The sequence below is a fragment of the Haliotis cracherodii genome, unplaced genomic scaffold (assembly GCF_022045235.1).
Source record: "Haliotis cracherodii isolate W230 unplaced genomic scaffold, xgHalCrac1.p SCAF_4, whole genome shotgun sequence".
NCBI classification, from domain to species: Eukaryota; Metazoa; Mollusca; class Gastropoda; order Lepetellida; family Haliotidae; genus Haliotis; species Haliotis cracherodii.
The window spans coordinates 21,065,757-21,194,385 of record NW_027266297.1 but is presented as its reverse complement, the minus strand read 5'-3'; the positions used below and the strand labels follow the sequence as shown (position 1 = coordinate 21,194,385).

At 40.3% G+C, this 128,629-nt stretch overlaps 7 protein-coding genes across 7 annotated transcripts; 3 read left to right on the top strand and 4 right to left on the bottom strand.

Annotated features, from left to right (window-relative positions):
* The first annotated feature begins 1,451 nt into the window (after positions 1 to 1,451).
* LOC139479316 (transient receptor potential cation channel subfamily A member 1-like) lies at positions 1,452 to 25,113 on the top strand. The gene is made up of 26 exons (XM_071262177.1): positions 1,452 to 1,562; positions 2,618 to 2,774; positions 3,139 to 3,314; positions 3,841 to 3,948; positions 4,204 to 4,312; positions 4,929 to 5,026; positions 5,760 to 5,810; positions 6,938 to 7,126; positions 7,222 to 7,422; positions 8,287 to 8,450; positions 8,690 to 8,854; positions 9,339 to 9,453; positions 10,806 to 10,972; positions 13,116 to 13,200; positions 14,121 to 14,180; positions 15,160 to 15,255; positions 15,877 to 15,947; positions 16,554 to 16,725; positions 17,096 to 17,185; positions 18,458 to 18,627; positions 19,089 to 19,218; positions 20,490 to 20,684; positions 22,293 to 22,361; positions 22,913 to 23,023; positions 24,195 to 24,304; positions 24,834 to 25,113. The coding sequence occupies exons 1-26, from the start codon at positions 1,452 to 1,454 to the stop codon at positions 25,111 to 25,113; spliced, it is 3,450 nt and encodes a 1,149-aa protein (XP_071118278.1).
* An 8,113-nt stretch (positions 25,114 to 33,226) lies between these two features.
* On the bottom strand, positions 33,227 to 42,556 carry LOC139479793 (uncharacterized). The gene is made up of 2 exons (XM_071262670.1): positions 41,714 to 42,556; positions 33,227 to 34,351 (listed from the first exon to the last, which is right to left on the bottom strand). The coding sequence occupies exons 1-2, from the start codon at positions 41,984 to 41,986 to the stop codon at positions 34,076 to 34,078; spliced, it is 549 nt and encodes a 182-aa protein (XP_071118771.1). The 5' UTR covers positions 41,987 to 42,556; the 3' UTR covers positions 33,227 to 34,075.
* Positions 42,557 to 46,580: 4,024 nt separating this feature from the next.
* On the bottom strand, positions 46,581 to 48,230 carry LOC139479315 (uncharacterized). The gene has a single exon (XM_071262176.1). The coding sequence runs from the start codon at positions 48,228 to 48,230 to the stop codon at positions 46,581 to 46,583; it is 1,650 nt and encodes a 549-aa protein (XP_071118277.1).
* A 16,284-nt stretch (positions 48,231 to 64,514) lies between these two features.
* On the top strand, positions 64,515 to 72,549 carry LOC139479215 (major surface trophozoite antigen 11-like). The gene is made up of 7 exons (XM_071262067.1): positions 64,515 to 64,622; positions 68,031 to 68,229; positions 68,632 to 68,720; positions 69,152 to 69,277; positions 69,963 to 70,152; positions 71,469 to 71,557; positions 72,404 to 72,549. The coding sequence occupies exons 1-7, from the start codon at positions 64,532 to 64,534 to the stop codon at positions 72,511 to 72,513; spliced, it is 894 nt and encodes a 297-aa protein (XP_071118168.1). The 5' UTR covers positions 64,515 to 64,531; the 3' UTR covers positions 72,514 to 72,549.
* Positions 72,550 to 76,525: 3,976 nt separating this feature from the next.
* LOC139478648 (translation initiation factor eIF2B subunit gamma-like) lies at positions 76,526 to 89,088 on the top strand. The gene is made up of 12 exons (XM_071261208.1): positions 76,526 to 76,639; positions 77,323 to 77,518; positions 78,500 to 78,657; positions 79,998 to 80,163; positions 81,766 to 81,871; positions 82,365 to 82,454; positions 83,669 to 83,796; positions 85,047 to 85,237; positions 86,194 to 86,277; positions 86,568 to 86,716; positions 87,588 to 87,691; positions 87,905 to 89,088. Exons 2-12 carry the CDS (start codon positions 77,371 to 77,373, stop codon positions 87,955 to 87,957), a joined length of 1,377 nt encoding a protein of 458 aa, XP_071117309.1. The 5' UTR covers positions 76,526 to 76,639; positions 77,323 to 77,370; the 3' UTR covers positions 87,958 to 89,088.
* Positions 89,089 to 89,230: 142 nt separating this feature from the next.
* Positions 89,231 to 92,170, bottom strand: LOC139479826 (sterile alpha motif domain-containing protein 15-like). The gene is made up of 4 exons (XM_071262720.1): positions 92,050 to 92,170; positions 91,522 to 91,620; positions 90,942 to 91,029; positions 89,231 to 90,247 (listed from the first exon to the last, which is right to left on the bottom strand). The coding sequence occupies exons 1-4, from the start codon at positions 92,167 to 92,169 to the stop codon at positions 90,084 to 90,086; spliced, it is 471 nt and encodes a 156-aa protein (XP_071118821.1). The 5' UTR covers position 92,170; the 3' UTR covers positions 89,231 to 90,083.
* Positions 92,171 to 98,874: 6,704 nt separating this feature from the next.
* LOC139479037 (coiled-coil domain-containing protein 25-like) lies at positions 98,875 to 111,613 on the bottom strand. Its single transcript, XM_071261778.1, has 8 exons — positions 111,524 to 111,613; positions 108,682 to 108,729; positions 108,105 to 108,144; positions 105,920 to 105,971; positions 105,339 to 105,414; positions 101,974 to 102,077; positions 101,439 to 101,687; positions 98,875 to 101,215 (listed from the first exon to the last, which is right to left on the bottom strand). The coding sequence occupies exons 1-8, from the start codon at positions 111,546 to 111,548 to the stop codon at positions 101,183 to 101,185; spliced, it is 627 nt and encodes a 208-aa protein (XP_071117879.1). The 5' UTR covers positions 111,549 to 111,613; the 3' UTR covers positions 98,875 to 101,182.
* Positions 111,614 to 128,629: the final 17,016 nt, after the last annotated feature.

Here is a 128,629-nt window from a genome sequence, read left to right as displayed (position 1 = left end):
TCAACAACAACAAGACAATATACCACATACAACATACACTACATTGCACATCACAATACACCACACTGTACACAACATCACACGCAATACACAACACTATAACATAATACACCGCAACAGCATATACCACATACTAAATACACCACACAATATACCACTGCACAAATCACGCACAATACACAACACCACAAAACACAATACACCGCAGCACAACATACCACATACAAAATACATCACAATACATCGCACCACTCACAAGAACATAATGTATCATATAAATAATACAGGGCGGTAGGATAGTCTAGTGGATAAAGCGTTCGCTCGTCACGCCGATTCCCCACATGGGTACAATGTCTGAAGCCCCTTTCTGGTGTCCCCCGCCGTGATATTGCTGGAATATTGCTAAAACAGCGGCGCAAAACCATACTCACTCCTAAAGAAATAATACAACAAACATACAACACCGTATAAGCAATATGACAATACAGAACAATACGCAGCACCAAATGAACAACACCACATGTACAACACCACACACACATCACATAATTATACAACACAACAGTACACACAACACAACTGCCAGAATAGCTGACATTAGAAAACAAAGCAAGAAACGTTCAGTCAAATTGACGTTAAACACATTTATTCATTTTTTGTATTAGACACAGCGATAGAAGTCTCCTAAAAAATACAAAGACATATTGGGTGTAGTTTGACAACATTGCTCTGTCATTTTTTTCCAGTACGCTAAAGTGCTTTCTTGACCACAAAACAATCATATTAAAGACAGAACTGGCAATATTCTTTCTACACAAATGATGGTTTTTCCGAAGAATTGTGAGTTGCTGATGCACTTGATATTTGATATTAACCACAAAAGAGATATAAACACTGACTTCCTGCTGATCCGGTAAAGAGATACGAGGAAGTTGTGTAACCGCGGGAGTCAGCGCGTGCGGCTGACCAGTCACGTGACAATAACAATAACATTCAAATGTGAGATCAAAGTGAGACGAACTTTCATATTTGAGTTATATGTACGCGAGACACATACATCTGAAACACATTGATGAATGATAGTACATCCACGTGGAGATAACGGGATCCTCGTTGGTGTGTCAGTATCAACAAGTGTTGACTCTCGTCACTAAAGCATAGACGCTTCTGTTGATAACGTGGAATACTCAGTTATGCGAAGGTTTAACAGACAAACAAGGATACGTATTGTTCATTTGCATCGTGATATAGTCAGGTCTTGATATCTAGTTGTTGACTCAACGTCATCCGGATACTTCATGTAATTACTGTGAGTATATAGATGCACGACGACTGATTCGTGGCGCCGAAGGAACATAACCGTATATACATACACCATTTGAACAGATATCGTGTATTATTCCTTGCCGCAAACTGCGAACTTGAATGTGTTGATGGGTTATATGACAAGTATGGTAAAGGGAATAAAACGGTGGTTGGAGTCAAGGAGAGGATCTGGACCCCCTTCCGTTCCTGCAGATGACCGCACGGGAAGTGTCAGTGTTCGCCTGTCCCTAACAGAGGTAGGTCATCGTCACTAGATACAGAAACTCGTGTCCTTTTGTAAAGTTACGTCCCTTTGCCGTGCCAGGATCCGCTAATCGTGGGTCGAATCCTTAATTATGATTCTGGGTGAGTTAGCCCAAACCCAATGTTCCTTCATTTCACCTAATGTATGCCTGAAAAAGGGCGTTCAACCAAATCCTTTCACATTTTAATGTATACTTTATAATACCAACATTCCTACGTAGCGTTTCTCATTGTACAGACAACGTACAAAATATTTTCTCTGTAAAGGATGCATTTCGCCGACCGCAGTGTCAATTACTACGTTCGTTAATATCCTCTCTACGTATTTTATTCGTTGTTCTCACTGTATTTCTATGAATGTATTCGAACAAGTCGTCGTCAAACATGGCTTACCACGTATTTTCAATTCTCTTGGACTTGGCATATTATTAATCAAGGTTCTGAAGTTACTCAATAGATTTGACGTGAGTCAACATACTCGATTATCTAGTGCATCTCATTTTAGGCTAATAATTCCCCTGGATCCTTTCACAGACACAGCTTCGTTTCGAAAGAGACGTCCTGTCTGCATTTCTCTTATCACAAACCGAACACACAATGTCTCTTGAGTGTTGAATGATTGGACGGCAATTTTAGCGTTGTGTAATCGAACCGGGCTCAAAACGAAGTAAAGGTAGTGCGATGGTCGAGGATAGAGTGGAGATGGCATACGATGGACAGTCGAGGATAGGGCGTCAATGAATATAGTCCAATGTATGTAGCCATACAATACAATATGATTAATATGAAAGATATTATATTGGAAGATCGTAATAGTAATTATCTTAGTAGGATTCGTCGCTTTATATAGCCATAAACATGAATAATATAAGCGCCGGTGACGGATATAAATTGAGAAGCACGTTTATACTATGAGGTTGCTGTTTTAGCGTACCCGAAATCAATAATAACAATCAACTATATTGCTTGTGTTGATCATCGATTCCGAAGACGAATGGAAAGATTGCGATATATAACATGATTTTCTTTTTCCTGGTCCGTATTGCAGTTGGCGGGTCAAGGGAAGCCCGAGGAATTTGAACTCGTTTACAGTCGAGACCCTTCCAAGCTGAATGTCAAGGACGCCAAGGGGAAAGCACCTATTCACTATGCATCTGCTAGAGGGGGCACAAACATCCTGCAGTCAATAGTGAAACACGGTGGAGGTAACGTATCCATAGTAATGCATGGTTGTGCATGGTTTTTTTTTTATATATGTTGACAATTTTGCTTGATAACAGTGTTTGAACCTACACCGCAACGTAACTCTTAATTGTAATAAAGAAGTTGTTCATCCATTAATTCTTATCCTTACTTAGCACTCCAACTTCTAAATGCCTATCACAGAAATTATTCTGTAAGGTGAGTCAACAAAATCCAGAATCCAGGATTCAAAATCGACGTCTGTTTCACGTGTCACTTAATTATTAATGTGGAACTATTTTCTTTTTAACCGAGGGACTATTTATAGCAGATCTGAAGAACCATTCCTTTGCAGTATAAAACCAAATTCTGACAATCTCTTCCCAGACTTGAATCTGAAGGATCACTATGGCAACACCGCTCTACATTTCGCCGTCGAGGCGTCAAAAGTGGAGAGCATCGAGTTCCTATTGGATGCTGGCGCTGACAGCAGCGTCCTCAACGACAAAAACATGGCCGCCCTGCACGTGGCAGCTGATGGAGGGTACCTCAAGTCTCTCGAGGTGACAGTTGCGGGCCTTTAGTAACAGAACTCCATTACTACACCGACCATAGAGTATTCTCTGACTTGTTCCAGTCACAAGCACCACCTATGCAGTTTCTAGATAACTCTTTTAATTTCACTACGTCCCCTACCCCCTACCACTAAATTGTATATAGATACTACCTCTTTTGGTTCAAGGGGCGGTGTGATAGTCTTGAGGTTAAAGAGTTCGCTCGTCACGTCAAAGGCTGGGTTCGAGTCCCCACGAGTACAATGTGTGTCCCCCGCTGTGATATTTCTGAATTGTTGCTAAAAGCGGCGGAAAACTCTTTTGGTTAAAACGTTGAGCAGAGTCGAGGCCAATTCCCCGCATGGGTCAGTGCTTGAAGCCCATTCTTGGTGCCACTCACCGTGATTCCTGGAACTGTGAGCAGTTTAAACTTCCCGTTTTATGCCATTACTGCTACTGTTCAACATCTTACTTGCTTTAATATCAACATTAACTAAAGTATTGTCAAATGTGATCAGCGTTGCATTCCATGTAGGCGTTGGTGAAGCACAAGGGTGTCAACGTGAATCTGAGGGGGGAGATGGGAGGGACGCCGCTCCACTTCTGTGCCAACATGAACACAGGAGAATGTGCGAGACTGCTGGTGAGAGACACGTTTATCTCAGACCTTTCATATAAAGAAGTGGGGCTTTGACGTGAAGTACATTTTTGAACTGTTGATAAATACGTAGAAACAGCTTGTCTGTACTTTTATTACACATTCCAAAAAGTTGACATTAAATGTCAACAAATGTTACTTGGCCATCCATCTTCTTCTTCTTCTTTTTCTTCTTCATTTTCTTCTTCTTCTTCTTCTTCTGTAATGAGGTTCAAGTGTGTGTATTTTGTAATTCCACAGCTGAAGGCTGGCGCTCTACCGAACATGAAATGCGACAATGGGTTTTATCCCATCCATGCTGCCGCCAAGTCGGCGTCTGCAGACACACTCAGAGTCCTCATCCAGGCCGGTGAGTCCCTTACTTCATCAGCTCCATATAGCACCATGTTTTTCCCTATATATAACAACGTAACCAGCTTTAGGACGACTGCATGCTGGCCAGACTGCATGAATGGTTGTCAGTGCTTTTAATGTCCAATTGAGAACCAGCTTAAGATTACAGCAACGATACCAGGTCACAAACAGCATGTAGTCTTCCTAAACCTGGTTTCTCTGATTCTTCGTAAGTCTTGACATGCCGAGGCAAGAATGCTGGATCCACGTATTTGGGTTCCGTTTATCAGAAAAGGCACAAAGAAACGACAGTGAATTTTGATTTTCATGGAAAGCATTCGGGAATTTGTAGTACTACCATGATCGTTTGTTAAGCAGCGTTTTTTCGCGACTTATTTTATCCATATTTGTGTCACTTTTTGTCCGTCAACATGAAATTTGGATACATACTAATGCCAAGAACGAAATATCTCCCAAAATGCATAGATATTTCAGTTGGAAGCTCTCATGAAGTGATGTTTCTTTTGCGGTTCAATACATAACGTTATCCCCAAATAAAATTCTCCCTACTTCCTGGGAACGATAAAACAGTAAGTAATGGGGCGTTCACCACATGGTATGTATGATTCCAGCAATCAAGCGAGGCTACAACCGCGAGGAGATCCTGTCCTTCTTGGACAAAGAAAACAACACGCCTCTCCACTCTGCCGTTCACAGTGGTAACCTGAAGGTATTCCAGGGACCTCTAGCATAATACTGCCATAGAGTGATATTTCAAAGTCTGAACAAATCGTGTGACTTTTCACAATTTCTGACAGGTATTTTTCTAACGGTATTTAGAACATATATCGGTATTTTACCGAAGTCAAACAAATGATGGTTCCAATTTGCCATTTCCTCCCACATTAAGCTGACACGCCGTGATATAACTGGAATACTGTTAAAAGCGGCGTTAAACCCAACTCACTCACTCACTCCAATTTGCCAAAACATATCATAGAAGAACAAAGCCAACAAAGTCGAAAACGTCTTAGGCCTTAATAACTCGGGGCTTACTCCACATTGTGATATAACTGAAATATATTTCAAAGAGACGTTAAATCACAACTCAATTACTGGTGAAGACCCCGCGTATGGTTCATCCCTAACGTCCTTTGTCTACAAAAGAACCGTGTGCGGTTCAAAACCATTCGTTAATTATCTGTGACGTTTGTCCGTATCACTTTTATCTCTAGCTTCCTGTTTGCAGATCAGTATTATTACAGAACGTTTCGTTAATTATCATGCTGAACGATTTGTCTAAAGCTGCATGGTTTATCTGGGTTTTAGTGGAAGCAGACAAGTCATGCAATCATTTCCTGACGTGCCCCGATCACAGAACATGATAAAGGTCACATCATTATGTATAAATCCAAATATCTACCTGATGTATTGATGCATGCTATTTTTAATTTTTAATGCAGGTTGTTGAAGTGTGCTTGAAAGCCGGCTCGTCGGTCGCTGTTCAGCATCAGGTATCCGTGACAACATTTGATATCTCCGCTATTTACGACTATGTGTATGATTATTGTTTTTTTAGTCTAATACTAATACTAATGACGTCCTATATGTACACAAATAACAGGTCATAAGTACACAAAAGTCAAGCATTATTCTAGGATGAAAGTAACGACTGTCAAACACTTCATTACTGAATCATTTTAACATTCGCTAGTTTGAAATTAAGTCATGGCTCAATTATTTCATTGTGTACGTAAACGACTTTAACAAGTACCATTAACCAGTTTTAGCATGTTTTGTGTGATTATGCAGCACGTTAATACAACCATTATGGTATATTAGGGATTCTGGACGTTTTCCCTGGGTCGATATCGCCTATGTTCCATGAACCAACTTTGAAAACGAGAAAAGCATTTATTATTCACAATTATAATAGTCAGACAGACAGACTGTTTATTCAGTAATTTAGGCATCAAGGCCCATAGTACAATGCAGATTGGATATTTACATTTGTTAATTATAATAAAGGTGTTTGGTGTCATTCTACTTCCATATTGATACCGTATGAAACAAAAACATTCTACTACCATGAAACACGGAATGTTCAAGGTTAGATTTGTTCAGAATGTTCAAGATCACAGTGTGGTTTGTGTCTATTCGATCAACGAATACAAATGACAAAATCCGTTAATGTTTTGCTTTGCTCTACGCGAAGATATCGACTTTTAATAAATGCTAGCTTAATATGAAGGTATCTGCTAAAGAGATGTGAGCAAACACAATCAGTCTTGATAAGGTCGGGATGTGTGCGTGAAGCCTCCGTAGCCGCGCCAAACCTCTTCTTAGATGTTATAAATAGGCAACGTGATATCGATGGACTGAACATTTACAATTCATAGGCAACTAAATATAGTGACAATTGTTTGCTAACAGTCAGTGAAGGGGTCAGTTTTATTCAGGTATAATTAAACTTGGAAACGGCTTTTTAGAATCATGTGTGAAGGAAAATAATCATATTGATAAACATGAAAACTAAACATAGTTAAGAAATATACCTTGGGCTATCATTCCCATGGCAACGAAATACACCCTGCGCCTCATCTAAGTGTTGTTGACTGACCCGCCTTTGTCCTGTCGCAAGGATGACGGGTCTACCCCCGTCCACTTCGCCTGCTCGCAGGGGAACCTCCCCATGGTCTACCTCATGGACGACATGCAGCCTGACAACTTCATGGATGCCCTCAATCTCCGCGACATCGACGACATGACGCCACTTCACAGAGCCGCCATCTTTGATCACGCCAATGTCGTAGAATTTCTTATGGAAAAGGTAAAAACCAAAATACTTCACGGAAGAAGCAGTAACAAACTCAAAATAACACTGTCCATTTTTACCGTTAATGTATGGATCGTCTTCTCTAACAGGGTGCTGACGTGAATGCCAAGGACACTCATTCTAAGACTCCTCTCCTATTGGCTGCTTCAAAAGGGGGCTGGGAGACAGTCACGTGTCTCCTTGGCAACAAGGCGGACATACGGGTGAAGGATCATCACAACAGAAACTTTTTACATCTTGCAATCAGGTTCGGCGGCAAGATAAACGACCTTGGCTGTAGCGTGTTACAGGTAACTGCTCCTAAGGGCAAGACATCACGACTGTATTACTGTTACAGTACAAATTTTGGGGCTGTCGGGTAGCCTAGTGGTTAAAGCGTTCGTTAGTCACGCCGAAGACCCGGGTTTGATTCCCGACATGGGTCCAATGTGTGAAGCCCATTTCTGGTGTCCCCCACCTTGATATTGCTGGAATATTACTAAAAGCGGCGTAAAACCATACTCATTCACTCACTCACTCACTCACTCTACAAATGTTAGTTAACCTGAAATTTACACGAAGACGGGAAGGCGGCGGTTCAATCCCCTGGCCCCATCATACAAAATATATTTAATTAATAGATGGTACTTGTCGTTACCCTGCCTGGTGCTCGTCATTAAGGCGACAAAACAAGGACAGTATACTGTATGGGAATGGGTATCCGTGTTAAACTGCGGCATGCATGGGTTCTCATCAGTGGACTAGCACTATATAACCGACATAACATGACGCCAGAATGTCTATGTTAATGCTGTAATGTGTCGAAAATGATGTAGCCTTAAACATTTGTAGCAAACGAACATTTGTTTAACAATACACAGCCGTAATCCCTGTCTAGCTGACTCAAGTATGTAATGCTACATTGCTTATAGCGGTAGTATATGTTGATTTTTTTTCTCTCACAACTATGTCACAACTTAACGTTTGAATGACATTGGGTTGAATTGTAGGACCTATCGTTACGCAGCAGGAGTAGTGACGTCCGTGTTGATCACCTGTCATTCAGTGCTGGAATGAAATACACGTGACAGTAACCTAATTTCCGCGTAGGGTCAGCTGCATGTCCTATTATGAAACCACAAAGTATGTTGGTGAGAGCTAGGCGTATATTGCAGGGTATACAGCATTACCTAAACGAGAAGGATGACTTTGGGTGCACACCTCTTCACTATGCGTCAAAGGAGGGGCACCTGTTGGCCATAGACGACCTCCTTAAGATGGGAGCCCTCATCAGCCCCAAGAACAACGAAAAGCGGTCACCGTTCCATTTCGCTGCAAGGTTTGTTTGGCAAATACTATCATGGTGGAGATGTGTTCATTTAACAGGTCACCTCTTTATGTTTGTGTAAGAGGCTAACAAAGCGGACGCGGAACGTTACGCGTCGTAAGATAGATTGGTAACATATGTGTGCGGTGATGTTCTTGTTAGTTAAGTAAGACCCTATATTAACCCACGCGCTCTTTAAGAAACATTGTGACATTTACTTGCGTTCAGCATCAGCGGTTGTCTCACTGTAGGAATGGTCGGTTGAGCACGTGCAGACGCCTGCTGGACAGTGACCAGGGTGCAAGCATCATCAACGAGACGGACACACGTGGCCAGACTGGGCTCCACATGGCGGCGGAAAGAGGACATACGAAAGTCGTCAAACTCCTACTGCAGAAGGGAGCGGTAGCCGGCAGGTGACGTATACCCCTATAATACGCATGGCGTGCCAAACTTTGGGGATGGTTCTTAAATAACGATTACAACAGCCCTGAAAGGCAACTTTCATGTATGAAATGACCGAGTGAGTGTGTTGGGTTTCGCACATTGTACCCAGTAGAGGGATTCACACATTATGAGAAGCGGACCTGTGAACGATTTTACCACAATGCTGCCCGGCCGCCCCATCTATAAAGACATGCGTTTAAAAGATCAGAATGAATGTTCCAGATAATACTTATGACGAGTTGAGAATATTCTTTAAAGACAAGTATAAAAGCATGCATGCATTCAGCTCCACCACTGTTCCAAGAAACCACTGTCATTACATTTGGCCATCGCATGCGCATTCAATACCTCTTGTGATTATTTCCTTCCTTCCAGACTAGTATTTGCATACCATGTCCATTCAATCAGACAATTTTCCTATTTCAATGTGAGATTGTCATGATCTTCTCACAGGGACTTTGACGGGAACACAGCGCTCCACCTAGCAGCGTCAAGCGGCTACACGCAGTGCATGAGGCTACTGCTGGGAGTGTATCCCCATCTGCTGGACTTCAGCAACAACGATGACGTGAGTGCAGCAAACGGGGGCAAACTTCGTTAACTCGAAGTCTTGGGAACCATATATCAAGGAATCCGTAGGTCGAGAAGCCAAGCGGAGTCCATATTATCGTTAACGATTCTTTCGGGGCCATAAAATGTCATTGTCCTAAACAATGTAACAATAGGATGGGGTTGACAAGCGTTCGTTGATATGCTGTGACAAGAGGGCTGTATGGAATAATTTCAAGACGAGTGGATCTCCCAGTAAACATTGTCCCATCTATATGTGTAATTGTCATTGACATAAGGCCAGACCCTCCAGGGATCGATAGTGCGGAAATCGATCACTGATAAGGATGACACGTTAATTCAGCATGGTTCAATATGTTAGTCAAGGTCATGAAATAACTACTGAAGACCCAAACTGTAGAGGCCATTTGGTCTCGCTTATTTGGACGCATTATCATAACAGTGAACAATCGACTATGCTATTGGCAGAGATTTCTTTTGAAAATGGAAAGGGTTGTGTCGCTTCTATTTATAGGCAACCATCATTCCATAAACAGATCTAGTGTAGGCTTTGTGTAACTAAAGCAAAGGGCTCCGGTCCAGAATGACGACTTGCATAATTTGTCTGTTTTGCGAGGTACGTTAAATCAAGATGCTGTACTGCTGACGTCTGCCGAAAGGGATTTCCTTGTGGCGTATTAATCCCACGTGTTTACTGAGAAGTGAGTGAGCGAGTTTCAAAGCCGCTTTTAACAAAATTCCAGTTATACCGCGGCGTGTCAGCTAAATGTGGGAGGAAAGCCCGAAGGGATGCAGGTCTCAGACGTTTACCACTTCGGTGAAACCCACGAGCACGGGTATGGTGCTGACAAACATAGAAACATGATCGGGGCGAACCGGGATTCGAACCCACAATCATAGGTTTCTGGCATGCCCAAGGGACGCAACTCTGCACAGCGCCTTTGACGACTGGGCCACCCGTGCCCCCTGTTTACTGAGAAATAATAGCTACAACTCGATGACGATCTTGAAGTCTTCACTTGGGGTATGTAGGTACTTGTGTGACTGTATAGTGACTGCATCGGGGGCACGGGTGACTCAGTCGTCTGAAGCGTCGCAATGCGCTTTCCAGAGTTGCCTCCCTTAGGTGTGTCAGGCACCTTTGATCGCTTGTTCAAATTATCGTTGTGATTATGTTTCTTGGTTTTTCAGCAACATATCCGTGATTGTGGGTTTCACCGAAGCAGTAAACGTCAGAGACCTGTACCGGGTGCTTCCTGTAACAACAAGCTCATGCACCGTGATATAACTAAAATACTGTTCAAAGCTTGGTCTACCAAACTCGTTCACTGACAGCACCCTGTTTTACAGAACACGCCGCTCCATCTGTCCGCCATGCACGGTCACACCAACGCCGCCACCCTCCTCATGTCCATGGGGGCCAGCTTTACACAGAATGTAGACAAGAGGACGTTCTTCGACAACGCCATCCAATATGCAAAAGCTGACGTCGCCATGGGCATTGTCATCCATGAAAGGTTCGTGGCATTCCCATGCATATACATTGAAACCCTGAACTTCCACTTCTGGGTCCAGTTACACAAAGAGATCTTAGCACTACGAATATTGCAAGTTTATGTGTGGGGGTTACGATCATCTCAGCGCTGAGATCGCTTTGTAACCCTGAGCGAGTACGACTGGACACGTCAACTATTATACAAATAAACATTACGCAATAACCATAATAATTTACAATTTGCAGATTATTAGATACATTTTATTCTATGAATCTCTGTAAAACCCTTCTGCTGAGCTAACATGTTTAACTTCCGTGAAGATTACGGGTTAGAATTGGTCTTTTAGAAACCCATGCTTGTCGTAAGAGGCGACTAACGTGATCAGGTGGTCAGGCTCGCTGACTTGTTTGATGCATGTCATCGTATCCCAATTGCGTGGGTCGATGCGCAATATGTCAATCACTGGATTGTCTGGTCCCGACTCGATTCTTAACAGACCGCCTTCATATAGCTGGAATATTGCTGAGGGTGGCGTTAAACACGAAACAAACAAACACGTTCACCTACTTATGCTAAAAACCGCGCCCAGTCGCCTAAGGCGCTGCAAGTCGCTGTACAGAGGCGTGTCCCTTGGGCACGCCAGACACCTGGGATCTTGGGTTCGCCCCGATTATGTTTCTAGGTTTGTCAGGGGGCACGGGTGGCCCAGTCGTCTAAGGCGTCGCGATTCGCTGTGCAGAGTTGCGTCCCTTGGGCACGCCAGAAACATTCGAATCCTGGTTCGTCCTGATTATGGTTCTATGTTTGTCAGCACCATAGACCTGCATCACTTCGGGCTTTCCTCCCACATTACGCTGACACACCGTGATATAACTGGAATATTGTTAAAAGCGGCGTTAAACCCAACTCACTCACTCTAGGTGTGTCAGCACCATACCCGTATTTGTGGTTTTCACCTTTTCTCTCATATTAAGCTGACACGCCGTGATATAATTTGAATATTGTTCAAAGCTGAGTTAAACCCAACTCACTCACGTGTAAAATGCTACACCACAATATGATTACATTTAGCGGATGTCCTTGTTGTCAATAAATCAGTATAAAACGAGTCAATGTGAACCAAGTAGACAACATTATTCATCATATTCATAGAATGTCCGTAGTGCCTTATATTCTGCAGACCCATGAAGATCCGGAGAAGAATAGGTCCTTAGCAACCCATGCCTACCGTAAAAGGCGATTATGCCGTATGGGATCGTGTGGTCAGGCTCGCTGATTTGGTTGATGCATGTCATCGTATCCCAAATGCGTGGATCGATGCGCAATATGTCAATTACTGGATTGTCTGGTCCAGACTCGATTATTTACAGACCGCCGTCATATAGCTGGAATATTGCTGAGAGCGGCGTTAAACAACAAACAAAACAAAAAATGTTCTATTCCGCAACGCAAGCAAGGTCAAAGCTTCTCTGCGTCACCCCTGAACAGGAAGTCACGTGTTTTCGGCTGGTATATTCAGAACGTGTCTATCCACACGTGACCTTGTCTACGAATATCACTCACGCTGTGCAGGACATACTCTCACGACGGTAGTAAACCTGACTATACTTACTTCCGGACTGTTTTGATCAATTACAGATATACATTAAAGGATTTAACAGCATTGTCTTGGAAGTATATTTTTTTTAAATCAGTGCAGTGAGGTAAATCAGTATTTTTGTCAACTTCATGTATGTTTCAAAGGATTTATAAGCGTTGTCAGTGCATTGAGACAAACCAATTGTTTTTTTCAGTTTCACCTTTATTTCAAAGGATTAAATAGCGTGCTTTTGGAAATAGAAATAAACATGAGTGCTATCACGGACACTTAATACGAAATATACGCGAAGCTAACTAACAATTGGTTTGTCTCAATATTTAGGGCCCCTGGTGCTATAAAGCCAACCACGTTTTGATAAATTCCATGTTATGATCATTTCAAAGGATATAAATACCACCATGGAAATAGAAACATAGATCAGGCAATGAGACACAACTATCAGTAAATTTGACTTTAAATTCACGATGGGCGTTCTCTGATTGTTTGGGGGTACAGTTATTTTATCTGACATTTTACTGTTATTCCCATTGTTTCCTTACGCTGGTATCACGTGACTGTTGACAGGTGGGAGGAGGCGATGGATCTGACGTCACCCCTGTATGGGTGTCCTATGGTGGGCCTCATCAGACAACTGCCAGAAGTCTGCATGGTGGGTGATTATCTCGTGTTTTTGTCAGGTGAACAGTTGACTTGCCTTTGCATGTGTTTGTGACGGGTGCCACCGGTTGGGCAGGATACACTCACCTTTTCGCAAACACCTGGTGTCATCACTATTTGTTAGTGAGTCATAAACACGTGCTCATGACATAGTCGTAATCACAAACGACCCTGCTTTTGGCAGAGCTTTCTTTTGAATATGGAAAGAGTATTATCGCTTTTATTTTTATACTGAATTGTACATGCTATCATACACGTTCACATATCATATTGAACAGATTCCCATGTACACCAATATTAGACAGCTGCGCGATAAACCGGAAAGAACAATAAAGAAGGAGGCGTGGTTTTATTTCATGGCAAAACATTGTTCTATCATGACGTCATTTCCGGGGATTTGAACATATGCCCTTATCTTGATGACGTTGTAAATTGAAGGACGTTATAATTGATAGGTTAGTGAGTTGTTTCCCTTAGATGTATCTGGACAACGCAGATAAACGCAACGGCCAAATGATCTCAACCAACTGGCCGTCAATTATCCACTTGGCACATTTTCTCTTTCTACTTTTTTACACTGAAACCTGAAATACCTAACTTAACTTCCTATTCATAAAATGGACTTTTCCGACATTGCCGAAATCGGATTATTTAAATATGGGTCACCATGATTAAAGCTTGTAACGGCTGTAAATAATGTTGATATATTATATCGTCGTTGTTTGTGGTATTCCCTGAAGTGTATCATTGTACGATAAACATCTACCGCTCGTCGTTAATTTCTTATTTATGCAAAGGAAGAGCGATGAATAATCATTGTACCGTGGTTCAAGTCTTTGTACGTCAGTTTCAAGACCTGGGTTCGATGTTCAATAGATACAGTGTTTATATATCTACTTTATGTCTATGCAGGTTGTGTTAGAACGCTGTCAGTCGCTGTCCAGCCTTGATCCCAGGAGTAGGAACTACTTTGTGAGTTGCTGAGCCGTAGGACAACTGAGAATTACTTTTCTCACTACACATATGTTGTCACTGTCGTTGTTGTTATCGACCGCCTCCGTGGTCTAGTGGTAGAGCGTCCGCCCGGAGAGCGGAAGGTCCGGGGTTCGATATCCGGCTGCGTCATACCAAAAGACGTTAAAAGATGGTACTTGTTGTTACCCTGTCTGGGGCTCGGCATTAAGGGGCTAAAACAAGGACTGGTCGGCTCGGAGTCAGTATACTGTGTCTGAGTGGAGTATTCATGTTAAACTGCGGCATGGTATCTCAGTGGGCTAGCTCTATAAATCGTCATCAGTCCGGACTAGTACAAGCAGCCACACACACGTACATGCACGTCGCTATATAAGTGCAATAATCTTGGACGCGACGTTAAACCCCATTTCACCTCACCTCACCCGTTATTGTTATCACTGATACTGTTCACAGACAAACACAAACATCTCCCTGCCATCCATTATTCGTATCAATTTGGGGGTAAGAGTTACACAGGTCAATAATTGCGTACATGAATGTCCTTTAACAATCCTACCAATTTGTTGGCTTGAAATATTATCATTAAGAAGTAGCCGTTCTCGTCAATACCACATTGATAAGTCTATACTACAAAATCTTTGACCAATACTACATAGTACTGATTGAAAATGCTGGCTATAAAATACTACTAATACTTTTTGATCATTCAAATCCACATAAGGTTTGACCAAACACATTTGATTGGTTCGTGTTTGCTTGTAACATTCCATCTTGCTACACATTTGACCTCGTTAATCCAGACGGTGCTGTTACCAGTGACTATCAGTAGCATTAACAAATAACCTGATAAACGAGTCATGGATACAGAGTTATGTCCCTTCGGGCATCTTTTGACATTCCCAAGCGACAACACAATGGGATTTGACTGCACGTAGGATTTGATACACCACTTATTCCAGTGTATATGTGTTTGCAGATTGACTTCAACTTCAAATACCTGCGTTCTGCCATGAAGCCCCTCCTCGACAAAACCCAAGGCGGAGCGCCGCTCAAACCTATGCCAGAACTTAACGTCAGTCAGTTTATCAGTCAGCTTACCTCATGTGCTTGTTGTCAGTCTCGATCGTGGTCACATACTTGTACTCATTGCAGCGTACGAGACATGTATCTTGTTAGGGTGGCCCCGTCAGCCTGAGGCCGATTAACATCCGTAAATTAAGATCCAGTAATGTTAGACTACTTCCTGATTGTATAATAACAACTGTTACTGCTCACCCCGCTTTTTAAATAATGTTTTATTGAAACACATAAACCTGGTAAATATTCGTGATTTCCACCGGAAAGAGAAGCATTTCATGGGAATAGGCTCGTGCGGCCTAGTACCTTAAGAACTCTCGTTAAATGTCTGAATGTCTAGGCTGCTTCTAGCCACTTGACCTTTTTTGTATTAAATACACTTCCGAATAACACAGTGAACACTCTAATGAAGAATCGACAGATTAGATATATTGTTTGATTATTACAACTGTGAAATGAAAATTCGAGAAGCTGAAACACATTTATTAAAAACACATAAGCGATGGCATTGCCTTGGTATGAGAACATTATGACTATACCTGATTCCTAACATGTTATTACACATGTGACAATCCTTGTATCACAACACAGTGAGTCCTGTTCCTGTTTAATACAGATGATGGTGAAGACCGGCCGAGTTGAATGTCTCTCTCATCCCGTGTGCACCAACTTCCTCAGGATGAAATGGTATGTTAAAGATAATCATGCTGATGCTGCAGATATTAAATTGTATTTGTAAATACATGTTCAGTACATATTCGATACATTAACCTTAAAGAAACTATCTCTCGATACCCACTGGCTTCTCCTTTTCCAAAATGCAACATTGTCCTAGCTTCCGGTACAACATCTTGATTGAAGGCATCTCGTTTATAACAATAAGTACTGTTGTTTGTAGGCCTGTTGTTTGTTTGATACAACCCCCCGAACCAAACAGATCAGTATGCCAGATCGTCATTAGGAGCACTGACATCGGTACTAAAACCGGTGTCTACACAAAAATGTAATTTGTTATCAAGGGTGTATTTCCAACAGGTTTGATGGTGAAGTTGTCGCACGATGACGCAATGATTGATATATGGCATATCAGAACAGAATTAACGCACCTTAATTATAAGTCTACAGTTAAACCCTCAGTTGCATTGTTTGCTTTTTAATACCCCCCAATGCTCCCATACAAAACTGAACGTACTTTACTTTTGCCATGCCTCCTATGGTGGATTTCCGGTACCCTTCCATGAATACTGACGGATTCCAAATGGCGTTGGCAGTTGTCTGCATGGTTTGTTTCAGGAACTACTACGGTCGATGGTACTGCTCCGTCTACCTCCTCATCTACCTCACTTTCCTCGCATTTCTCACCTCCTTCGTCGTGAGCCACGATTCTATGGACCACTTCGACGAGGGTAAAGTCGACAACGCCACCATCAAGGTTCTGCACGGGAACCATCTTGGCGGACACTATGTAAGTTTAAACCTGATGATGAATACAATACCAACATTACAGTAAACTACGTTTATGACGAATACGCTTATAACGAAAAGACGTATATTACGAACTGTTTTATTTTGGCCACGGCTTTTGGTATTTTTGGTATATCAGATACTGTAAAAATAAAAGTCACAAGTCTTGGACATTAGATGTCGTTCACAAAGGCACATGAACTATTATAATATACCAAAAGTGTACGGTCGTGAAGGGTAGGATAGAGATAGTTTGTTCGCATAAAGTGTTGGTTCATTTTACATTTCACTACGGAAGAATATGTATGCAATATATCTGAATAAGGATACAGAGCTGATAAAACTATGACAACTTTCTTTTTCTACTCCAGTTCTCTCCTGTATTCACCGTTCTTCTGTGGCTCATTGAGATCTTTGCTGCTATCAACATCCTCAAGGAGGTCTTCCAGATGATGACTGAGGTATTTACCGTTTTAAATAGGTTCCAGGGAGACCACAAAACACAAACTATCCTTTGAAATGGAATTTATCTGCATAGATTTGGTTGTGAGTGACACTAAATGTAGTTGTGCACTGGCTACATACGACCATTCATTAGAGACAATTGCAAGCATTTGATGAGACTTTTTGCGATTAAAGGCCAAGGCTTGACAACTATGCACATCGTGTAAGATTGACTCAATACGTTCAAAACAAATGCTTGACATGCATGGAGGTATACACGCATGAACCAGCGATGTTGACTATGGGACCTGGTGTTTGTGAAGATGCACAATCCAAGTAACGTGAACATAGGCACGACACCACGCCCGTCCTGAACTCCTACATGAATCCTTTTAATCAATTATGTCAAAAGAAAGAAAACAACTACATTTTATCACCCCTTTTTACAGGCCCTTAAGTTTTTATCAATTTTGCCATAAGACAAACAAATTACATTTGATCACCCCGCCCTGGACCAGATCCAGGTCCTGAAAATGCTTAGGACTTCTCATACAATTACATTTGATAAGTGACACCTAGACCAGGCCGACATAGTCGTGTTCACGGAAATGAAAAAAAAATTGTTTTTCTCAATTTAAAAATCGACACAATGTGTTACATAGCTGTAAATACGAAATACCAAAACAACTCGAAAAGTACTAGTCTGGATTTGCTAGTTTGATCTCAGTGAACAATACAAAATGTACTTTACAGGAGGTAATTTGTCGGCACTTTCAACATTCAAAAATAAAACTAAGTCCAAATTGACATAGCAGAAACAGACTATAGGCATTATGCACCTGTTCTCACTGTCGTCAAGGTGTCATAGGTCACCTTGATCTACTTACACCTGGTTATGCCCTGTTTCACAATAGTCTGTTTTATTCACATTTATACACACTTTTACGTGTCATAAAAACATTTGATACGCTGTATTTGTGCCACGGCCCAATTAGTACTAATTTAGTTGTTTGAATATTTATATCTTTTGTATATTAACTGCATTTATTTAAGATCTGAGGTCGAAAAAACAGGTTTTTTTCATTTCCGTGAGTACTTAAGGATTTCATGGGGTAAAATGGATTTGTCGAACTCCAGCGACATGCTATCGATGGTATACTTGCTGCTGTGTCATTTGTAGCCGTATTAACTCAGCACATAACGTGATCCGGTAGATCCCGTGGTAGCCCCCTGCTAGATTACCCGAGGGTCAGGTCAGTTAGTGAAGGTGCTCCACGTTCCTCTTTCAGAGGTGGCGCTACTTCATGGACTGCCAGAACCTGCTGGAGTGGCTGCTCTATGTCCTCACCCTCGTCTTCGTCTCCCCCTTCCTGGCCCACTACTCCACACACTGGCAGTGGGAGGTCGGGGCATTCGTCGTCTTCCTGGCCTGGTTCAACTGTCTGGTCTTCCTACAGAGGTATGTCTAGACAACGTGTCTTAGCACTGGGGCCATGCCTTTCTCCACAGATTTAAAAAATCCTTCTGCAGTGGTACAGCGTTCTTAAATTCTAAATTATCTTGTCCATCCAACGGTCTAGCCTTAGCTAATTTGACCCTTTGCGCAAGTTAACTTTCGGTGTTAAGTGTAGTCTTCGTGATGAGGAGGAACGTCATATTCTCCTTCTAGCATAATTAAACATAACTAATTAACACATTAATTGTGTTTTCCTGTCAAAAAGTCTCACTGAAAATGCTAGCAGACAGACCGAGCGCATCATTTAATCACCCTAAACGCATGACGTTAACAGCCAATATTGTCTTTCCCTTACGCGTTATTCTAACATCATTTATCTGCATTTTCAACTGGAAACTCTTTGCGAAGACGGCTCATGCGAACTTCCCGTGACACTGATTCACATATAACTTACTGTCCACTAGGTTCGACTTCTTCGGCATCTACGTGGTGATGTTTGTGGAGATCCTCAAGACTCTGATCCAGGTCATCGTCGTTTTCTCCATTCTCGTCGTCGCCTTCGGCCTCGCCTTCTACATCCTTATGTCTCACGAGGTTTGTGCACACCGACTCCATCATCTGCATGATTATCTTAAGTGTCAATATGAACGATAACGTGAGTCGGGTATAACGAACCATAGTGGTATGAAATGGTATTTGAGAACGCCGTGATGATAAAAGGATCTGTAAAATTATATATGTCAGTAGTATGTTCATTCCCATACTGCCCAAGCAATTAATAGAAGCGACTTTTTAAAAAGTATATATGTATTAAATGTTAAATGCAGAATAAGATATATTCATATTGCTTCGAATCCATGTTCATTAAATTATTACGGTCAATGGATCAGTATGAACTCCACTCCACTCCCAACTCCACTGGATGCCTGATAGGTGCAAGGTTTACATTTACGTTACTATTTCGTTCTGCCGGGTACCCTTTCGCTGTTGAAAGTAACGAGACCATTGGTCTCAAGAGACACCACGTGTTTTATCACTCATGTTTCATTCATGATGCAGGGCCAAAGCTCTAGAAACTCTTAGGGATCAGGCCGAGCTCGGTCACCCATCCACCTCTTCTCCGCCGCCAATGTCGCTTATCTTCGCCTAATTTGTGATGTGTGTTGTATAATACACAGGACAACTTGGCTTTAAAATTATATTGTCACTCTGTACCGTAAATGCACTGATGAGGAGCTTGTTTTTGGTAAAAATGGAGTATGCTTCAAGACTTACATTTTTATATGACCACTATTGTTTTCATGACAGCCATATCTTGTACCCCCCTCCCCACTATGATATCACAATGTTTGATCACCAAATAGTTTTCTTCCGTGCCGGACGTGACGTGACAATATCATTCGCCGAAGTATTTTAGTGCTAATTATACACTTGAAGTTAAGACTGACTTTGTGAAGGAATGGTCTTGTTACGGGATAGATTCATCTGTTTCTAATGCTGGCTAATATGTTGTTGTTGGTCCCGTCCGTCCATATCAGGATACACTTGTTGTGAACAGAGAAGGCAAAAATATAACAACATCTAAAATCTAAGTGTCGCTTCCGGGAGACGTACACACTAGTGATATTGAAACCAATATATGTTAAGTTTACCTGCACTTGCCTGTAGATTTGCCAAGCATCAGGCCTTATGAAACATCTAACCCCACAGCGTTTTATGTCAGATAGGACGACTAATGCAAAAGCGTAGATGTCGAACAAATAGGACATCCTTAACGTTTGAGACACCTTTACGATAAAATGCTATCAATATGTACATAGATCGTGACATTTCAAAACTGTCAAATTCATATGTTCCAATCACAGAAGTCGCATGCGTATTCGACCCCAGGGCTGGCGATGTTGCGGTCGGTGACGATGATGTTGGAGATGGAATACATGGACACTTACAACGAGCCCTACAACGACAACTCTGTGGTCACTCTCCACTACGCCCACGGCACACTCTTCTTCATGACAATCTTCGTTCTCTTCATGCCGATCATTCTTATGAACCTTCTGGTGAGAATCTTGACTGTGTCTGTAAAAGCACATGCCCTATCGATCTTCACACAACAAACATGAAGCGTTTTTCATTAGTTGATACATGTTTACATACGGTGTAGACATACTTCAGTGTCGTCAATATCAAAAGGTTATATTTATGCGGACGCCCTTGTGCTGTGTAATGTGCACTCATTTACCTTTGTCTGCATCATCTGTTTACGCATAACTCGACCACAACTTACACAGGTGTAGAATAAACTGATGATTGAGGGAGTAAGTTGGGTTTAACGCCGCTTTTAACAGTATTCCAGTTATATGACGTCGTATCAGCTTAATGTGGGGGGAAAGCCCGAAGTGATGCAGGTCTCAGACGTTAACCGCTTCGGTGAAACCCACGAGCACGGGTATGGTGCTGACAAACCTAGAAACATAATCGGGGCGAACCGGGATTCGAACCCACAATCATAGGTTTCTGGCGTGCCCAAGGGACGCAACTCTGCACAGCGAATCGCGGAGCCTTGGACGACTGGGCCACCCGTGCCCCCGAATACACTAATGAAACAACATATGAAAACTATATAACGCCAAAGAAAAACGAGTATCTGCAGAAACAGATTCCATTGAGTTTAAATGGCAAATGGTGAAAGTTATAAGAATGGATCACCGAAAATCTGTGATGACACCAAGTGTTCGCGAAAGGGGTAAGCATGTCCTGATACACCGGTAGCACCAACCACTCACACAATTTGCATAACAAGCCTCCTTTTCGCTTCTCCACCAGTATGGTTACATCAGTTTAAATAACCATATAAACTCAAATGGATTCATGTGCAAAGATAACCGCTCACAGTTGCACGTTTCTTTCATTTGTTGTTCCCTTACAGAGACTTCTTTTATGAAATATGTTTCTTTTTATTCAATAATTTTATTGATCAATAATTAATTATAAGCCAGGTTTTAAACAATGTTTAAGTGTTTATGTGCCATATGTGATTATATCCAGTGATGTTACTTACATGATCAGGGCAGTCGGGTAGCCTAGTGGTTAAAGCGTTCGCTCGTCAGACCGAAGACCCAGGTTCGATTCCCGACATGGGTACAATGTGTGAAGCCCATTTCTGGTGTCCCCCGCCGTGATATTGCTGGAATATTGCTAAAAGCGGCGTAAAACCATACTCACTCACTCACTACATGATCAACTCAAGGTTGATCATACATAGTACAGCATCTGAGCTACTTATCCACGTGTTATAACAACTCATTCCGGTTTCATAAACAAATACAGTAAACTACGTTTAAAACGAACACACTCATAACGAACTGACGGATATAACGAACCTATTATTTTTTGTGAAGTCCATTTGCTGTATATATGCTGCATGTTTGCTTATAAGAAACTATAGTTATAACGAACTAAAATAGTGGACCCTTTGAGATCGTTATAACCGTAGATTAATGTATCATAACTCTCAAATATCAGTAAAACTTAGCAGTCACGTCTAGGGGGCGCTGTCATCGTAATGGTTTAATATATATGTGCTCACAGTGTTCCATGCATCTGGGTTTGATGTAATTATTGTCTGTGTTGCCAGTAGGACTCTACATGGTTGTATGTGTTGTCAGATCGGCCTGGCTGTGGGGGACATCCAGAGTGTGCTGACCAACGCACGGCTTCAGAGGCTGACACTGCAGGTAACACCACGAAGATACACTCCCACACGTAACTGTTACACCGCAGTCGCTAACATGACACCAAATGTTACCATTGCCTTTCTAGGCTGTTGTCAAACTCAACCTACACTGCTTAGAATTACAGATATATTGGGCTGCCAGTTTGCTTAGTTGATGATGGAAAATTAAAGTTCATTGATGACAGTGTTCTCCAAGCGTTAATTTTAGAGGGAAATGTTGTGTTGCGTGGTTCTTTGGTACGTTTAATAACAGTCGAAACAAATGTGGTCTGGTTCACAAAGTTAATTCACATGGCTCAAAAATCTGGTTCACTAGGATCAGGATCAACACATGTGTTCTACCTGGTGGCTGACACCTTGGATCTATCAAAAGAGGAATTTCAAAACAATTGGATTTAGACTGGGTTAATACTAAAACTATGAATAGCATTAATTAATTGAAGCCCAGGTAAAATATATCCAAACACATAAACAACTATCACTGTATAACATGTTGTATTCAATTAGATTACCATTCCTGTAACATTTGTGCCGATATCTGCCGTGTCCCAGGTGAACCTCCACTCGGACATAGAGAGGAAGATGCCGCGAGAGCTGCTGGTGAAGCTGGACCAGGGCACCTTCAGAGTGTACCCCAACAGGCGGAGGACCTTCCTCCAGAATGTAAGTCCCCTAATGATGCCCTTGCAAGGGATCTAATAGTGAGTGAGTGAGTTTGATTTTACGCCGCTTTTAGCATTATTCCAGCAATATCACGGCTGGGGACACCAGACATGGGCTTCACAAATTGTACCCATGTCGGGAATCGAACCCGGGTCTTCGGCGTGACGAGCGAACGCTTTAACCACTAGGCTACCCGACCGCCCCGCAAGCGATCTAATAACTAATGGATAATTCACAATCTACCTACGGACTGTACTTCGCTAAATTGCACACCATCGCAATGAACTTCGCGTGTCAATTCGCGGATCAGTAATATTTTCGGCTGAGACTGTAATGGTGCATTAACGAAGAACATCAGTGTTTGTGACAGATCATATATATATACGACTCCAAGGAAGTTCTTTCATATTAAGGGGCGGTCGGGTAGCCTTGTGGTTAAAGCGTTCGCTCGTCACGCCGAAGACCCAGGTTCGATTCTCGACATGGGTACAATGTGTGAAGCCCATTTCTGGTGTCCCCCGCCGTGATATTGATGGAATATTGCTAAAAGCGGCGTAAAACCATACTCGCTCACTCACTCTTTCATATTACTATAGATAATATGTCATGACATTACAGAATCTGATGTGCTTTAACTTCTTTTGAGCAGTAAATCCACCGTCTGTCCTATCACTTGTGAGTTTATAGTTACGATTTTTTTGTTAATGGATTTGGAAGAAAAATATTCTAGTTTCTTGTTTAAAGTTTATTGCACATAACACACATTGTCATATTTGAATCCTGATCAATACACTGATGATCATCTTCGCCATTCCTCAGCATATGTGTTTGTTATTTAACAACGCATTCATCTATATGTTAGCTGTAATGATTGTGGTATGTAAATAACAGAGTCTGGAACACACGTTCCAGTAACTGACATCATGAGCATCGATCCACGCAATTGGGGATACATGCATCTACCAAGTAAGTCAGCGAGCCTGACCATCCGATCACGTTAGTCGCCTCTTAGGACAAACATGGGTTGCTGAAGACCATATATCTCGGATCTTCAGGGGGCTCAGCATGAGGTAGCTCAGGTTAGGTTGGTTAGGCCATGGGTGGTTTAGTTATGGTTATGGTTAGGCTGTTGTTAGGGTTACATCTCATCACCTTGCCTGTGTCACCGCAGATGTGGTCCAAGGTGATGTCCTACGATGACGAGTTTAACGGCATGGACGAGGGTCGGACCGTAGCCCACAACCAATATGTCTACACCGAACTCAACAAGCAGAAGAGCAGGTATACACAGTGCATCTACCATACATTGGCGTGTTTGAGTCGTGATTCTGTCCAACAATGGACCAACAAACCACGCCCGTTCCAATTAGTAGTCACAAACCGTTAACCTACCAGAACTAACTAAAGCGCACTTTATATAATAGAAGTGCGTGATTCAAGTGCTTTCCAGGCACAAATGGCTTTGGCTGTGTACGTATGGCAATACATAGCTAGTTTAGAGATGCGGCACTAAGCCGAACATTAATTTTATTGTGCGCTATTTCCTTTGTACACGTATCTCGATGATGTTCTGTCATGGGATTTGCATCGTGCACCAGCGGTAGACCATTTATTACTGGAAGACTAAACAGTTGGAATAGCAGTTGACACAGTTCGAAATTGTTTATTTTTGCAAGTAATAAATGTACACGAATGTTTTAAAGATGTTGAAAATCTTCAAAATAATTCGTTATGATTAAAAATTAAACGGAACCAATTCCAATATAAAGTCAAATCATCACTGTGTTCTGTTCTGTTCTGTTCTTCCCAGACTGAAGGAGTTGTCGAGCACGATGGAGCGGAATCATGATCTCCTGCGTCAGATCGCCCGGGGGATGGACATTCACTCGGAGGAGGACGCCTGGGATGGAGGCCTCTCCCCCTCGGACAGCCTCCAGTCACTGCTTCTCCCCGAGGGCCAGTCCCTGGGGTGGTCGTCCACGTCCCTTGGGAGGGTCATGCTGCAGCAGTCCATGGTGGTGGCCCGGTGGAAACGGATGGCCGGGCGGGGGCGAGGGGGGACAAAGCGGGGACGAGGGGGCAGGAGATGAGGTTAAGGCCATATAGTAAATGGTGTTGCATCTTGTATACTCCCCAGGGAGCTGAGAATGATAAAACGAGTGCACACTGATCATCTGACTGGAGTAATAATAGAGCGCTTTCATGCGTGTGTTTGGAGTTTAACGCAATATAAGTACACACATTATTTATCTTGGAACCATGCATATCATCCGTTCTAACATAGTCGTTTTTCGAACGACACCTATTTTCGAACAGCCGTATATGATATTGATGTGTCTCATTATAACGAGAGGTGTGACGTCATCATAGCTGTCGAATTGAGATTGGACGCGTTCCGCCTGTCAACATTGGGTTCATGTGAAGTATTGTACACCTGTTAGAACATTCCGACGTCATTCAGAATTTAGGTACCCGTGTCTTGATGACGAGGAAGAGTAACACATTGTGAACACTCTAATTTGACAAATATTCATATTTTGTGAATAGGTTTCAAACTTTCAATTACTTTTTGAATTTTAATGCCGACCTGTAAGAATTAAGTTTAGAACTGGGCGCCAAAGCATGTCTGTTCTTTCATGGAAACCCCGCTAAAGTACGAAACCAATCAAGAGTTCGAAAATAGGTGACGTCACTCGAGTGTACCGGAAGTACAGACGACGCAATGGAGGTAAAGCCTTTTATCGAGGACTGTTTTTTTCTTTCGGAAAGAAGCTGAATTCTATTGCTGAAGACATCACGTACCGATATGAAGCAGAATTTGAGGTGTGATTCAAACATCCCTTGAAATATCAGCAATGCCATCTTAACTGTTCGAAAATAGGGTACGTCGAGATATATATGTATTGTGGTGTTACTGACAAACCAATTTTCCAAAGACAGTATTTACATTGAATGAGCTTACAATTTATTTCACTGTAAGCCGCGATTTTTACATTTGTCGGCTCGAAAACAATCTACCTACCCATTATGATTAATAACCATTGTCGTGTAAACTGGATTCTGGTCTTGTCTCGTCTGCGTCGATGTGACAAGAAGCTGTTGTTGAATTGCTCAAACCAATCACACCATAGCGATATAAGGACATGCGTTATCGTGTCCTACGAGTTTAGTAAAATAGACAAACACGAGTGTAAAATGAGTGTTTTCTATATTGAAACCCATCTAAAGAAAATAAATGGATATGTTTTAGGTATGACATCATTACCATATTGTGACGTCATTATACATTACGTCATCAGTGATGTCTGTATTATGCGCGTTTGTCAATCATTACATAAGCATTGTTGTAGGGAGAGGGAATTTTACAGGCGTGGTTCGTTTTATTAACTTGCATATGCATAATAACAGCTCTTATCACCCTGAAAGATTTGGGTGTTAAAGAGGGGTCAAGGTATACTTTTTACAATTGTCTTCGTTTCTCATTGCAATATGTTAGAAACAGATAATTAAATATGAGGTGCTAAGAGTTCACAATCTCATTAAAATCAGCTTCTTCAGGAAGGGTTACCATGAAAACATATTCGATGGAGGGTCATGTGAATGAAAGATGACGTGTCCATAACGAAAATTTCTTCACAAGATCCACAAGACAAAAGAATATATACTACTCAAAACAAGTTAAAGAACACCCACAACTGGAAGGCTGTGTGTCGCCTTGACAGATTAACTAGAGCCATATGAAAGTATCGGGTGGTCTTTACTTCTTTTGAGTAGGATATCTGATAATGCTTGTCTTTTATCACTTATATAAGGTCATCGTTGTTTTGTTTAACTATTAAGGGTTAACAACACCGGGTGTGTTGATCTGGTACTTGTTTTGTATGTTATGATATAAATATACACTTCCACGCGTGTGAATAAATACGTTACCTTTACAATGATCTTCGTTTCTCATTGCAATATGTTAGAAACAGATAAATACAAATTAAGTGCTAAGAGTTCAGAATCTCATTAAAATCAGCTTCTTCAGGAAGGTTTACCATGAAAACATATTCGATGGAGGGTCATGTGAAAATTTCTTCACAAGATCCACTTTAGAATAAAGAAAATATACTACTCAAAACAAGTTAAAGAACACCCACAACTGGAAGGCTATGTGTCGCCTTGTCAGATTAACTAGAGCCATATGAAAGTATCGGGTGGTCTTTACTTCTTTTGAGTAGGATATCTGATAATGCTTGTCTTTAATCACTTATATAAGGTCATCGTTGTTTTGTTTAACTATTAAGGGTTAACAACACCGGGTGTGTTGATCTGGTACTTGTTTTTTATGTTATGATATAAATATACACTTCCACGCGTGTGAATAAATACGTTACCTTTACCATGATCTTCGTTTCTCATTGCAATATGTTACAAACAAATAATCAAATAGGATGTGCTATGAGTTCACAATCTCATTAAAATCAGATCTAAGTTCTAGCTACTGCTTAACAAAGATGTGACGACATCCAATTACGGGCCACGTGAGAACTACCTTTCATCCAACGAATCAGAAATTACTCGAACCTGTTGATTCGAGCAGTAGAATCAATGAGCCACGGAGAAATCACTCGAATCTGTAGGTTCCGAACGCGGGGTCAACGAGCCGTGAGGAATCTACTTCCGGAATCAATAGATCCGAGACATTTTATCACGTGTCAATGCGAGTGTTTCAGAGAGCCATTCGTCACCACTCGCCCCTTTCCGTAACCTGCAAGAAGGCTTCATTTGTGACCAACTCGTGTTATTCCGGGACAAGCCAAATAGCGACTCGTGCCCATCTCATGGCCATTTTTGCGACCGGATTCCGTCTTTGCGCAAACGGGCATACCTGAAATAATTGTCAACTCGTCGCGTTATGGTTCACATATATTTCCCCATACATTATATATATTTCAGATGCAACTTAAAGCACACCGGGACATGCAGAATTATACAGTATGATTGAACACATTTAACTGTGCCTTGGGTATATTTTTAGATGCCAGACATATGTAAAATAAAATTGTTTCTGAGGGATTCTTTGACGAAGAACTTGAAATCATACGCGCATTCTGATTGGTTTGTCGTATTTTCGCACATAACATTCATCGATAGGGGGACGAGTCTTCTTGCAGGTTACGGAAAGAGGCGAGTGGTGACGAATGAGCAGGCTTGTCCCGGAATAACACGAGTTGGTCACGAATGTCTGAGAGCGGGACCTTGAGCGATGATGCGCTCGTAAAATATTGACACCGTACCTGCCTCTTGTCTGGCATACAACCTGTTTTCATTCATTATGACAGTTGGTGCAAATGACAGAAGCTGATTCCAGCAATACTTTGACACATTTATTCAGAAATATAACGTCTTACTAATTGCCTTCCCATGGCGATATGAATTGATTTTAGTGGTACTTCGCCGATCGAGGAGGGTTTTGTTTGTTGTCTGAGGCACTCAACGAGCCTGACAACATGGTCCGGTCAGCCGCCTTTTACGACAAGCATGGGCTGCTGAAGACCAATCATAACCCTGGTTTTAACGGTCTCGAAGAAGGGAGATAACTCGGTGGACCATAGTGGGTTGAGGTGCAACTAATTCACCCTGCACTACTTTTCGTTTTTTATTTCTTCTTTGTTTTTTTTTGTTGAGGTCTGTAAATAATCGGGACTGGCCCAGACAATCCAGTGATTTACGTCATGGGCATCGATCCACGCAATTGGGATACGATGACATGCATCAACCAAGTCAGCGAGCCTGACCACCCGATCCCGTTAGTTGCCTCTTACGACAAGCATAGTCGCTTTTTACGACAAACATGGCTTGCTGAAGACCTATTCTACCCCGGATCTTACGCAGATGTATTTACTGATGGCCTGTACCATTGTGAAAAATACGTGGTAGTTACATCACTAATATTATTCTCATAAATGTTACATTCAGTCTTATCGCTAACACTCACGAATTATTCACTGCGTTGATAGATGTTGTGTTGTTGACTACGGCCAATTGCAACAATCAGAGCTCCAGATAAGCTGCGTATCTGCGTAAAATACGCATCAGAAATTGAGAAATAGGCAGTAAAATAAAATCCAAGCGTATCAAATACGCAACGAACATTACAGATGGGCTACAAAAATATAACGTGTGCGTATCATGTATATTGTATATTGTGAAGTAACCCTGCGTATTCGATTAGCAAATCAGCAACTTATTTTGAAATTATAAACGGGCATTCCGTCAACCTTGTCAAACTCCACGGTGACAGTTACATCATGACCATTTGCCATTACACTTTCTTGTGGAAGTATGGTGGTATTTTTGAGTCCAATAAAGCTCTCGAACCCACACGACACCAGTTTGCAGGGACTAGATGAATAGTGTTTTTAAATATTTAACTTAAATACCCACATGTGTAAAAACTAGTGGGTAACAGAAATTTGAATACCCAGATAGAATTACTGATACCCAATGATTTTAAAATGCATGGGTAAAATACCCACAACACCAAAAGCTTATCTGGAGCTCTGAACATTCACTCACTCATCAATTCAAAACATTACAAAAACGGTGAGGTATTTGAGTGATCTAATAGTTGACATTGCTGTATAATTAGTGTTCCGTTCACTCTGCTGAAGAGTTGAGGTGGTTAAACGCAGTTAACTTACAATGTATGTGTGTGTGAATGTGTGTTTTTTGGTTTTGTTTTGTTTGGTTTGGTTTTGCGTGCGTGCGTGCGTGCGTGCGTGCGTGCGTGCGTGCGTATGTGGTGTGTGTAGGTAGTGGCTGCTTGTACTAGACCGAACTTGTGTCGGTTTTATAGTGCGAGCAGGGTAGCTGCAAAAACCATCTAGCGTCTTTTGGAATGATTGAATCACCGATCTTCCGCTCTCTGGACAGGCGCTTTATCCACTACACCTCGGAAGCCTGAGGAGTGAAGAAAACAAGCGCTTACGCGTTAACAAGAAATACGTTTGTTTTATTTGTGTCTTCCTTGTGGCTAAAGATCGTATCAGTATTTTATCCACGTTTTATGTCTGGAGCTATGTTTATGAACCCAAATGAAAACATATTTGAAAGTCAGATGTGTCAGGCTGGAACCTATACTGTTTTATTTCCACATTGTACATTGAATGACTATCTACATTTCAATTGCAAATCAGAATCAATCAACTTCAGTATATCACTCGTTGTGGTTTGTGTGTGTAAGATCTGTACACTCACGGACCGCCACCGTGGTCTAGTGGTAGAGCGTCCGCCCGGAGAGCGGAAGGTTCAGGGTTTGATCCTCAAATGAGTCATACGAAAAGACGTTAAAAGATGGAACTTGTTGTTACCCTGTCTGGCGCTCGGTATTAAGGGGCTAACAAGGACCAGTCGGCTGGGAGTCGGTATACTGTGCCTGAGTGGGTTATGCAAGTTAAACTGCGACATGGTGTCTCAATGGGCTAGCACTATAAAATGGGCATCAGTCCGGACTAGTACAAGCAGGCACACACACGTACATGCACGTCGCTATGTAGACTTTAAAACCCATTTCACCTCACCTGTACACTCGTGGGATATATTGCTGCTGTTACGAACAGATTTCAAGATATGTACAATTGTAACTATTGTTGTAGATGCCTTTAGGGAAGGGAGATAACTCTCTTCTGCCTGTGTTTGGTCTAATCACAGATACTTTACGTGGACATTTTGAGTGAAGCCAAATGTAACATCATGTCGGCACTTAAGTCGACGGGGACAACTAAATAAATATAAATATTATGCTCATGGTTAATACTGCCTTGTGGCAACTGTACAATGCATTATGTAAATACATCTCCTGTGCTTTCTTCTTTGGGATATGGGGGGCTGTCGGGTAGCCTAGTGGTTAAAGCGTTCGCTCGTCACGCCGAAGACCCGGGTTCGATTCCCGACATGGGTACAATGTGTGAAGCCCATTTCTGGTGTCCCCCGCCGTGATATTGCTGGAATATTGCTAAAAGCGGCGTAAAACAATACTCACTCACTCACTCTTTGGGATATGGCATTATCTATCTGTGTCAGTGTCTTCTTTAATGGGACAAGGCATAACATTATCCAAACTTCACTGCCTTCATGTAAAGGACATCGCAAAACAAAGTGTCAGTGTTTTAGTGTACGGGACATGGCGTGAGGTGAGGTGAGGTGAAATGGGGTTTTACGTCGCGTCAATGATTATTGCACTTATATAGCGACGTGCATGCACGTGTATGTATGTGTGTGGCTGATTGTACTAGTCCGGACTGATGCCGATTCATAGTGCTAGCTCACTGAGATACCATGTCGCAGTTTAACATGAATACCTCACTCAGACACAGTATACTGACTCCGAGCCAACCAGTCCTTGTTTTAGCCCCTTAATGCCGAGCGTCAGACAGGGTAACAACAAGTACCATCTTTTAACGTCTTTTGGTATGACGCGATCGGGGATCGAACCCCGGACCTCTCCGGGAAGACTCCCTACAATTAGACCACGGAGGCGGTCATACGGGACATGGCATGACATCATGAAAATAACAGAGACCTGCATGTATGGGATTTGGCATGACATTAGGGTAATGTCATTCTTCATGTATTGGACAAGGCATGACATCATCAAAATGTATGTGTCTTCATATAGGGTACATGACATAACATCTAACAAAATGTCAATGTTTTCGTGTACAGGATATGGCATGACATTATCAAAATGTATGTGTCTTCATATAGGGTACATGACATAACATTCAACAAAATGTCAATGTGTTCGTGTACAGGATGTGGCATGACATTATCAAAATGTATGTGTCTTCATGTAGGGACATGACATAACATTCAACAAAATGTCAATGTGTTCGTGTACGGGGTAAGGCATGACATTATCAAAATGTGTAGACGAGGAAATAAACAGTGACATGCCGAACATGCTAGTTATATGTATTATGATCATGGTAAACGCTGTCATGTGACCAACTATACAAAGCATTGTCTGAATAAATCGCCTGTGCTTTCTTGTTTGGTACAATGCATTACGTTATCAAAATGTCAGTGTCTTCATAAAGGGGACAAGGCATGACATTATCAAAATGTCCTTGTCTTCATGTACGGGACAAGGCATGACATTATGGTAATGTCTGTCTTCATATAGGGAACATGGCATAACATTCAACAAAATGTCAATGTGTTCGTGTACAGGATATGGCATGACATTATCAAAATGTGTGTGTCTTCATATAGGGAACATGACATAACATTCAACAAAATGTCAATGTGTTCGTGTACAGGATATGGCATGATATTATCAAAATGTATGTGTCTTCATATAGGGGACATGACATAACATTCAACAAAATGTCAATGTGTTCGTGTACAGGATATGGCATGACATTATCAAAATGTATGTGTCTTCATATAGGGGACATGACATAACATTCAACAAAATGTCAATGTGTTCGTGTACAGGATATGGCATGACATTATCAAAATGTCCGAACATGCTAGTTATATGTATTATGATCATGGTAAACGCTGTCATGTGACCAACTGTACAAAGCATTGTCTGAATAAATCGCCTGTGCTTTCTTGTTTGGGACAAGGCATAACGTTATCAAAATGTCGGTGTCTTGATAAAGGGGACAAGGCATGACATTATCAAAATGTCCTTGTCTTCATGCACGGGACAAGGCATGACATTATCAAAATGTACTTGTCTTCATATATGGGACAAGGCATGACATTATCAAAATGTACTTGTCTTCATGTATGGGACAAGGCATGACATTATCAAAATGTACTTGTCTTCATATATGGGACAAGGCATGACATTATTGTAATGTCTGTCTTTATGTATGGGACAAGGCATGACATTATCAAAATGTACTTGTCATCATGTATGGGACAAGCCATGACATCATGGTAATGTCTGTCTTCATGTATGGGACAAGGCATGACATTATCAAAATGCCCTTGTCTTCATGTATGGGACAAGGCCATAAGTTAAATTAACATTGAAAGTGAGTGCCTACATTGTATTGATCCCTGAGAACAGCATTTGTTATACATTCTGCTAACATTCAGCCAATGTGAGACCTTGAAATAATGTCCCGTCCTCACGTCGCCCTAGACAAGTCTACAAACCCATCGTCTCGTGAGGAAATAAACCAATGAGACAATATGAAGTCATGGCAATAATTTATTGAATAAACTTTGTATTTGCAAACATGAAACTGACATAGCACCATCTTCAACATAACAAACACTGTCAATACTAGGTTCTCTCTCACACACACGTATGGAATTCATAACGTCATCTGCACAACAAAGTCCTGGGGCGAGATCTAGATGCTTGGTGCACCATGATGATAGGCCAGCCAACCAGCCCCGTCAGGAATGTAGAACTCCTACATCATCAATAATCTTAGCATGTCTTCAGACAGCAATGCAGACAATTCTGACTCGTGCAGTATGGCGGGAAGCTTCTGGATTCGTTGGTTTCTCTTGTGTGTCCGTTACCCCAGCACGTTGGGTACCCTTGCACGTTGGTTAGATAAGTGCAAGGTCTTTGAATATCTAATACATGGAATGTTTTTTTTACCGGCATGCCTCCTTAGATCTGTGGCAGTTGTTGCCCCGAGGACTGTGACAGTTTACAATCAGGAACTGATGTATCCATCACAATACCGCAAAAGTAAACAGTAAAACGGATAGAAAAGAATAGAAAAACCAAATGAGATCTCAAATACATGGTTGTCTTTGATCTAACATGCACGGCCTCATAGAGTTGGAATGTTCAGCAACGTTCTAGAACTTCCGCAACACCAAGAAGTCAGCAACACGCGACTTCCGGGACCTTTCACATTGCATCCAGGTGTCCGGTAATGGGAGGTTGATGGTTGGTCCAACACACGCTGCTGTGCCACGGCTGCATCCTTAAACACTGATGTCCACGCCGGGATGCATCTACAACCATCAACCATCACAGCTCAAGCAAGGTGAAATATGAGGTACCAGATTTGCACCCATTCGTGTTCAGATGTACTCGTCACTTCTCCACTTGATCCGGGTACACCTGGGGGAGCCTTGTAGAGACAGGAGGGACTTGGTGCGAGAGGTGAAGTCACTGTCGCAACGGGGCAACTTGTGCCGTCGCTTGTGGGCGTCGTTGAGGGATGCGGTGCTGCCCTCCAAGCTGCTGACATCGGAGTTGGAGGAGTGGTACTCGTACATGCATCTCAACTGGAGGATGTTTGCCCGGAGTTCGATGAACTGTTTCAGGAGAGATTTGTCTTGCTCCTTCATCTGCAGCTGTAGAGAAAGAATATAATCATTATAGGAGGGTTGCATTGAATGTATAGTATTGAATGTGCCACAATATACCAGCCTTATCATAACGTCCTCGGGATAGCCTAGCCGAGTCTCGACCAGGTACACCACTGCTGCCAAAGTACCAATCCGTGCTGTCGAGGGGCGGGGAATAAAATCAGCATGGTCACACATTATAACCATTCGTTTCCCATTTCGGCCGTACTCCCCGCAAGAAGATACGGCATTAAATGGGCGTTAAAAGGCTTCGACGGGGCAGCCATTACACTTAAGAATAAAATGTGTCGTTATATTGTGGTTATACTTTGATACCCGCTACTAACCAAGCTTTTTATCGCTGTATACACGCAGTAGGTAAAACTGTGTACATGGATACACATCCATGGGGGGTTATAGAACTTTGAAAATATATTCTCTCTTCCATACAACTAAAATATTGCACTATTACACTGAATTGTGTACGAGACAAAAGAGTGAGTTGGCTTTAACGCCGTTTTTAACAGTATTCCAGTTATATCAGGTCGTGTCAGCTTACTGTTGCTTGAAAGCCCGGAGTGAGGCAGATCTAAGACGTTTACCACTTTGATGAAGCCACCAGCACGGGTATTTTTACGATACAAAAGAAGATGAATAACAGAGGAAAGCGTGTGTAAATGACAGTTAAGCGAGTAAACAATACAGCTTAAAGCAACACAAAGTTGTCTTATTCAGAAGACAATCGCAGTATGATTAAATAGAGCTGAGGTGGGTTGATCATATTTGTTTAAACTTAGACTGGGTATAAGTGTCATCAGCGGTATGCTAGTGGGCGTTTGGAAAAGAAACTCGGCGGCGTCTTTACCTCAATACATTTGGGCAAAACAGCAAAACGACTAAAACACTCTGACAGTGTCACATATACGAGTCAATGTCAAACAGAGGCGGAGATAACACCATTGTCAACCAATGGAGGGACATTGATGAAGGTTAGGGGGATTTCATGTTAATATTATCAAACATAACTGCCGTGTGCTAAAGCGGCGCTGATCCAGGAGACTTACACGCCGTGATCCCAAGACTTGGCTGGGCTGCCGAATGTTACATCAGGTGACACAGGAAGTTTGTCCATCTGACGTGATACGAACATCAACACTTGCCACAGCTAAATATTGACTTGTCAACGTGTACCCGGTGTGACTGCACTTGTTGCAGGTCGTGTACAGTCAAACAGAATTACTGCTTCCTTGACAACTTAAAGCAGTTCTTTAAAAAACTGAACAGGAAGCGGCGAGCAGTGTGAATATGTACCCACATCCAACAAGCAGGGAATGCAGTCAGTGTTTGTTATCCCAGAGAAGAACTGCCATGTTTAATGCAGACTTAACGTCGCATTTACAAACCACGTTTTCAAATTGTGAAGCAGAATCCAGAGAATGCCTACATCTTTCGACAAATACTTTATATATATATTATACTTGCGATACTTTCTATCACGCGGGTTTTATACAGTTCCAGTCCAGATTTTACATAAACAATCGTTTTGACTTGGATGTTATATCTTTAGAAGTCTGTGTATGTAGACAAGCCTCATTAGACAATGCGTTTTAGAAAGTGGTCAAACTTAACATGTGATATATTTAGTATTACACTTTTTTGTACTGGCGATTAGGTGCCTCACAGTGTGGGTTTCTATCCCGGATGGGACTCCACCCAGAAAAGGAACTAGAATTTGTACTTTGATTTGTGTTAACCCAAATATAACACGTTACAAACCTTATATGATCTATACATCGTAACAATACTAACGTCGCAGTGGCGTGTGTAACTAGCGCGGTATGCGGGGGGGGGGGGGGGGTTAAGAATAAGGAGATGAAGATAGGACCACCTGATCTATATCTGGTCGCCTCTCACGACAAGCAAGGGTCTCTCGGGGCGTATACTTCTATGTTAGGATGGAGACACATCCCATGATCCTTCCAACCAGGTCCATGTGGTCTACACACACAAATATATGTCCTACTAAGTCTTGTTAGATCTTGCAATGTATTGCAGTGTCTATTTCCTGCTACGTGTTGCTATTCCGTCGTAAATCTTGCTACATTATGCTAAATATTGCAATATCTTGCTATGTCTTGCACCGTTTTGCTGTGTCTTACAACTTTGCTAAGTCTTGCTATTTCTTGAAGTAGGGATTAGTGGTTTCAGCAATTACCCGCCTATTCTGTATACAGACACTTGGATGTAGATCTAACGACACAGATACTCCTCAAATACATCTAAGACAGCCGTGTGTATTTATCCCCAAGTGTTTGTATGCTCCTATATCTGTCCCAGTCTCCCATTCTCGCCTCCCGCTCACTTCCCTCAGTCAATTAAGCCTCCGTGTTTTCTTGTTGGCCAAACACACACATGGATAATCCGCTAATCCGTACGTGCTGCACCACGTGACGTCCAACTGGCCGTGATCTTCAAGCCACTGGGAGGGGATTAAGACAATCCGCCATTCCCGCCTAAGTCAGCAAATATGTTTGAGGAACTGTTCTTTCGCCATCCCTCTGCATGAAATCCCTTGTGGAAAACACACGACTGTTGAGGTTGGCTGCAGCCGACGACTACATCCTATGCACACAGCGAAGGGTGGGGTCGGGGGAGGGGTCGGGGTCAAGGCTAGGGTGTGGGCACACTCGTTCTACAATTAGCATCCCCTGATTTGTTGGCGGAGACAATAAGTCGTAATGTTATACATCCTGTGAGTTTTTGGGACGAAATTATATGAATTACGTTACATCATTTTCTCGAGAAGACGTGCCGCAATGCCTCGTCAAACGTTCTTTCCCCCCTGTCGCTGTCCCTCCCTCGTCAAATACAACCAGAACAAAGTCTTCCTGTTGATATTGGAATTTCGTGTTGCTGTTAATTTCTGGAGTCTTTGTCTAAGCAGTTTGTAACACTTGGAACGACCTCTAACATAATTTTTCAGGAGAACTAAAGATTTGCGTTCGTCGAGTTGTCTTCCTAAATATAGCCACTGTTATTAACAAGCTCATGAGATGTGTCCATTTTCCAATATTACTCTGTGCCAAAACATGATTAAGTTAACCCCCGATCTACTTATAACTTGGTCAAAACATTGTTTCTAGAATTAGAGGGACAAATTTAGATATCAATATTCTTCTCTTTATGGCCATAGTCACGTTTTCCACACTAAACAATTAATCTGATCTGCGCTTCCTGAAAGGTCTCATTTTGGCAAGCTAACGCCAAATTTGTTTTACAGATGCAGCTCATGCCATTACCAAATGATATTTATACATGCAATGCACATGCTATAGTGAACCATTCTCCGACAGCACGCTGCAATCTGTCTGTAGTGCAGTACAGCACGCAGTAGGACATGCTCGCGCCTGCTCCCACACACAGGTGCTTTAATAATTTAACGTACACGTGGCTCTCGTCATGTGGTATCGGAGTCCTACATACCACCGGGTAGATTGATGTACCCGTGTTACCTCCATCACTACCCAGCCCACATGGGAACATGACACCCATAGAGCCGTCATCTTACACCTGCATCTCACACAAAAATGTTTTAACAATTTGGCTTTTCCGTGTCAAAGGCCACAACGTTCACATGTATACACATTAATCCTTTACGTGGATTAGGAGAAAAAAGTATATTTTACGTGTACATTATGGAACAAAAATCAACGGTGTATTCATTAAAATAATAACTAATCAAAGATATAGTATAGTTTTGCAAAGAGGACAGTTCACTCACTGACACAAAAACGATCCCACTTTCTATTAACCCTTTCATTGGATTTAGTTGGTACTTCCCCGCAGCTAGCAACCGACCGACACACTCAACATAATATAATGATGGACACATTTATCTAATTTTATTTCAACATGCAAAATGTTATTTTGTTAGAAAGAAAACCTTTGTAAACCAGACAATTGCCAAAAGACTTTGAATAATTGAAGGAAATTAAAGACCTGGCATTATAAATGGGCCAAAGTTCAACTGAGAAAGCTATTAACTATTGCCATAAGTCCTTTATCGATCGCTTCAATAGCAGCGTCGCTTTAGTATATGACGACGGAGTCCGCTTCCTATATTGTGTAACGCGAAACCTCGTAAGTCCGTAAACCCCTACTTGTGAGCGGATACTGTTAGGAATGTCTTTATATGGGGTGAAAGTATTCCAGTTATATCGCGGCGTTCAATCAAATAGCGATGTACATGCACGTGCGTGTGGCTGCTGGTACTAGTCCGGACTAATACTGGATTTATATATAGTGGTATCCCAACGAGATACCATGTCACAGTTTTAACATGAATACACCACTCAGACGCAACATAAAGACTGCGAGCAGACCTGTCCTTGCCGAGCGCCAGGCAGGGTATCAACAAGCACCATTTTTTAACGTCTTTTGGTATGTTAACGCCGCACTCAGCAATAGTCAAGTTATATGACGGCGGTCTGTAAAATAATCGAATCTGGACCATACGATCAAGTGATTGACATCATGAGCATCGATCCAAGCAATTGAGGTCATCTTTTGGTATGACAAGACCGGAAATCGAACCACCGACCTTCGTCTATATATGGTTCATACCACTGAGTCTTTAATCAGGGTCACCATTATTGTACCCCGAGAGCATGGTGCGTTGCTCCTCATATTAACCACCGGTTTGCCTGCGACGGGATTTCGACTGGTACACACATGATATTGGCAGTGTCATAAAATAATTCACTTTTAATAATACCATAATTTATGTGCATCGTATGGCTAAACACACAAGACATTCAAAATCACGAAATATTCCCAATTCAAGATATTTGAACTACTTAACACCGAGCATATTCAAATGTACCTTTATCCATTACGCTGTTAATATATAACGCCATATAACACATTCCGACCGCCTGTACACATCTTATCAACGCAATTGGAACCGCGTGCACTTACACATATGCCTCGCGGCTTAAGTTTAATGAACCAACACAAAAGCATAATGTTGAAGATGTACTTGGTGACCCGTACGGCCGGGATCTCTTGTCAGTCAGTGTCAATGGCCTGCGCATCACGTTACCAATACAAGGGTAACATTACATCGGCAACAACAACAGTTACCTGTGGTCACTTCAAGCGAACCGCAGGCTATTAGAGACCTCATTATGTCTGCCCGCGCAGCTGTTAGAATAAACTACCTCTAGCCAAACATCGACAAGTAAAGTAGGGTATTTAACCCTTATAGAATTAAGATCTCCAAGCGTTACATGGTAGTTAGGCCACGATGGTACAACGTTGGACGACCACCTGACGTAATATCTCATGACATGCATTCTTGAGACGTCGGTATTGGTTGTCCAGCACGTCCGTGTAGTGGTATTTAATTGAATGTATTATTCGATCGCGTGTCGTAAGCGTTGTATTGCTCTTGTGAAATATTGGATTTGCTTAGCATAATGGCATGCATAACTGAAATCTTCACTGAAAACAGGGAGTCAATATAATCATTTGTACCGATGTTTGGATAAGGTATTTCCGGAAGCCATTACCTTGGTAGATATGTATTGAACAGTTCACTGTTGATCAGTAAAAAATGAATGCCTTATGAAATACGTAAAGATGGAATGTTGACGGGCAGGTTTGGGAATGCATATGAAATGAATAGGCATTGAGATTTGATGTTTACAATTGGCTCAGTGGATATTTGTGTTGTAGCACAACGTGAAAACTATTTCAAAACCAAAAAAAAAGTCGAAAAGTGAAAAGTTAAGTTTTTGAGTAAAACCTTTCTCCGATCAGTTTTCTGGTTTTCACTCGAAGAAGCAAGTACACGAATACCTTGTCCACTGAAACACGCGCCTTCAAGGGACCCACGATCTAATACCTAAGGCTTGGTGGTAGGAGGGTGTGTGGTGGGTGTGGGTGCTGTTTTTGTTGTTTTGGGTGTGTTTTTTCTGTTGTTGTTTTGTTTTTATTTTATTTATTTTTTATTTTATTTTAGTATTTTTTTATTTATTTATTTTTATTTTATTTTATTTTATTTTATTTATTTTTTATGGGGGGTGGGGGGTGGGGGGTGGGGGGGGTGGGGAGGATTTATGTTTGGAGACGGGAAGGATACTTTTTCGATCTCGATCATATTTGTTTCAAAACGGCCAATATGTTTCTATGCCTATAATTAAAGGCTATAATTCATTATTCGCCACAACACAAAACACCTTGCACGTCATGCGAAAATTTTTTTTGTTTGGTAAAACCTGGATTTTTCTATAAGTGTTGAGTAGGTAGGGAATGTGATCACAACGTTATGTCACGGAGCGAGACATACCTCGGGAGTATACACACGTTACCAGGCGATCTATCTCAACGCGCTCGAGGACGTCTAATTTGAGTTTCATAGGATGTTTCAACGTATGACCGTTATGACCCGCTCCCAATTATAAACCAGTACAGAAACATGTTTCTGTTTCAACAACAAAAGATCGAAGGTTGTTAAAGCTTCGCGCTTATGACCTTAAGGATATGTTCATACATGGTTGTGTGTGGTCATAACGGTGGGGTGGGGTGGGGGGGGGGGGGGGGTGGGGGGGGGGGGGGGTGGGGGGGTGGGGTTCCCAGGTTCCCGACATGGGTACAATGTGTGAAGCCCATTTCTGGTGTCCCCCGCCGTGATATTGCTGGAATATTGCTAAAAGCTGCGTAAAACTATACTCACTCACTCACTCACTCATAACGGTGGGGCGATTACCGCTCATGACCGCTGCTACTTTAATGTTTAACCCTAATATTAGGAATGTTATTTTCATTATTACTATTAAATATGGTGTGTACATATATAAAATATTGTTTTTATGAGACGTTTAGTGTCTAGCAGGCCATATTGTCCTGCCGCTGAGTTTTAACATTCTTGGCCTTGTCATTTTATATGTACAGCAGATGACACTAAATAAAATATTATTATTATTATTCCAAACCTTAACTATAAATATGTGTAACTTCGGCTTCTTCCACATCATATTAAAATATCACATAAATGATTTTTTGACTACTTCTAACCAAAGGTTGTGATTTTTTTTAAATTTCTAGGCTGGGGTTTGAGGGCGATAGCATATTCATGTGTAGAAATGCCCCTGGTGGGTTTTAGGTGTCTTGTTGTGGTTGATAGTTAACAGTGAGTGGGTTTAGTTTTACGCCGCTTTTAGCAATATTTCAGCCACATGACGACGATGTTACACCAGAAATGGGCTTCAGACATCTGTACCCTTTGAGGGTATTCGAACCCGGTCCTCGACAAGTCAAGGCTACCACAAGGCTACCCTACCGCCCCTATTGATTAGTGTCACTTACTATTTCCTGTCTGATCCACTTGAGAGCCACACCAAGGTCTTTCTCTCGCGACTCCAGATCTTTCTCCTCATCGTCGGCCGCTTCTTTCCCTCTTTGCTGCAGCCTCTTCTTATACCTTGAGGGCAGATGAACGCTCTCGGCTGCCTGCACGTCTTTCACGATCTGCACGTGCTCGTCGCAGACGACACTTGCCATGGGCTTGCTACTGACGTTGTTGTTATCGAAAATGGTGGCACTGACGCCCTCTTCTACACTACCGACGACACTCCTCATAGCTAAAGTCGAGTGTACTGAGTAAAATCTTCAGGAGATGGTCTTTGACTGGCAGCGCGTCGTGTTTCACCAATCTGGTAATCTAATCCCGGCTACGTATCAAGATACCTGTCTCTCGTTATACAAGCTTCCTTGTACTTATCAACGTGACAGCAACGTGTTGTCCAATCACAGATAATTATTTATCAGTATCCGCATCTCATGGTAGGTATCTCACCGGAAGATTTCTTCTCTGCCGGGATCTCCCAGTATGCAAGTAGTCAACTCCGGTTGGGCCCGATCCGATCACTTGATCACTGTTGCTACAGCTCCTGACAAGATTAGCCGCGCGGTCACAATCCTACAGTCTTTACCTGTCAAATCTGCACGACGTGCTCGGAGAATCAATCAGTCAGGTGTCTTTCACTCAAGTGAGAACTTTCTCATGAACTCGGTATAGAATAGAAGGAACAAACTGGGTATTGTGTTTTTCCCGCAGGCCGGGCTATTGGTACAGCGGGGAGTATCGTGTATAGACACACTCTGGACCAGTTACTGCGCTCACAAAGATTGTCCAGGGTGTTTTCTCAATGAGAGTTGACAGACGCCGTGTTTATAGAGGTGGGCCTTGTTGACGTAATGTGCGTCCTGGATCGCTGATTGGCTGTTCCAGTTGTCAGTCAGTCGTGATGCGTGACGCGCGTGGGACAATGCCGGTTGCGTCACTAAATTACTACAGCGATGACACACATCGTTTGTGTGTATTCTACGTCGTGTGTGTGCTCTACGTCGCTTGTGACTGCCCAGCTTAAAAAGTCTTATTGTGGAATACACCACGTAACACTTCGCAGTGAGATCTCAAGACTCATAAATATAAAGTAAACTTTGAATATTTTATAACAAAATTAAACCACTGAGCATTAGATGACTTCTTTGATAGGCATTTAGAAGTTGGAGTACTAAGTAAGGATAAGAATTTATGGATGAACAACTTCTTTATTACAATTAAGAGCGACGTTTCGGTGTAGCATTAGATGGTTTCGATGTCGGCACAAGTTCTGGAGTATGTAACGTAGGAGCAAGGTTAATACACAAACATGTACCCAGCGGAAAGTGTTTATACAAACATACCTCTGGGATAAAGACTCATTAAATATGTTTGCCTCCATTTACAAATCTATTAGTTGAGAGTTAGGGTTATCTATCTCAACGCTTTCATGTAATGCCTCCTAAGGTTATCTAATCGTGTAAGTCAAAGTAAATCCTTATATTTGTTAAGTTTTGTCTCAAATCAGGAACGTCGGGTGACTCAAGTGACCTGATGTCCGAGATTGATCTCGAGGTGTGTATTGGTATTAAAACATTTCCGTTCGGAACGTATTTGTATACAGTCGCTTACATCATTTGGTTGTGTACAAATGCAGAACATGTTGTTGTGAGTGGGGGACGTTAATAAGTCGTCCCTCACGTTCCCACGCTCTCATCGATATATACATTTCTCCAGTGTCAACTGACGGCATGAAATGATATTGTTACCCAACAGAACAAAACACTGTTGTTGCTCTCTACTGCGGTACGTTTATGACATCCGTGTTGGCATATTCTTTGTAAAAATGCAACATGATGCTTTATATTCACTTTGAAAGTTATTATCTATATGTCTATTGATACACACGGCGGGGATGGGGATAGACTTGTGGTTAAATCGCACGATCGTAACACACATGACCCGGGTTCGAATCTCGACATGTGGGGAGCCTGTAATTGGTGCTTCAGTATAGCCCGGTCCCGCTGGCATGTGGCTAAATATAACAAACGGTTTAAATTTCCAGACATGCATGTACACTGTTTCCACCTGTCTATATTCAAAACATACATGAAAGGTCATAACTATTACCATCGGTAGGCGGCAAGTTATGTTGACTTACACTTTTTTTGTATAGTTTCGCGGCAGGGCACGAAAGCCTTTATCAAGCCTCATAGTGAGTTAGTTTGAGTGGGTGCCGGTTTTAACATTAATGCAGCGGTATCTCAGCGGGAAACATTACTGTACAAATTGGCTTTACACCTACAATAGACAGGCTTTGTCGTTCCGAGAAAAAGTGTTTCGGAATCAAGTGGGAAATATTGACTTGTTTGTTTAAATCATACAGGTATATATATACATATATACGTTCTGGTACATATGTACCTGTTGATGCGTACTGGTATATGACGATGAACATACTGGTACATGACGATGAACATACAGGTACATGACGGTGAACATACTGGTACATGACGATGAACATACAGATACATGACGGTGAACATACAGGTACATGACGGTGAACATACTGGTACATGACGATGAACATACAGGTACATGACGATGAACATACAGGTACATGACAGTGAACATACTGGTACATGACGGTGAACATACTGGTACATGACGGTGAACATACTGGTACATGATGATGAACATACTGGTACATGACGATGAACATACTGGTACATGACGGTGAGCATACTGGTACATGACGATGAACATACTGGTATATGACGATGAACATACTGGTACATGACGATGAACATACTGGTACATGACGGTGAACATACTGGTACATGACGGTGAACATACTGGTACATGACGATGAACATACTGGTACATGACGATGAACATACTGGTACATGACGGTGAACATACTGGTACATGACGGTGAACATACTGGTACATGACGGTGAACATACTGGTACATGACGATGAACATACTGGTACATGACGGTGAACATACAGGTACATGACGATGAACATACTGGTACATGACGGTGAACATACTGGTACATGACGGTGAACATACTGGTACATGACGATGAACATACTGGTACATGACGATGAACATACTGGTACATGACGGTGAACATACTGGTACATGACGGTGAACATACTGGTACATGACGGTGAACATACTGGTACATGACGATGAACATACTGGTACATGACGGTGAACATACAGGTACATGACGGTGAACATACAGGTACATGACTATGAACATACTGGTACATGAGGATGAACATACTGGTACATGACGGTGAACATACTGGTACATGACGGTGAACATACAGGTACATGACGATGAACATACAGGTACATGACGGTGAACATACTGGTACATGACGGTGAACATACTGGTACATGACGATGAACATACTGGTACATGACGGTGAACATACGGGCACGTTCATGATGATGTATCTATTGATATGTACCTTTACGTGACGATGAACAAACTGATACGTACTGGTTCATGAATATGTATCTATTGATACGTACTGGTACATGAGGATGAACATACTGGTACATGACGATGAACATACAGGTACATGACGGTGAACATACGGGCACGTTCATGATGATGTATCTATTGATAGGTACCTTTACATGACGATGAACAAACCGATACGTACTGTTGCATGAATATGTATCTATTGATACGTACTGGTACATGACGATGCACGTACTGGTACATGACGATAAACATACTGGTGCGTTCATGAAGACGTATCTATTGATAGGTACCTTTACGTGACGATGAACAAACCGATACGTACTGGTTCATGAATATGTATCTATTGATACGTACTGGTACATGACGATAAACATACTGGTGCGTTCATGAAGATGTATCTATTGATACGTACTGGTAAATGACAATTAACATACTGGTACGTTCATGAAGATGTATATATTGACACGTACTGGTACATGACGATTAACACACCCGCTTAAATTGATGTACCTTCGAATAACATTGATCCAAATGACCATACGATGGCGTAGCCTTTACATACGCTGATCTACAGCGTGATATACACATGACAGGATACAAACCAAATATATGCCAAATACTACACGTGTCAGAAAATCAAAACGACGCCAATCTTTAAATTTCATGTCTGGAAAAAATTGAGATATTTTAACATTGGCCTCTGTATGCATAATATTATTTTATTTTCATTATCAGAACGGTTATCCCATAACTATATGTTTTGTTAATTATTAAAGTCACTTGCAGCTTAATATCAAATGCATCGTCCTTTTATCTACTGCATTCAAAATAACAGAATGAATACGTCACGATTTTAGCATTAGTTCCTGCATACACATATGGACGCATCAAGATGCATCTACACGTACACATGCATGACTACACATTTACAAATATTTGAATATACATGACGTAGACGGTGCTCTATCGCCAAATCGATATACGCAGTTATATTGTCATATGCCTAAAGGTATACACGCATAGCAATTATTAGTTTTTAATAAGAAAACTAATGTAATTGCAATATTAAAATTATTTGAACAGAAAACGACTATTCTGCGAGACAAGATAGGTGCGGCGTTAGAGACATTAGTGAGTCTGTCTGTATCCTGCGGGAAGCGCTGTCTGTATCCTGCGGGAAGCGCTGTCCGAATCCTGTGTGAAGCGATGTCAGTATCCGCCGGGCCATATGTGCATGTTTCTGCCAGGCGGGTCGTGACGGATATGACCGCACCGATGACCATCTAACTGACCGATAGGTGACCTAATTAACCTAACTGTACACCTGCACTCTCCTCCGACCTCAAATCACAGACTCAGCCACTGTAGGATGTAATCTCATGTAACTCGAAAACGCATAATTATCCTTCTGAACGAAATTCTCATACACATTCACATCCTTCAGAAAGTACATGTATATCCCACACACACTCTTATCTTTCAGAACGTATATCCCAGACACACTCATATCCTTCAGAACGTATATCCCATACACACTCATATCTTTCAGAATGTATATCCCATACACACTCATATCCTTCAGAACGTACATCCCATACACACTCATATCCTTCAGAACGTATATCCCATACACACTCATATCTTTCAGAATGTATATCCCATACACACTCACGTCCTTCAGAACGTACATCCCATACACACTCATATCCTTCAGAACGTATATCCCATACACACTCATATCCTTCAGAACGTAAATCCCATACACACTCACGTCCTTCAGAACGTATATCCCATACACACTCATATCCTTCAGAACGTATATCCCATACACACTCATATCCTTCAGAACGTAAATCCCATACACACTCACGTCCTTCAGAACGTATATCCCATACACACTCATATCCTTCAGAACGTACATCCCATACACACTCATATCCTTCAGAACGTATATCCCATACACACTCACGTCCTTCAGAACGTACATCCCATACACACTCATATCCTTCAGAACGTACATCCCATACACACTCATATCCTTCAGAACGTATATCCCATACACACTCACATCCTTCAGAACGTACATCCCAGACACACTCACATCCTTCAGAACGTACATCCCATACACACTCACGTCCTTCAGAACGTACATCCCATACACACTCACGTCCTTCAGAACGTATATCCCATACAAACTCACATCCTTCAGAACGTACATCCCATACACACTCACGTCCTTCAGAACGTACATCCCATACACACTCATATCCTTCAGAACGTATATCCCATACACACTCACGTCCTTCAGAACGTACATCCCATACACACTCATATCCTTCAGAACGTACATCCCATACACACTCATATCCTTCAGAACGTATATCCCATACACACTCATATCCTTCAGAACGTACATCCCATACACACTCACGTCCTTCAGAACGTATATCCCATACAAACTCACATCCTTCAGAACGTACATCCCATACACACTCACGTCCTTCAGAACGTACATCCCATACAAACTCATATCCTTCAGAACGTACATCCCATACAAACTCATATCCTTCAGAACGTATATCCCATACAAACTCATATCCTTCAGAACGTATATCCCATACACACTCATATCCTTCAGAACGTATATCCCATACACACTCATATCCTTCAGAACGTATATCCCATACACACTCATATCCTTCAGAACGTAAATCCCATACACACTCATATCCTTCAGAACGTATATCCCATACACACTCATATCCTTCAGAACGTACATCCCATACGCACTCACATCCTTCAGAACGTATATCCCATACACACTCATATCCTTCAGAACGTACATCCCATACACACTCATATCCTTCAGAACGAATATCCCATACACACTCATATCCTTCAGAACGAATATCCCATACACACTCACATCCTTCAGAACGTATATCCCATAAACACCTATATCCTTCGGAACGCGTATATCACGCACATCCATGTATATAGTTTAGAACGCGTATTCCATACACACACATATCCATTACATCCAGTATCCAATGCACATTTCCATAATCCATAGTCCATAAAAGATATACACTTCCATAACCTGTAGTCATTAAACAATATACACTTCCATAGTCCATAGTTCATGAACAATTTTCACTTCCATAACCCGTAATCCATAAATGTTATACATTTCCATAATCCATAGTCCATAAATGACATACAAGTCTATAATCCACAGTCCATAAACAATATCCACTTCAACAATCCATAGCCCACAAATAATATACAATTTACAATTTCTAAATCATGTTCTGATATGTTGAAATCACAGGATGAAAACAACAGCTACAATTGGGTAACGCACATTCGCTTGCAGCAATTACAAACTGGTTTTACATATGTTTGAATCGTAATTGATAGCGGCAATATATAAAAAATTATACAATGTTTTAAGTGAAGAAGCAAAGACAGAGAGATTCAGAATTGGCATGCGAAATTTATTTCTTGATCATTTCTAAAACATTATTCTGCATATGTCTGTACTCGAACCAGAGCAATGCTTTATGAAGGGATGTCCAAATAAAGATCTTATCCGTATATTATGTTATGAGACATAAGCTTCGTATTCAAAGGTTGCCTTACAATGACAATGTCAATATCGATTTACTTAAGTGCAATAAATGTTTTCATGATACAATCGAAGATGAATACCATTTCCTTCTAGTTTGTCCATTGTGTACGGAAAACAGAAACTTGCACCCCTAGTTGCTATTCATGTGTCCATCGCAAACACAATTCAATCAACTATTAGCAACAAAGTATGTTAAGCTCATTTAATATATTGCTATATATTTGAATCTACCTGTATAAAGGAACATTAATGTTGTATTGAGGTGATATAACATTGTATAACATGTGCAAAAGTCTTGACTCATGCATTGTATTCTTCTTCTTCTACTTCTTCTCCTTCTACTTCTTCTTCTTCTACTACTGCTTCTTCTACTCCTTCTTCTACCCCTTCTTCTACTGCTTCTTCTTCTCCTTCTTCTTCTACTACTGCTTCTTCTTCTACTTCTTCTCCTTCATCTTCTTCTACTTCATCTTCTCCATCATCTTCTACTTCTTCTTCTACAACTGGTAAGGAAATCAAACAAATGCAAAGCAACGATAAGATCTGGCGCTGAAGGTACGGACGTCGCTGATCTATTGGCACATAATTGATCCTATTTAAATCAGTTCTGTTGTGTTTTCCTTTATTTTTTTGTTTTTCATATATCACATCAAAGAAGTTGCGATTTTTAATGTTTTCGCTATCATTACGACCCATGTAGCTTAATCTGAATTAAACCAAAGAGATGTTAGAGAGCGAAAATATATGTAGTTGCACTCGTAAAGGAGAGATGAACTTGGTGATGGGTGATGGGTATATAACGAAGTGTCTATAATAATTTCTTACTGTTATTACTGTGTATTTTTATTTCCATGTGCTCTCTACTGTCTTTAGACGTGTTTATTTTGGTTTTGTTATCATTACACAGCCTGACACGTTGTGACAAAATCAATTCAAACACTGTAGGGGTTTATTTATATTTTAAGTGTTAGGAGAGTTTACCCCAAACCAATAAAGATCTCATCCCCACCATGGCAAACAGCCAATTTAATAACACGGATTCCTCTGTGAAGGTTTCACCCGTTTTTCGCTTTAAACTTAAATGCATGCACAAGCATGCTCTTTTAAAGCATTGACAATATAATATCGAGCGTGAAAACTAGGTCGAGTTTATATAAATACCACTTAGAGTGTTAAAAGTTGAATTGCTGACACAACACTAGCTGGCGATACAAACACAGACAGTCACTCTACAGGGACAGGTATTAGGTGTAACTCTAGGTGGAAATATGACCCTTAAGGTGAGGGATTCGATGTATGTAAATAGACAATACACTCAAACCCACCGTATATTTACGAACGGAAACTATTAGGAATACATTACCGAGTGAGTATAAAAGATCTCATTTAGTGAATAGGTTAACTGCATGGGAAAAATATAGTGATTCACTCGTCGTGGTGCCTTTTTATGTTTAAGTTAGAAGTAGGGGGTGAACAGAGGTGTTGTCCAACAGTGTCTGACTGTGTGTGTTGATTGTTAGTGCATCGACGAGATCGACAGCCGGCCACAGTGAACTGTTGTTCTCTATCTGAGATGAACAACGCATTACAGAGCTGAGTTGTCACATGAAGGGGGGACAAGCGGATTCCACGCTCTCACTGACCTCGACACACAGGTACATAGATAGATATACAAGTAGATGGGTGTGCAGGTAATTCAGGTAGGCATAAAGGTGTACGGGGAGCACACGTATGAAAGTCAGATGGGTGTATTTGTAACAATGATGGGTGTATGTACAGGAAATACATCCAACACGGGTAGACATAATATTGTACATGTAACACAGGTAGACAGATAAGAGTACATGTAACACAGGTAGACAGATAAGTGTACATGAAACACAGGTGGACAGATAAGTGTACATGTACTACAGGTGGACAGATAAGTGTACATGTACTACAGGTAGACAGATAAGTGTACATGTACTACAGGTAGACAGATAAGTGTACATGTACTACAGGTGGACAGATAAGTGTACATGTACTACAGGTAGACAGATAAGTGTACATGTACTACAGGTGGACAGATAAGTGTACATGTACTACAGGTGGACAGATAAGTGTACATGTACTACAGGTGGACAGATAAGTGTACATGTACTACAGGTGGACAGATAAGTGTACATGTACTACAGGTGGACAGATAAGTGTACATGTACTACAGGTAGACAGATAAGTGTACATGTACTACAGGTGGACAGATAAGTGTACATGTACTACAGGTAGACAGATAAGTGTACATGTACTACAGGTGGACAGATAAGTGTACATGAACTACAGGTGGACAGATAAGTGTACATGTACTACAGGTAGACAGATAAGTGTACATGTACTACAGGTGGACAGATAAGTGTACATGTACTACAGGTGGACAGATAAGTGTACATGTACTACAGGTGGACAGATAAGTGTACATGTACTACAGGTGGACAGATAAGTGTACATGTACTACAGGTAGACAGATAAGTGTACATGTACTACAGGTAGACAGATAAGTGTACATGTAACACAGGTGGACAGATAAGTGTACATGTAACACAGGTGGACAGATAAGTGTACATGTAACACAGGTGGACAGATAAGTGTACATGTACTACAGGTAGACAGATAAGTGTACATGTAACACAGGTGGACAGATAAGTGTACATGTACTACAGGTGGACAGATAAGTGTACATGTACTACAGGTGGACAGATAAGTGTACATGTACTACAGGTAGACAGATAAGTGTACATGTAACACAGGTGGACAGATAAGTGTACATGTAACACAGGTGGACAGATAAGTGTACATGTACTACAGGTAGACAGATACGTGTACATGTAACACAGGTAGACAGATAACTGTACATGTAACACAGGTAGACAGATAAGTGTACATGTACTACAGGTAGACAGATAAGTGTACATGTACTACAGGTAGACAGATAAGTGCACATGTACTACAGGTAAACAAATAAGTGTACATGTAACACAGGTGGACAGATAAGTGTACATGTAACACAGGTGGACAGATAAATGTACATGTAACGCAGGTAGATAGATAACTGTTCATGTAACGCAGGTAGACAAGTGTACAAGTAACACAGGTGGACATATAAGTGTTCAAGTAACACAGGTAGACAGATAAGTGTACATGTAACACAGGTAGACAGATACGTGTACAATTAACACAGGTAGATAGACAAGTGTACAAGTAACACATGTGGACAGATAAGTGTTCAAGTAACACAGGTAGATAAATGTACAATTAACACAGGTAGACAGATAAGTGTACATGTAACACAGGTAGACAGATAAGTGCACATGTAACACATGTAGACAGATAAGTGTACAAATAACACAGGTAGACAGATAAGTGTACATGTAACACAGGTAGACAGATAAGTGCACAGTTAACACAGATGGACAGGTCAGTGTACATGTAACACAGGTAGACAGATAAGTGCACAGTTAACACAGATGGACAGGTCAGTGTACATGTAACACAGGTAGACAGATAAGTGCACAGGTAACACATGTAGACAGATAAGTGACAAATAACACAGGTAGACGGATACGTGCACAGTTAACACAGATCGACAGATAAGTGTACATGTAACACAGGTAGACAGATAAGTGTACAAGTAACACAGGTAGACGGATACGTGCACAGTTAACACAGATGGACAGGTAAGTGTACATGTAACACAGGTAGACAGATAAGTGCACATGTAACGCAGGTAGACAGATAAGTGCATAGGTAACACAGATGGACAGGTAAGTGTACATGTAACATTGAAAGTGCTCCTGTATAACAATTTAGGAATGGGTTATCATCAGGTGTTGGCGTGACCCTACCTAGGCGTGGTGTGTGTATGTATTAAATAAACACAATTACAAGTAACATTGTACAGTTCCTTCCGTACAAGCACTGACGTCAACTACCACACTGATTAGCAGCAGCTTCGCTGAGCAGGCTAAGTGCGCCTTGTTCGGCTTCATGTATATATTAACACGGATATAATCCAATAACATACACTCAGAAAAGAAATATAAATTGCATGAATTAAATATTGTGTAACACTCTCCTCGTTTTGTGTTGATTGTAATATTAGTTTTTGTCAAGTATGTTGGGTACGGATGGGTCCGTGGACTAACGCGTCCCCATTTTCTGTGCAGAGTTGTGTCCCTTAAAACTGAAAGGATCCTCTTGTCGTGGCTTGATATCACATATTCTTCCTTCTTAAGACCCTTGGTGTGTCCGTATCGTAGTCGTAGTTGAAGGTTTAACCAAATTAGATAGCGTCTACGACCTGGGCTACAATGGGGAGATAACTGAGGCAATGTTTGAACAGCGGTAACCTCAATGATGTACCCATTAATTTACTTCACAATAGGTCTGCTAAATACATATTCATAACAGTTTTAGGTAGTTATGTTTGTGTCGTGGGGTATAGACATGTTTCACGACTTGCACAAGTGTACGTCACTTGACCATCGGAAATATATACTGTGAACATATTGAAGACATCTTTATTTCAGAAGACAGTATTTACAACTCGTACGCAAATACCATTGTCTTTCCATAGAATAAACCTTTCACTGGTAATGAGTACAAATGAAAAACGGGGTCATTCTACTCTCAGTGTCGAATGAATATTAAAATGAATATTTAATGTTTTTTTCTTAAATGTTTGTTTGAGTGAATATGGTTTTGTGACGCTTTTAGTAATATTCCAGCAATATCACGGCGTGGGATTCCAGAAATTGGCTCTACACATTGTACCCATCTGGGGAATCCAATCCGGGTCATCCTCGTGACGAGCGAACGCTTTACCCATTGGGCTACCCAACCGCGCCAGACACTGTTTGAACAGACATGTAATATTTGAAGCTGACTTTTGTCAATCCGGCCTATGCCGTCGCATTAACCTGTTTGAATTAACGCATAGTGTTCACTGAGTTATGTACCTTTGTAGAAACATGCCAGGTAGACAGCAGTGGTCCAGGTTTCCGGAATGACCAGGTTTTGCTGTATAGAAATTATATAGAGTTATTAGCATAATTGTCATACATCATCAGAGTACGATTACAATCAGCTGGGGATCCACGAAACAACTGACTGGACTGGTCAAGGCGACAAAGGGTCAGTGTATGCCAGGATACAACACACTGTGCAAGAAGTACTCCGTGACCCCACCGCTCCGCAGCCCGTACCCCACAGTTCACTGAGTCAAACTGTATACATAATATTCTACCTGACATAACGTCGTTGCGAAGTGATAGCCTCGGGCGAGAGAAACACTTCATAAACAAATCATTAATCAAGGAATAAAAACACATCCGCGCCGTAACTTTATCAACAAGTATTGCGACTGTATTGTGTTTACAAACTTTCATAAAACTGTGTCAGTGGTTAGTAACGGGTGAGGGGGTGGGGAACGGTACCCTCAGGGCGCCGGGGTACAGGAGGCACCTGTCCCCATTGTCTGTGTGACCGTCGCGTGTGGTGTACCCCGGTGATCTGGCGTGACGTCACAGGGTGACAGGTACACAGGTGCCATAGCGGCATGGTTGAGTGACCTCTCACCGCACTCGCTTCTCCGGTGTCGCGGTGATACTGATAGCTTTGTCACCTATAACAATATGCAATTACAGGTGACGTAGTGTACAGGTATTGTCAGCCTCTATGCCATGGCCCCACGCTATCATCGGGTCGTCAAAAGGTGTTTATTTTCCTCTCGGGTAAATACTTAGCAAATCATATCTGGATGATCGATGGTATAATTCAAGTCATAAAGCGACCAGCTTGGCCGTGTCTATGCACCATACAACATATTTAATAACTTTCCTGTAAGGTGCGTGTGTGCGTCATATCTTCTATTGAACTTCATGCAAGACGGATGGACCATTATTAACAATAAACACCAAAATTCCCATCCCAGAGTACGAATAACTGCACCAGATGGCTAACCTTATATTATTCAGGGACACAGTGCTTAAGATGGATCGGGGATAAACATGTATGTTTATGATCTAAACGGGTAAAAGAAAGTATACGCTTGAAATTTCACTTGACCCCAAAATTACAAACGTTATCAAAACGCTACTAGGCTGAAAACAGTCGCCGAAACACTGTCAACTTAAGATACAAAACACAACTACGATACCAGTATCAAACACATCACCTTCGAATAACCATTTTTTCTCTGTTTCATTTTTAGCGACCATTAAACATAGGTATATATTTTCTTTTCCCCGGCAGTTTATATCACCTTATCGCCTATGTTACACGTGTATATGTGATGGATGTACCCTCATGTTGGGATTCCGGGGCGGGTCTCCTGCAGCCAAAGATGGAGTACCTGGCGACTGCATGTGCCTGGAGGCTCTGTGGCTTGGTTGATTACGTCCAGCGATGACGTGTGACGTTGCTTATAATATCAATCACTGGTCGGTCAAGTCCAGGCTCAATAATATAAGGGTCGACGTCATATGGCTTGAGTGCGTTTTTAAACAACACACAAACACACACGTTGCTCATCATGTCAGTAACTAGTTTGTCTGATTCAGACTCGTTAATAAATTGGTCTTTGTCATAAAGCTGGAATGCAGCGTTAAGCAACAAACACACACACGTTGCTCATCATATCGGTCACTAGTTTGTCTGATTCAGACTCGATAATATATTGGTCGATTTCATACAGCTTGAGTGCGGCGTTAAACAACATACACACAAACGTTGGTCATAACATCAATCACTAATTTTTCTGCTCCAGACTTGAAGAATGTTGAATGCAGAGTTAAACAAACAAAAGTAGTTTATGCCTTTTTTCTGGTACCTGTGTACAAACACATGATACACATTTTGGTAGCTGCACGAACGGATTCTAAAATATGAATAAACAAGTTGTCATTTTGCTTTAATTTCCTACATTAACTTCCAAAATACCAGTTAAAAACGTGCTGCTTGTATATTTTAGGGTGTATGCATTTCCCATTTTACATGAACGACTTGAACTATTTTATCGTATACCTACATCTATTTAGTATATTTCAGGACAACCCTGTCCCTCATAGTGCGTTTCTTTTTATACAGGTTATTCAAAAGAAAACATATTTCGGTTTCATCAAAAGTATATCGTTTCTAAATCTGTTTGTTTCTATCTTTGTGAACATTTTAGTACATTGTTGGTTATAGAAAATATTGTTAAAGCCTAACCTGTCATAAATCTGTTTTATCTTTTCATCTTTCCTGTTGTCATAACGACATAGATCTCGGATCGCTCTGTGTCTGTCATGATGTTACACCAATCTTTTTAAAGGGAGTTTATGACCCATTAAACATATTTTTTAAAGAATTAATTGCGCAGGTAACATTCATGTATTGATGTAATCTGAGTTAATCACTTGATCATGACGCACATACTAAATACCAGGTATCTTCAACACAGACGGATGCACAGTAACCAACACGATCATCCAATAATCTAAATTGGGCATCTCATATTAGAAATTTGCTATTTAGTTGAGGCTTCGGGCATGTTTGGATATCCCAGGGAGTTGGTAATGAAGACACAACGTATGAAACAGCGTATCTTTCAATGTGCTAAACAAAACTGACATTCACTTCTCACATTTACACGATCACTTATATTTATTCAACCATGAAATCAGAACTTCAGTTTGAATCTATGTCCAAAATATTAATGTACGTAATTACAGAAAGGTTTGGTTAAAATTTAGAAGTGGATACAATACATTTGGTGTTCAAGACGTGCGTGAAGGCAAATTTGATGTAGGCGATGAAGACTCTCTCTGCTCACAATGTAAATGACCAGAAGATGAAAAGCATGTTTTGTTTGTGTTTCCTCTGGTTACCAATGCACATACTCGTTGTGAAGTCGGAACAAACAACCAAGCCCACGGTATGATGTCTATAATTAATTACAAATACTTGAGAATCTATTTTATCTGTCAAAATATATATATATATATATATTGTATTTCAAATTAGAAGGGAAATGTAATGTTATCCAACATGATAATGCACGTGCAATGTAATATAACTGTATGATATATATGTTTGTAATATGGGTCATATGACCTTGAAAAACAACAAACTGACTGATTGATAACAAAGTTTATTGTCATAACAGTTAGTATGTCCACAGTTCACATGAATGACAGGGGTATATGTTATTCTAGTGACATACCTACTGGCTAACATGGTTCTACGGTGGATGAGAGAGGTAATCATTACGCCACTTTGAACATTATTTATTTATATCACGACGTGTCAGCTTGGTGTGTTGTTTATGTTGTCGTTAACCATTTTGATAATACTAACAAACAAGAAAATGCTGCTGACCAAACAAATATGATGATCGAGGTGTATCTCGGATTCGAACCCATGACCAAAGGATACTGACAGCAAAGCGCTGTTACTCTGTACTGTGGGGCTTTAGAACCTTGTGCCCCCTTTGTCTCTCTGTTGTTCAATAGGAATGATTTAACAATGTATATAAAGCGTCTTGCAGTCCGATATATATATATCGGAATATATGGCCGATTTTATAGTAATATTTCATTGAGATACCATGCCTCAAGTTTAACCCTACTCAGACACAGTATACTGAATCCGAGCCGACCAGTCCTTGTTTGTCCCCTTTATGTCGAGCGCACAAGGGGTACACTCACTCACTCACTTGACACTCACTCACTCACCCCCCAAACACCAACTCACACACTCTCACTCACTCGCTCCCTCGCTCCCCCGCCCGCCCGCTGCCCACCCACACACTCACTCACTCACTTGACCACTCACTCACTCACCCCCTAAACACCCACACACACACTCTCACTCACTCGCTCGCCCGCCCGATGCCCACCCACACACTCACTCACTCACCCCAAAACACCCACTCACACACTCTCACTCACTCGCTCCCTCGCTCGCCCGCCCGCCCCTCACTCACTTGACCACTCACTCACTCACCCCAAAACCACCCACTCACACACTCTCACTCACTCACTCACTCACTCACTGCGGGTCCGAATAGATTCCCAATCTTTGGGACCTTCACAGCCAACTAACACTAACTTCAGCCGCCATTATATATCTGAAATATTGCTAAACAACATTCACTCACTCACTCACTGCAGTTGCTAAGAAAATTATTGTCAGTCAGTTCCTGTATCTGTAGTTTTATTTGTCACCCGAGGTAGGAAATAAAATCACAGCGTCATTAACGTGACGAACCGCAGGCGTGGGTGGAAAGTTGAGGACGGCTATAATACGTTGTCAGTGAAATCTCATCCATATCGTCGGAACCATGTTTTTTATCAAACACAACAATACACATTAATTCTCTAAGCCTTTTGTTTCCAGTGATAGGGTAAGTGCATGGCCCTAGGTGATACATACATTTTAAGAGAATGTTTACCTTTCTTGTGTGTTGACTCAGGTCAGGTCATCGTAGAGGGCGCTGTGTAGGTTAAAGGTCAAGGAGCTTCCGGGCGCGTGTTGCAGGTATCAAGATTACATACACATAAAGATCATTTGTTAGTGATCACTTTTTAGGAGATTAAAACCCGTCACGAAATATCAGAGTCTCCGAAATAAGATAAAATATTTCTCTTACCAAGACGGCAGCCTCTTACCCGGTATTATAATCCCCCAACAGTTATACAAACAACTTCGCAATTTCTAATCTCCAGCCATTACACGGAAACCCAGTGCAGACGAGAAAATAATTATATTACTGTTTGTAGCGCGTCAACTTTGGATGTTGGAAAACCCGTGAAGTGAATTGACGTAACCTAACGTTGATTCTCATACGACTTATAGTCCGGCAACCATCATTTTGGCATCCGGTTTTCACAATTATTTTCTATTAAATACACAAATCACGAGACGAAAGTTTGTTATTATCGAATAATAATCATTGACCTAACTGAAAATAACTGTTTTGTGATATTACATGTCTGAATAAAAATATGTTCTTCATTGTTATCGTGTGTAGGTTATTAAGTGATAACTTTCTTATTTTAACCTCATTCATCAATATTGACGTCACTATAAATTGTCAAATGATGATTGGAGTATAGTTTCAGTAAGGATGCATAATGTAATATTTCTCGGGGATATTTCTCTCAAAAGTGTGGAGTAAGAGGGCATTTTTCCACCAAGAATACCAACAAACACAACTGGGCACACAATCAACTCGTCTCTTTATACAACGTAAGCTCTCAAGGATCATTTTATGTTATAATTAACTGTATATTATCATGCATCACCTGACAATTTAAATCTTATAGATATGTAATTTGGGGTAATGTCAATTGAAATTTGGTGTAATGTCAATTGGTCATGCTGTTGGGTATTAAAACATACAACCTTCAAATTGTGGGTGTTCTTTAACTTGTTTTGAGTAGTATATAATGCCACAGATCAACCATATAACATATCCATCAACCTCCACTGATGACCTAGCATTCAAGCACTACCTAACTATAAGTATTATGAACAGACATTGCGGTATCCAAAACTTAATACTTAATATATATATATATATATATATATATATATATATATATATATATATATATATATATATATATATATATATATATATATAATTTTATTTTAGTATCATTTAAATCTTACATAAGATATCCCGGGTATGCGTCTTTCAAAGAGGAAGCTGAAGATGATTTTCGTGACTCTAAGGTTTCTGTCTATTGTCATCCTATCTTGTCACTGGCGATGATCAGTCATAATGTTAGGTGCACATTCCTCGATGGTACAAGGTTATAAGTAACAAATAGCAATGACCATAAAACTGAAATTATCAGATGAATACGCATCTACCGGTAAACAAGAATAATGATAACATCTGTCGTACACATGAGGCGTTTTAGTTTCTATATGAAAACGAAGTCATATATCTTATAAACAACTGTAGCGTTTCTTCTACAAAAGCGAAAAAGGATTTAGCTGCATTCCGTGTAAACAACAAAGGTTCTGGGCTGCTCTCGTATCGCAAAATTAACTGTCAACAGCAACAGTTAACATCAGAATTTATTAGGTAATAGGATAGTAGGATAGGAAGGCACGATTGTGATACACACCATTTCTTAACAATGTGCACATATACCGGCCTTTCAAAACGCCTGCAGCAGGAGAATTATCGATGTCGGCACTGGGCACAGAACTTCTGCCGGTCTAAATGGTGGACATGGCATCCCAGAGGGACGTTCGTTTTTACTTCGGCTTTCTTTTATACAATGTCCATAAATCATTGCGATACATACTTCATAATGACAGACAACATGCAAATTATCCAGTCCTTCTGATTTAGCCGCATGATAAGAAGGAATAAAGAGGCTCCCATCCGGAATGTAGTAATACTATTTTTTCTCTATTTCTATTCAATCGTTTCTCATTTGGTTGGGACATTAGGAAACAGACTTTCTAATTACTTCAACCCACAAATCTTCATCAATTGTGCCACATGAGGTGAGGTGAAATTGGGTTTAACGTCGCGTCCAAGATTATTGCACTTATACTAGTCCGGACTGATGCCGATTTATAGTGCCAGCACACTGAGATACCATACCGCAGTTTAACATGAATACCTCACTCAGACACAGTATACTGACTCCGAGCCAACCAGTCCTTGTTTTAGCCCCTTAATGCCGAGCGCCAGACAGGGTAACAACAAGTACCATCTTTTAACGTCCTTTGGTATGACGTGGCAGGGGATCGAACCCCGGACCTTCCGCTCTCCGGGCGGACGCTCTACCTCTAGACCACGGAGGCGGTTTGTGCCACATGAATAATGTTACTTAAGATATGTTTGCTCCATTAAACACACAAGGAATTGGATGGGAATTTGCCAATGTCAATACGTATGGTAAATGGGGTGGTTTGGTAGCCCAGTGGTTAAAGCGTTTGCTCATTACTCGTAACAATTGGGTTCGAATCCCCACATGAGTAAAATGCAGGATGCAAAGAAATCGTGTTATCCGTCTGGATCGGTTGGTTAATCAAGAGGCATAAATCGCTTATCATCTATTCCAATGACGACACAACAAACTGACCCGTGAAGAACTGTGTTAGAATTGGCGATAAAGGCGAGGCGACTAAAGGGATCAGGTAGTCGGGCTCGCTGACTTGGTTGATATACATGTATGTTGTCATCTATCTCAATCGCATTGATTGATGCTCATGATGTCAATGTTAACCCTGAAGATCCGGGTTAGAACAGCCCTTCAGCAACCCATGTTCGCCGTAAGAGGCGACTATGCTTGTCGTAAGAAGCGACTAACGGGATCAAATGGTCAGACTCGCTGACTTCGTTGATGCATGTCATCATTTCATGGGCGGATACAGCTTTTTTGAAAAGGGGGGGTGCACAATTAAGATCTATTTATTGTCTGTGGTGGTAATATTTACAGAAATAAAGATTTTCTTCGAAATAAAAAGGGGGGATGCGCACCCGCGCACCCCCGCACCCCCGCCTCTGTATCCGCCCATGCATTTCCCAATGCTCATGACATCAATCACTGGATTGTCCAGACTCGATTATTTACAGACCGCCGTCATATAACTGGACTATTGCTGAGCGCGGCGTTAAACAACAAACAAATACGTCAAACTGGTTGCTCCCCCCAAGCCTCACCTACAAATAAATAAAGATAAATTAACCAAACCCATCGCTGTAACAACGAACTGTATCGCACCTCATCAATGAGTTCATTAATATTAAGCTACACATTTCCAAAACGACGCGCCGTTGGCCACTGTTGATTGCCTGGTTACCTAACTGTGAGCTTGTCGCCAGACGGCACTGCCAGATTTATGAGTTCACCGTGTGACAAGTTCGGCAATTGTCTTGTGGCAGTTTGACCTCTGACACGACTTTAATTTGTCTCCAAGCTGTCTCACTGAGTTGAAACAATGGTTGCCTTTTTATGTTGACGTCACAGTCTGCAAGCTGTAACCTTGTTCTGTCTGTACAATGTGTTTATACATGACGTACTTGACGTGTATCTGTGTAACATCGGTTATATCCGACTTGTACGTCACATTAACATATATGTTAATGTAGGAGGACAATAAAAGGTTTGTGTGGAGATCAATGTAGATGAATTAATTATGATTGTTAATAATACCCTTGACACAATCTAAATGACGCATTGCTATATTATGGGGACACGGACGATGATTTATATGAACAGGAAAAACGACGCGTTTATTTAGTTTGAAATATATCTCCTTTGATTTATTTCATAATTGCCTACAGTAACATTCGTTCTTGTGCATACGGGTATAATACAAAAGTGCTGCTATGGAAATAAGAAATAAAATATAAAAACTAAAATGTCGATTTCTTTTGTTTAATAAAAAAGGCTATTTACTGTAAAATATATGCCAATAAATATATCGATTGAAAACGATTTGGGTCGACACACATTGGATACGCGTAATGTTAGCCTAGTGGTTAAAGCGTTCTCCTGTGACACCGAATGCCCGGCTTCGATTCCCAGCAATGATCTGTACATATCTTGGTGCCTCGATTATGTAAGCTCTCATTTCTAGTTCGTAACATTGTAGTTCCGCTGTATGTGCAGACTGTTTGGCTTTGGTTATTATTTATTTCCTTGAGTTTTTCTTTTCTGATTTGGGAAGGTCGGGTAGCCTGGTGGAATGCATTTCTACCCTGCTAATTTCGGATCCTTAGATCACTGAGTACCCGGGCCCCTAAACCTAACGAACTGTCAGATACTTTCCATGATATCTAATTGGAATAATCTTCCAGTATAGTATTTACTTTCATAACAAGCTTATATCAAATCATATACATGTACATTGAGCGTGCAACAATATAATTCAATTCTAGTCCAGCTAGTCAGCTAACGGTTATTTATACAAGCTATTTGTATATGATATTGAGTGGAATAAGAGGAGTGTCACAAATGTCACTCGATCAACTCGGGGTAGGTTGTACCTAAAAAACACAGCCTAGGGAGTGGTCATGAACAAATGAACAGTCAAATGAAAATGATATTCACAAGGAACCTTGGCAGTTTAGGTTACTGGGAGGGTCCCTAAGCTAATAATAACGACCCTATATACAAACGTTACTAAGCTTTAGCTAGTGTACTTGATAACGTGTTCGATTTTAAAGACAATGCAGTTGTGGTTAACAAAACAAACATGATAATTTATTGTACAGCCAGTAATGTATTAATGGTTAAAATCATTGATAAGATATTGTACAATACATATGTACTGAGAAGACCAGGCTAAGTACACAAACCGTAAGGTTAATATCGCCCTATGTACAGCGAGAACCCCGTTATTACGGACGGTAGTGTTCTCTGATTAAATTGTCAGGGTGAACTTTTTTTCCGGATTAACGAATCATAGGTGCGTGATAGTGAATGTAGTACTACGCATCGCTCGTTGGAATAAATATCGTCGTACTGTATCGTCATTTATATCGTCTTGAGTAGTAAATATCCTCATACACGTCTTATTCAGATGAATATCATACATTGTCATGTATATCGTATTGCGAGATGAATATCGTCATACCTCGTATTTTAGATAAAAAATCGTCATACATATCGTATTTTGAGACGAATATCGTCATAAGTATTTTATTGTGAGACGAATATCGTCATATATATCGGTAAATATGACATGAATATCGTCATATGTATCGTAGTGTGAGGTGAATATTGTCATATATATCATATTGTGAGATGAACATCATCATATTTTTCTTATTATGAGATGAATATCGTCATATATATCGTATTATGAGATGAATATGGTCATGTATATCGCATTGTTAGATAATATCGTCATATATATCGTAATATGAGATGAATATCGTCATGTATATCGTATTGTTAGAAAAAACATCGTCATATATATCGTATTGTTAGATGAATATCGTCATATATATCGCATTGTTAGATTAACATCGTCATATATATCTTATTATGAGATGAACATCGTCATATATATCGTATTGTTAGATGAATATCGTCATAGATATCGTATATATAGGCAGGTAAATAGTGTCATATGTACAGCATCCTGAAGTATATACCGTACAAGCAAAACTTTGCGGAATTAATCTGCACTGACATCGGCACGGGTTTCAAATACATATATAATACTAGTACCATGGTATATGTCACTGTCTAGGCATGCTGTGTCTGATGTAATTGCGACATGGCCTGCATGTGAAATAAATCTATCTTCAAAACTTAAATTACAGGACCTTATTTCGAAAATAATTATTGTGATATATTTCAGGTTAACATCTCTATCAACCTTTTGTCTCTGTTAAATAAGGACAGTAAACTACGGTTATAACGAACTCAAAGAGACCACTGATATTAGTTCGATATAACCGTAGTTCGTTATAAGCATATACATGTACACAGCAAATGGTCGGGACCAAAAATATGTTCGTTATATCCGTCAGTTCGTTATAAGCGTGTTCGTAATAAATACGTTTCCTGTATTACCTCTACATATAGTGAAAGACTTTATCAGATTATTATCCGAAACAGGTGTCATACGTCCAGCGCTTCCCATCAGTTACTCAATCGGACAATATGGCGGCGACAACAAGTCTGGGGACATTGGTCAGCGCCATCTTGATTGTCACATGTGGACTAAACGTGCAGGCACTCATAATGTCGGCAGGTAATGACGTCAGCGCTAATTGTACCGTTACTTAGTTTCAGTTGCCCCAGTTGGTATGTGTTTGTATCTATGGGTCAGTGTATGCCCTGCCACACGGAAATCGCAAGGCAGGGGTGTCTCTCTCACATCTCGGCGTTACACGAGAAACAGCAGTTGGAAATTACTCACAAAACTAGTACACGCCTTTATACAAACTCGATAAACCTCCGTACCTAGCCGAGTCGCTGTGAATGTCAGCGTGACACATAGGCTGGACAGGATGCTTACGACACGACTTGCACCTTTCGATGAGTTGTTAAGTTAATGAGACAAATGATAGATCTTTTGCGACAAGTATTAGCCATCACGTCATGACTTTTGAGTTTATAATGAGTGTTGTTGACTTGGAGCAGGTGTTGTGGTATAATTAGCTCTGACTTGCAACATGCCATGATTGACGCGATGGGGCCTGTGTAAAAGGCGATGTGGAGTCAGCTGAAGAAGTCTGCTTAGCAATGAATGAATGACGTCATTAGTCCACCATGTGACATCACTTAGCGTCATTGATGAGTGGAACATGAGAATATATTTCTGAATTTTCATTGGGATGGGAATGGTAGGAGGAATTAGAGTGTATGTGAGTGTGTATGTATTCGTGTGTGTGTGTGTGTGTGTGTGTGTGTGTGTGTGTGTGTGTGTGTGTGTGTGTGTGTGTGTGTGTGTGTGTGTGTGTGTGTGTGTTTGAAAGTGTGACGGTGAGTGAGTCTCTGTGTGTGTTTCTGTGTGTGTGACTGTCTGTATGTACGTGGCTATGTGTATGTTTGTGTGTCTCTCTGTGTGTGCGAGTGTATATATGTGTGAGTACATCTTTCGGTCAACATGTATGTGTAATGTGTCTGTGAGTGTCTGTCTGCATGTATGTGTCAATGTGTATGTGTGTGGATATATGTGTCTGCCTGAAAGTATGTGTCTATATGTGTTGTTAAGTGTGTGTGTCTGTATGTGTGTGTATGTGTCTATACATGCATATATGTGTGTTTGTCTGTATACGTGCACATGTTTGTGTGTGTGCACGTGTGTGTGTGCGCGCACGTGTGTGTGTGTGCGTGCGTGCGTGCGTGCGTGCGTGCGTGCGCGCGCGTGTGTGTGTGTGTGTGTGTGTGTGAGTGTGTGAATTGTATGCTTGTATTCCGCCGAGCAACAACAAAAGTCAAATCAGCTGCAGTAGGGAACCACTCCTTGTTCTGTAAGCATGATCACTATATACACGTATCTCTTGCATAAACAGGATCACTATATACACGTATCTCTTTCATCAACAGGATCACTATATATAAGTATCTCTTGCATCAACAGGATCACTATATACACGTATCTCTTGCATAAACAGCATCACTATATACACGTATCTCTTGCATAAACAGGATCACTATATACACGTATCTCTTGCATCAACAGGATCACTATATACACGTATCTCTTACATCAACAGGATCACTATATATAAGTATCTCTTGCATAAACAGGATCACTATATACACGTATCTCTTGCATCAACAGGATCACTATATACACGTATCTCTTGCATCAACAGGATCACTTTCTATACACGTATCCATTACATTATATGGTAGAATGTGTCTGAACGACAATTTATTCATGCTCGTACATGGAACTCACGTATGATGTAAAAGAAAAAAGCTTTCACTCATGAATGGTTGTGGAATTTAACAAAATATCAATGAAATCGGTTGTTTGACAAACGTGAGAATTTTTTATACATTTCTTTTCCCCCCTAACGGCATATCACTTGCTGGTCGTCCCAATTCCCACATGTCGGTAATAAAAACAAGTCATAGAAAGGTTTACTTTAATTTTATGTTGATGTAAGTACATCTGTATATTTAACCATCGTCAATCACCGGAAGGATGACTCATCACACGCACCTGCTGTACCGACTTTCTATTTTATATGAAAGGAGTTTTCTTTTTGATAATTTTTTTCTTATCCATACAAACCAAAATCCTCTTCTCATGTTTCTATTGTACATACGTTACACTTGACTCGTCTACAAAAACAGCGCCAAACATACCCTCTGCATGTTATAACCAATGTCCATCTGTTCAGCTATCTAAACACACGTGTGTTATGGTCAATATGTACCTTACAGGTCAGTGAACGAATGTTAACAACGTAAAGTTTGTGTGTGGACAAATCCATTGCCCCTCGCCATGTTTGATCTCATTGAAATTCTCCGAACCGCTGGGCTGACCACGGCTCCTGTTCTTTATGTCGGATGCTCCCACACCAAGCATGTCCAGTCATGTATAAGGGGGCGCTGTGTAGTAGCCATTACCCTTTGGTCACTCTTGTGTTATTTTCCCTGCCCCCGATTGGTCATTGTGTTTAATTTCTTTGGCGTTAAACGGGACTTATTCACGTACAAATATTCCCATAATTTCCGAACAAATTGCTGTTTAAGAAGGCTGCGTATTTCGCTTCGGATCCTATGGGAAAACATGGCGTAAATAATAAACGACTTTTCGCGACAAAGGAAGTCGTAGATTATAATAAACTCCTTTTAATAATGTAGCTACTTTATACTTTATTAGTGGTGTTCAGATAGAATTATCTTAAAGTGCCAGGTTCCCAATCTAGTCTGGGCACGTCGCAAACCAACTGTTGTTCCATCAAGTCCCGGAGTCATGTGTAATCTAAATGTATCTGTTCTTTGTTCCAAACACAGCGCCGTCCCACAACGATTTATTCAACGTTTGTCCAAAATCACATTCTTTGTTCCGCAACCTGTCACAGCATTGTTCCTTGACACAATATGACATCGCTGTTACATTGTGTCTTAACACAACATAACATCTCTGTTACTTTATGCCTTGACACAACATGTCATCTCTGTTACTTTATGCCTTGACACAACATGACATACATGTTCCCCTGTACCTTGACACAATATGACATACATGTTCCCCTGTACCTTGACACAACATGACAAACATGTTCCCCTGTACCTTGACACAACATGACATACATGTTACTTTGAGCCTTGACACAACATAACATACATGTTCGCCTGAACCGTGACACAACATGACATACATGTTACTTTGAGCCTTGACACAACATGACATACATGTTACTTTGAGCCTTGACACAACATGACATACATGTTCGCCTGTACCGTGACATAACATGACATCTCTGTTACTTTGTGTCTTAAACACAACATGACATACATGTGCTCCAGTGCCTTGACAAAACATGACATCTCTGTTACATTGTGTCTTAAACACAACATGACATACATGTTCAACAGTGCCTTGGTACAACATCTCTGTAACTTTGTGCCTTAGCACAACATGACATCTCTGTTCCCCAGTGCCCTGAGTCAACATGACAATTCTATTAATCAGTGCCCTGTCCCAACATTGCCACCAACTGCGTCACCGACACTTTCAACGCCATCATCCCCAACCTGGGGTGTCTAGGGTGTCAGGGCGGGTGTGTGGACGGCTACATGATGACCAGCAACCCCCGACATCGCCGCGACACCAACGACACCAGCGGCCACTACACGTACAGGAACGTCCCCATCCAAAACACCGTCGACGTGTACGTCATTCAAGTTCTTACATCAATTCTAAATGGCATAAGTGGAATTAAGGAATGTGCGATTTGTATTGACAGCTGCTTACCAACAAAGCGTATGTTAATTTTTTATATATGTGTATTATTTATTCACGAAAAGAACTTGATATGCGGGCAGTGGGGTAGCCTAGAGATTAAAGCGTTCCCCAAAGGCCTGGGTTCGTTACCCAACAAGAGTACAGTGTGTGAAGTTCATTTCTGGTTTGCCTTGTCGTGATTTTGCTGGAATATCACTCACTGACTCACTCACTCACTCACTCACTGACTCACTCACTCACTCACTCACTCACTCACTCACTCACTCACTCACTCACTCACTCACTCACTCACTCACTCTAATGTATTGCCTGACGTTTGTCCTTGTAGGATGGAGCCCCAGTGGATCTGTGTGAAGGGCGACCATTGCCTGACTGGCTTCTTTCACACTCAGATGGGCCCGCAGTCGGCATGTGCTTGTGAGCAAGAAGGATAACTAACACTATTAACAATTGACACATCTATTGCTGCTTCATATACCTGGATGTTGTTAAGCTTTGGATCTTAACTGTCAGTCAAAAGTATACACTTGAAAACTGGATTTGAGCAAAATATTACAAACGTTATCAAAACATTACTGGACTGAAAACTGTCACTTAAGCACTGCTAATTTAAGGTCCAAAACACATCTATGTTACCCGTATCAATAAATCAACCATTTCTTGTTTGTGTCATAAGTAGGCACTATCAAACATGGGTATATAATTTCCTCTGGTCGGCAGTTTAGTTGGATGTTCTTAAGCCGTGCATCTACAACCGGAGGTACATAATGTGTATCGGGAATACAGATTCTTCAAATACTGAAGAACGTCACACATATATAGAGCAATATAGCGGTATGTTTCTTCAGGGTGCGGTGATGGGTGTTCAACCTGCTCTAGCTACAACAACTGTCAGTCCTGTTTCTGGGGGTACAAAATGGTCCGTCACACGCTCCCCGGGGGTAAACAGACAGCAGTGTGCAAACCATCGGGAGGTGAGTGAAGAGATTATGCCTTAATTCCCACTGATCCTTCCCGGGGGTAAACATTGATCTATCTAAACTCCCTCGGGGATATTTTTTGGACACCAGCTTAATTGTGTGTGGAGGTAGCATCACATCTGCAGATACCTATGTCGCATGTGGCGAGGTAACATCGCAACTGCTGACATTCGTCTGTAGACACACCTGTGGCACGTGGTGAGTTTCTGTCTCATTTACAGACCATCGTTTGGTATGTGAAAAGACACACATCTCGTTTAGATACAAAACAGGCTGTATGTTGAGACGTTCAGTCTCATATGCAGAAGGCCGTATGTTGAGATGTTCGGTCTCATCTTCAGAAGGCTGTATGTTGAAACGTTCAGTCTCATATGCAGAAGGCGGTATGTTGAGATGTTCGGTCTCGTCTTCAGAAGGCGGTATGTTGAGACGTTCAATCATCTGCAGAAGGCGGTATATTAATACGTTTAGTCATCTGCAGAAGGCGGAATGTGAAGACGTTTAGTCTCATCTACAGCATGTGGAGAGGTAAGGGACCGAACATGTTATAGTCTGTAAGGGGGCTGTTTTTTCTGTCAAAGACAGAATACCTTTTTCTGTTCGAAGCAGTAAAGATTATCTGAAATTATTAATGAGTAAAGATCGTCCAGTCCTCCGCCTGTATTCCCCCATGTTTCAGTGAAGTGCCCCAGCAAGAACACCCACTGTTCCTACACCATGTACGTCCGGAGCTCGGTCGGCTGCCTGGGCTGTACGTCATGTGACGAGGGATACCTCCCCACCTTCAACCACCTCTACTACCGTGTCACAACCGACCCCCACGGCAGCTACACCTTCAACAACATCACCATCAAGAACAATAGGGACGTGTAAGGCGATGTTTCCTTGTGCTTGGGGCATACAACTTGACACTACACATTTTGAATATGTATATAGTGTGCGTCAAAGGACAGAAGTGTCGTGATATACACTTGGAATAAAGTTAAGCACCGCTCACTATTAATTTCCATATATAATAACCATTATTAAGAATCGATGTCTGTATTAATATTCTGACGATATAATTTGTTTTTGTACCAAGAGGTAAATACTTATTTTGAAATTCAGAAACCGAAAGTGATGATATTATGACATGTTTTGTAACTGTTTCATAACAATAATTATTTGACTTCCGTTTTAATTTCTTCCTCTGTCTCTTTGCTTGATATGATACACCAAGTGCCAAGTTTTCACCTCGTGTCTGTGGGATATTAGAAACATATCAAAAGGAGAATAATACATTTATACACTAATCCTTAAGTTGGACAATAAGCGAGTAGAGGAAGAATTTGACACAAGGGAAATCATTTTCTTAAATCAACCAGAAATGTATTAATCACATTCCCAATAGTGGTAATTGCCAACATGAGATTTTAAGTAGTTCGTTATTTCAGAGTGCTGGCTTCCAATGAGTTTGTTATATCCGAATTCGACTGAACCGGGACTGTTTTTATCCAATTATTTTAAGATAACAGGCCCAGGTGGGTGACAGGTTTTAGTTGCATGGTCCTTCAGTTAGCTGTACAAAGTAACGTCTCTGGTAAGTGGTTCGAATCCCATATTGGCCAAGATTGATATGATCTTTGGTTTGTCAGTACCAAACCTGGGTTCGTTAGTGTCAGCAAAGTGGTTTAAATCTGAAACCTGGAATACTTGGACTTCCGCCTTCGTTAATCTGACACGCCGTAACAACAGAAATACTGTTCAATGCGGCGTTAAACCTAACTCACTCACTCACTCACTCGAGATAGGAGGATACTGTATGGTTATAACTACAACATAGTTCAGGGACGACGTCGATTTAAACGTCGGTACTCAAACGTTTTGTTTACGGTTCATTTACTTGCTTTCTTACCCATGAAGATCCGGGCTAGAATATGTACTCATCCCATGCTTGTCGTAAGAGGCGACTAGCGAGATCAGGTGGTCAGACTCGCTGACTTGATTGGTGGCTGTTATCGTATCTCAATCTCGATGATCATGATGTCAGTCACTGAATTGTCCGGTCCAGACTCGATTATATACAGACCGCCGTAATATAGCTGAAATACTGCTAAATGCGGCGTTAAACAACAAAGAAATAATTTCTGGCAAAGGCAGGCAATGTATGCAATATGAATATACACATGAATACTATTCACTGTAGGAATGAACCCCGCTTAGTGTGCGTCAAGGGACAGGATTGCCGTGATGGCTGGTTCAGGAAGGACACACAGAGATCGTCTTTCTGCGACTGTAAGTTACGTCCATCAATAAATTATTTGTGTCACAAGTCATCGCTAGGCATATGCACATGCTCACTAAGCCAGTCTCTATTTTATTATCACACAATGAAATTATATTAACGATAACTTCAACAATAACTGATCAACAATAGGTAAATATTGATTTGATTAATAATCTAATGCACAAGACACGTCGACTAAAAATGAAAAATACCTCGACTTCTTTTTATAAAATTTTATAAACGTTTGGATCGCTGGGATGCTTTCGGTAAAAAGTAATTTTGCCTCAGGTTAAAAAAGAAATTTGACTCATCCTTCATAAAAAGAAGCAGTAACAGAAAATATATATTCTTTCAAACATTCAAGCCCCAACATCGTCCCTAATCACTGTATTCTAAGCAGCACACAGGCCTATAGTACAGGTATAAGCGTATGTGTATGTACATGTCACATGGCTGTGTCCTCACGGTGAGGGTTGACACAGTGTTTACTCTTTACACAGGTTGCCTTGTCTTCACGTGTTAATTCGGAGGTCCCTGATCCCTTTCAAATCCACCCCTGGGTGTTTACATATCTTTGGCAAAAAACGTCAAAGAAGAACGGAACACGTTTAAATGTTAAAGCAGATCAATTCACACTTACATTTCATTTAAACCGAATCCACTTTGGGTGTAAAACATTCAACATGTATTGAGTGCACCCTTTATTGTGTTAAATATATGCATGTAGACATGCACCTCTCAAACAGAATGGGAAGGGGTTATCATGTATGTCACCAGCAAAAAAATATATCTCTTCCTTTTTTATCACGATGTGATATGTAATAGGTTTACAAACCAATGTTTATCTATTACAGGGTGCGGAGAAGGATGTAGCCGGTGCACAGACAATACTTCCTGCTCTAAATGTGATCCGGGATACACTTTGAACCAGACTGGTACCAAGTGTACGGCGAATAGTACATGAGACGAATAAAAATGAGTACTTCTGAAAAATCTCTTCTCAATGGTGTGTCTCATTGTAATGGCATCAGCTGGCAATGAAACGCGCATGGTTTAGAGTCCAATTGTTAACCCTCGACACATACGATGTATATGGCAACGTTAATATTGATTGAACGTCTGTTGGTATGACGCGACCGGGGATAGAACCCCGAACCTTCCGCTCTCCGGGCGGACGCTCTGCCACTAGACCACGGAGGCGGTTGATGCTAGTTGGCCACACAGTAATACACAATCATGTGAACGAAAATTATTCAACAAGAATGTACAGTCATAAATAAAGAAAACAAAAAGGCTTGAGTGAGCAATGTTAATGTACGTTTATTATGTAATACGTTTCCGTAATGCCCTTCTTTCTTTTACGTTACTAAATTGCATTATAGCTAAAATGGATAGGATTATCATCAAACCGCCCGCACGTTATCAGAAATGAGCGGGCCACTGTAACTAGTGCCCTCATAATTGCTTGACGACGGGCCATTATCAAGCCCGTTGTTCGATGGCGTCATAGGCTAGAGAAAATGACGTCACGTATTATAGTGACGTCATCTGGTTTGTTCTATGACGTGTCCAGTGTAAAACGTGGTCAGTGACATTCGTGTTGATTGCCGTAAATGTTTCAAAACCGATGTTGTTGTTTCTTTTTATTTGATAACAAATTCCATCCATTTTAGCTATAATAAGGGTAACGCTATTTTTCAGGGCATTATCATTTGCTGAAGCCCTCGGTCTTTCAACTGTAATGGTAATGGAAAACCTCGGGCTTCTACAAATGATAATGCCCTGAAAAATAGCGTTACCCTTATATTATTTGTAAATGAGCATATCTGTAAATATATGGGTGGGGATCCGAGTTGTGATACCTTGTGCCCAATCCTTTTCTTGTGAATTGAATAAAATACGTTTAAATTAAAGGTAGTAGACGGTTTCATTAAGAGCCACTATATTTGTGCCATTATCATCTCCGAAAGGGAATGTCCCATGTAGAATGCCCCTAGTTAACCGTATGTATCGTAGTGAATGTGCACGTTTAGATCTGCTTTTACTGGTTGCTGCTGTTGAGCTTCGCCGTGGGCGTTCGGGGTGAGACCGGGTCCCCAGCATCCTATGCGTGTCGGATGAGGCGTCTAAATGGATCGGGTGGTCAGGTTAAGTGACTCGCTTCATAGCGTGTCATACCACACATATTATCAATAGCAGGTTTGTCTGTGCCAGTCTCGATTGTTTACAGATAGACGTCATATAGCTGGAATGTTGCTGAGTGTCGCTTTAAACAACAAACAAACACATTGTTTTTTTACATTTATTAGACATCATACAGACAGCTGTACATGTGTTTCGTAACGAATGGATTAATGAACCAGTGGTCAGACTTGGTCGATTACGGGACTTTGTAGCCCGGACGAGGTTATCAGATTATGCTAAACACGAGACGTTACTTTTGATGATAATTTGCATTTACACTTACATTTAGATTTAGATTTACACTTACATTTAGATTTACACTTACATTTACATTTACACTTACATTTCATTTACACTTACATTTACACTTACATTTACATTTACACTTACATTTCATTTACACTTACATTTACACTTACACTTACACTTACACTTACATTTCATTTACACTTACACTTACATTTCATTTACACTTACACTTACACTTACATTTCATTTACACTTACACTTACACTTACATTTACATTAGAACGCAGTACATATACATTAAAACTATAGGTCCAGTCATAATGATATTTGATATTATAGTTCAACATTAACAATATAACCTTTGGTTTTTCATAAGTTATAGTTTATGATTTGACGATATTGTAATATGGGATATAAATAAAAACGATAAAACCCTTAAAGTGCCCATAATCATAAGGGTTCCCTGCAGAAAGGAAATTCTATGGTACGATTCCGACTATATCATAAGCATGTGTTTATTGATCACAAATAGTGATGATACCAGAATGATGTTCGCGAAAAGATAGACCTGTTTTAGTGAATACCTCTGATACACCATGGTGAAAAGAAACTTATCTTGTCCTCTAAACAGCCATGTTGTATTTACCTAAGGGTAGGCTATAAGTCGCATGCAAACTTTCAGTCGATATCACAGTTTGGTCTTCTCGCATCCATCAAGCCTTCGAAGTCTGAAGCCAAAAGTATGTGAACAGTCTCCCCTGCAAGTCCAGCGAGGTCGTTACATTGTATACATACACTCACGCTGATACACTTCACGTGTCACTTCACACTTGCAGACAAGGTGAAAGTGGCAATCAGCCCCCAGTATAGCCATAGTTTCATCACATGACGGTTCCTTGGAGATATATTTAAATCTATGCGGAACGGTTTATTTGCGTTGGCAGAGGTTTAATGATACCTGGCTAAGGGTCAAATCACGTCTGCAAAAAGAATGTTCAGCTATTTCAAAGATAAGGCGAAGATATATATGCAACCTTGTTTTGAATTTAGTGGATCATGTATATAAACATCTTCCCGTGGCAAGAGCGTCCACTAGCTTTTTTATGTTGTAAAAAGCTGCTTTGATATAGGCTAGTGGACGCGCTTGCCTCCGGTAGACAGGAATAAGAGATGGTTAAATAGACGTTATCAAATTTAACAACACTTTTTTCAATTTTCAGTTACATGAAAATCACATTCGGTAGACTTTTCTTTTGCCCCCAGTTTACATACATGTACATGTATACATGTTGACCTTGACATTGAAAGGGCATAACGAGCATGTACATGTACTCTCTTTGCTTGTTTTGGGTTTCCGGAACAGATTAAAGGGAGGCTCAGCTCCGACAAGTTGGCAGCCGTAGCAAAAGACGAGGAAGGATAGGATCCTGTGCGGCCCACTGGAAATGTCGTATTTTAAAGTTGCGGAAAGCATTGACATATCAGTATAAATATTTTCAGATTTACATATGACTGACAGCTAGCATTTGTTTCCTACTCTTGCAAGTTTTGGACTTCTGACATGGCCAAATACACAAATACGGCTAAAATGAGTGAAAATATCAGACTCTCAAAACTTCAAAGTGAAAATCCGTGACCCAAGATGATTTTTTTACACTATGTTTGTGCTGTTTTTGTGAGCATCTTCAGTGAAAATTAGCTCTTGTTTAAATATTACAAAAATACTTCATGAAAACCTAAAATAAACCTTTTTGGCACAGTTCATCCTTACCTAGCCTGTGCATTTAGTGTTGTCATAAGTCTCAAACATGACATAAACAACGTTTAGTTTTCATTCATACGAACATATGTTTTAATTAAGGGTTTTTATCCTGCCTTTTCCTTGAATTGTGTCTGATATCTCTTACATGATTAAGATCATTCAGTCAGTTAATCATGTTAATTAGTACACTAGTTACACAGAAATGTCTCACTTTGACCTAGATAGGAAATAAGCTGAATGATTAGTGTGTTTTAATTATTAATTTACTTTCTTTATTCATAGATGTTTAAATAAATGTTTTTGTTATACTTATGTTTTAAAGTAATATTACTCTACAGATTACGGCCTGGACGCATTTTAAGGTGTTAGACAATACAATATTTAAGAAAGAAATCATATTCTGATAAAGAAGTATTTCATTACCCCTTAATACTAGTTAAAGATTATTTTAACAAGAAGAAGAAAAAGAAGAAAATAAAACCGAATAAACAAGAACACTAATCGCCATTCGACAAACAACGATGACGTGTGGTATTAAAATCGGACGTGGTAGTAAGGATTTATAGGGCGCTTCATTAATATAAAACTTTTTGAAATATCACGTACATTTCTGAGAAAAAAAAGTGGAGACGTTCACCATTAAATGCCTCTTGATCAAGACACAATAATAGTTTTAGAAATACACCAGTATCGGGATATCAAAAGAATATCTTACTTCGACATCCACGCTAACGACTGTGTAACGACATCAAACCACTTTACGGCATGATCGATTTACGTTAGCACTTCCCATGTGCGGAAACTGTTTACAGATTTCGTCATTTGTCACATATGTTTATGTCAGTAAGAGATGATTACAGTTACATGTATATGCGAATAAGTATCTGGATCTAAGGTATGTCCAGTTTTATTTTTCACTCGATCATGCTCATACGTGACCACTGTCATTGCTTTCAGCAAGGCTACTAATAAGTAAACAGTTGGTCAACTTATGGTTTAACCAGCTGAACTAAACTGTAAGCATTACAGTGACATGATCAGTTATTCTGTTCGTCACTATAGTATCAGAATATACTGCCGTGTACCTTTGGGCTTTTAGTATAAAACTGGAATCCGAGGGGTGCATATGCTCTTGGTACAAAATTGCATTGAAAAATAAATAAGTTCCAATTAATAATCTAGATTGATGTTTTATGATTCCCTGAAAGAATAGAGTTTTCTCCTGCTTTATCAATGTGTACAACAAACTTGGTCAAGTAAAATGTGGCCAAAATGGCAACATATAGATGTCAATTGGAAATGTCCACGTTGTGATCATTGTATGAATCACTGGACCAGACAATCCAGTTATTGACAGGACGAGCATCCATACGCTCAACTGGGATATGATGACATGCAGTCAACAAAGTCGGCGAGTCTGACCACCTGATCCATTTAGTCGTCTCTTATTATGAGTTGCTGGAGTTGTTTTTGCCCAGGATCCCCATGGGTTACATAATTTTGATAGATGTCATGACATGACAATTTCTTTATGTTGTGTATATATGTTACCTTGAATCATTCATATTCTTCCCACAGAGAGAAAAGTACATCCTCATTTGATTGAGATACGCCAACATAAGAAGGATGGAGTTTCAGCCGGTAGTCATGGCAGCCGGGTCAGGGTCCAGGATGACGGACCTGACCACCCGGTGTCCGAAGGCTCTCCTCCCAGTAGGGAATTTCCCCTTGGTCTGGTACCCAGTCAACATGCTGGAGAGGGCAGGTTTTGAAGGTGGGTTGTCCACTCAGTTTGTTTCTTTGCAGGCAAATTCTCTCAGCAGATCTACCAAATGACATGATGTACAATATACATTATCATGATGATTTTGTCTGGCGCATGTAGTGTGTGTTGGTACTTTTATGTTCATTTACATGCAAAACTCCAGAGTTCAACGTTTAGTTCCAACTTCCATGGAAGCACTTCATGAACAATACTGTAGTTCATTAAGCATTTATCAGTGTTTATGGTAGGTTATGCTTACCATTTACCATTTAGTGGTGAAAAATCAAAGCTAACTCAAACCTCAAGGATCAAAAGGAAGTCTGTCACCAATTCTTTGTATTGGAAAAAAAATTATTTTCAAAATTTGTTAGGTTGCCCCAAGGACATGCAGGAAGTTTCAGTTACTTTGATAAACAAGAACATGTTGAATATATGTTTTTAATGTCGCAGTCAGAAATATTCTGGCTACCGTATTTGACGTAAAAAGCGCCCAGGGCACGCTCAAAATTAGAAACAGGGGGCTCTTATTAGAATATTATTTTGGTGAAAAAACAGAGTTGAACGATAAATTTCGTGGTTTATGCTGACAGCCTGATATGTTTATGTATGGCAGATATATTTTTCCAGAACTTAATTGCCCATAATTATGGAGCAGGTTATGCATTCTTCTCCTCATCAGTCTGATCTTAGGGAACCTTCATGGGGAGAGAAACAGGAAGAAGCAATAAATTTTTCAAATGAATTTGATCAGTGAACTATTGGACACTAAGAATGGTGAAATAATCATAATGATGATTTAAACTGATCATTTTGTAATCAGATAGAAAAGAAAAGATTAGAATGAAATTATGATTAACATGTTTATCTTCTTGCTATCATCTTTTCATCATTTTTTTCATTCATTTCCTCTGATCATAGTGATGTTGAATGGCTGTCAGCATGGCCAGGATGTTCTTCTTTCTCTTTATGATCCTTTGATACGTTTTACAGAAGCGATCATAATCGTCTTAGAATCATTTGCGGGCGATGCCCAAAAGGCCTTGTGTGATGTGTGTGATGTCAAAATGAGGCTAGACTTCGTCAGCATCCCCGACAATGACTACATGGGCACAGCTGATTCCCTGCGCTTCATCAAAGATAAAATCAAAGTAAGATTGCACTGTCACCCATTTTGTAACCCATGGTAATATTTGTGTAGCAGCATGGTACCAGTTCTAAGTCAAAGTTCAATAGGATTCCAGTAGATGTACATAATATTTGCTGTATACTCAATGGTCTCACCATACTTTAGCATTGTAACATTTGAGAATGCATGTACTGGTACACGTTTTCTATCCTGATACACTAGAACATGGATAGAGCAAACAAACGGATACAACAAAATGTTACAAAATGCCTGATTTATCTCCAATATGTTATCATATAAAATTTATATACATTACAAACTCTCCCAAATACTACTAATTTGTGACATGTATAGCTAACTGAGAAATCTCACTCAGTGTTAAGTGTCACTGACAGTTGGCTGTATGCAGTCAGCGGTGAATCAACAAAATCGTGCCGAATCAACACAATCAGCGGCAAATCAACACAATCGCAGCAAATCAACACATTCAAACAATGTTCTAAAAATGCTATGAGACCACCTCTGTGGTCTATTGGTAGAGCATCCGCCCGGAGAGCGGAAGGTCCGGGGTTCGATCCCCAACTGCGTCATACCAAAAGACGTTAAAAGATGATACTTGTTGTTACCCTGTCTGGCACTCGGCATTAAGGGGCTAAAACAAGGACTGGTCGGCTCGGAGTCAGTATACTGTGTCTGAGTGGGGTATTCATGTTAAACTGCGGCATGGTATCTCAGTGAGCTAGCACTATAAATCGGCATCAGTCCGGACTAGCACAAGCAGCCACACAAACACACACACGTACATGCACGTCGCTATATAAGTGCAATAATCTTGGACGCAACGTTAAACCCCATTTCACCATCTTAAAATGCTATGAATTTAATGTTATTAAATGAATGTTATAAAATGTTATCAATTGAATGCTATGAAGTGATCACTGCTAACAGAAGTCAATGCTGCAATTACGTGTATGGTGTTTTGTTTTATCCAAGATGGCAGATGTTTCCAAGCGAAAACATATATAATGGCAGATGTTTCCAAGCGAAAACATATATAATGGCAGATGTTTCCAAGCGAAAACATATATAATGGCAGATGTTTCCAAGCGAAAACATATATAATGGCAGATGTTTCCAAGCGAAAACATATATAATGAACTGATTTCTCAGTAGTTCGTTATATCCATGTTCTACTGTATTTGTAATAACACATGGTATAATAGTCATATAGTATCTAAGTTTGTTCCTATCATTGCTAAGGTAACCGGGACACATCATGCATATGCTATGTTTTGCTGAATGAAAAAAGAATATTAATTCCACCAGTTTCTTCAGACAGCATGTTTCTTCCTTTTCATTCAGACGGATGTGTTGATCGTGAGTTGTGACCTCATCTCCGACATCAGCCTCCACCAGGTGGCCAATGTTCACAGAGCGTATGACTCCTCCCTCACCATGTTGTTATCTCCCCTTCCGGAGCAGTATGCCAAGGTCGCGGTGCCGGGCATCAAGTCTAAGAGGAAGAGAGGTGAGTTATAGAGGAAGTGGTGTTTGTAAGGAGGAAGATAACAGTAGAAAATGGCACTAGTCTGATAGTCCCAACCAATTGCTATAATGGTGGAGGTAGCCATCCTATGAAATCTGCTGTTGGAGTGAGTGAGTTGTGTTTAACGCCGCTTTTAACAGTATTCCAGTTATATCACGGCGTGTCAGCTTAATGTGGGAGGAAAGCCTGAAGTGATGCAGGTCTCAGACGTTTACCACTTCTGTGAAACCCACAAGCTGACAAACCTTGAAACATAATCGGGGCGAACTGGGATTCGAACTCACAATCATAGGTTTCTGGCATGCCCAAGGGACGCAACTCTGCACAGGGAATCGCGGCGCCTCAGACGACTGGGCCACCCGTGCCCCCCTCTGCTGTTGGATGACAGGGTGAAAATGGGTTTAGTGGGTTTGGACAGAGGTTCCCTGATATTGCAGTGTGTCAGGTTAAGTGCATGATGTAGAAGACAAGTCATATTAATTCAAGTCTCAGACCTTTACCCCTTTGGGGAGTCTCACAAACCAGGGTCTGGTACAACACTGACAAGCCAAGTACAAAGTCAGCTCCAGCTAAGGGACACAACTCTGCACAAAGCACTGGGGACTTTGTTTGTTATTTAGTTCTTCATTCGGCAATATTCAGGCTAAATGATGGCGGCCTGTAAATAATCAAATCTGGACCAGACAATCTAGTGATTGACATCATGAGCATCGATCCACGCAATTGGGAAACGTTGACAGACATCAACCAAGTCAATGAACCTAACCACCCGATTCCGTTAGTCGCCTCTTACGAAAAGCATAGTTGCCCTTCCCAGCAAGCATCTATGGCAGAAGACCCAGTTTAACCCCAATCTTCACGGGTTACTAGCGCCTGTCAGGTGGGATGATATGCAAAGGGCTGACAGTAAGTTAGAGGTATGAGGGGGAAAAAGATCTTGAGGTGAGGGAAAATGGAGTTTAAGGTCACTTTCAAGTGAGTGAATGAGTACATGCATACCTTCTCTTGTACTAGTACAGATGGTGCTAGCCCATGGAGATACCATGCCACAGTTTAACATGATAACCACATTATGCTGACTCTGAGCCAACCAGTCCTTGTTCCATCTCCTTAATGCTGAGCACCAGGCAGAGTAACAACAAGTACCTCTTTAATGTGTTTTGGTATGATGGAGCAGGGGATCGAGACCACTGACCTTCTGCCCTCAAAGCAGACACTTTATCAACTAGACCACAGAGGCGGTCTTGATGTAATGAGGCATCTATAAGGGGAAGGATTTGGTTGGTTGGTTTGTTGTTTAACGCCACACTCAGCAATATTCCAGCTATATGACGGCGGTCTGTAAATAATCAAGTCTGGACCAGACAATCCAATGATTGATATCACGAGCATTGATCCATGGAATTGGGATCGATGACATGCATCAACCAAGTCAGCGAGCCAGACCACCTTTTACGACAAGCATAGTCACCTTATACCGCAAGTATTGGTTGCTGAAGACCTATTCTACCCCGGAATATAAGGGGGAGGAAGGATGGGAGGACAATGAAGGGACAATGTTGTAACACACACTTTCTGTTTCAGAGAGGGATTTTATTGGCTTGGATGAGAATGGGAAGCGGGTTCTGTTCTACACCTCTGAAGTCGACCTTGAGGAAACTGTCAATTTTAGGAAGTCTGTTTTAAAAAAGTAAGCAGAAGTTTCAGTTTTCAAAGATAGCCGGTTGCAGAAGGAATAGTTTTCTTATTTTATATATTAGGTAGAAGTGAAAACTGCAGCTTGTGGATATATATTTCTGTATAAAACCCAATGTTGTGACAGTAGGCCTAGAATTTAGAAATGGCATAAAGACAGCTTTCCAGACACCCTACATAATATATATATCTGCTTAGTGAGACCTAATGTTATTGTTTATGTATACTATCTTACTTCTGGGGCTAGTGGTTAAAGTGGTCGCTCGCCACGCCAAAGACCCAGGTTCGATTCCCAGCATGGGTACAATGTGTGAAGCTCATTCCTGGTGTCCCCGGCTGTTAAATTGCTGGAATATTGCTAAATGTGGCTTAAAACCATATTCACTCACTCACTATCTAACTTCTCGTTTTGACACCTCTGCATATATATCTGCTCAGTGAGACCCTATGTTATTGTTTCTGTATATGATCGAACTGCTCCTTTCCAGACACCCGTGCATCAGTATACGTTCCAAGTTGACCGACTGCCATTTGTATATATTGAAGAAGTGGGTCGTGGACTTCCTGGCAGAAAACACGTAAGACACCTATAGACTATGTGCACTTACTGATAGCCCTCAGCTGCTGGGGTCATCAGAAGACTTGCAACAAACAAAAAACACCTGGGTCCTGTTCCACAAAGCGATCTTAGTGCTAAGACTGCCATAAGTCTATTTTAAAGTATGGGAGGTACGATCGTCTTAGCACTACAATCGCTTTGTGGAACGGGGTCCTGATTCATATCAATTGCTTTTGTAAGTACCTTATATTCAGGGATGTGAAAACTCCGCGGAAACGCGGAAAATCGCGTTTTTTAAAACAGTAGTCCTCGGAAAAAATCATCTTCCGCGTTAAAATTTAATAAAAAAAAAATTAAAAAACACTCCGAAAATATGATCGAAAACCGGACAACCGTCGCGGATTGTCCTGTTTTCGATCAGAGCTTTCACCATCATAGCTTTTCGGACACCATACGTTTTCTATCACGAATACTTGCACTATAACGTGTGGTGTGGCGTCACACAGAAATTGTAAATACTCAGAGTCAGCTGATGGCTTGTTTTTAAGATAAAGTTGTCTTTCAGCCTGTAAGTGAATGAGATGTTTTACAGTTGTTCATGTGATTAGCGAGAACACTATGAATGTTTCTTTAGCGTCCAAAACCCCATAACATGGGGATATATGTTGTATTAATGTCTTATGTTTGCAATGGAGTTGTTTTTTTCATCAAAAGTAGGTACAAGGTAAGTTTTTTTCAATATGCTTCAACATGGGGCAAGGGTCAGACATTGCACGCTTGTGACAGTTGTCCTTGTGTCTGGGGGATGGGGGTTGAAGTTTATGGCAGTATTGCTCCCAGACCTGGCGGGTAGCCAGGTGCGCGAAAGCTATGTCCGATTTTATGAAAGTACTGATTTAACTTCAAAATTTTAGATTCTACAGCATCTGCCATCGTGTTTATTTTACTTGTTGACTTTTGCCATTGACTTATTACATTTCTTGGTGTGATTGTTTTCCAAACTGCACGAAATTGCTTAAAATGCTATTAAATGTTTTAAAAATTTCTGGCCCCCCCTAGACTTTTCCTCTTTTTTCGGGAAAACCTGCTCACATCCCTGTATATTTATTTGCATTTATTTCCAGTTAACAGCTTATATTTATTTGCATCTACTTCTAGTTAACATTGTAGAATGAGCCATACATTATTATTTGGGGTGTAGTGATCTGTACAGTTACATTGTGTTTACTACAGCAAAATCTCAACAATAAAGAGTGAACTCCTGCCTTACTTGATCAAGCGCCAGTTTACCAAACCAAAGCCTCCTGACACAGATCTCCACAACACCAACATGTCACTTGTCTCCATGGATACCAAGACAGGTAGGGTTATCCATGTGATGTAATAATGGCACACTGGTAATGTTACACATTGATATCAGAGCTCTGTAAATGTATAGACTCCTTCCATGGTCTCGTGGATAGAGCATCTGTATGGGGATCACCAAAAGACATTTGCTGGTACTTGTTGTTACCCTGCATGTCACTCAAGCATTAAAGGGATATAACTAGCACTGCTCCGCTCAGAGTCAGTATGCTGTGTCTGAGTGGGGTATTCATGTTAAACTGCTGCATGGTATCTCTGTGGGCTAGCACTATAAAACAGACATAGCACAAGCAGCCACACCCACATACATGCAAGCACCTTGTTATAAAAGTGCAGTAATCTTCAATGCGTCATTAATCCCTTTATCATCTAACCTCGCCTTGTAACTGTATACGACAATGTTGCAGTTCACTGTTTAGAGTTGCTTCCCCTTGCTGCCAGGAACCAGTTTGTGGGATCCATTCAAAATTCACCCCAGTTTATGCTCTTTGGTTTGTCAGAGTGTTTCCTGTGCACATTGGTTTCAGCTAGTTAGTAAACATTACATGTATCTTGAACTTCCCGTTGACATTAAGAATGTTGAGCGGACATGCCATACTTTTACTTAATTACTTGTTAAAGCAATAATCATCATTATATAGTTTTATTTCTTGAAGGCTGTCAATTTTGTAGAACTGAGATACTATTTAAACATCAAAACCAGTTACAGTGACCACGTATCTCTGATCGCCTCTCTGGTCTAGTGGTAGAGCGTCTGCCCACAAAGTGGAAGGTCAGAGGTTCGTTTGTCACCCTGACCACCCGGGACGGGGTTCGATTCCCAACATGGGTACAATGTGTGAAGCCCATTTCTGATGTCCCTTGCCATGATGTTGGAATATTGCTAAAACCATACTCACTCACTCACTCACTCACTCACTCACTCATAACAAAAGACGATAAAACTTGGTTCTTGTTGTTACCCTGTCTGGCGCTCGGCATTAAGGGGCTAAAACAAGGACAGGTCAGTTTGGAGTCAGTTTTCTGTGTCTGAGTGGGGTATTCATATTAAACTGGTATTTCAGAGGGCTAGCACTATAAAATCGGCACCAGTTAGGACCAGTACAAGCCACCAGACACATACGTGCATGACCATCGCTAATCTTGGACGCAAAAATAAACCCCATTTCACTTGACCACCTAACCACATATTTCTGCTGCATTGTAATGTTTGATAACACTCAGTGTTGACTATCCCCATGTCCAGATGTCCATGGCTACAGAAAGGGTGACGAGATGACCACACTGATCGAGGAACTCTCCACATGGATTGACCATGATGGCGACATGGCTGACTGCTTCCATGGCGAAGACATCCGGTGCTATGCTTACATACAGGATAAGGGTTTCTGTGTGCGAGCCAACACACTAGCCACGTACTGTGAAGCTAACAGACAGGTAACTCATAAAACACGACTTACATAGGTCACCATTATATATACATGTACATGGATTTATTTTTACACCACACTCAGCAGTATTCCAGCGATATGATGCTGGCCTGTAAATAATGATGTCTGGACCAGACAAACCAGTGATTGATGTTGTGAGGATCTATCCATGACATCGGAGTACAGTGACACATAATGAACCAAATCACAGTCTGTCTGCCTGAACCATTACGTCCATGAAGAATCGTACAACCAATCTATCCTGGTGTCTGCATGGGTCACCATTGTTTAGATATGATAGCTAACTGAAGCATTTAACTTTCTCTCACTAAATTATGTAACACATTGCCATAAGCCATGTTGGGTTTATGGTTTTTTTGTGTGGAAAGTTCAGGTCAGTAGATGGGGAACAGATAAAATAGACATTTGACATATTTTGTTTTCGTTCTTCAAAAAGTTATTTGAATAAGTTGCAAATGTGTTTATTAAGCTTATCTCAGGAACCAATGCTTGCCGTTACAGGCGACTTTGCTTGTCGTAAGAGGCGACTGACGGGATCGGGTGGTCAGGCTCGCTGACTTGGTTCATGGATCGATGCTCATTATATTAATCACTGGATTGTCTGGTCCAGACTCGATTATTTACAGCCCGCTGTCATATAGCTGGATCCACACAATTTGGATCGATGACATGTATCAACCAAGTCAGTGAGCTTGACCACCCGATCCTGTTAGTCGCCTTTAACGACAAGCATAGTCGCCTTTTACGGTAAGCATGGGTTGCTGAAGACCTATACTACCCCGGAATCTTCACGGGTCGTATTATTATCGGAGGTAACTGTTACACTTATCATGTTTAATAACACTTTGTATTGTGGAAGCTTGCACTCATTTTGATTCGTGACCATCAGCACTGTCATCCTGTACGTAATCAGGTAATAGTGTTCTTGACTTCGGACTTCAGATTCCCAGGCTGCTCAGTGTGCTAGCCCCGTCCAGGGAGATTAGCAGTGTACATCCTTCAGCAACTATCAAAGAAAAGTCACAGGTTGGAATCTAGTAAAGTGTAAATTAAAGTGTAAATTAGTGTGAAATTGCAGGGACATGCTGAATTCTTTTAACACTGTTTAAAAGTCAATATTAAGTGTGAGGCGAAAGAAATTCAGACTCTCAAACAGTCTGGCTTGCTTTCCAGTACCATTTTGTGTGTATCAGCTTGTTTAAATCAAATTACTTGATAAAAATCAGTTTAATTTATTGACAGAATAATTTATTGACAAATTGCTTTTATTTATGGATGTCAGTGTACATCAGTATGGTACATGTGTATCTGAACAGGTTGGATCCGACTGTTTGGTGAGTGAGGGAGTGATGGTTGGAGAGCGGTCATCCATCAAGCGGTCAGTTGTGGGCCCACATTGTACAATAGGTGACAAGGTCAAGGTCACGAACTGCATCATCATGGATCATGTGACCATTCAGGAGGGGTAAGGTTAATTTGTAACTGGAACGTAAACGCAAAGTTAATTACAGGATATAAAATAAGTCTAAGGTTTAGCGAATGTATGGATTTATTGTGATAATGGGTCATACAGTACTATATGATGATTTTGAGCTAATTTGATGCATCTCCCCGAGGCAAGGGTGTCAACTGACTATAAAATCCAGTTCCCACCCTTACCAAACTAGGCTGGTGTTCCGGCGTTACATTTTGGCCGACTCATGGGTCTATGCATAGTCCAATAAAAATCACCTAACGAACTACATGGATTTCAACATGCGGATTTCAGTTGACTGTTGTGGAGCAGGACCCATTTTATTACAATATAGATCTTGTTTATTCATCAGATCATCTTGACATAGAAAGGACATAACTCGTAATAGCCACTGGTGGCGGTACGATCGAGCTCGGAAATTCCAGCCTAGTTTGGCAAGGGTGGGAACTGGACATCCGTTAACGGCCTTGCCTTGGGAAGATGATTTGTTGTTTCTATTGCATATAGTGACTGTTTACACATCTGTATAAATTGTTATAATTTGTATGTTTGTAGTTGGCAAACAGCAGTATTCCAGCCATTTGATGGCAGTCTGTATTTAATCTAGTCTGGGCCAGACAAACCAGTTATCGATATAGTGTGCAGCGATCCATGCTGTCAGGGAACAATGGCACACATTGAAACAAGTCACCAAGCCTGGCCACACGATCCACTGATATCTTACAACCAGCATAGGTTGCTGGGGACCACTTCCAACTGAGATCCCCCATGGGGAACCTTGTTAGATCTGGTAGTTTCAGCCTTGTCAGCTGCAAGATTTGTGTGAGATGTGCATCATTAAGTGTGTGTGATTGCTTTGCAGGTCCAACCTCCAGGGCAGCATTGTGTGTGGACAGGCTCATATCTCTGAAAAGTGCGAACTTAAAGATTGCATCGTAGGTCACTCTCAGAACATCATTGCCATGGGTACGTATTGTGTATTATATCCTAGTGTCACCTATAAAAATATAAACAGGTTTAATGTATGTAATTAAGAATATTATAAACATTCATGTATAAGTGTGTATGTAGTTTCTGTCCACATTTGCCTGGATGAAAACCCATTAAACAAGAAAAACAATTTAATACAGCTAAACATGCCAATAAGAATCCAAACATCTCAAGTTATCTCTGTTTCAGGCAAGTTCACGAATGAAGCCATCATTGATGTGGACCGCATGATGGAGATCTGAATACTATGTGATATATTGGATGTACAGATTGCTATTTTGGCTTTTGATAAATATGTCCTCATTCTACCAATAAGATTGGTAGTGACTGCTCGACGTTTTACTGTACTTGGCCTCAGCCTTAGGATTGATATTCAGCTCAATAATATATGGTAACCTGGTCTAAACAGTGCCCCAAGAAATGTATTACACTGTGTGGTACAAGTACTGGACTGAAGACCTTCCTGGAGGACTTCTAGTAATCTACTATGATACTGGACTGGACAACCAGGGCTATTGCTGCAGACATCACATGATAATCTATGATAATTTTCCCCAAGTCCATACTTGGTGAGTAAGTGAATGTTTTGCATCACAGTCAGCAATATTCAAGCAGTATCACTGAAGCCTATATATTAAAACTCTTGGCCTAGCAGAACTGGCATGGGCAGTGATACATTCAGTTTAGGGGTATAATGACACACAATCAGCCAGGTCATACTGGGCCAGTCCAATCTTCATAGAAATTATCAAGATTTTACATAAAGCATGGGATACTGGGACCGCTTCTATTAACATGGTGACCTACATTTCCTTCGACTACGGTGCAATCATGATGCACCCAGACTGCAGGAATCTTGCAGTTTTCTACATCATTGCATTGAGCGGGGCAGAGCCTGTTTGGCAAAGAACATGCTTTCTTCATTTTAAGAATTCTCCAAAATGTATAGGTTTGTTTTCAGCTTGGAGTCAATGATGAGGTCAAGATACAAAAGCAAGTTATTCAGTATTGTTGTTTACACCAACATGTCCGTGTGTCTTTTGTCCATCCTGGACCTTTTGCCTCGTTGGGGCTGGTGGACACTCCATTGGAAGAGACAGGAACATCATATTGCATCAATGATGGAAACTTGTGTCATTGCAAGTGACTAAGTGTTGTGTCTCTGTGAACTGTATGTATGACAAACTACTTGATATATTTAGTTTTGGGTCACTGAGTGAAACATATACCTTTGAAATTAGATCAAGACAGCAACACTCTTTTACAATATTCTTTCTACTGTTACCTGAAACCGGTTTACTTCAGTTTTTGTTCAGATGAACCAATCAACACGAGTCAGTGGCCATTTGTATAATTAAACAAAACAGTGCTGATGACATGTTTCTGTTGTTTGTGGACTCGAGGAATACAGATATTCGACTTAAAGTCCCAAGATTGTGCTTTGCTCTCAAAGAATATTGAACACACTTGTAAATATGACAAATATAATCAACAGACATCTTCAGTACTCGACACATCAGATAAAACTTTATTGACAACAACACTATACATTCAGCAACTGTTAAAACATTAATATTTACTTTCATGTAAAACTCCCAAAACATCAGGATCTTCAATGAGCAGACTTCTCACCAAAGACTTCAATATCAATATTCTTTGTACACTATAATCACCCTCATAATGTAGACGGTACCAGGTAAACTGTTCCAGGAACATGCAGGAAGCCACTGGAAGGGAGTGGGTTGTTTGTTGGGATGGATTGATGAAAACAAAGTTGAGATTTTGTGGTAATTCAGTGGAAGCAGTTATATGGGTTAACATGGAATGTAGAGAGAAACACTTGTTATTAGCACAGCATATAGGACTCACTTCGCATACACTTGTCAGGATATAAATTTGAAAATGGAATGCTCATGAAATATGGCGATTATTCTATCACAAAAACGAACAATAATTTGGCCAAATATCGGTGCAGCAAGATTGCTTTGAGTGCATCTCGAACTCCGTCCTATTTCTATGGTAATCTATTTCATAGTCAGCTGGTGTCTGTAATATATATTAGAAAAGGTACAGCATTACTGACGGTAGTGATGACCACAGAGGGATCCCGATGCAGAAGCTGGCATGATCTGGGTGAAATATAAGTCAAGAAGTAAGGCAGATGCCAGTGTAATGGCTATATTGTAATAAATACAGAAAACGTTTATATGGTATAAGTATTCATGACTTCTTTGATAGGAACACTGAACTTGGTGTCAGTCAGAAGTAAGCAACTGTTATGAGTGTGGTCCATGTAGGTAGCTGCAGGATCTCAGCTGTCTGTAGGCTGTCTGTAGGCTCCCGTCAATCACGGCAGGTGTGGGTGGTGCTATGACTGCGTGATCTCCGCGGGAGGGGGCTCGTGTGGCAGCAGCAGGCAGTGGTTGGAGAGGGGGGGCTGCCACTTGGCGTTCTTGTGTTCCAGCAGAAACTGCTGATATGTCATCATGTTGATGATCTTCCCTCGTTTACTCTTCTTCTCCAGATACATACCTAAACATAAAAGACAGTAAAAATTGAAAGTGTGTTATGACTGAAATAATAAAACACTCAACTTGTACTAGTTTACAATAAAAATTTCATTTCAAAAGATGACAGTTCCCATGGTTACACAGCTACAACTCCATAGAATTAACAAATCATTGATCAATAAATACTACATATGTCAATTCAGACACATCTTTTATTTCCTTATATAATCGGGCGTAAATCAACAGACCCCTAATGCCAGCAATGTCCAAACAATTTCTTTCATTTTGTTGAATCAATTAGAACTCATTGATGCAGCCTACTGTTACCATATATACCATTCAATCTAGTTAGTATATTGCCAATGTCTATTGATAAAACTGACTCCTTTCAGAAATATTGTGTTTATAAACATTGTTTAAGTTTTACTTTTTTTAAATTTTGTTCAGTTACAAAAGATTAGGTTTCTGTATTTCAAGATGAGAATGTTACATTGTGAACGAAAAAAACTGAGTTTTTGATGATATGAAATTATATCTGAAGCATTGATGAGCATTTTTCCAGGTCTGTATTAAATATGTTAAGAAAAAACACACAAAAATCTGATCCTAGTTTACTATGGATGTTGTGAGATTAACAACTATAATATAACCAACCACACATGCCTAACATCACGTTTCAGTCAGTGTAAATGATGGACCAACTACTTCAGCCTTACCTAAGTCACTTCTTGGTGGTATGGAAATACTTCTTGTCCAGTCTGGTTCCTCCAGCAGGAGTAAGTCTCTTATACTCTTTGCAATTATCTGGAATACAGAATTAAAGTCATAAAATATCCATGCCAACACTGAACATACTGACAGGATAGAAAAGTTTAGTTGCCAAAATGTCCCCTGCCTCAACTTGGACCACATATATAATATATCAATACATACTTGTTCCATCTTAAAATATGTAGATATAAGATGAGGTGAAATAAGATTCAACATCTCGTTCAAGATTATTTCACTTATATAGCAATGGACATGCATGTGTGTAGATGCTTGTACTAATCCAGCCATTTTTATAGGGCTAGCCATACCATGTTTAACATGGATACATTATACTGTGTCCGAGCTGACCAGTCTTTGTTTTATCCCCTTATGCCAAGCACTAGGCAGGATAGGAGTACCATCTTTTAACGTCTTTTGGTATGACTTGACAAGGGGATCGAACAACCAACCTCTCGTTCTCCAGGATGTCGCTCAATTGACAACCACGGAGACAGTCATTTCAAAAAATTAGTAATTCAACCATACCTTTATATGTTCAAAGTCTGTAATACCAATATTTGGGAAGGCAGATGCTTCTATTGCGACTAGTTTTCTTCCGTCGATCATGTTTGTTGTGAAACATGGCTGAAATAAAAGGCAACAAGTCGTTACATTTCAAAGTCCATTATTATCTTCAAGCCATAAGAACTGACAGTTATTTCTTAATCACTAAGTTAGGCAAGTGAAACAGATCGGTGTTTTGCCTCAAATAGTCGGCAACAATAGGCGAAACTTCAAAGACACCATTGAAAACTTAGCATATTAACATTACATCCATTTTACCGTGTAGGGTATGGGACCGTTTACATCCTGGGCTAATGGTTTCTTCGTGCAGAATATCTACTTAATCAAAATATCTACCTATTAAATGTTAATAGATAGCCTAGTTCCATAACGATCAATATGAAGACGATTAGCCTACTGATCGAAAATCGGACTTCGAATATTTATGCTACGAAATACACTCAACCATTATGCAAAACAAATATTTATTTTCGAGTATTCTCGACAGACCTTGTATTGGGGAAATCCTAGCTCTTCTATCCAATCTGATACTTGATCATTTGTCCATTGTATAGCAGGTGGGACACGTTCATCTTTCAAGTCGTTGACCAAGGCTTCCTTCTGCGCCATCTTGTTTATGGTTTCTAGGTAGTGTCACGTGACTGGGGAGCACTCTTTGCGTTGTGCTTCACAGGCTCCCTCTGGGAAAACACTAGCAACGTGAGTGAGTTAATATTGAACGTCGCATCGGCATTATTTCAGCCATATAGCGACGAGGACAAGTTGATATATATACAAGTGAGTCATTAATACAAAGCACATGCAATATATATACAATATATGTATATTGATTATATATTATAAATGAAAGAATGCAAATTATATCACCTTATTTTTAGCAGATGCGTCCACATTCAAGTAAACTTGCCGTTTGAATTGTATAACGAACTACAGATTCGTTTAAAGGGTTTAGTTTTAACTAAAATTGATTTTGAATTTGTACCTTTCGGGTGATAAGCTCCATATATTAATCTGTTAAGCAACCCATTTCGCTATATGGCGAAATAGATGCATGGTCGCGCACAAACGCACCAATACTTATTTGCAACAAAAAGAAATTAATTAAAGGGGGCACGTTCGAGCAAACTTGTGCGTAATGGCTGAGTGAGTGAGTATGGTTTTACGCCGCTTTTAGCAATGTTCCAGCAATATCACGGCGGGGACACCAGAAATGGGCTTCACACTTTGTACCCATGTCGGGAATCGAACCCGGGTCTTCGGCGTGACGAGCGAACGCTTTAACCACTAGGCTACCCCACCGCCCCACCGCCCCGTGTGTGTAATGGAGATAACGATGAAGGTTTCAAAACTTGTGTCTAATGCTTGTGGGTTTTTAAAAAAAAAATATTTTAAAATATTTACATCAACCCAGTCTTATGATAAATTTAGACATTTGTCTTGGTGTAAGTTTGACCATGCAACAGTTGGTTTACAGATACGATAACAGAGTGGTGTTTGGAAGACTTGAGTCCAACTTGCTGCCCCAGCCGAGTAGTGGGTCGGATGGAGAGGCATTCGTCACCACTCGCCCCTTTCCGTAACCTCGGCTTGTCCTGGAATAACCCGAGTTGGTCACGAATGGGGGTCATTGATGACTACCCGTCATTGTGTCCCGACGATGTGGATAGTTGCTCGTAATTTCAGTCCGCCGTGATTTAGTTGGAATATTGCCGATAGCGGCGCTAAATATCATTGTTCCAATGTGTTTCCGAAATAAACACGATTGTCGTCGGGACACAATGACGGGTAGTCATCAATGACCCCCATTCGTGACCAACTCGTGTTATTCCAGGACAAGCCGAGGTTACGGAAAGGGGCGAGTGGTGACGAATGCCTGTCCATCCGACTCACTACTCGGCTGGGGCAGCAAGTTGGACTCAAGTCTTCCAAACACCACTCTGTTATCGTATCTGTAAACCAACTGTTGCATGGTCAAACTTACACCAAGACAAATGTCTAAATTTATCATAAGACTGGGTTGATGTAAATATTTTAAAATATTTTTTTTTTTTCATTCCCCGGACACCGCAAAGTACTGGATCTAATAATTCAATTCGTGTAAAGGAAAGCAGTTCCCAGCTTAAGGTAAACTTTGATAGGGCGTTTAACCTCACTCACTCACTCACCGACTCACTCATTCACTCACTCAAATGGCCAAGTAAACAAAGAACTGCACATGGCAATTATAAAACTATTGATGTAAAACCTATTTGCAAGTGGACGGTGTATTGTAAACTGGTATTTGCTTTATATTTCTTTAAAGGGGACGAGTTTGTTAGGTGAACGAGCAGACCAAGTGGCGTGGAGAGGCAGCCTGGTTCCCTGTAGCGCCAGCGCAGCATACCCAGGGAACCAGGCTGCGTGGAGAGGCAACTTAGCCTTTTCGAATTGTTTGATAGGCATTACTTAGAAGTTGACGGATGACAAGATAGACACAATTTTTATGGATAACAACTTCTTTAATACTGTAAAAGGCGACGTTTCGGTATAGATCCTTTTTAGCCTTTTCGAGTACGTTCATTCTAAGCACGGACGTATATATACGTCTTTGTTCTAAGTTAGACAGGAAAAGAAATACGACCGTGATACAATGTCCTCTGGAAATGTCCAATCTTGTACAGCATTGCGTAGTTTTGTCCACGCTGATGTGACTTTATGTAATAAATGGTTTTCGGCGTTTCTGAAGTTAGGGAATTGATTTGAATTTGAGTAGAACCCTCTAGTTTTGTTAGACAAATAACCGAAAGTATTACCAGTTCTAGATCTGCCCCTGTCCATATATATCGGTCTGACATATATGCGAAATGCATATTCGCGTTTTTGTTTTTTTACATATTTTCTGTAATGACAATGTCAATACAAAACTGAATATTATTTATCAGGATTTCAAGAAATTTATTTCATGTTTTAAGTATATTATTCTAGGTTTGGTTTAGTTTCAAATGTTTTTATTTCGTTTTTTACGTAAACAGTTTTAGAAAAAAATAACTTGAACTGCCATAGATTGAAACAAAGCACTATCTATATCCTTCCTGGAGGATTAACATTTGCATGGTTGTCGTTAAAACGCAAATAAAATAACGTCTTAAGTGAATGTCCGGTCATCAGGTCGACTTGGCATTCACCAAACAACCGAAATCTGTTTTCAGACCAATATTTCATGGTTAAATTAATATTTTGATACTTATGATATTATCAACGCTTAGCATCCTCTACGACTAATCCGAATAACCTAAGATTTACACACCAACCGACGAGAGAATTTGGTTAATGCAGCTTTGAACATTATTTCCGTTGCATCATTTTATGACATTGATTGATGTGGGAGGGAAGCCGAAAAATGTAGTTCTTTGACCTTTACCATTTTGGTGAAACCCCAGCACGGGTATGGAGCTGACAAACGTTGAAACATATTGGGAGAATATGGGGTTCTGATTCAGGATCTGAGGCTTTTGGTACAGATAAGGTACACAACTCAGCACGGTGAGTTGCAGCGCCTCAGATGAAGCCATGGTAGCGAATATTTCCAGGGAATTCATTGTTGTACAATGGTGAGTGAGTGGGTTGGGTGGGTTTAACGCCGCTTTAAACAGTATTCCAGTTATATCCGGCGTGTCAGCTTAATGTGAGAGGAAAGCCCGAAGTGATGCAGGTCTCAGACGGTTACCACTTCTGTGAAACCCACGAGCACGGGTATGGTGCTGACAAACCTAGATTCATAATCGGGGCGAACCGGAATTCGAACCCACAATCCTAGGTTTCTGGCGTGCCCAAGGGACGCAACTCTGCACAGCGAATCGCGGCGCTTTAGACGACCGGGCCACCGGTGACTCCTCTATGGAGCGGCAATTGAGTAATATATAGAATAACCTACTCATAACTGGGAATTACGTATTATCCGCAGCTCGTGATATAATGTACAACATCGGTAATTCCTTGTAGCTTGTAACTGGGTATTTTCTAATTCATTTACATCTCTTTATGAACAAGACAACAAAGACAAGGAGTCAGTTTTAGAGTATTTTAATTGGTTGTAAGTGCATATTGGGCACAGCCTTTGCATGGTAAGGTTCCAACAGCCAAGTGTGGTTGTGGTGCACATGGGGGTTGTCTTGTGTGAGGTTCATGGCGGGGTACATTCCAGTTAAGTTGTAATGAATTAAACACGGAATTTGCAGCCCACATGATCATATGTTTTTTATTCACTTTATTGAAAATATTATATTCACGTGAATATGTTTTAGATCACCTAGGAGAATAGGTCTTCAGCAACCCATGCTTGCCATAAGAGGCGACAATGCTTGTTGTAAGAGGCGACTAATGGGATCAGGTGGTCAGGCTCGCTGAGTTGGTTGAAGCATACATCGATCCCAATTGCGTGGATCGATGCTCATGCTATCAATCACTGGACTATCTGGTCCTGACTTGATTATTTACTGACCGCCGCCATATAGCTGGAATATTGGTGGGTAGCTCAAAATATTTTTTTTAGTTTCAATTTCAAACATAATAATATGTTTACCTCAAAATGTGTGTTAGGTAGGGGAAAGGTGGAGGTCAAGAGGAGTGGGGGAAAGAAACACGGATAAATGTCTAGGCTGAATTGGCAACAGTTAATGAGTCAGTGTTCTCTAAATTGCCCTTATTTCAAGTAGGCAGAATAGAAAACACATTGCTTTTCATATAAATTTTTCACATTTAATTTTGTTTTGGGGCGGATAGGTAACCTGTTTGAATCAGTCTGACCTAACTCTGTTAGCTACCATGAGAAAGATTATGGTGCTGAGGAACCAATGATAAGAAGGATAATCAATATCCATTTCTGATAGCTAGCATTATCATATAACATGCAAAGGATTAATGTAATTTAAGCAATATGAGTGAGTGAGTTGGATTTAATGCCGCTTTGGACAGTATTCCAGTTATATCATGACATGTCAGCTTGATGTTGGAGGAAAGCCTGAAGTGATGCAGGTCTAAAATGTTTACTGTTGTCTACAGTTTCTGTTGAATAATGATTAAATAAGCAGTCTGTGAAGTTATTATCATCAAGATATATATTTAGAAGATTGTTGTAAGTGATTGAATAATGATAATTGGACTGTAGACTATTGTGTGTAAAATACCATGGCGACTATTGAATTGGATGATTCAAGCATACAAACACACATATATTTTGTATTATTCAGTTCATTCTCAAACTGTATGGGGATACATGGTATAAGATATTTTTTTTTACATGAAAAAGAAGAATGAAAATCGAAAAAACTTCTTTTGGCCTACACAAGCTAACAATAATATTTTCAACTACGGTTTATTCATCACTTTAGGTACTTGTTAGTTCTTTGTCTTCGGGCTTGGATGTTTGCATGAATCAGATTCTCTTATACACTGATACAACTACAATGGCAGTCTTGCAACAACTAGATGTGTAAACAGTCTTGAAATATCTAGATGTATATAGCAGACATACTGTGTTTCACAAAGCTTTTGTGTTTTTCATCTGTGTAACAAAAAACATCCCTGATTATCCAGCATCAAATCTCCATTCTGTAAAGACAAATACCTGTACCCATTAGCCACCAAACATTTTTTTTCAGTCCAGTTTGAATGACATGACACAAAACATAGTCATCCAATCAAATTACACAATAATAGTTACAGGAACTTGGTTACTAGGGATGTAACGAATCACCCATACTTGACTTGTGTTACTATGTACCTCTTAAATACAACACATGGTAGCATAAGGACTTCTCTTCCCTGTCTAATACTCAAAAAAATAATATTTTCCAGCTAGAAGTTCATTCTGATTCCGAGTAAAATTTTTTATTCAAAATAAATCGAGGGTTCGATTGAACAGCCATGTTTAATGTAGATCTATGCCAAAATCTTGTTAGAAAGAAACGTTTTGATTGGTTGTTAAGTCCAAGCTCTCAAAGAGACAGGAAATTGTGTGCTAGGTTAGCAGGTGATGGATATCATGACGCAATTTTTGCAACGAAGCTTTGGCGCTAATATGTCCAGGGGTATATCATCAAGGAATGGAGATATAATATTATGCTGAATAGAGGATGAAGAAGAAAGGAGAGAGGACACTACTCTGGCCACCACCTGCACGGCCATCTTGGTAGTACAGCCAGCATGACTGGGCTCCATCTCGTACTAGGACAAACAGTGATTGCTGTAGGACCAAGACTGGACACATTATTTGTATACTAATAGTGAGTGAGTTGGGTTTAACCCCACTTTTAACTGTATTCCAGTTATATCGCGGCGTGTCAGCTTAATTTTGGAGGAAAGCCCTAAGTGATGCAGGTCTCAGACGTTTACCACTTCTGTGAAACCCACGAGCACGGGTATGGTGCTGACAAACCTAGAAACATAATCGGGGCGAACCAGGATTCGAACCCACAATCCTAGGTTTCTGGCGTGCCCAAGGGACGCAACTCTGCACAGCGAATCGCGGCGCCTTAGACAACTGGGCCACCCGTGCCCCCTGTATACTAATACTACAGGTCATAGTGGTGTAAGTCTCATGAAAAGACAACACAAAGAGAAATTCTCAAACCCCACTGATTTCAATATTGGAGAGACCACAACAAATTGACAAATTGTTGGTCAGATCTCTTGCATTTGTGTGCATTTGGTAGTGTGTTTCTGTTTCAAATAATGTGCTTTGGAAACAATAATCAAAATTAATTATTTCTCATTATTGATGTATACATCTTATACTTAGTCAATGTTGTCAAAACTTTAACATATATGTAAGATTAGTTAAAAGACTTAGTTGTTTTTTAATATTAGAGTGAGTGAGTGAGTAAGGTTTAACGCTGTTTTAAACAGTATTTCAGTTATATCATGGGGTGTAAGTTTAATGTGGGAGGAAAGCCCAAAGTGATACAGGTCTGAGAGGTTTTGGTAAAAACCACAAGCACAGGTATGGCGCTGTCGAACATAATCAGGGTGAACCAGGATTCAAATCCATGATCATAGGTTTCTGGCGTTCCCAAGGGACACAACACTGCACAGCGAATTGATTTGATGGTGATTTGATCAACATGAACAAATAATCAATTTGTTGTGGCCTAATCAGCATGATCAGTCTTGGATATTTGACCTGTCAGTGTCTGAAACTCAGCAGAGTTACCCAAGAGCCTTAAGGGCCAGCTCATTTAAAAAACTGTAGGCCCACCAGAAAAACTGTAGGCCCAAACATTTTAGCTAAAGAATGGGAGACATACCCTTGCAATATAAATTACAAAACACAACCAGTCAACTAGAAACTTTTACTGCTATCACGCTGAGTTCACAGAGACTCAGTGATGAGACACGAAGCCTACATTTATCAGGAAAGTATCAGAATGTAAAACATCTTTGCGACTACATATCATACACCATTTGAAAGGTCTAATCCTACTGTTTCTAAATATGAAAGTTAGGCTTATCACATTACTTAAATAATGCTTAACAAATCATTACTAAAATAAACCACAGGCCATAAGTGCCTGCTGAAATTTAAAACAATCAGCCCGAGAGCAAATCTGTCGGCCTCGGACCTTCGGGCTGATGTCTCTTACCAATACACAATCAATGATCAAGTGGAATGTGTTTGAGATACATTTTGATTTAATACCAAACTGGGCTCTCTTGTCCCGAAAATATACTTCTATCATGTCACGGTACAGTAAGATAAAAACAAAGAATCTTATTCACATACCAAAATATGAGTAATTAAATGTTTGAATTTTTACAAATCCCATTCAAACAAATTTCTTAAAAGGGTTTTACTTTGATCAATATGATCAACATCCTCTCATTCTCTCAGAAAGCTCACAATAAAGAGTATGAAATACATCAAAATCACATAACAAACCATTATTATCATGGTTATACAATCGGATCATTTTTATTTGATTAAAAAATTCTGACATTTGACACTGTCGTGAAATAAAGTGTGGAGAGTTGGCTTACAGATTCATTTACCACAAATTTCACTGAAAAAAACTGAATTTATTTTACAATAATATCAGTCGTTGATACATGCTAGTAAATGTATTTACGTTTGCCATGTTTACATCACTGTACCATATAAACAAAGGGAAGTAACTACAGTGGACACTTGTCAAGTGGGAACTCCGAGGACATCTCATCAATAAGTTTTTTTCACCGAAAGTAATAGATAGTAAAGATAGCAAATACCAACCAGTGTCAGTGAGGTATTGTCTCATGAATGTATCAAATCAGATGCTCACCAAATAGTATCCTTTCTAGTCACATGATAAATTTGTAGGTGTGAGTGAGTGAGTTTGATTTTATGCCGCTTTTAGCAATATTCCAGCAATATCATGGTGGGAAACACCAGAAATGGGCTTCTATTTACTGAGATTCTACTGTATTCTAATATTATTTTGCACTTCCTTAACTAAAAAAGTCTTCAAGAAATGATGGAAAGGAAAAGTGGTTCTTTTCTTAGGCCAGATTTTCTTTTTTTTAGTTGGGCGTTTACATATTTTTAAGCAAAAGATTTGGACCCACTTGCACAAAGCGATCTTAATGCTAAGATGACCGTAACTCCCATACTTGAACATAGGCTTACAATTGTCTTAGCGGTAAGATCACTTCATGCCTTGGTCAGTACAGTATTCTTGTTATCATCTTAAAGTTTGATTGGACACGTACCATAGGTGATAAAAAAAAATTTAACAAAAAGATGGAAAATCCTAGCCTGGTTTGGGTCCTTATAAATATTATAAATAAAAAAATCTGACAGCCGCATTTCAGAGTCATTTTATTGTCTAAGCAGTCTTTACTATTGGCCAAAACAACCCTTGTTATTCTGGTTTTATATATTTTCTGAATTTCAATTTTTAAGGTTAGCAGTTAAAAAAGCACGTACGGCTTTATTTAGTTTTTTCAGTTGCAGTAGCAGGAAGGCTTGAGAAGAAATAATCTGTAAACCAACTCTTTATAATCAACCTGTGTGGATGGGATTGTTTGACAGTGAGAAGATGAATCAATGTGTTCCAAGAGATGCATGCTGTAGCCTTGAGACTTGGGCAGTAGAGGACAACAGTCACTGTGGCTTGACATTACTAGCGTGACATCGAATGCTGGCATTTCCCCCTCAAGGCACAAAGCAGGGTATATCACACATAGATATCTGATGTCAGATACTGACTCCTTTATCACTGAAGTCAATTAATATGAGCAGGTAACACATACAACTCAAACACACTTGATCTCCTAATCACATGCAGGCCTGGTCCATAGAGATCACAGTTGAATGAATGTCCACCAGGTGATTTCTCACCTATAAGGATGTCAAATCTCACTAGCACTCGATCAAATCGCCTCCCCATCTGGCCAACTGGTTCCATGCTTTGATCCATGTGTAACCCTGGGCGTGATTGGTCGAAACCTCATCCCAAGGTAGGAGTACACAAGGTGACTGGATCTTGGTTGGCATGTGGTAGAACTGTTGGCCTTCCCTGACCCATGAGCATGTTGGCGGATCACCTTGACGTTGTTGAATTGATCCGTCCAGAACGTCATGGGTGTCCTTAATCTTCATGTCTCCCAGTCACATGAAGTCATCTGAGTCGTTGCCATCATCCTGAAACAAGGAGACACTAGTGACAGACACAGCCTTCAAACATATCCTGAAACAAGGAGACAATAGTGACAGACAGCCTTGAAACACCAGCAATGACAGAAGACATACACATCATTGTATGCATATGCCATTTGGTAGCAGCATGGTAAATAGTGCACACTGGACGACAATCTTAAATAAACTGAGAGCTAGTTTTGTTATTCTGGCACTCCAAAGACCCTACCACATTAGACTTCATGTTTTCAGGCTTCATGAGCGTGTTGTAGGAACGCAACTCCGCCTGTTCCTTCCGCCGTTTCTCATCCTCCTTATCTCGCTGCTTGATCTCCTGTTCCTTCCGTCTCTTGTCTTCCCGCTCCGCCTTATCCTGGTTTTCTCGCTCCAGTCTCAAATCAGGGAATCGCTCCTCCTTTGTCTTGTTCAACCTGTTCACTATTTCATTGATCCTCTTCTCTATTCTAACTTTCCTCACCTGAAATGTTGATTGTAACTCCATCACAATAAGCAGGACTTAATGCCACAAGCACAGTCAGAAACTTTGAAGTAAATTAGCCTAAGCCTACACAATAACATCCACAAAGTCGTTCTGTTCCAAAGTCAATTTTGCACGATTAACTCTACAGGTAACCCAGCTCTACATTGAAAAAACAGTATGTTTATCTCCTAATTGTTCAGCTCCACCTTTCAAGGAAAGGGAATGGATGCCAGGATGCCAGTAGTTTTGAAGGCTATCAGCTGTCAGCACAGAGCACACTCACCTCCTTCTGTCTGTGGAAGCCCACCTGACCTACATCCATCCCTGCTGTCTTCTTCAGGTTGTCCCACATAGTGTACACAACATCAATGTTGTTCATCTTGTTGCCTGCGGAAGAATACAATTTACATGATATTTCTGCTTGAGACATGCTCACTGCAATTATCCAGAAAAATGCATAACTAATTTGGTACAATGCATGATTAATCTGGTACAATGCATGATTAAATCTGGTAAAATGCATGATTAATCTGGTACATGCATGATTAATGTGTAAAATGCATGATTACTCTGCAAATTGCATGATTAAATCTGGTAAAATGCTTGATTAATCTGTAAAATGCATGATTAATCTGTAAAATGCATGATTAATCTGGTAAATGCATGATTAATCTGGTAAAATGCATGATTAATCTGTAAAATGCATGATTAATCTGGTAAAATGCATGATTAATCTATAAAATGCAAGATATTAATAAACATGATTACCCTGAATAAGGCATAATTATCTTGTGTGCTGCTTGGTCATCGTGACAACCCTATATATTGCATTATTATTCTGCTCAATGCATGACTGCCCTGTATAAAAATGGGATAATGCATGCCTACTGTGACTACTCTTTATGGATAACAACTACATTAATTCAATAATATCTAACATATTTTATATTTAATACTTATCCTGCGTTACATATTGCATTCCCTCCCATTTCCAGGGACAACATGACTGGAAATGTCATCCCTAGAGAGAAGACCTGTTCCTGAACGTAGTTGAAACTGCTCACCAAATAAATCCTGCCCTCATCGAACCAGCCGAGATACACTTCACTCTTCTGTTGAGGAAGCAGGAAGGTCCACGGAACATACAGGCTTTTCAGTCTGGGTGGGCCAGTTTGTCATGTAAATGCAGGATAAGTAATAAAAATAAAATATATTAGCTATACATACATTTGTGCTTAACCCTGCATCACATATTGTATTTTATCCGAAGGTAGCAGAAGGGCATACCCTCAGCATAGACTTGTTATCCGAGCCTCGTGTGTGGTTGTAGTAGTAACATCAGTGGAAATTCTTTGCACACCAACAGCTACTGCAACCTGCACACAGGTGGAGACTGGATCAGGACCCACAAGTGGTTGGTACACTCATCAAGGATCATACCTTCGGTAAGTCACTTGAGTCGTAATACAGACAAATAACATCAGTACAGCAAAGGTAAGGAGATTTTGAAATGGATTTCATTCTGGTAGCTTTAGAGGTTGTAGTTCTGAGGTCTGGGAACCGACTGCTGTCTGGCCAGAAAGGCTCCATCAAAATCAGACAAGGTTACATGTCATTTTTTTTTTCTGAAGAACGGACGGCAGGAAAACTGGAGGAGGAAAAACATTCGCACGTAGCGAGAACCGGAGAGACGTAAACCGGAAGATGACGGTTGAGGCTCATTGCAAACAGGTCGATGTTCGGCCGTCCTAGCCTCTGACAGAGGAAGTATGAGGCATCCTGGTGCAGCCTCCACTTGACAGCTTGCCTAGCCTCCACATTCATCGGAGAGGACGTTCCTGTACCCAGGAATGTGCCTGACCTTCATGGGGATGGTGTCGACAAGGTCGAACAGGAGAAAGGTCAGGGCCAGCAGCGTGTCCGTGTGAGTGGAACCCTGCTTCTGGATGTACCACACAGCTGTCCAGCTGTCAGTTGCAATCAGCACTCTTGCATGAATAAGTAGATGCCTCCATTGTTGTACTGCCAGAAAAATAGCCTCTAATTCCAGGTTGTGAATGTGCCTCATTTTTTGTTCGTCTGACCACAGCCTGGAGACTGGTCGTGAAGATGCGTCCTCCGTCCTTGAACAGACGCATCAACAAATAAATGATGGGTCGCTACGAATCCCTGCAAAGAGACTCTGCTCGAGACATTCGATGGAATCGTCTACCACTGGAGAAACTGTTGAAGAGACGCCAGGAGAACAAACGTATGGCTGTAGTTGGAGACAAGCACCTGGGGTGATGACATGGTTCAAATGCCACATATCAGGAGTATCAGGCGTTGAGCTCCTTTCCGACTAACTGGAAAACGGCTTCTCTGCTCATGCTGGGAATCAAAAGCTGGTTCTTGCGATTGGCGACAAGAAGGACACCTCTGGGGGTAAGGGTCCTGAGTCCTGCAGAGATTGTGATACACTGGGAACTGTAGCAGTTGAAGGAGGGGAAGTCAGCAGCGGAGAAGAATCTACCATCGTTGAAGTTGTTGCAGCAATCTCTTACAACAAACTCATAGATAATCGAAAAATTGAAAAGATACTCAAGGGTCGACAGATGTCACACAGTGGCTTACAACTTGGGCAGAACAGGCGTGGGTCCTTAGCACTTGACAGTGAGGCATGTTCACCACAAAGATGGCAATCAAAACATGCACACAGAAAGTCAGAATAACATTAAAAATGTTAATCTATACAAAGAAGAAGACGACTGAAACTGAGCCAAATTGTCGAAGACCAACTGCCTAAAACTAACACATAGGCCACAAACAGACAACAAAAGGTATATTGAAACACCTAAGAGGTTCCAAAGATGTGTGTCAAATTAAGCACAACACAAGCAAAACCCAACTGCATTTAGAACAAAACAAGTCCAAAAATGGTGGGAACAAAACAAGAGCTACAAACTCACAGAGTACTAGACGACACAGCCATGTGAAAAGAAACAAACCCAGAGTGAATACCCAAGTGAATAAACAAATCAATCTGTATTTGACAGAAAACAAACATTTCATATCCACAACAATGACAAAGATAACCTTCACAGATGTTCTGCTTTCGTCAGTGAAAACAAGAGTGACCTGCATGTTGGCTGGTTCCGTGAGGGCAGGAAGTGTTTTAACTATGCTCAGGAACAGGTTTTATCTCAAGGGAACCGTTTCCAGTCATGTTTTCTTAGGAAACAGAAGGGAATGCAGTATGTAATGCTAGATTTAGCAAATATGTACTATTATAGTAAACTTCGGTATAGATCTTTATATTGTTGTCAAGCAAGACAAGAGAATAATGATCTATACCAAAATGTCACAATAAAAGTACATAAAAGAAGTGCTATCCATATATTGTGTCTACTTTGTCATCCGTCAACTTCTAATAAATGCCTATCAAACAAATGTGTTTACCCTGTACGTTTGTTTATTGTTTAACGCTACACTCAGTAATATTTCAGCTTCGCAATTGGGATACAATGACATGAATCAACCAAGTCCCATTTGTCACCTCTTATGACAAGCATAGTCGCCTTTTACGGCAAGCATGGGTTGCCGAAGACCTTTCTAACCCTGATCTTCACGGGTCAATTAACTTGTATGAGAAACATTATGATAACACACCTTGAATGCTGTTGGCCTTCACCAGCTGGGCACACTCATCCACCACAACCTGAGGAACATCATCCAAAGTTTCTCCCTGGAAAAAACATTTCAAAAACACTTCATTGTTTGTTTGTTGTTTAACACCCAACTCAGCAATATTACAGCTATATGATGGCGGTCTGTAAATGATCGAGTGTGGACCAGACAATCCAGTGATTGACATCATGAGCATCGATCCACGCAATTGGGATACAATGACATGCATCAAGTCAGCGAGTCTGACCACCCGATCCCGTTAGTTGCCTCTTATGACAAGCATAGTCGCCTTTTACGGCAAGCATGAGTTGCTGAAGACCTATTCTGCCATGGATCTTCACGGTTCAAAAACACTTCAACAGGTATCCTATAGTTTGCTATTGATCATGCTGATGAAACGAAAGAGAACTACCAAGCTTTCACAAGCAACATGTTGAATGAAATGTGGTATGTGAACAGATTATCTGATTATATCTATATAATATTTTTGCACATATTGTCTTTACTCTTTTGGCACAATTACGGAATTTGCATATGTAGCAATGAAGGTCAAGGTCACTTACTGCATGGAGTCGGAGGTAGACGTGAGCTGAGGACACCTTGTCTACATGGAACCTGCAATGTTGCACAGCTTTCATGACTACAGAGGGGAAAACTCACATTTCCTGGGTTTCAGTTTTTTATTTGACATTCATCGAGAAAATGACAAACAAAAGTATTTATTACAATTTGAACAGTACTGTCACAACCACTGATTCAGACAGCCATTGAACATATTATTCCAAAGGCTAATTACTTATGTCCCCATCACTTAATTGCCATTATTTATATGACGCTGATCACGGTCACAATTGCATTGTATATTGACTGTCAGCCAACCTGTGCTACTATGTGACTTCTCATTAATTACTGTTAGTTATATTATGACATACATAGCCTTAATGGATTATCCCCTAGGCTGTGTCGGTAACCAAGCCCATACATTCCATGCCTAGGACATCATTGTCTCTTCGTGTGTCCACTGTTGTCCATTACTATGTATGTTGTTTGTTTGTTGTTTAACGCCGCACTCATCAATATTCCAGCTATATGACAGCGGCCTGTAAATAATCGAGTCTGGACCAGACAATGCAGTGATTGAAATCATGAGCATTGATCTACGCAGTTGGGATATGACCATCAACCATGTCAACCAAGTCAACAAGTCTGACCACCCGATCCTGTTTGTTGCCTCTTACGACAAGCATAGTTGCCTCACCATGTATGTGTTAAATTATGATGTACTGACAGCCATGAGCAGGATGTACCACTCGTACAGCTGGAAAGTCCACTCATCATTGTTTGTGTTGTCAGAGCAGGTATTACGCTCATTGTGCACTTGCTGTGAAGTGTATATATATGTGGCGTATTCAATGTTCCGGGGACAGTGATGGCAATGTTATCCTTGATACCCCAGGAGCTAATTCCCGAGTTGACATGCGCGTTGACAGTGATATGATACCCAGTCTTTTAACATAATCATGATAACAGGAAATAGTTTGTCTACTAAAAGTTTATTCACCGCCAAATGAGTGAGTAAATATTGCTTAACATGCATAATGCACCAACATTAGAGCCATTAATAGCAGTGTGTAAAATTCTCCAAATTTTCAGTCAGACAACCAGACAGGCAATTTTGCAGAGTTACCAGACCAGTTAAAACGTTGTCAGTCCAGAATTTTCTAGACTTACAAAACAAAAGTAACAAAAAGGTAAATATAAGAATGGTGTGAGGACAGTCTGGATATCAATATGACCGAATAATGTGATTAATGTTGACAGTTAATTTATCTCTTACACCGAATAAACCTAGAATGCTTAGGTAACTAAGGGAATACAATAATAGCCCGACCATCGGGCATGCAACTTTTCACAACTGACCGTCTGTCGGCAGAATAGACCATCTCAGACTGTCAGACAGGAGGGGTTTTCAAACACTGTTAATAGTATCAGTGCAAAGACTGCAAAGATACATCCCAAACAAAAGCCTCCACAAACATTGTCAACAAGGTGTGGCGAAGAGTCTACCAAATTTGTTTGTTTGTTGTTAAACACCACACTCAGCAACATTCCAGCTATATGACTGCGGTCTGTAAGTAATCAAGTCTGGACCAGACAAGCCAGTAATTGACATCATGAGCATCGATCCACGCAATTGGGATAAGATTCTACCAAGAACCAGTCTGTGTGAGAAGAATGGATTCACTGTAGCACCTTACACACTTATTAAGCTGTCTGTGGTGACAATGTTGAAAAAAGCTTGCTTCCATCTCCAACATGTACCCATAACACTGAAGCACCAGCATTAGATTGAGCAACAGCATGCGAGATTAACATAATATCTGGTTTTTACAAATACTTTGTTTCAATAACTACTCAGGGATTTTTCAGCATTTCAAACTAAGTGCCTTTGGCAGGCAAATTGGAAGAAAAAATGTGATATTCAAAATTTCATTTTCGTCATGTTTATAAATATTTTTAAAATTTCTAAGGAATTTTTAATTCAAACTGGGAATTTATTTTCTGCAGACTTGAGGCTGAATATTGGCCTGTGAGCAGGTCTAGATAAATCCCAGCTGGTGTTTCATAAATGAAAACAATGATTGCCTAGCCAGATTGACCAACCACAAAGACAAACACATCCTGACACTACCAGCATGACTAGTAAGCAGTGGTAAGAGTGATGGAAGAGACTGAAAAATATCTTACCATACATCCTCCTTCCATCCCCACTGGATCAAATCCTCATCTGAAGTGGGAAATATTGTAACCAATGGTTACTATTGTAACAATCTGCGATTTAAGACCCAGTCAGAAGCCCAAGTTTATCATTTCATATCCTTTCTGTCAATCCAAGCTTATCATGCTTATGTAGGCTCTACTTTATGCCTGAAGGTCAGGGTTCCCTGTCATAACCTCAATGCTAAATAAAAAGTTACAGATTTGTGGGATCCCTCAACTCAAGTGCCATAACAGAATATCTCAAGGACCCCTATAATTTCAAACACTGTCAAACTGCTACCAACAGCTAGACATTCATAACCCAGCCTGTTGCTAGCTGGGTGTGTGTTCTTTCCCCCATCAAGCCAATTGCTCCCACCCCCACTTCATATTTCTGACTTACATAACAGTTTGAGGAAACCCAATGTATGTGAAATTAGATTCTTTTTGTTTATAATTTTTTTACCAACTAATGTAAATTATTGGTCCCAAATCTGTGAACCCCCCAAAAAGAAAAGAAAAGTCTGACTTGAGGTGTATAAAAGATGTTGTACATGTGACTTACTTTCATGCTTGTCCAGTCCCATGTACATTGTATAGGCTGGCGACACCGCTGAAACAAGGCATCAGAGTGAGAGTGAGTGAGTGAGTGAGTGAGTGAGTGAGTATGGTTTTACGCCGCTTTTAGCAATATTCCAGCAATATCACGGCTGGGGACACCAGAAATGGGCTTCACACATTGTACCCATTTCGGGAATCGAACCCGGGTCTTCGGCGTGACGAGTGAACGCATTAACCACTAGACAACAAGGCATCAGAGACGTATAGGGATATATTTATGTTCAGAAAACGGGAATCTGATTTCTTGTTTCTGTGTCTGCTCCTAAATGCAAAAGAGAGACTGCCGAGAGGTCTGGTGCCCATTTCTGCCATCGGGAATTGTCTCTCTGTGATTTGATAAATATTAACTGCGAAACTAGAAGACACTACTACCAATAATGTTTCTGGGACTCGTATGAAACTTCCTGCATCTGCCGAAGCCTAGTCCCCCAAAACAAACATCAAACATGGTCTAAGTCTTAGCACAAGACTAGTTTTAAGAAAGAATGTGATGGATTCTTCTGGCTAGTTGCCAAAGCTTTGTCATGTGTGACTGTTAAACAGGGAGGTCTAAGTAAGTGACTTGGGTTTAAAGCTGCTTTGAACAGTCTTCTAGTTATATCACCACATGTCAGCTTTATGTGGGTAGAAAGCCCAAAGTGATGCAGGTCTCAGACATTTAACACTTTGGTGAAACCAACAAGTATGAGTATGGTGCTGACAAACATAGACACATACTCTGGGCGAACCATGATTCGAACCCATGATCATAGGTTTCTAGCGTCCCCAAGGGACACAACTCTGACAGCGAATTGCGGTGTCTTAGATGACTGGGGAAATGTGCCCCTGGGAAATACTAACTGATGTGATTTTTCTAATATGAACTGAAACTTAATGATTGAGTGTTTGGCTTCGATGGGTGGTTTGGACGATAAATATGCATGAATTTCAATATAATTTTTCTTTTTTTTTTATATTTATAAGATAGCTATGTGATAAATCAAACAGAGCAATGAAGAATGAAGCATAGTTATTTCATGATAAAACATTGTTCTATCATGACGTCATTTCTGAAGATTCAAATATGTGCTTGCAACTTGATGACATCATATATTGGATGACATTATTTTTTAGATGGAAGTGTCTTGTGAGTTGTTCCCATAGATGTAGCTGGGCAACACAGATAAAGGCAGTGGCTGAACAATAACATCCAAAGTGGGAGAGATTTGACAATCGGTATTAGGAGAAAAGGTACAGATGATCAACATCAGCATTGTGAGAATATCCGGGAAAAATGACTTGTCCGAAATTTCCGAGGTCAGATTACATTCAGGGAGTCGTCATCATTAAATCATTTTAAAGCTTGTAAACTCTATCAACATCCTCAAAGAGCATGTAAATAATGTTGTTATGTCATACAAGAAATAAATGACTTGTGGTCATTGTTTATCATGTGTATCGTACAATAAAACACTGAAGTGAGAATAAACCATGAGAGGGGCATCCCCGAGTGGTTTATTCTCACTGCAGTGTTTAATTGTATGATAAACAACTCCCACTCATCTTTTTTTCTTAAGTAAAATGCTGTGGAATGTGACAATCTATGAGACATCGATAGATCAAAATAATCATGATAATAAATATAAAAGAAATAAAGAAGAAATGAATATCAAGGAGTAGTGCACTTTACCAGGCACACTTTTTCAGATCAAATTAGCACTGTGGGGGCTTGAGCACTCTTTGCCGGCTTACCGGCTTACCGGCTTGGCTGTAAGTGTATTAATTAGCCGAGGCTCAAACACTGGACCAAGAATCATGTAATCAGTGCTCGTTTTACAGTTTTACACGCATGCGTAGTTGAGTAAACAACGAATTGTGCATGCATGTTACTGAAATCACACCCTCTCCAATCATCTTTTTGAGAAAGCCATACCTCCCGTTATCCATAAAATGAGTAACCAATCGAGCGATGAAATGTGATAAAACAGACTTTACTCTATAAAACTAAGATAAAAAAGGAGTGTCAGATCGGAAAGGCATGTCAGCTCCCTAAGATCGTATAGGGGCGTTGGATCGAAAAGGCGTGTCAGTTCGCTAAGATCGAAATGGGGTGTTTGATCGACAAGGCAAGTCAGCTCCCTAAGATCGAAAAGGGGTGCTGGATCACCAAGGCATGTCAGCTCCATTGCTGTTGGATTGACAAGGCATGTTAGGTAACGGTGTAGCGAGACAGCAGTTATGCTAAAGAGCGTTAACTGAGCTGTTGCATGGTAAAATGCATTGTTGCCGAATATCACCAATAAATTAAGCATATATACTACAATATCATCGTTTTCGCCAGAAGAAATTGGTCATGTCTATTTTCAAGTAATTTATCGATATCAATAGAAACTGCTTAAATATTAAAACAATGCAATATTATCATATAAGAAATACAAGTGGAGTCATTTTTATACTTATTTTAAGCTTTATCGGCCTATTTGGCAAATAATTACGATCACGTGCGGTCATATTTGAAGCATGAAACAAACATGGCGGTTAGGTGTCCTGTAAAATGCATGAGAGCCGATACAATCAAATTCATTATCAATTCTTTCAACACTAATCGAAATCAAAACTAGCATGAAGCATTCTTCACATGCCATCTGTCTTTCACGATGTTTGGACAAAAATGTCCGTGAGCGAAAACTGGGGGACTAAATGATCAGTCCCTATTTTGAGGACCAGTGATTATCTGTTCCCTCTTGATTAAATCATGTGACATTCACAAACAGTCCGATAGATGATCACATCAAACATATACATACTATTGCTAACGAAATAGAAGACCATGGTCGTTAGATGAAATAAACTTTAAAGTGTGATTCACGTTGTCAACAACCAGACGGAAGTTGTCGTTTTTGTCCCTTTAAATAGGAAAGTAACAAGGGAGTTAACCCTGTAGTCGCTTTTGAGAAATCCAGACTCAGCTCGAAGCACAGGTCTTGGTCAGTGCCGTAGCCAGATGTCAAAAAAAAGAGTTAACTACGGTCTTGATGGTTAATATAAATCCCACCCTGTCATAGAAAAATATATATTTTACTCATATCCAACAAGTTAAAGTAATTCTTACCGAAAAGTGCAGATCGGTTCTCATCCAAACATTAATTATAAACAAAAGTGACGATACGACTTTACCGCTCTCTTTTAAGAAACCAATGAATGACATATTAGGATTATTACATTTCAAACTCATTTAATAACTTCTGTCCCTCAATATGAGTTCTTGTCACTGTAATCTGTGTGGTATTCTCTTTCTAAACGATCGACACAGTACAAATGATAATACCGTTACAGCAAAGCATATACAATAGACATCAATCATATTTTATTTTATGAAAGCCAGTTTAAAAATATAAAGGAAACTTGAGACCATACATACAAAGTAAGACATGTCTCCTGCTGATAGACTGTTGTTGTTTTTATAATAAACTAACCTGAAAAGATGACGTAGGCCTCTCCTGGAAAGCTTGAGTTGACGATCGACCGCCGCACAGAGCGAATTTGTAAGGTAATTTGTTGTTAACCATGAGCCAGTAGAAATGGTCGAAAACCCGGACATTTTACGGAACAACCAAATTTTATTTTGTTATGTTTCCTTAAGGTATGGTTATGGTACACAGAAAACCCAGACAATTTCAGACTTGAGGAAAATTTTCTACAGCCATTTGAAAAAGGCCTATCATACCTGTACCTGTGCCTGTGCCTGTGTTCGGCCGAATTGCGACTATTGTGTCATCATATCACAATGTCATCATCATCATCATCATCATCTAATAGTTTACATATCATTTTAGTTATAAGAAAAGGATAACAACAACAGATTTTTTTCAGTTTTTATCTTTAATGAAACGTAAATAAAAGGACATACTTCATTGCTTTTCATATACAATGTTTGAGTGTGCTAAATGAACTGGAACTATGAATATTTTTTGAAATTATTAGAAGTCTTATATGTGTGTAGATACATTTCTAAATTCATGCATAACACATTAAAATGTTACATGCTATTTCCCTCATACTACTATCATAATTATGAATTTGTAAGGACGTACATATATATATATATATATATATATATATATATATATATATATATATATATATATATATATACTGATACATTGCACTGTAAAGTACATTCACATAGAACGCATGCAAGTTTCACCTATGAGAGCACAATTACCATAATATAAAGTCTATAAGTAGTTTTCATATTCTGCATTTAAGTCCTGTCTATTCTCACAGTTACTTTCACATTTGCAGTGGATGCTGCATTGAATCCCCTTTTGACACTACAGGATGTGCAGAGTCTGTTAGATGATTTACAAGAACACTTTATTTCCTTCAAGAGTTCTGGAGGGGCTGGGGGCATGTCTGTTATAATTGGGACTATACTCCCTTCAACCGATTTAAAGCCATGTGTCACTGGCCTGTGAATGTTTGCCTGGTTCAGATTGTGTGGTTCGAGAAAAAAGGAAGGTTAAGTAAAACTTGTGTAGCGGGCGGTGTTTGCCCTGTCCAATAAGTCACAGTCAGTAAGGAAGAGCATTTTGTTGTCATCTATATTTATCATGGTGTGTGAAAGACAACATTTATAACATTTCCTTTATTTTTGAAAAACGAATCAGCAAGTCGCAGAAGTAGGTATCCGATGTGACTGCATTGTTGCTGTCAGTAATATTTGTTTGACGTAAGATAACTGGTCGCTTCAACTACTAGTCAGTTGCCATGACATGTCAGATTATTTTTGATAGTATTCAGTTCATCTTCCCGAGGCAAGGGAGTTAACTTACTATGAAGTAAAGTTTCCACCCTTGCCGAACTAGACTGGAATTTCTGGGCTCGATCGTAGCGCCACCAGTGGCTATTACAAGTTATATCCCATCTATGTCCCTTCTATTGACCTAGCAGATTCCACCTTTCATATCAGTGCATTTGCTTCAAACAAAATGGCACCGCGCAATCAAGACGATCTGATCGATAATCAAAATCTGTATTGTGATAAAACGTCTCTTAATTCGCGAAGTGCATCAAATCAGGTGAACACCTTTATTAAAAGCATGAAAAGATTTGTGAAATATCTGATGACGCCCAGTTGGCGGTACACATGCTTTGCAAATCCTGCAATCGACCTAAATCTGCAGGCAGTTTACGAGACGGATGTCGACTTCGTTTCGCGATCTTGATCGAACTATGCATAGACTCGTTAGTCCAGCCAAAATATATATAACTCCTTAATTCCAGCCTTATTCAGCAATGTTGGAAACTGGGCTTTTATAGTCAGTAAACTCCGTTGCCTCGGGAAGATGTATTCAGTTTGGAGAATGAGTGTTCTGTTCGAAGACGCCTCACTCAACTAAAGACACATATATATCACTCCAAAACCGCCAGTGGTCTCCAAGGGGTGGGCTTCCGTTGCTAGGGATTAATTTGCATTGTTTTCAGTTGTTTTTCTGTATTTTGTTTCCAAGCTGTGATGACATGTTGACAGAGAGCATCGCGATGGTTTTTTAAAGGTGCCATATCCCCCGCACCCGAGTGATGCGCTTGCAAACCAAATTAATGCAGGGATCCTCAAACGGTGGAACACAGTGGTGGTGTAGCCAAGCAGGAATCTGTGACGTCAACGATGGAGCCACGTCATTGTTAAATAATTTCATACTTTGAAGTTTACACTGTTTCCTTCATGCTGATTGGCGGAAGGGGTAGTCACGTGATCTGATATTTGGAGTTCACACGATGTGAACAATTTTTTGTGAAATTGATCGTGTGAACTTTTGCCGGAACTACTTTCCGGGGTTTCCCCGAATTCTCGATCGGTGTTTACGATCAACTCGTTGTTCTATTTTTTCCGTAGACGGAATTAGAAATCTACTATTCCGGTTTCTGAGTTGGCCGACCTTCTCCGTGCCGAGAAGCGGCGTCACAGGAGGAATGACGGGGCACAGAAATGAAACTGGTATCAGGTCATACAGTAGTTCCATCTCAAGTGACAAGAAACACCAGCTAAGCAAAGTATTACAGCCCACGCGACAAATCCCAAACTCCAAATATAACATACCCTGACGTTGAAAGTTATCACAAAACACAGCACTCGGTTCAACCCCACCAGTCCATTCCGCATCGTTCGAATAGGTTTGCGATTATCCAAACACAAGCAACACATTCATAAATCTGTGATATTCCCAATTTGCTAGTGCCATGAGAGGGTTCACGCGTCGGGGTGTTTTCCATAACTGCTCCATGAACGTCATTTTCAACAGCAGTAAATATCATACTCCCGTTTGACTCGAAATACACCTCTTTACAAACTTATGTGACGTCATGTATAAATCCGCGCTTGAAAATTGACCTCGCCTCGGTCGGTGCATAGAGGTCATGTTAATATTTTTGTTCAACTTCCTGTAACCTATTTTTAAGATTTGATTTATCCCAAATATAGTTTGTAAATTTGTTCAGAGAATGAAACTATGATGAAATATTTCTAGATTATGCTGTATATATTCAAAGAACTATTTTTCTTTGCGTAACTGAGTATGAGTGGGGAAACATATGTGACCGAGAGCCGGCAAATACCGATAAAGTAACATTATTGTAATGTTCTTCGGCGAAACCAGAGGACTTCCAATTTAAGAAAACATTGTTACAATATTATTCGGCGAGACCAGTAAACTACAAAGACTGAAATTATAAGAATTGAACGTCAGTTTGGATGGGTTCATGGAAGTGTGAACGATTTTAAAGCGTTGGTTAAACTGTGTGAACCTCCGAGCTTGCGCTGGTTAAACTGTGTGAACCTCCGAGCTTGCGAGCTCGGAGGTTCACGCAGTTTAACCAGCGCTTTAAAATCGTTCACACTTCCATGAACCCATCCAAACTGACGTTCAATTCTTAATTGTGCCCCCTAAGTAGTGTCATCATAGACAAATTACGTCAACAATCACTTGACGTCAAAGACAATCATTCTATTGACAGTGTACACTGCTGGCGGACGTGTTGCTTTTGTGGTGTACTTCAAAAACAGGTTTTGATGAGACAGGAACGGTGTTTCCCGTAGGTAAGTCAGCGGCGGCTTTGTGTAGTGACTTGAATGTTTTCCTTTCAGAAAAAAAGGAAGGCTAAGAATAACTTGCTATTGTGTATAGGGTGGTGTTTGGCCTGTGCATTGAAGTCACAGTCAGGATATTGTTGTCATACACTATAATTATCATGGTGTGTGAAATTATAACCATTTCCTATATTTTTGAAAAACAAATCAGCAAGTAGCGGACGAAGGTATCCGATGTGACTGCATTGTTGCTGTCATTAACATTTGGTTGAAGTGAGATAACTGGTCGCTTCATTTACTAGTCAGTTGCCACGACATTTCAGAGAGCTTTGACAGTATTCAGTTTGGAGTATGAGTGCCCTGTCCGAAGACGTCTCATTCAACTGATGATGCACATATTACACCAATTAAAACCGCCAGTGGTCTCCAAGGGGTGGGCTTCCGTTGCTAGGGATTGATTTGCGTTGTTTACTGTAGTTTTCTTGTACATGTATTTTGTTTGTTAACTACGCTAACATGTTGATAGAGAGCATCGTGATGGGTTTTTCATGGTGCAATATCCGCCGCATCCGAGCAATAAGGAGCGATGCTTGCAAACTAAATGCAGGGTTCCTCAAACGGTCTGGATGCCGTTGTACAAAGCGATCTTAGCGCTAAGGTGATCGTAACTCTCATACCTTAACATAGACTAACGACTGTCGTAGTTCTAAGGTTGTTTTGTACAACGGCACCCAGGAACACGGTGATGTCGCCAAGCATGAATCTATGACGTCAACAATGGAGCCACGTCATTGTTTTTGCGTCCCCCTAAGTAATGTCGTCAAATACAAATTACGTCAACAATCACTTGACGTCAGAGACAATCAATCTAACGACAGTGTACATGGCTGGGGGGACGTGTTGCTTTTGAGGTGGAAGCAGGTTTTGGTGAGACAGGAACGGGGTTTCCCATAGGTAATTCAACGGCTTTATTGTTTGAGACCATTTTCCTCCAATAGTGGAACAAGGCTCCCACGTTATGAACTGAAATATGTGTGTACACCATGGGCGATTGTCTAGATTAGGTGATTGTATCTTTCTCTGTCTTTCAGCAAGAATTGACAAAGCCAATGGTCAAGGGAAAACTGTTCTTGGCAGCGTAGGTAATACAAACGTAACATGATTGTGCTGTAGCTGACTAGACTACTGGTAAGTTGGCATTTCCAGGAAAGTTTCTGAGTTGAGGGTTGGCCGCCGTACACGAGCGGATATGTGTAGTTAATTTTGTTTGCATTCACATATGACTTGAATGTTTTCCTGGTTGAGATTGTGTAGTTTGAGAAAAAAGGAAGGCTTAGTATATCTTGCACAGCGGGCGGTATTTGCCCTGGGCATTGAAGTCTCAGTGAGGAAAATCATTTTGTTGTCATCAACTATAATTATCATGGAGTGTGAAAGACAAAATTATTACCATTTCCTTTATCTTTGAAAAAACAAATCAGCAAGTCGCAGACGAAGGTATCCGATGTGACTGCATTGTTGCTGTCAGTAATATTTTGTTGAAGGAAAATAACTGCTCGATTCATCTACAGTGTTGTGAGAGTTGTTGCAATTTTATTTCAAATTGAAACACAAAAGTTAACCAAGAAATCGGTGGGTCCATGACTAGTTGTTGAATCAGTAAACGGCCAAACACAATCAATGAAATATCAACAACTTGTGATTGTATTTCCACTCACTGACGCACTAGTTCTATTAATCTGTTTTGAAATTAAACACATCAATAACACATGCCGTGTGTTTCTGGGACCGCCCAATCTTCATAAGCTTTCCTCATAAAGAATAGACACGTATAGCACTTGTTTTGAAATGAAATCACCGAGGTAAAAGCACGTCTTAATATAAATCATCAGGTTCATCGTGTGTCAACATGTGGTACTGTTTGAACGCGAGTTGGATATATGATGTCATCATACGACTAAGCAATCAAACATGGCATCAGCTATAACTCAGGAAGGGTTTGTCTACACTGACAGGTCGAACATTATTAAAACAAACACTTAATAGTCATAACCATTTCAGTGACACGGTTGTTACATAGAGCATCTCACCCGAATGTCTTTTGATATCAATTATATCAACGAGTGTTGATATATTTGATATCAAAAGACACGAGGGTGAGATTTTATATATCATCCAACATCATCCTCACAACTTTTGCAGTTTGTAGACAGTAATAAGCAGTGTCTTCAGTGTAAAAATTACTTCTAACAGTTTCAGTAGCAGAGCCATTAGTGCTGTCATTTGATTGTAACACCATGGTAACCAAAGAAGTCACAATGGTCTACAAAGCATTGTGATGCAATTTCATTGCAGCGATATCTACAATGTAGATATCGCTTGATGTCACCCAGTTTTGGATGATAAATATAATTATTACTTGCCCGTGAAGAGATCACCCGTTTAATTAACATACAGCTGTATTACACATTGAGTAATATCAAAACGCGTGCTTATGTACTCTCGGAACACGTTTCACGAACAAATATTGAAAGCTCACAAAAACCCTTGGCTTATTCAACGACATTGCGTGAGAAGTTGATAGATCACTGAGAGGAGCTTATTCACACTCGATGACCCCAGCTGCCTTGTTGCTAGGCTGACGTCACATGGCATTGTTTCGCCGATGGATCGTGCAATATAATTCCACAATTTACGTCATCGGGTATTGTGACGTCATTGTAAACTTTGAGGTGCAAGGCCCGTTCCACAAGGTGATCGTATTGTAGCGCAACGACAGTCGTTAGTCTAAGTTAAAGTATGTGAGTTGCGATAGTCTTGGCCCTACGATAATTTTGTGGAACGGACTCCTGAATTCCGTTGTATGGTATTAAATTCATACGTTTCAACTTTTGACGTGTTTGAAGTATCAATCTGTTGAACTCAATTGGACTATGCCGTGGATCGTGAAGGTGTCAGCCTATTCATACTCAACTGTATAATTCTAAAAACGTTATAAATGGCAAGTAATAAATTAAATACTAAACTCGCTGCCGTGGAAAACCAATTTCATGAAACTCGAGAATAGTTGTAGTATCTGACTCGCTTTCGCTCGTCACATACCACAACTATTCACTCGTTTCATAAAATCGGTATTACACGGCAGCTCGTTTAGTATTCTATACTCACACGCAAAAGAAATGCAAGTGATTTTAAGCAAATAGGCAACAAACACGGAACCATAAATTGATACGAGTTTTAGCATGAAGTGAAGCCTGATGGTGTTATCAATACTTTTGGTTTCATTTTGGAAGCCCCGGGTGGAAACGCAACATAAAAAAAACCGAATCGCCAAAACGCACCATTTCAATGAACATGTTGGTATCATGCACCTATTTCTCGCGAAATCGAACATGCACGAACTGTCACGAACTGTAGTGGGTATAAAACTGTGGCCGATTCTTGGAACTACCACTCCTTGGTCAACAATTTGGGATAACATTTGCTACATTTGACCACTTTCTAAATTTACAAGTACTCGTATTCTAAATATAAGACAAAATGACTTCCCAGGAAAAAATAAAACATTATCACCTGTCCGAACAGAATTCCGTAAGCATTTCCCAATAACTGACAGCATCTTTGTTTTGCATGCTCTTACCAATATCCTTAAAAACAATAAGAAAAAGCTTTACTATGCTTTTATTAATTTTACTAAAGCATTTGAAAACGTGTGGAGAAATGGTCTCTGGTACAAATTATTACACACCGATGTTACAGGCAACTTCTTCAAACTGATACAGAATATGCATATCAATAGTCTTGTGTACTCAGCAGTAACAAAGTAACAGATTGTTTCACGAGTAACTCGGGAGTAAGACAAGGGGAAAACCTGTCCCCACGCCTCTTTTCAATCTTTTGTGAATGTTCTGGAATCTTCTATAATAGAAAAGGGACGTAATGGAGTGAATTAAAAGTGTTTTAATGATGATAGTTGGATATTATGTATGCAGTTTTAAAGTATTATCAATATTGTAAAAGGGTCCATGTACATATTTAATGTAATACACAGGCTCTCATATTTCATATAAGAATGGCTTAGTTGACAGCGATTTGATAGTGATTCATAAACATATGCTCATGATATGGTCGGAATCGTACAATGGACAATGATTATAGGAATGTTTTTAGTAAATTTTATTTATGTATTTAAATTCAGTGATTAAAAACTCTCGTGTACATTCCAGTGATTGTCTAATCAAAACACTGTTTGCAAATATGTGACGAGAAAGAAAGAAAGAACCCTTTAATAAGTGAATAGGAAGAGTTGATGCTTTTTTTAAAAAATGGAGATCCAAGGCATAAAAAGGTTTTACTGTTTAGGCGTAATATTAGGCATAAATCAAAACCAGCCACTCTTCACTCCTGCATTTGTAAAAACTACAATTTTGCACATATGTTACATTTTAACCTATTTGTTATGTTTGTCCACGGTCACACAATTATGTAATTTATACCATGCATGCTGCAAACATTTTTTTAAATTGATTCATAGGGCTATTGTGTTAGAATATCCATGATACGAGGTGTTAAAACAATATTTATGTAAATAATGGAATGGAAATCCAAATGGGATGTGCCGGTGATTAATGGTAATAAATGACAGAGACGGCCACTGGTTAATCCGGCTAATCCTTCAGTCGAGCTAGTCCCATAAGTCTACCATAAGTCGATATACGTGGTTTATCCAAGCTGACCGAAGATCGCGTGGCGCTATTTGCCCGATTCTACGACTTACTGCTGTGTTACTAAAGCCTCTTGAACGTATACTTGTAGCTGAATATATAGACAGTTTATTCCCTACACTGAAGAAGGATCATATTGCGCCTTTGATAAACTACAAACTCATCTTGCAAACACTTGTGTTGGAAAGGTTAGTGTTTAAACGTGTGTATGTTTACTTACACATACGGATTATAGAAAGGGACATTTCGTTGTTCGTCAATAAATCCAAATCTCTCAAAATATGCTTTATTAAAAAGTGTTTTTAACATATCCAAAGTATACTGAACCGCAAAAGAAACGTCACCCCAAGTAACATTGCATGAAAAGTTGTCATTTAAATATCTGGGTATTCTTTGTCAAAGTTTCTAAAATTTAACTTTACCTTGTCCGGAAAAATGAAATTTGATGATGAAAAAGCAAAAGCAGATGACAATACAACCGATCGCCCAAGGCATCACGGCAACGGCCATGGTAACCCGATGCACGTGAGTTCCAAATTGAAATGCACATGCGTTCCCCCATTTCTTGCCCTATAAAAATCCACCCAGATTGGATAACATTCATTCATTACTGAATTGCTTCCACATGCCAAGATTGACAAGAAATCAGCGACAACTAGCCCTTGGACGATTGCAAGCTGGACAAACCGCCCGGCAAGTGGCCAATGCATTTCAAGTCCACGTAAGGATCATATACAGGCTCCAGCAACGGTACCAGACCACCAACACTACAGATGACCGACCACGTAATGGAAGACCAAGAGTCACCACCCGACGTCAGGATCGTCAGATTGTGCGACAACATCTTCAAGATTATTTTGTTACTGCTGCGGAAACTTCTCGACAGACCATGGGGACACACCAGCGACGACTGACGAGCAGACACCTCCACTGTCACAGGCCACACCGGGGACCCACTCTGACACCACGTCATCGCCGGGACCATCTTCAGTGGGCAACACAGCACCAGCAATGGCGCCACCAGCAGTGGAGAAGAGTCCTCTTCTCAGACGAGAGCCATTACTGTATCTCATCAGCAGATGGCAGATAGAGTCTGGCGACGCCGTGGGGAACGTTATTCGGATACTTGTGTTGTTGAGAGAGATTCGTGGGGTGGTCCGAGCATCATGGTGTGGGGTGAAATTGGTTTTGCACAGAGGGTCGGCCCTGTGGACTTCCAGAACATCGGTCCAGGGAGAGGCAGTGGTGTCACAGCAGCTCGGTACATTGATCAAGTCTTGAGACCTCACGCCACAACGCCCGTGCCCACACTGCGAGAGCAACAAGAGACATCCTCCAGCAGAATGGCATCAGAACCATGCAGTGGCCTGCCCTCAGCCCTTTAAATCCCATTGAGCACCTGTGGGACGAGATTCAAGACGGATGAATGACGTCCGACCAAGGCCTTCATCAACCGCCTCATCCATTCCATGTATCGACGTTGCACGGCAGTCATCAATACACATGGCGGAGACATGAGATACTGACTTGCGACGCCATTTTCTAGTGTTGTGCTTCACTTTAAGAACATTTGACACTTAAATTTCAACCTTGATGATCGGGTTTGCCAAGTTTCATCTGTTTAATACATCTAAAAGTATGTTTACAGTGTTTGGACAAAAAAGGTTTCTCATATATCTATCCATTGTGACGTTTCTTTTGCGGTTCAGTATATTTGACTGTGTGGGGAATGAACACTCCCAACACAATTATAACGTGTAAACATTATGTTTTGCAGATGATATTTTTATACTAAACGGGTAATTTTTCTGATGACACATCTTTTTACATATTCAATGCATTTGCAAATTAAAGTCAATATTAATTTTCAAACATTGAATACATTTGGAAACGACTTGTTTGAAGTTAGTAATAAAGCTAATTATTGTTACCTCTGTTAAAATTTTGTTACACCTCATTGAGTTCAGAAAATGGGAATAACAAACCATCTACTAAATATTTACTTAAGAATTGACTTTCACTTTTTGTGAGTTCACTGGAGGATGAACATTCATAGAGCGAGATCCAAATCCGTATATCGAGTAAACTGTGTATTAAGTATTATAATGATATCTATTTACACTCTATTACAGTCTGGAATTATACTTCCAGTGAAGTTTGTGATTGGTGCAAGTGAAGCAATGTGCTTTGCTGACACACGGCTGAGGTGGAGAAGGGTTTGATGAGTGACCTACACTCAACTTGGGTGGTCCAGTATAATAATAAATATACACATGCACAAAGTCACCCACCATATTTGTGAGCTGTTACTTTTGGCACTTAATGATGACTATTATAACGAGATGTACGATTGTTATAAGCCGTATATGTAAACCTCATGTGATGCAAAACTTGTCCTAAAGCAAGTTTATCTTGTGTTCCAAAAGAATATGAGCAGAAAGGAATTTTACCGAAGACCAGAAATTGAAGGACTAGAAAAAATTGAAAAACCTTTTATTGTCATGTAACTGTTATGATATCAGCAGACCATATCAGGTGCCACATAGACACCCTAGGGAGTGCAGAGTCTATTGCAAGACAGAAACGTCAGCAACGTGTGTTTTATCCACGGACATTGACCACAGCTTCAACCCTACGCCTCATACTCATTAACAGTCGTTGAATGCTTCTCTGAAGTAAACGGATCCATTCTTCATGAAGTGCGGCTTCAAGTCCAGCGAGATTTTGAACTGGGGGATTTTCCAGAGATGCTCAATCGGATTAAGATCCGGACTACAGGCCGGCCAAGGAAGAGTGGCAATAGCTTCTTGACGCAAATAAGCCAAAACTGCCCGAGATCTGTGTGGTCCATGTAAACAGGTCTTGTCTGAAGAAGATGGTTGTCAAAATGAAGGACTACCTCTGGTCGAAGAACGGCATCTTGGTATTGTTGGCCATTCAGGTTTCCACGAATTGTCCCCAGCGGAAGTTTGCAGCCGAAGGAAACAAAACCCCATATCATGACAGATCCCCGCCACATGCTAAGGTCTTCTGGATGTTCCTTGGTGCAAAACGAGTGTTACGTTGCCTCCAAACACGTATTCGACCATCAACAGTTCGTAGCAGCATTCGACACTCGTCAGACCAATGGATCCTTCTCCAGTTGGCCAAGTTCCATCGACTACGGGCACGACACCATATCAGATGATTCCGCATGTGCCTCTCAGTCAGTCGAGGACGTTTTATTGGTCTTCTGGCGTTATAACCAGCCGCTCTGCAGTCTTAAACCTGTTGAAGTGGCAAATGGATTTCGTCTGACTATCCTGAAAAGACGTCTATCCTCTCTGTTAGAGGTCTTTCTTGGCCTACCAGACCTATGCCTGTCATTGACAGGTTTGCAGGTTTGACCATGTTTGACAATCAAACGAGTGATAACACTGTGATGACGACCCATTTGACTTGCAATGGCCCTGCATGACATGACATTTTCATGTCTATCACTTGCCATCTTTTAGCGTTCGTTAACTTTCTCCTCACCTTGACTGATTTTCAACCTCTATTGGTAGGGGAATCTCACACAGGAGCAAAATGCAACCACGTGTCTGAAACTTGAATTTCACTTATTATAGTGTATGTGAACTGCAGCAACACGTAAAGCACGCTTTCCTTGTGGTATCTGGACAAATTTAGGTTCATGAAACTATGGAAGCCTAAATCAGTCATACATCATCATATTTCGTATTTCTGATTCCCACACGTGAAATCAAGAGACTATGAATATGGTGGCGCTTAACGTTTGTGCATGTGTAAATGATTGGCCGTTCACAACACAAATGATAGCTGGCCGACACACATCTAAAGTAGTGCATAAAACAATGGTGATTGGCTGATGCACAACTTAATTGATGCAGTATTCTGTGGGGATTGGCTGATGCACAACTTAAATGATGCAGTATTCTATGGTGATTGGCTGAGACACAACTTAAATGATGCAATATTCTATGGTGATTGGCTGAGACACAACTTAAATGATGCAGTATTCTATGGTGATTGGCTGAGACACAACTTGAATGGTGCAATATTCTATGGTGATTGGCTGAGACACAACTTGAATGGTGCAGTATTCTATGACGACTGGCCGTTCACAACTGAAGCGGTGAAGTATTGAATGATGATTAACCGTCCACAACTAAAGTGACAAGAATGAATTGGTGAAGTCTTCTATATTTCAGTCTATATTCATGACTCATTGTTGTTTTGCCTGACACATAATTACAAGATTATTGAAAGAGGGCCCGCGAAAACACTAATTCTAAATTATCATTCATGTATGGTGAACAACCTAGAGAGATTGTTGATGATTATACATATCTTGCGATGAATCTGCATAGAAACAGGAGCTTCACAACAGCAATGAAAATGTTAGTGGAAAGTGACACAAAAGCTATGTTTGCGTTGCTACAGAAAGCACGGAATATTAACTCGCCGTTTGAGAGTACGTTATCCTGACTTGACTTGATCAGCATTTGATATAATGATTGACAAGATTTTAATGTTCTGTTCGGAAATTAAGGATTTGAAAATATTGTTGAAAGAGTACATTTAATTTTTCTGAAAATTGCAGCTGGTCTTCGCTACTCAGCATCAACTTTCATGGTCTAAGGCGAAATTTTGGAAGAGAACCCAAGTATATTAGCATGGATACACGAATATAATATTTTTGCATAAAATTGCAACAAATAAGGAAATCCCCAAATTGACGAAGAAAACATTGTACCAAGTTATCACTCATAATGAAACCCATAAAATCCCAAGGATGTGATTGGTGATCAAATTGTTGAGTGATTGTGGACTTACTGAATTGTTTGATTACCCGTATGTATGCTCTACACAATGGCAGGCTTCATATGTAGAGGAAATATTTAAAGACTAATAACTGCAAAACTCAGCTCTATTATCGAAAGTTCAAAGGGTTTTTTACCACAAACTATCTCTTATTACTCCAAAATGTATATTACCATATTCTCAAATTAAAAACCAATAACAATACCATGCACCTTGAAACCTGTCGCTGGCACAACATTCCGAGAGTGGAATAAGTGCATAAACTATGGTGGGGATGAGTGTCGCTATCTGTTCACATGTGAAGCTCTTCTCCAGCAACAAACTATTTACATTCCCAAAGTAATGTATGAATGACCGACATATGTTCAAATTAAACAATGGTTCCAATCTCATAAAGTGATTTATTTTTTTTAAAGCGTTTCTATTGTATTATTAATGTGCTGTTTAAACATGTTGCTGCGAAAACATAATTTTAAGTCCTGTCATCGGCCTTGTAATATTTATTGAATGTATATATGAATGCTCATGTACCAATTCTGATGGGTTTTCGCGTACAGAAATTGAATTTGATTGACAGGCACAATGAGGCGCCCATCTAGACATTGCTGTGAGTACGAGCGTACCACTATTAGAATAGCATGGATTACATTAGTGCGTGTGCTTCCAGTGGATACTGCTTATCTACGGTCGATATCTTAGTAAAATACTATTTTTTTGTTTTCAGCATGTAATAGACTTACAATCTCAAGTGATGCACTTGATTGATCAACTGGGACGAAATGTTTACTTCTACTACCTCTATCATTATGTCACTGAAGTTGGGTGCGCGTCGCTTAACCATAGTCTCGAAATAACACCCATGTACAGTCAAGTCTGGTTAATCCGACACTCGTTAATCCGACAATCGGCTTTATCCGACACAAATGATGGGAACATAAATCCAACATAGTTTTGCAACAGAGGTCATGGGCCGCTTACTTGTCTAAGGCGCTTCATACGGTTGTGTCCCTTACTCCCTCCAGGATCCGCTGATTGTGGGTTCGATCTGGTTATGGTCCGTGGTTTGTCAGTTCCCTACCCATGTTCGTGGGTATAACCAGAGTAGTAAACAATTGCGACCTGTGTCCTTTTGGGCTTTCATAACACATTAAGCTGACACGCCGTGATATAACTGAGGTACTGGGTGAAACCTATTTGAACTGCTATGTTTATGCCATTCAAAACAAAACATCTGTGATATACATTGATTCTAGGGTGACATGAACCGAACCTGCCTAAGAAGCATCCGATTTCATTCCTATGTATATACCTTATAAACAGAAACGCATAGGTATGACATACACATATGAAACACATCCGTACACAAACCGTATGTGATGGTACATGTACCAAATTTATGTTTCCATTGTTCAAGAAACAGATATGCATAATGCAGAAGAAACCAAATACATAACCCTGGACGATTATGGGTACGGGTGGCCCAGTCTAAGGCGAATTTAAATCTGTAATAAAATACAGTGTTATAACGAAGGAGAGAAACCATCTAATTACTTTTGCCACTTAAAAAGCAGGAACTATACGAATAAACCTAACAATACTATTATTACTAATGAAGTTGAAGAAATAACAGATGGTTCTTTAATAATAAACGAACAAAAGGAAAGGAAAAATATATAAGCCGATAGCCGATAGACGATATTGACGTTGAAGGTTTAGATTGTTTTTTAAACATTTTTAGACATTACCACCCCAACTTTAAATAAAAAATCTTTCAGAAGAACTAGATAACGAAATAAAAATTAACGAGATAGCTGCTGCTATTAAGTCAATGAAAATTAATAAGAGACCGGGACTTGATGGTTTTCCTATCAAATGTTTCAACTATTTCTGGAAATACATCAACATTCGGTTTTATCGCTACATGAATGACACTTAATGAATAATGACAATGATTAGAGGAGTTATAACAAGCATTCCAAAACCAAATAAAGATAGACGTTTATCAAAAAAAATTGGAGACCTATTTCTCTTTTAAATACTCTATATATGATCATAAGCACTTGTATAACAAATGGGATAAACAAAAAAAACACTGGATCTCCTTCTCCACGTAGATCAGACGGGATATGTCCCTGAAAGGTGTATTAGCGAAAGCATTCGACTCTTACATGACATCATCTTTGAAACGAAAAGCTCAAAGAAGAAAGGTCTATTAATATTAATTGACCTTGAAAAAAAGCATATGACACAGTTTCTGAACGGTTCATTTTGAAGGTTCTAGATAATTTTGGTTTTAGAAAATAAATGAAAACATTTGATCTCAAACTCAAGGATGTAGACAAGGAGATCCGCTTCCCCCATATTTGTTTCTTTTTGTCGCGGAAATGCGGATAATGATAAGAAATAATACAAATATCAAAGATACAGTTCTTGCCATGGGGAAAGTGAGCACGTAATAGCTCAATATGCACATGACACCGAACTATTTCTACAGCTCAGCAACGTCTCTGAAAGAAGAAGTAGGTACACAAAGTAAGTTCTGTAGAATGTCTGGCTTACAAACGAATACTGACAAAACTAAAGCCGTATGGTAAGATTCAATGGCAGGGAGTTCACTCACATTATGTTCTGATTTAACATTGGACTGGCATAACACAGATTCGATGTACTTGGAATTAAACTAAACCCTGAATTGAAAACCCTGAGGGTTATCAACACTAGAAAAAGTCTGGAAACAAATACAAAAGATCTTTCAAACTGCCGGAAACAGGGAAAATAACCGTAATAAAACCTTGGCTTTGTCAACTATAGTTCATATATTAGCTGTTTTACCAAATCCCCTAAAGGAATTCATAAAAAAAATTAAACAGCATTTTTGTCAACTATATATGGAATGGAAAGAAAAACAAAATAGAAAAATTAACCTAGTAAGAAAATATGAAAATGTGGCCTTAGAATGGTTGATATTACAATGTTTATTTACTCACTTAAGTTATCATGTATCAAACCATAAAAACCAAAAAGTTAGCATCTTTCAGGCTATAATAAACAAAATCGAAATTAATGAAATTTTAATGCAACCATTGTGGTACAATCAAGTACATTTCCGGATTTTATTGTTAGAAATTGGTATACAAGGGTTATTTGCCATGTTAATTATTTATGTGATTCGAACGGCTTTATTCCTTTTCCTGAGCTAAACGTAATGTATGGCATAAAAGTTCCTGTATTAGACTATAACCGTTTGCTCTTAAACATCCCTACGCCATGGAAAG

Bases quoted from the DNA above. Each gene is read 5' to 3' on its own strand.
- LOC139479793 (XM_071262670.1), bottom strand. From the start codon at position 41,986: ATGAGGAGTGTCGTCGGTAGTGTAGAAGAGGGCGTCAGTGCCACCATT. The intron at 34,352-41,713 runs GTAAGTGACACT...CTTTCTCTACAG, and splicing joins AGTGGATCAGACAGGAAATA to CTGCAGATGAAGGAGCAAGA.
- LOC139478648 (XM_071261208.1), top strand. From the start codon at position 77,371: ATGGAGTTTCAGCCGGTAGTCATGGCAGCCGGGTCAGGGTCCAGGATG. The intron at 81,872-82,364 runs GTAAGCAGAAGT...GCTCCTTTCCAG, and splicing joins AGGAAGTCTGTTTTAAAAAA to ACACCCGTGCATCAGTATAC. The intron at 85,238-86,193 runs GTAACTCATAAA...TTCGGACTTCAG, and splicing joins ACTGTGAAGCTAACAGACAG to ATTCCCAGGCTGCTCAGTGT.
- LOC139479315 (XM_071262176.1), bottom strand. From the start codon at position 48,230: ATGGATGTGCGTGATATACGCGTTCCGAAGGATATAGGTGTTTATGGG.
- LOC139479316 (XM_071262177.1), top strand. From the start codon at position 1,452: ATGGTAAAGGGAATAAAACGGTGGTTGGAGTCAAGGAGAGGATCTGGA. The intron at 14,181-15,159 runs GTGAGTTGCTGA...ATGTGTTTGCAG, and splicing joins CCAGGAGTAGGAACTACTTT to ATTGACTTCAACTTCAAATA. The intron at 23,024-24,194 runs GTAAGTCCCCTA...GTGTCACCGCAG, and splicing joins GGAGGACCTTCCTCCAGAAT to ATGTGGTCCAAGGTGATGTC.
- LOC139479826 (XM_071262720.1), bottom strand. From the start codon at position 92,169: ATGGCGCAGAAGGAAGCCTTGGTCAACGACTTGAAAGATGAACGTGTC. The intron at 91,621-92,049 runs GTCTGTCGAGAA...CTTTTATTTCAG, and splicing joins TAGGATTTCCCCAATACAAG to CCATGTTTCACAACAAACAT. The intron at 90,248-90,941 runs GTAAGGCTGAAG...TTTTATGTTTAG, and splicing joins ACCACCAAGAAGTGACTTAG to GTATGTATCTGGAGAAGAAG.
- LOC139479215 (XM_071262067.1), top strand. From the start codon at position 64,532: ATGGCGGCGACAACAAGTCTGGGGACATTGGTCAGCGCCATCTTGATT. The intron at 68,721-69,151 runs GTGAGCAAGAAG...ATGTTTCTTCAG, and splicing joins CCCGCAGTCGGCATGTGCTT to GGTGCGGTGATGGGTGTTCA. The intron at 71,558-72,403 runs GTAAGTTACGTC...TATCTATTACAG, and splicing joins GAGATCGTCTTTCTGCGACT to GGTGCGGAGAAGGATGTAGC.
- LOC139479037 (XM_071261778.1), bottom strand. From the start codon at position 111,548: ATGGTCTTCTATTTCGTTAGCAATA. The intron at 105,415-105,919 runs GTAAGTGACCTT...TGTTTTTTCCAG, and splicing joins TCTACCTCCGACTCCATGCA to GGAGAAACTTTGGATGATGT. The intron at 102,078-105,338 runs GTGTGTTATCAT...ATTCTTCCGCAG, and splicing joins GAAGGCCAACAGCATTCAAG to GCAACAAGATGAACAACATT.